The 133,608-nt window shown below is 37.4% G+C and overlaps 2 protein-coding genes across 3 annotated transcripts; one reads left to right on the top strand and one right to left on the bottom strand.

Moving 5' to 3' along the window:
* Positions 1 to 18,051: 18,051 nt before the first annotated feature.
* WASF1 (WASP family member 1) lies at positions 18,052 to 74,665 on the bottom strand. Of its 2 annotated transcripts, none has more exons than XM_088139360.1 (9): positions 74,572 to 74,665; positions 46,550 to 46,708; positions 36,040 to 36,174; positions 29,825 to 29,978; positions 28,414 to 28,531; positions 25,965 to 26,137; positions 25,184 to 25,363; positions 22,624 to 23,222; positions 18,052 to 18,951 (listed from the first exon to the last, which is right to left on the bottom strand). In XM_088139360.1, exons 2-9 carry the CDS (start codon positions 46,680 to 46,682, stop codon positions 18,794 to 18,796), a joined length of 1,650 nt encoding a protein of 549 aa, XP_087995486.1. In that variant the 5' UTR covers positions 46,683 to 46,708; positions 74,572 to 74,665; the 3' UTR covers positions 18,052 to 18,793. The 2 variants fall into 2 exon arrangements, with proteins under 2 accessions (XP_087995486.1, XP_007432302.1); XM_007432240.4 differs by lacking the exon at positions 74,572 to 74,665 and adding an exon at positions 72,361 to 72,689.
* On the top strand, positions 74,606 to 115,498 carry CDC40 (cell division cycle 40). Its single transcript, XM_007432241.3, has 15 exons — positions 74,606 to 74,837; positions 84,205 to 84,291; positions 88,512 to 88,641; positions 95,444 to 95,527; positions 96,239 to 96,378; positions 97,839 to 97,935; positions 99,689 to 99,828; positions 101,864 to 101,938; positions 103,544 to 103,589; positions 106,052 to 106,153; positions 107,126 to 107,241; positions 107,493 to 107,626; positions 110,208 to 110,284; positions 110,903 to 111,047; positions 113,247 to 115,498. Exons 1-15 carry the CDS (start codon positions 74,640 to 74,642, stop codon positions 113,422 to 113,424), a joined length of 1,749 nt encoding a protein of 582 aa, XP_007432303.1. The 5' UTR covers positions 74,606 to 74,639; the 3' UTR covers positions 113,425 to 115,498.
* The last annotated feature ends 18,110 nt before the right edge of the window (positions 115,499 to 133,608 follow it).

Consider the following 133,608-nt stretch of genomic DNA (forward strand, 5'->3'; position numbering starts at 1 on the left):
GCACGATATAAGTTGAATGATTCCACTTCTATATCTATTCTTATTCTTCGGGACAAATTGTTAATAAAAAAAGAACATGTCCTCTTTCCTTGTAACTCCTAACATAGCCAAGTGTTTGGTGTGGAACTTGGTCAAAGTAAAAACAAAAAAACCGCAATCCTTACTGAAGCGCTTGTTTCCGCAGCCTTCCGATGCTGTCACAGAATGCCAAGAAGCTCGTGAAGAAAGACTCATTCTTCTATATACATAATTTTGCTTTTCACCAATTTATCTAGAGCGGGAAAGCCTAAGTTATCCATCTGGGGGTGGGTGGGAAAACAGGTTTAGTTCAGATTTTTTGTAATGTCTCAAAAACCTCTTTCACAGCACTTTTAGTTTTCTTAAGTGATCGTCTGCTTCCAACTACTGGTGACCTTGTAATGTTGGCAGCTTTCTCACGGTCTGCAGCCCCCTTTGTTCCACCTCCCTCCAGCACAGTGGCAGGCAGTTCTGTGGGTCAGCGGAGGAGGAGGAGGAGGAGGAGGAGGAGGAGGAGGAGGAGGAGGAGGAGGAGGAGGCTTCACCAGGGTGAACTCTTGAGGGTTGTGAGGGGAGGGCAAACAGCACAAGCCTATATTGTATGTGGAAAGGAAGGAAGGAAGGAAGGAAGGAAGGAAGGAAGGAAGGAAGGAAGGAAGGAAGGAAGGAAGGAAGGAAGGAAGGAAGGAAGGAAGGAAGGAAGGAAGGAAGGAAGGATTTCTGACACTCCCTGCCAGCTTCCCACGAGCAAACTCAATGGGGAAGCCAGCAGCAAGTCGCAAGTTGTTCACACTCCCACTGCTTTTTTGCCCTTGGCCATTCTATTTCTCTGTTTAGGTAAGGAAATATCTCTGAAATGATGACCCAACGGGTCATGGGTTGTCTAGTAACTTTTATAGTTTAACTTGCAAGAAAAGTGTTTCTACAGCTACAATATACTATCAATACATGGCATATATATATGAATTCAGATATAATTGAAGATGGTCAGGAAAGTTTGTGGGTGAATTAAGTCAGCAGGGTTAGGAAACAATTTTGAAAGACATCTCCAATGAAGGGTATATTTAGGGTAGCCTATATTCCAGGAAGCCCTTGTCATCCTGGAGGATCACAATAAGATGATGCAATACTGAAATACAGCACAATTCTTTGTATGCCTATTCAAAAGTAAAGCCCATTGAGTTCAGTGGGGTACCAGTTAGATCCCTGGGTTTAGGATTGCACCCATAATATCACTGGCATGTGTGATTGACATCTTGTGCCCAGGTTTAATTTGAGAATGCACCATTACCATGTGTAAATGTCCCAGGATTACAATGCTATTGAAAATGAGTGCTTGCCACCAACTGTTCTTATGTCCCAGTGCTTAAAATGAATTGGTTTGAGCCCAACTATTTCTCAGTGGAACATTTTTCAGATTTATCCATGAGTTGACATCTCATCTGCAGTCCACAAGTTGGCTGTGCAGTCAGTCTGTATATAATATATGTCTGTTGGGCTTTCTTCCTTTTAATAGCTTTGTGGAGACGCATGTTGGGCAGGACTGCAAACTACAAATCATACACATGGGTAGGGAGCAACTCGTTAAGAATTCCTGCAGGGCTTCTCTATCCAGTTGAGCCCCAGCTTGTTAGAGAGAAATTACTAAAATCGTTTAAGACTGCAGCACAGGAGCACTTTGGCCACAGTCATGATAACAAAGGTTGTTTTTTTTTTCCTGAGACCTCAAGCCATGGAAAGGAGGAAAAAGTAAACCATAACTCTTTGGGTTCTTTCATCTAACTGCTTTACCATTTTTCAAAAGCATTGATGATTTAAAAGGTTGCAAGTCTACAATAACTTTCCATAATAGTTCAGTGTTGGAACTCCAGGGACTCAGTAATGATGTGCCTGCATGGGGTAACACATCCGTTCCACGCAGTCCATTTCTCTGTTGAATCTTCCATACACTGTGGTTTCCTGCTGAGATTGTGAGCATTTGCTTTTGAACGCCCCCGCCCCCATCTGAGCTTTCTCTTTTCATGGCTCTTACAGCTGTTATTTGCAGGTTCCCAATAACTGGCCAGGCTTTTAAGATTACTCTTGCAGTGCCAAAGGACTTGGAGGGGGGTGCAGATCAAAGGAGAACGAGAGAGTCTGGATTCAGACAGAGAACCTCTCCTATGCTGGACTGGTCATCCATTATGATGATAGTACTGTTGGTTAGTCAGGGTGTATATTGGGCCACTTGAGCTTGTAAGATGTGGCTTTCCAGCTATCCTCTTGCAGGGGCTGGGCATGGATCAGAAGGTTCAGTAAGTTTTTGATTCAATCGTTTATCACAAAACAAGGAGAAAAAACAATGTTGTGAATTTGGGGCAACTCATTATGCTTATATGCATTGTAATGCCCATGTGTGAATGCAATTTAAGTACACTAGCTATAACACAAGGCCAAGATTTGTAGAAGCCATTTTAGCGTATAAATGTGGACCAAATGGAAATTTTTTGAGATAGTCATAGTGTGACTGGGAAAGTGCTGAAAGCACCAAACAGAAAATATGAAAAACAAAAACAAGGTCAATTGACAGGAACACAGAGAAATGTCAAGAACTGTTCAGAAATATCTACAAAAGGCCATGTAAGAGCTACGCCAACTCCATATTCCTGAACCAGCTCGTGGGCAAGAAAGAGAGCTATGGTGAAACTGGGTTGATTTGGTCAGAAACTGGAATGGGCAATCTGTACCTGCAATCTAAATTCAGTCATTATCCTAATTTCCGAAATCTCCTGCCCAGCAAGCTTAAGTTGTCTCTCCTCAGCAATCTGCTGACCAGTAAAGAAGAGTTAAAGAGAGAGAGAAGTTTTGGTTCCACTTACTTTCTGCTGGCTTCAGCCCCACATCTTGTCAGCATGCACCCTTTACAGATTGCCTCCAAATTAATCAGGTCCCCCAACAGGAAAAAAGGCATCCCACCTCTGCTGTAAATATTGGATGTGAATGGAAAAACACACCTTTCTTCAAAAGGCATTCTGGAGCAATAAGAATATAGTTTTGGTTTATCAAGTTATTGTGTAAATAAAGAAATAAATGTGGAAGTAGGGTCCAGAAGATATGATGTGGGACACAAATGTAATGACTTAGAAAATGGCTTAAACAAACTTGTGTCGATTGTGTGTGTGTGTGTGTTATTTTTTTTACATTTTTTCCCAGCATGGCAGGCAATATGAATACCTGATTCCAGGGAACATGATTTGAAGGACATTGTGGCAGTCATGTCTTGTTTACCAGTATGTGAAACATGATATTAGATTTTATAGGCCTTGGATTTCATGCAGCATGAAAAGCTCTTTTCATATTCTTAGGTATGCCTGGGTTTATCAAATGAAACCATGACTGGTTGCAGGGATCCATTTGCTCATTCAAATTTACTTTGAGTAAGCCACCATCTCAATTATCTCTTTATTATCAGCATTAAACATTTACATGTTAAATATTTAACATTCATAACAAGAGACCATAGACTTCTATGTTCATAATAAGATTTTATTCATCCGTGCCTCTTCTTACATCTGAGTTAAATTTATTAATAATGGTAATAACATTGTATTTAGAATCAAATGTATTAGAGAATAATGCCATTATTGGTAAGTTTCCTACAGAGCTATCAAAACCATATCCAACCTGGCTGTGTAGAATTAGTTTCAATTGATATGACCAGCAGTACCTGCAAGTTTTTAGCCAACCACCTGCATTTCTGATCTTTGCCTGAGGGAATTGACTTGGGGGGGAGGTCCCAAAGGCTCATAATTTATTTTTATGAGAGGGAGATTATCAAAGTCCATTTAAATTCAGATGTAGCCCTGGTTTCATTCTAAAATGTCTTGGAGGTAGAATCTGTCTATAATGACCAAAAAACAGAGGAAGCACAGCCATGTTGATATGCCAAGACCTCTCCGAGGCTCTGGTTTCTTGGGGAAGAAGCTGATTTAGTTGAGTGTAGCACTCACAACAATAGGAGTGTGTTCTCAAGTATGTTTTCATGGCAGTTCCACCTATTTGTTGGATTTCAGAAAATAGTACTGGAGGGGAATTCTGCTTAGGTCCTTAGCACAAGTGTTGAGTTTATAGATTTAGCTTCCTCCCTTGAAGTGTGCTTAGGCTCTTCGCTCTTGGCATGGCTGGCAGATTTACTACATTTGGAGCATAAGGTTTTATGGCTGTTATCTGCAGAGTCATGACCATTTGTCACTTTCCCAGTGATGAGGTCACGGGCTAACATGTCCTTAGGTGTTGTGAGCGTTTTGAGTCCTGCAAGTTTTATCCCCTATGCTTTTTAATATCTTTATAACATTGCTAGGTAAGGTTACCACACTCACTTCTCTATGTGAATTGGGTGGGACTATGCATATGTTGAAACAAGGTCTGACCTTAGTAATGGAAACAATGAGGACCAATAAATTCAATCCTTAGAAGAGATGAAAAGATTTATCTACAGTATTTGTGAATATATTCCTACTTAAGAAACAACAAACAACACATAACATCAATTATCAACTACCATAGCAGATAGATAATGGGCTGGTGTTTGTGGGCACAATTAGTTCCCAGCCACCTCCATTTGTATATACAAGTTCCTTGGTATATGTTTTAATAATTAAAATAGGAAATATGAAGCTGGCATGCTAGAAACTGAAGCATCATTTATTTACAAGAATGGCTTCAGGCTCACAAACGTCCTGTGGGATGATAGAGAACTCAACCACCTAATTCCCTGACTGCTTCTGAGTGGCCTTTTATCAACCATGGTTAGTATACAAGCCACAACAGTCCCAGATTTAGTTTTTCCACAATTATCCATGATGTGATAACTTCTAGATTTGTTTATCACAGTGAAATGCACTTGGAGGCTGCTATTAAAGATTATTCAGGAATGTCAATTTATAGTACAGAGATTAAGCAGCTAGAGTACAGTCTGCACTAAATATTGCTTGTTATTATCATTGTTTATAGTTTTACTGATTTTATAGTATTGTTATTTTGCATTTTGACTTAATATGTACACTGCCTAGAGCCTCTACTTATTTATAAATAAATAAAACATGTCTTACCAACTTTGAAATGGTATAAATGATTGAATTGTTTTCTATCACACATTTTTGAAGTAAAGAGTTTTGTTCCTTCGGCATCCAACTTTGTCTATAGCCTGTTTAAATTGTTTACTTGCCATACTCATTCGGCACAAAAATTATAAGCTGGCAAAAAAGAGAAGAAAAATTATATATGAACTAAAAGAGGGGCCCAGGGAGGGACTTTCCTGCTAAAATAGGTCCCTGGGCATTTTGTATTAACTCAAAAGGAGACTCCACTGACTTCAACAGGACTTGCCACCTTCCAAATGGTCTGCCACATGAAGGAATCTCCATTTCATTTTAGAGTTCCCACTTCCCTTCCCTCCCCTCCCCTCCCCTCCCCTCCCCTCCCCTCCCCTCCCCTCCCTTCCCTTCCCTTCCCTTCCCTTCCCTTCCCTTCCCTTCCCTTCCCTTCCCTTCCCTTCCCTTTTTTTTTTAATGCCTGAGACTGTCTGGTGATATAAGAAGGTGCCTGGCTGTGTGGGAGATGTAACCACACTTGACAATTGAAGATAATGTTCTACTTCACCAGTTGCCAAGTAAGACAATATGTATGGTTGATATTTCTCTTAGCTCTGTTTACTTTCTTCAGAATATGAGTTAGCAATAAAGATATTTTGAATCATGTGTTTGACAATAACATTGTTTATGTTGTACTCCCAATTTGGTATTCCAGTGAAACTGGCTAAGGAAGTGTGATGTGGTTCAGCCCTTTGGTGTTTATAAAAAAAGATATAAAGCCTTGATCGTGCCAGAATGTGATACAATCACAAAATTGGCATTCATGTTGATGGCAATAGTCAGATTGACAAACAACTTCCCGGAGAATAATTGACTATAAAATTAAAGCACCTTTACTGTTTCTAAAAAAATGAAAAATGAGTGGGGTGGGCTGGAGGGTTCTAGGGAAAGAACAGCTTTAGCTACTCACATTTCATCTATGCAGTAGCTAGTTATTATTTTAACTGAAGTTTTGAACTCATTCGCCCTGTCAGCTACACTTATCTGTACTGACTGCTTCACCTTGTTTGACCTGCAACCACCTCCACTTGTGTTCCCACATTGCACAAACAGGAGTGTTTTTAAGCAAGTCACTTTAAGAGAGTCTTTGCTGGTTGGGAACAACTTCATTTTGTTTTGGGTAAAGGAAGGAATTATAGATTCACCAAATGTGCAGGATTCATGCAATTCATGTAGCCAAACCCTCTGCTCAGTGCTAGAACAATAATTAATTGACTGATTGATTAGGTGCCATCAAGACAGTGTTGACTCTTAGTGACCTCACAGATAGATCTTTCCAGGAAGATCTGTTCCCAAACTGGCCGTTCATGTTTCCCAATGGTACATCCATCGCTACTGTAACTGAGTCCATCCACCTTGTTGCTGGTTGTCCTTTCCTCTCTTTCCTTTCACCTTTCCCAGCATTAAGGACTTCTTAAAGGAAATGGATTTTCACATAATGTGTCCAGTTTGAGCCTGGTCATTTGTGCCTCAAATGAAAACTCTGGCTTGATTCGTTCTTTGATCTATTTACTTGTTTTCTTGGCTATTTGTGGTATTCCTAGGATTGCCTCCAACACCAAAGGTCATAAGTGTCAATTCTCTTTCTCTCCTGCTTTTTCAAAGTCTAACATTCACTTCCATAGAAGATGTTATAGGGAAACTCACAGCCTGCATGATTCTGATCTTCCTGGCATCTGAATGTCTTTTCCAAGGCTTCCATTGCTACCCTACCAAGTCCTAGTCTGTGGCATATTTCCTGACTGCTGGTTGTTTTACTGTTGATATCTATTAATGATTCTAAAAGGCAGAAATCATCCACCACATCAAAATCTTCATCGTCAATTATAAGGCTGGTTATATACCAGTTGTCATTAGTTTGGTTTATATTTAATCTTAGTCCCATTTTTTCACTGTGCTCCTTGACTTTGATTATTAGAGTTTGCAAATCATTTGCATTTTCAGCTATCAGAGTAGTGCATCTCTGTAGGCAAGGGCCATCTGCAAGGAGGATCAAGATAGGCCTTCCAAAAGTTGACACCACCTTGTAACTCGAATGTGACAAATAAGAAACACTATTGAACACATGAAATCATATTAACTATATTTAATCAATTGATTTAATTATTTCCCTTCTCCCCCAAATGATTGGGGAGGACATTTCAAAGATAATATTTTGGATGAGCAAAGTGTTAAGCTCACAGTTCTACCCTTTCTTTGCCAAAATCTTCTCTAACAAAGCCTGGTATTCATCAGTTTGATTATATATGTTTGTGACAGTTCAAGCCTGGAATAGTTCAATAAAGACTGTGATAGGAACGGGTAGTAAATTTGGGGCTTTTATTCTGGATGGGTGTCTGAGGAGAGGTGTCAAAAAGTCAAGATGGCAGCTTTGTTTGCACTGCCATTTTGACATTTTTGATCCCCCCCCGAGGATGCCCCTGTTCAAGATGATGCTACACAGTGAGTTGTATTACAATTCCCATAATTCCCAAGCTGGCATGGCCAAAGTAGCCCAGCACCTCTAGAGGGAATCAAGTGGGGGAGATGCTGGTCAAACTCTAACCTAAACTGGGACATTATAATAGTGATTGGGTCGTAATTCCTATTATGACAGGAGAGGGAGTGGCAGGATATGCGTGTTGGGGTGGGAAAGAACTGTGAATCCCCCTGTCAAAACATTTGCTCTCAGACTATTCCTCCCTACTTCAGCCATTTTATTTCTGGTGTGTGCAGGTGCACTGAGGATATATTTTATTCACCAGAATAAAACCAGTTGAGGGAAAAAAACCAAAGAAGGAAATATGGATGAGAATAAACGGTCACCACCCTCCTGCTTCCCCCTCTACTTTCATCTTATGCACCCTTTAGAGGATGATTGCCTGCCAGCCATTTTTTTAGTTTGACTTTGATGCTAAAAAGGGCTGCTCTGGTAAACCATCACTGAACCAGCATGAATTTGCCTGGAGGAAAGTGGGTGTTTTTTTCACTAGCTTCACTGAAGAGTTAGAAAGGCCATCTTTATGCAGAAACTATTTCCCACTCATTCTCTCTCTCTCTCTCTCTCTCTCTCACACAGACACACGCAAACGCTCAGCCTGTTCAAATCAGGCAGAATAAGAAAGGAAACAGTAACTTCATGACAGATTGCTTGAAATAACTTTTTATGGTTTCTAGCTCAATTTTTTTCCCTATTCTCACGTTGTCATGTTTTCTATCACTTATTAGGCAAGGATCCTCTGACATTTCTGTTCATTTGACCTCCTCCTGTCATAGCCTTGAGGGACATTTCATATATTAACCACCACAGTGCTGTGCAAGTTATTTCTGTGGGATTCCCTATACATTTCTTCATTGTGATATTGGGCTCCTGGATCCAGATAAGCAGGAATAACCACTTTGCTTCTTTGGAGCATTTGTTCTGTTTGGTCCTCTTCATGCACATGGCATTTTGCAAAGCAAAAGAGTCCTTTTAATTATTAAAATTATATCCCACCTTTTTAGCTTATATAAGCACTCAAGACAACTGACAACAATAAAATGAAAGGTAAGGTACAAGACATGACAGCAACCTCAGTACAACAAAAGCCAGAATTAATATCCGTATCATTAAAATCAATTCATAGTTAAAAGCTTGGTGGAAGAGAGACATTTTTGCTGTTTTCCTCAATCCTATGGAGGTTGCCCACAACTTCCGAGAGCATTTCATAGCTGGGAGTTATGTACAAGAAGGTCTTGTCCTCTGAACCAGCTAGCTGAGCTTCTAGCACCAGAGACTTCTTTAAAAGGGTGTCTCCTGCTGGACTTCTTGGTTGGTGAACTAACTGGGCAGAGTCCTTGTGGAGTAGTGGTAAAGGTATAGGACTGTGGGGAGACAACCTCAGCCACAGAAACTCCCTGGATTTGTGGCAGTCACTCTCTCAGCCCAACCTACTTCACAAGGAAAAAAAACATGGGAGGAGGTCAGGAAGAAGCACTACGTATTCCACCTTGAGCTCCTGAATCAAAGTGGGAAATCGATCTAATAAATAAAGACAGGAGGTGGTTCCTCTGACAGTCAGGGCCTAAACCATTTTGGACTTTAAAGTTCAATTCCTTAAACTGTGATCACTAGACAAGTGGCAGCCAGTGTGGATCTTTCAATGGATCCCTCTGTCTTGCACCAATGGGCAGCTTCCTTGGCTGGGACAGTTTGCACCAATTTCAGTTTCTAGACTCTGTTCAAACACAGCTAACCCCTTCTTTAACTGGAGTAGTTTAGACTGACCAGGCACAACAGAGGAAGGGGAAGGAACTGGCCACACAGGTGGGCAGGAGGGAAATATACAGTGATTTCAGTTACAAATACTACCGTTTGAATTACCAGGACATATATAGGGATCAGGGAGTTTTATCAAAAGCCCCAGGAAAAGTCTGTTTTTGAGCGGGACTTCAAAGAAAAGATCACCACAGATGGCAGCACTTAGTAACTTCAGCCAGTTGCCCCAAGCTAAGCAGGATACAATTACTGGACATAAAGATATAAACAAATTTCCATGACAGGCACTTCTATGAAGGTACTAGGGTGATATGTGGGGAAGAAACATGTCCACCAGAGGATGGTTAGGGTGACAATCATTGAAGGGTGTGAGACTAAAATCATTACAATTGTACTTGTGACACTGCTAGCGCTGTAAGTTGTGACAAAGTCAGTGACATATTTGGCAACTTTGGGGGGGGTGCCTTCGAGTCAGTGTTGACTCCTGGCAACTGCCTAGACAAGTCCCTGTAGTTTTCTTGGCAAGATTTCAGAAGTGGTTTGCCCTTGCCTCCTCCTTCCTAAGACTGAGACTGTGTGACTGGCCCAGGGTCACCCAGCTGGCTTTGTGCCTAAGGTAGGACTAGAACTCAGAATCTCCTGGTTTCTAACTTGGTGCCTTAACCACCAGACCAAACTCGCTCTGAATATTACAGTGGAGTTATCATATTGTTCCAAAGCTAACAAATGAGCCAGAGCACTCAGAATCTGCAAAGACTAAGCCAAGGTGCTGCTCCTCAACGCTTGCCTCAGGAGATAGCAGCCTCCAGCTGAGCTTCTTTGGGGCTAGGAAGCAAAGGAGGATGCAGTCAATGCTGGTTAATACTCAGCTGGAAGACCATAAGGAAAGGCCAGGGAAGAAGACAAAAACAGAGTTCTCTTATCATTTGGCAAGTATATCTTAAGAATATATGTGCACCCACACAAATTTAAGGAGAAAGAGGTGGCAAAGGTTCTGAAACAAGTTTTTTTTAAAAAAAATGAAACAGAGAGAAGACCCATGCTTCCTGTTTTGAAACTGTCTTTCAAAGAAGGGTTATGGTTTCCTGATTTTTCAAAAAGCACATCTTTATACATCACGAGCACTCCAGGTAAGGCTTTTGTGCACAGTCATCCTGCTTCATTCATAGACATAGTGTCTTATGATTCTTGCATATACCTGCAGAAGCTTACAAATGTCTTATGAAAGAATTGTTCCTAAAATGTTCTGGGATTTGTCAAGGATATTTGGATTGTGAAAAGCGTGGAAATGCTGCCCCCTCTTGGTATACATTTTTATTTTTCAAAAACGGCTAAATTCTGCTGTATTGGACTTTATCAAACTACTAAATTCATCATTCAGTTAGATTTATAAAGCTTCAGTTGTGTATTACAGCAATGGGATTCAGCCATTGCAGAAGGCAATTTCAGCTGAAGCAGTTTGAGCTTGGAAATGATGTACATGGTGCAAAAGGAGGAAGAAAACGCTTAAGTTATGTATGTGTGTCCCAGATAAGATGGCACTGCTTGGCTTTCCCTTTCCCAAATATTACAGGTAGAGTCACCTTATTACTGTATGCTTAAAACTGGTCACAAAGTATGCCAAATGCTGTGCTATGAAATCTGGATCTGAGCAAGTCACGAGGCTGTGAGAAGCTGTCCTGTATTGAGTCAGACCATTGGACTATCTAGGGTCATACCCTTCATTGGCTGTGACTGGCCAGGATTTCATTAAACTTCTACCTAAACGATGTCAGGTTAAAATGCTTCTATAACTGCCATGGAGGAAATATGGCATGGTGAGCAAACCAGGCGAACTTCCCCCTTGCCCACCGCCCTGAACATATGAAGAGCTGTTCTTACTCATTTCTGCTCCCTTCCAGTGGTTGAAACTCAAAATCTCAATTGTTCTCTTAAGCTTTCATGATCAAGGTATCTCCCTGTGACTCTCATTGTATTCTGCCATTTTCACCGTGCTGAATAAAATGGACAATGGAAGATAGAAGCTGTTCAGGGTTCTTTTCAGCATGAGAAGCAGATTAGTGAAGCAGCTTAGAGGGAAGGGCTGCGTTGCATTCACATTTCCAACACAACGGATTCAGTTTCTGGATTAGCCTAAGCATAACAGAACTGTTCAGGAGGCTTGGCATACTGGGAATACGAGGAGATTTTTCTCCAGGCAGAGCAAGAGTGCAACATCAGATGCCCAACTAAGCTATAGCATGGCTTTTTCTGTTTTGTTGTGAAACACAGCCATTGTGGCTTATTCAACCAACTGTGGCTAAGACAAGTGATGACTTAGTGCAATGTGTAAACCTAATAGGTTTCCCACAAAGGTTGACGCCCTCGTAGCCTGATAAAGCTTTGCCAAATATCATTTTTATTTTTGAAAATCTGGAAGCATAATCAACAGCAGAGGGCTCCAATTCCTTTCTAAAGCAATGTAGGATGTATTCCAATTCAAGGCTTGGTTAAGATTACAAACCTATTAGAAATAAATGGTATCATATGTACATATAATCAATTTTGAGAACAATTACTAGGAGAGTGGGTGGGAAATTGTAGATATCAGATGCTTACACGTCACATTTATAAAAATACCATTTTGCTTTTAAACTCAAAAACCCGTTCCATAACATTTAGCCATGCTGAAAGTTCAGATTTCACATTCATTTTAAAGGAAAGCAAACGATGGAAGTTGACTTTCATATTATTATACAGAGACAAACATTTTATACCAGCTAGTTTGGTTACCATCTCTCACTCAAATGGCATAAAGGCATTTGCCTGGAATGAATGCATCCCTGAATGATGATGCTTTCACTAAACAGAATGCATGTAAAAGTAATTTGGCTTTTATATATCTGAATGGCTTAAAAGCCCTGTTTTTGAAAGATAAAGGAAGACATATAATTCCTATGATAAACGTATAATGTGGGATCAAAAGCCCATTGTATATATCTGTAAAATTGCTGATTGAGGAAAAAGAACAAAGGTAAGCCCTTTTGGAACTTAAATTTCAGAGTAATGCTCAAATGGAGCGTGCTTCTCCCTTAAGGTGAATCTTTTTTTATGCAAAGTCAATTTGCCCCTTGTGACTTTTTTTTATGTGACTGGAGGTGGCTTTGCAGAGCCTCAGCCCTTGTCAACTTTGTTCCTTAAAATCCTTCTGGCTGGCAATGCCAAGAACTGTACGTTTAAGTTCCTGCATGCCGATGCACCAAAAGGGTAAGAATAATGTCCTTCTCATACCATATAACCATCTTTTCATTACACGTAATCCACGAATTTCAGTTCCAACGTATTAATAACTGTGTAGTATTGACTCTATTTTATTTTCTGAAATATTATCATTCTTCTGCAAATATCAAGCAATGGTACTTTGAGCCCAACCATAAGGTTTTCTGATGTACTCACATCAGCAATTAAATTTAGTGGGGAAAATGAATTTGTACAGATATTAACCATTTTCTTCTACAGGATGTATTCCTCCAGGTAGACCGCGATTTTTTCTGTGGGCTGCATACAGATATGATGCACCTTTGCTGAGACCGTTTGAGCTGCATTCTGTTAGCAAAGCTGATAGCTGTTTAAGAATATTTTGTTTTCTTCTTTGCTTCACCGTCTCTTGCAGTTCACCACAATTAAGCACAAAATAGGAATTGTACACAATGATTGCACCTACTCCAGCAGGACTGACATGCAAATAAAAACAGACTAACATGGGTAGTTTTTATGATGGGAATTTACACATGCAACGGTGATGTCTCAGAACCACACACACCCCTCCACGGACGGATGGAATGACAATTATTTATGGGAGATGAGATCCTGCAAAGACGACATTCACTATCATTAAACTTGTAGCACTGTGACAAAGCCAGGGACATATTTTGCAATGCATTTAATTGTTGAAAATTAACAAGGGAGCTACGATATTGTTCCAACCCAAATGTATGAGATAAAGCAGTCAGAATCAGTAATGTTTACAGTGGCAGGACCTAGCTACCTTCTCCGAGTGCCTGGCTGGTTCTTGGACACAGAAATATAAGAGTTATAGAGTACAGTGGGAAGCTGAAGAACCATCACAAAATCTCAGCTGAAGAATATAGTACAAATCCATAGTTGGTTGGGCATGCTGTATATAGCCATGGCCATGGAAGGCTGTAGCGATGGTGGCAGCAGATGAAGATGGGCAGGGAAAGGAACGTGCTGAGAAGACGGGGAGGATGCATATTCCTGTCAGAACCCTCACACTCAATCACTTCTACTGCTAGTTTGCTTGCTTTGTTTCTGCCATTACAGAGAGAGGGAGGAAGTGGGGGAAGAATGGGAATGTGAACCATTAAGCGTAGATGAATTATCTCGTTCCCAGGAACGTCCAAGGCCGTACCAACATGAGAACCTGAGGACATCTTCGACATGCACAAGAGAGATTCCAAGACTGAAGGGGGGGGTGATGGGGGTGAGGTAAAACTAAATTTTGGCACACGTGGGACTCAGTTCCAGCAAAGCTTTGGAGCTGTACACTACTTTCCAATAAATGAACTTTTCTTTGAACCTGCATTGGTTTCAATGGGAGTTGCTTTCATTGGGAACTGAGTACTGCGGTTCTTACATAGTGCTGGAACCCCACTATTTGGATTTTACTGGGAACGGAAGTTCAGCAAGGAAAGTCCATTGGATTTGCATCGAGAGGAGTTCTGTGAGCTAGAGATGGCAGATGAAATCACCGAGGCGGAGATTGGAGCCGTCAGCGGCATAGAAGGTGATCTAGTGTCTGAATCGGAAATGAACTTGTATTGGTTTCAATGAAAGTTGCTTTCATTGGGAAAGCATTGGGTTCTTACAATTCCACACTAGAAGCCAAATTATCCCTACCACCACCATCCCGCCATAATGTCCTTGGCTTCAAGTGCATATCCAGCTGGCCTGCTCTCAAACCTTGTCCCCCCTCCCAGCACCTTCTTTCCTACAACTTCTCTTAGCTGCCACCCCTGATGTTCTTGGAATAGGAGATTGAGGGGTGGGCAGGTTGGCTGGATATGCCACACCTGGTGCTGACATCAGTGGTGGATAAGGAGAAGTAGAGAAAGGAAGGTGGGAAGCTCAGTGGGTGGGCTGGTGCACAGGCCATGCAGAGGAGGGGCTGGCTCATCTGATCCCTCTGAACTGTATTTTGGACAAAATGTTCTGAGTTTCAGTTCCACCAAACTATTCAGTTTGGGTAGCTGGGGTAGTTGGACAGAACATGCATTTGGACATACTGTACAAAATCTTTTAATTCTATAGCTGTCATTTACACTGTCTTCCTCTGTTTAGCTAAATAGATTGGTGTTTTGGACCTTGTCTGTTTGCCTGCAAACATATGAAATGCATAGATATCTATACTACCAGGGTAAAAATATTATACATTCAAAAATCATTGTCTACAGAAAGAAATATATGACAATGGACCACTTTTAAAATTCAGCTCTTTTCTTCAACAAACTGGAAGTTGTAAGCGGTAACAGTTTTAACTATAATTAATGTGCAGACAAAGCACTTGTGGAATGGTTAAATAACTGAAGATTTTTAGTTTTCATACCCTAAGATAATTAAAGGATTAAAGCAATAATATATTGCTGTTTGATGCTATACAGTTTTTTCCATTGAATAATTCTTCACATATGGAAAGGAACTCACTTTCTGAAGAGCTGCAGATTCATCTACGCTTTAGCAAGAGCAAGGATTTTAGCACTGGGTACACAAAGGAAGATCAGATTTTTAAACTCCCCCCCCCCCGCAAAAAAGGGACTCCTAATTAGTTGACCACCCCTCCCCAAGTTAAAAGAGTTGAATATGATAACAGGATTGTTTTCTGAGAGACTAGGATATCACTTCTCAAGAGACATGGAAAGATAAGAAAAGTTACTAATAGCGTTTGCTATACTAACAAATCAAGACTTATTTAGATGTTATTTTTAAAATATATACTGTAGATAGCCCATTTTAATTATTTGTGATGAATTTATATCATTCTATTAGATACGAAAAAAGAATGCTTATCTAAATAACAAAGCACATACAGTGGGTCCTGGGGAGGGAAGACAAGAAAAAAAAGTCACAGTCAAAGGCAACATCAGGGTCTCCAGACCCAAATTTGTTCAGATTATTGATAGTTCTAGGCACCTTTTGAGTAAATTGGTTTCTTGCTAATAAAACCTTGAACATTATTTTTCAGTGACAGAATATTTGGACCTTTGAGATGAATATACATTAACTGTAAATGTACACTCATTAACTTACTGTTATTGTTCTTTATTATTTTACTGTATTCAAAACTACTATAGCTTCACTGCAAGCAAAAATAACAGTAAAAACAGATACGTGCAGGCTTTTCAGAGGCATTATCTATGTATAAAATAATATCAAATTGAACACGTACACACATATATGCATATAAAATATGAACTAAAACTTTTTTCAGTATTAAATATGTCTGGAATCTTGAAGAAGAGATTAGCCTTAGTATTAGTTATGTGCTACAAGAAGATGGGTCTCCTGAGTTTGATATATTGTAATTCCTATCATCACTATTGGTTCTGCTGTTTGGGGCAGATGGTAAGCAGTATCTGGAGTCCAACAGCATCTGTAAGGTCACAGATTTCCCACCCCACTTTAGTTTTTAGCAGGATTTCTTAAACTTAGCAACTTTAAAACATGCTGGCTGGGGAATTCTGGGAGTTGAAGTCCACACATCTAACAGTTGCTGAGGTTGAGAATCACTGGTCTATAGGGCAGGAATTAGCAACCTGTGGCTTATGGACTGCATGAGCCTCTCAAACGTCTTTTCTGTAGCTTGCCAGAGTTTGTTTCCCACTCCCCCTTTAATTGTCACTGCCCTAATTGTGTTGGGGAATAGGATATGCAAGGAGACCTTCACCACACCTTGATCAGAGTCTTCACAGTCCAGAAATCAGCTATTTGGTGAGCTGTCATTTGTGTTGAAAATGGAATGCAAGGAGTGTCATCTTTGCAAGTCCTTTTCCCAAAAACAATCTTCATGAGTGTTGATGGTGGGGAGAATGAAATAAGAAACAGGTTAAAGAATGTATGATAAAGTGGGCTAAAAATTTTGGTTACAATATACAGATGGATCAATGGGAAAATATGTGGTTAAAAGGATTGAAATTTACATTGTGTTATGATCTGAAAGAACATTTTTATAAAGTAATGTACTGTTGGTACATGACGCCAGAGAAATTATCTAGAATGTATAAAAACACTTCAGAAGTATGTTGGAAATGTGAACAGCATGAAGGGACATTTTATCATGCTTGGTGGACATGTAAAAAAAGCTAAAAAAAATTGGATTCAAATGCATACTTTGATACAGAGGATTTTTAAAGATCAATATTCAGTTGAAGCCGGATCTTTTCCTTTTAAGATTAATGGATAAACAGTTAGAAAAAAGCCATGGAAGATTATTTGAACATATAATTACTGTGGCAAGATTACTATATGCACAGAGATGGAAAGATTTAATACTACCCACTACTGAGGAAGGGTTGGTGAAGTTGAGAGATTTTGCTGAAATGGATAAATTGACTTCTTTGATTAGAGAAAAGACTCTAATTACATTTATTGGTGACTGGAAGCCTTTTAGGAATTTTTGCATAAAAATGAAAAAAATGAACTTGAGATTTATGGTTTTGATTAGACATATTATAGAAAGAAGAGCAATATGATGTGACTTTAGAGAGAGAGAGAGATTAAAATATATTTGTACCTAAAACTGCTGGGAAGACTATCGGAAGCCACTTCTTTATATCTTTCTTCTTTGTTTTCTATTTTTCTTCAACTTTTTTTTTTGCATTTTTTTTTCCTTACTTTATATTAGTTTGTGTTAGTTTTAACCTTAAAAGTCGTTTTTTTTATTTGCATCCTGATGTTATATGCAACATCAGATATATCAGAGTTTAAATTTTGATGACACAATTCATGTTTTTTCACTTGTCTCCTCCCTGCAGATGTCTATGATTTTTTTTTTTTTTTTTTGGTCCCTTTGAGTCAGTGTTGACTCCCGGCAATTGCCTGGATAAGTCCCTGCAGTTTCTTGGCATGATTTTTTGGAAATGGTTTGCCATTGCCTGCTTCCTAGGGCTGAGAGAGAGGGACTGGCCCAAGGTCACCCAGTTGGCTTCAGGCCTAAGGCAGGACTGGAACTCAGAGTCTCCCAGTTTTCAGCCTGGTGCCTTGACCATTACACCAAACTGGCTCTCTGCCTACGAAAACAGTAATAGGGAAAAAAGCAGGTTCAGCTGCCTACAGAGTAACAGAAGAAGCCGTTTTAACTTTGCTTCTCCAGTGCACTCTGTGAAGAAGAGGCAGAGTGTCTGTATACGCAATCCCCAATCACCAATACCTGCATGTATCTTTTAAGGGCAAAAATGTTCCTACCCTGATGTATCCAACAAAGCCAAGAAAAATATGCAACTTGATAGTATTCTTCAAAGAGTAAAAAATCTTCCTATACATGTGTGAACTCACTGTGAAGTTTGGATATTATTCTTTAACATTCAATAAAGTCTCAAATGAATATTCTGAGTTGTTCTCTGCCAAAAAGCAACTACCAGGAACATTTAAAACAAACCATTTATTTAAACTGAACGGTTATTTTTAACAGTTACATAAATTACACAGAATGACTAAGTCAGATGGTTTCACAAGGGGAGAAAAATCAAAATCTTAAGCAGGGAAAATATTATCACAACAGGTAAAAGGAAAGAAAATTGCAAAAGCATTCAAATAAGGCCATAATTCTTTAATAAAAAACAATAAAATTCCCCAAAGATCCATATTCCCTTTTCTTTCAGTATTCCAGTGCTGCTAAAACTACAAGTACTGTACAGGTGTAATCAAGGCAGTGGTTACTAGGGTGTAAATCCTTCAAGTTCTTCTCATACTCGAGGTCCATTAAAATGTTGTGATTGCAGTGCTGGATGGATGAACACCCCTTTTTCCAAGTTTTTCAGCATTAGCAATGTAACGTAATAAAGCTCATTAGTACATGCAGTTGCCCTTGAAACTTCAAACTTAATTGCCTTCATAACTTAAAATTCACAAAGTGCACAGTTAAATGCCAGAAAATGTAGTCTGCTACTCTATCGACAGCTGCCCATGCTTAATACTTAATGGTCTACGGGAGCAAAATGACGCTCTTTTTAAAGAACTGTCTCACTGTAAAACATTTAGTTCCAAAGATGTGCCAACATTTTTTGAAATAAAAAGTAGAAAAACATAGATTATATAAAGAAAATACAAAAACACTAGAAATGACCAAACATTTTCAAAGAACAAGCACCACAATGGACACTAGCATTCAGTTTTGTAGCATATAACCATTTTACTCCAGCCAATCAACTTCATCAAATTCTGAGTCGTCTTCTGAATCACTGTATTCCACAGCAATGCGGCGAGACAAAATGGTGGCAACATCATTTTCAACACGCTCATGTTTAGCTTCTTGTTCGCGTTGTTCTTCAACCTTCCGTAACTGAATACCTAGAATACAACAACAACAACAACAAAGTATTTTGCAGGCCATATGTATGAGACATACCAGCATGAACCAATTGGCTTTCCATAAGAACCTTTAACTAATAGCATATACTTTTATAATTTACTTAGGAGGACCTAACTTTTCTGGGCCAGTAAGCACAATCGGAAGTCTGAGAACACATCAGGGCACTTCCACCAAACGGCTATCAATGAGATAATGCCAGTCATAAAACACCCATTTTCTAGAAGGCAAAGTTTAAAAAGTTGATCCTATCATTTCCTCTAGTCTACCAAGATGCACTCTATTACCTCACCTTATCTTTCTTTTTTTTCCTAAAAAAAAGGCAAAGGAGGGTATACCTCCAAACAACTGAGCCATTCACGCTGTCCTTTTCTATAAATGCCTCTGGACAGTATAAGGTCCTCAAAGCATTCTTGGAAATAAATATATATTTTTAGGCTGTCAAACAATTTTATACAGTGGGGCAAAAAAGTATTTAGTCAGCCACCAATTGTGCAAGTTCTCCCACTTAAAAAGATGAGAGAGACCTGTAATTTTCATCATAGGTATACCTCAACTATGAGAGACAAAATGAGAAAAAAAATCCAGAAAATCACATTGTCTGATTTTTAAAGAATTTATTTGCAAATCATGGTGGAAAATAAGTATTGGGTCACCTACAAACAAGCAAGATGTCTGGCTCTCACAGATCTGTAACTACTTCTTTAAGAGGCTCCTCTGTCCTCCACTCGTTACCTGTAGTAATGGCACCTGTTTGACCTTGTTATCAGTATAAAAGACACCTGTCCACAACCTCAAACAGTCACACTCCAAACTCCACTATGGCCAAGACCAAAGAGCTGTTGAAGGACACCAGAAACAAAATTGTAGACCTGCACCAGGCTGGGAAGACTGAATCTGCAATAGGCAAGCAGCTTGGTGTGAAGAAATCAACTGTGGGAGCAATAATTAGAAAATGGAAGACATACAAGACCACTGATAATCTCCCTCGATCTGGAGCTCCATGCAAGATCTCACCCTGAGGGGTCAAAATGATCACAAGAATGGTGAGCAAAAATCCCAGAACCACACGGGGGGACCTAGTGAATGACCTGCAGAGAGCTGGGACCAAAGTAACAAAGGCTACCATCAGTAACACACTATGCTGCCAGGGACTCAAATCCTGCAGTGCCAGATGTGTCCCCCTGCTTAAGCCAGTACATGTTGGGGCCTGTCTGAAGTTTGCTAGAGAGCATTTGGATGATCCAGAAGAGGATTGGGAGAATGTCATATGGTCAGATGAAACCAAAGTAGAACGTTTTGGTCTAAACTCAACTCGTCGTGTTTGGAGGAGAGAGAATGCTGAGTTGCATCCAAAGAACACCATACCTACTGTGAAGCATGGGGGTGGAAACATCATGCTTGGGGCTGTTTTTCTGCAAAGGGACCAGGACGACTGATCTGTGTAAAGGAAAGAATGAATGGGGCCATGTAGCGTGAGATTTTGACTGAACACCTCCTTCTATCAGCAAGGGCACTGAAGATGAAACGTGGCTGGGTCTTTCAGCATGACAATGATCCCAAACACACCGCCCGGGCAACGAAGGAGTGGCTTCGTAAGAAGCATTTCAAGGTCCTGGAGTGGCCTAGCCAGTCTCCAGATCTCAACCCCATGGAAAACCTTTGGAGGGAGTTGAAAGTCTGTGTTGCCCAGCGACAGCCCCAAAACATCACTGCTCTAGAGGAGATCTGCATGGAGGAATGGGCCAAAATACGAGCAACAGTGTGTGAAAACCTTGTGAAGACTTACAGAAAACGTTTGACCTCTGTCATTGCCAACAAAGGATATATAACAAAGTATTGAGATGAACTTTTGATATTGACCAAATACTTATTTTCCACCATGATTTGCAAATAAATTCTTTAAAAATCAGACAATGTGATTTTCTGGATTTTTTCCCCCATTTTGTCTCTCATAGTTGAGGTATACCTATGATGAAAATTACAGGCCTCTCTCATCTTTTTAAGTGGGAGAACTTGCACAATTGGTGGCTGACTAAATACTTTTTTGCCCCACTGTATATTTATCCAGTCTCTTGAGGGTGACCAAAGCCACCTGTTACATAAGGGATCTCCAAATTTTTTATGTCAGCAGGCTCACTTATTTTTGAGATCATATTGTAAGTCCTCTCAAAAAATGCCTGTCATAGTTGGTGTGGGTGATCACAAACCATTCATTTACTGGAAGAAAATCTAGCAAGATTGTTCGCTACTATCTTTTTAGCTCCTTAGGATGTTCTCTACCACTTCACCTTATCTTGTAGTTTTTCTGGGCAGTTGGGCACACTTCCAAAGAAAACATTGAGCTTTAGCCCCTCACCATGTTATTGTCTGAGTCTGCCTCGAGGGTGCAGCAGAGGCACTGTTGGTAATGCCAAAATGCCTGAGGCCACTGCAGTGCTTTGCTTTGCCTCATGCTAGCTTCCCATTTATATATTTATTTTAAATGGCAAGAATAAAAAAAATCAGATCCAATTGAGTGAAGCATCAAGCTGGGGAGGGCATTCTGCTGTGTATCTTGGACCACTAAGCACCTTATTCGGGACACATAAGCGAATGTAATAAATGGGGGGGGGAGGGGAATTCTTAAGTTATTCTTTAACTGTGGGCAGAAAAGATATGAATATAAAAATGCAATTACAAAAATAGGATCATACAGTAATAAACTTTCCTTATAAACTTTAACGTAGAATATTAATATTTTCAACTAAGAAAATAGCAATTGATTATTAATGTAGACTGTTGATATACAAAATATTCCAAGGCTTGTTTGCTGCCGATTTAAAAGTGAAGTATAATTCACAGCTGCATGTGAAGCAAATTGCAGCCAAGTGGTTAGATGAAATAAGAAAATGGTTTTGGATGATTTTTATAGAAATTTAATAGCAAAGGATAACTCAGTAACTTTCTTGATAAATATTCACTTCTTTGCTGTGAAATTTACTGAAAAAATGTCATATAAATTATAGGCTTAAAGTGGACCCAAATTTTCTAGCTCTTTCAAATCCAAGAATATATCTTATTTATCTGAGCAAACCAATTCTGATCAAGGCTCCTGAATTTCAAATACTCTAAAACAGAAATTGGAATATGCTTTTATCTACTTACCCCTTCTTTATCTCTGAACTACTTAAGTTAATAAAATAGTGTTGAGAAATTAAGCTCTTCTGTTACATGTGTAAATAACAAAGCGAGGTAATATAACTGGCTTTTTAAAGAAAAAATAGTTAAATTCTTGTGAGCAACAGAAAGAAAAAGCTGGAAGCAGCTTGTTGTGTGAGAATATGCATCAATTATATACTGATTTTCTGTTGTTATAACTTAATAGCATATAATATACTTGTATACTTTCACAAACTAAGTGCTCGACTTTGTACTGTGCATGAACCCTTTTTGCTAACATTTATGTAGAGCTATTATAAGCTCCATCCAAGGATAAATAACTTATCTAGCATCGAGTGAAGTTTATAAAAATTCATATAGCAATTTGCTTAACATGACATGCTTACTCTAGTCCAAGTACGCATTCTTTTTTTAAAACATTAAATCTGCTAAAAGAATATTTGTTTCATCAAGTGTGCAGCCATGTTAATGGATCTACAGATCATGAGTACCTTTTCGTATTGCTTCAAGGAGGACACTTCTGGCATCACTGATGACGGGTAGTGTTGATGGGTGCCGTTTGGGTTCAGGAACAGGAGTGACTTGGGATGGTGGGGATGGAGGCATTATGGGAACATGAGGGCCTGGGACAATAGAGGTGGGAGGGTGAGAAAGGGCTGAAACTGGTGATGAGGGACGAACACCAGGAGGTGGCAGAGGAGGAGGAGGCGGCGGCGGCGGAGGAAGTCCTTGCATTTCACTTGGGGGAACTGGAATGGGTTCGCATACTTGGGCAATTCTAGTGATGGGAGGAGAGGATTGCGCTAAAGGAGGTGCTATGGGAGGTGGAGCTGGATGAAGAACTCCGGGAGCAATCTGTAGGGGTGCTGGGGGTGGAGGGACAGCCGGAGGTTGTAAAGCAGTGGCTGGAGGAGGGGGAGGAGGCGGCACTGGAGGGGGCGGTGTGGAAGTCATTGCAGATCTTAATGAAGAAGTAGACAGAGCAGACGGAAGGGGGGGAGGGGGAGGGGGAGGAGTGGGACTCACAAACACTTGGGTTCTGCCAGCAGCAGGAGACTGAGGGCGATTTTCTGTCAAAGCTGCAGTCGAGCTGACATTAAGAAAAATACTGAAAATGAGTACAACTAGAAGAGTGAAAATTAGCCTAAATTACATTCTAAGTATCAATAATCATTTCAGAACATGCAAGTATTCTGAATGGGCAGTCGGTCATAGTCAAGCCAGTTCTCAGCGTTTTTGTATCTAACACATATTTTTTAATGTTTCATTTCTGAGATCGTATTACAAATAGTTACACTGCTAATTTGACAATAGATACATTTATTTATAATTTTTTCTTGGATTGTCACATAATTATGGTTTTCTTGGCAATATGGAATTTAATAAAGAAAAATATTTGAAAACAAAACTGGAGTTCAATCAGTATAACTATTATAACATAGCACTAAAAAGACAATCTGTCAAAGCAGAGAGCATTTCATTACAATAATTAAATAATTGACAGCAATGCATTGATTAGCATGATGATAAAATGTATTAAAATGTTGAAGAGCCCAGGTGATGAATGGCTGGCATTAAGAATACATTATCGTAAGGGCAAGGCAAGCTTCTTTTCTGAGTGTAATCCACAAAAGGAGTGTGAAACACTGTCCTTCGTCCTTATGATCGCTCTCTGCACTTCAGAGTGAAGTAGAACTTGGAATAGTTCTCTGTAGATTTTACAGCATCTGTAAAAACTGGCCTGCCAACATTATTTTTGCAGCTCTCAGAGCTTCCCCTCATAGATGGGGCCAAAACATTGGCCCTTATTTTTGCAATTTTTTTTTTACAATTATACATAGTTTGAAGTGTTCCTAGAATCATCATCAGAAATAAGATCACCGGAGATCAAGTGATCTTATTTATTTATTTATTGCTAGTTTTATGCCCCACCTTTCCTCCAGGAACTGAAGAAAATGTACATGGTACTCTCTCCCTCAATATTCTCCCAAAAGCTGAAAGATAGCGATGGCCCAAAGTCAGCCAGTGAATTTCATGGCTGGGGATAGACTTGAATCTAGATCTTCCCAATCTTAGTCTGGTGCCTTAACAACTATGTCTAACACCAGTTTCAGTTGGTAACAATCTATATCTTCATTTGGTATGTCACTAGGGCTGTGTAGCAATTTAGATTTAAAAGATAAAAGGTGCTTAGGAGCACACATAGACTTCCATGTCACACCTCTCAGCAATTGTTTAAAAAGGCTGTGTCTTTTCCTTGGCTTGAACAGCAATGGAGCAATCCCAGAAAAAGGAGGCTCTAATTTAAGGAGGTGCTGACAACTATTATCTGCTACCTAAGCATGCACCCCATCACTTTTGCTTTTTGAATCTGGATCACAGCACAACTCTAGTACGTATGCCTTTTCTTGGACAGGACAGCCTAATGAAAGGGATTCAGACAGTGGCAGCTATACGTTCCAATTGCTATGATGTGTTCTACAGGTAGTTCTCGTTTAGTGATCACAATTGGGACCGGCAACTTGGTGATTAAGTGAAGCAATCGCTAAGTGAAACTGCAACTGTGCTTACGATCTTGCTTCAGCTTTCCTGTGCTTACAGACCTACAAAGGTCATAAATGCAAGGATTGGTCACAAAGTTACTTTTTCATCACCGTTGTAACTGTACACAGTCACTGTACAAGGCAGTAGCTAAATGAGGACTACCTGTATGCGGATTTCATTTTTCCCCTCTTTTTAGTTTTAAGCTGAGTGTGTTATTTTCTAGTATTTTATACTGTTTTAACTTATTGCTTGTATTTTGATTACTATAAATGTTGAATTGGTTCATAATTAATGGCAAAAAATCTATTTATTGAATAAATACATAGGAAAAACATCAAGAGCAAAACATATTACAGGGTATCAAAGTACTCAGACTTAGCAAACAGGGACTTAGGTGCTTCGTGTCTTCTTGTAAAGATTTCTTGTTTTTCTGTATCTACAACTTACAGTCTGTCAGTGTCAGCTGTTGCAAAGGCACCCTGACCTTCCATTTTAAGTGCTTCTTACCTAATGGAGGGTGGAATGGGTTTCACATCTCCTGCTCCATGCATTGGTGGGGGTGGGGGTGGTTCATGTGGTCTTACTAAAACACGCTCTTCTGCCCTGTTAAGAAGTTCATTCATTTGGCTGTATGGTAATGCAGAAAGAGAATAGGGTCCATCCATGTGTTCCACATATGCCTGAGGTCTGAACAGAAATAAATCCCATGCACATCTGTTAAATTCATTTTATTCTCTGATTTCATTTCCATTAAAAGGAAAAAAAAATACTCTCAAAAGAATAAGGAAAATTATCCCACTATTTCAATATTTACGGAGGAAGAGAGCACAAAACCGTTAGTAATAGGTGGCAAATAAGGCGATTTAACACATGACAATGAAATACACACAAACAACACTTTGTTTTGTAACTCTGTCATAAACCTTGTACACTGGAGATGTGCACTGAATGCAGCAACAGAAATGATAAATTCTGTTTTATTTGTTAACTCCAAAGTAAATAGCAAACCATTATTATTACTGCTATTACACACACACACACACACACACACACACGAACAGGAGGCATTCAAAAGTCCTCCATGGGGAATATGTGAAGAAAAACCATGAGACCACTCAGGAATATAATGTGGCACGACATACAGCAATGATCTATTATGGCAATGTCAAGTTATGATCCCTTCTAGAAAATTACCCCTAATAATAGCATGCAAGGATGACAGCTAGCTTGAGATTCATACTAACAACATAAACAAACTAGTATAAAACTTTAAGTTAAAAAAACGAACCTGGTCTCAAAATGTGAGGCAGGGCCATTAGCAATTTCAATATGCTTATGTAAGAGGCTGGCATCATCCTCTGCGAGTTCTGGCCCCTGGGCTAACTTCTGCCACTCTCTGCGCCTGTCATGAGGAGCCCGTGGCACTTTTTCTGGTTCATGAGGACGATCGAGATTTTTCTGCTATTAAAAAAACAGAAAACCTGACACTGAAACAGTTACTTTCAGCAAATCACTACTGAATCCAGAATGCAGCCATGCAGGCTATTTTTGGAGCCCCAAGAAGGGCCCATGTAACGCCATTGCTCCGCGAGCTGCATTGGGTACCAGTTTGCTTCCGGGTCCAATTCAAGGTGTTGGTTATCACCTTTAAAGCCCTACATAGCATGGGAACAGGCTACCTAAGGGAACCCCTCTCCCCCATGACTTCAACCCATCCCACCTGATCACACAGAGAGGGGCATGCTTCGGACCCCCTCAGTAAAAGAACTCCGATTAGCGGGGTCCAGAAGGCAGGCCTTCTCTGTGGAAGCCCATGCTCTTTGGAATATTCTGCCCCTGGAGGTGAGATTGGCTCCCTCACTCCTGGCCTTCCAGAGGGCTTTGAAGACCTGGTTCTGCCACTTGGCCTGGGGTAGGGAGGGAATACGTCAAGCATGGGGATGGCTAGCCCCATAGAGGCCTCCTGTCTTCAGCCCCAGATTTTTCATTTTCTTGGACTCTCCTTTCCCTTTTTTAGAAATGTTTTTAAATTGATGTTTTATGTATGTATATATATTTATGGTTTTAATGTTCTGTGTGAGTCACCCAGAGTTCCCCCACTGGGGGGAGATGGGCGGGGGAGAAATTTAAGATAAACAAACAAATAAATAATAAACAATACAGAATTAATCACTGAATTATCAAATTATCAAATAAGACTAAGGTCTACTAACTATAACTGAAAATGAATTTCAGTTGTGAATGAATTTAAGATCTATAAGATGCCATAAGGTTTATGTTATAAAATGCCTATGAGAATAAAATCTATAAAGCTAGAAACTATAAGTTTATAAACTTACATGACCTAAAATACCCTGAGATAAAACCTAATCAAATTAAAATAATAATTATGCATTTCTAGAAAAACTAAATATTTAATTAACAAGCAACTAAGATCAAAATACATATATGAAATATTTTTTAGCCCAATTAATGTTTCCTGGCTATCAGGTCCTGCCATATTTTATATTCTCTCACAAAGAACTTGGCTAACTTTGAAAGCAATAAGAGCTGTTTTCTAGAAGCAATACAGGGATGTAGAATTAATCTGTTCAGGCTGGTAGCCATAAAAGTAATGGGTACATAAACATAGTACAAATGTCTCTGTAATATTTACAGTAGAAGAGAATGTGTTCAATAGTTTTGACTCGGCCATCATCATGAGGACACAAATGCTCCATGAAGGAGATCTTCCTATATCTTCTCTCTAGCACACCTAAGCAGAGGGTAGGGATGTGAGCCTGAGTGAAAATCCTTCTGTGTTTAGGAACTTCTAACTGCATAAGACATGTTGCAAATGGTACTATATCTATCACTTTTTACCATCTATTTCCATTATAAGAAATAACAGACTGCCTTATAAGAAATCTAGACTGGTTATACCCCTTGAGAGTAAACAAGTAAAAGATAACCCAAAGCTAAATAAGGTAATTTATTCTTTTCCATAAGGATTGGTATGTATGTATAAGCATTCATAGGCTAGTAATATTTATTTTTAATACTTTACAAAAGATTTTCCCTACTATTATAAAAGTAAGTTTTGTAAATCACTATGCTAACTGTGTTAAGAACAAGGGGGAAAATCCTTCCTAATGCAAGCCAAAATCAGCAGGGACATAATTTTCATTGCTAGGAACCAAAGTTCAATCCATTCTTTTCCCCATTATAGAATTTATCATATAGGAAACAAAACTACTACTGACAGTCAAGAGAGAATTAAATACATCATAGGCCTGAACTGGTGGAATGAAGATTCTTTTTTATCTAATTTGCATCTCTTCTTCATTTTTATATGAATCTTTGATTTTTCAGGAGGCATTTCTATTATTTTTTCCAGTTCTTCAGTTATTATTTAAATAAGTTTTATTAAGTTTAGGAAAGCACGATTTTATTTTATTTATTTATTTTTCGTATTTACATAGTTGCCCCTCTGGGCGGCGTACAACAATTAAAAAGAATAAATACATAAAAAACAATCACAAGTAAAAAAATAACTAAAAGCACATTTAATATTTTAATGGATGCCTTAATGTGGTTACTTTTGTTTTATTCTTTCTTTGGTCAAAAGCACTATCTTGCTTTTATTTAATCAATTAATACGCAATCATTTTTAAAAACAATCATTTATAAATATAAAAAATATTTTTTACATTTTATTTCATTTGTTAAAGACTAAATAAATCACACTCAGGAAATACCTTCTGTTTTCTCTTTTCCTTTCTTTTATCTTCTGTATCTTGTAACATCTTTTCTTTCCACAGATCAAAGAAATATGAAGGATTTGTGTAAAATTTTAAACCCTCTTTTCCATCATCTCTAAAGGCAAGGCAATTGTATTAGGTAAAATGTTATTAAATATAGATTGAATGATAGCATATTCTACATCTGAGACTGTAACATCCTCATCTCCAGATGAAGTCTTAAGCAGAGCATACATACGTACAAACACACACAGGGGAAAAGGTGCATTTTAATTTCCAAGAAAAATAACTGATACTCCACAATAAAGCACACATTGAAGGAAATTAAAATTAAATGATGTGAAGACAGTAGATAACCATAACTGGGGGCAATAACAAGTGGACCCGAACTTTAAATTATTGAATACACAAATCACGGCAAATGTCTCATCATATTTCTAAATATTTAAAGACTATTTAAAATTCTTTGTGATGCCCATTTAAATTCTATTATTTATTTGGTGATTTTGAAAAAGAGCTTGAGTGCTAAGCTCATTGCAAAATATTATGCACTGATTTAACAATCAGTTAATAGATAAAATCATATATTAAAAATATAAGGAAAAGGTTAAATAATGGAAATTAATTATTTGTTAGTAAATAAATTGTTTGAAGAGTTATTTCTGGTTCAAAGGTCTAATCACATGGGTTGAAAGTCAGAGCTTAGAAATGAAACCATGCGCAGATGCTCCATAATCATGAAAATGCACTCAGCATATGCTCAGGGGCAAGTTAATCAAATATGTGTCAAATATTTCATGCCCTCTAGTGCCAGAAAGAGGTACCTCTTCTTCAGCACACAACAAACAAAACACTTTATCAATAGTCTGGTCTAGAGGTGACTCCAAGATTTTTGCATACATAAATCAAAGGACTTTAATCCAATCTCTAGTACAAGGTCAAGTTGACAAGATGTTACCCATTATAACTTGGTGCTTATGCTTTACATGCAGAAAGTTCCAAATTAAATCTTTAATATCTCCAAGTAAGGCAGGAAGAACTCTTGGAAAAAAAAACAGTTCCCTAAACACTGGCAGTACAGGACTAGCTAGACCAGGAATAGATATAAATAATTTGTCTATGTATTATAAAAGAATATAATCATGATGAATAATAAAACAAATACGAGGCAAGTAATCTAGATAGTCAATTATGTAATCTTAGAATCATCAGTTGCCCTAATAATAACCCAAAAGCAAACATTGTGAAATTTAAGTTGCATAGAACCAATTGTGTGACTTTTGATGAAAAAGAATTGAGATCTCAAATGAAATCCCCTAATTTGATTAGAGATGCTTGAGAATTATTACCCAAGATAAATAATAAGTGCATAATATAAATACATGGTAAAAATTTTTGAAATTATAACCTGTAAGGGGTAAGGATGTTGAGTGGTGGTGGCTGTTCACATGTATCGTAAGTTTCTTGCAAAGGGATTGGAAGACTCTTGCGGTCAAAGAGCTGCTGATCTTGAGTTGTGGAACTTCGGAAAGCTTTTCTCATTGTTATATCTTGCAGTGAAACTGAAGAGAAGATCAGTATTTATACAGTTAGTGAGTTATTAATCTCTAGCATTCAGAGATGGTTATACTTTACTTGAAAGTTTGTACTTCGTAAGAAAAAACAGGACATAGAAACTGTTAGCTCATTAAAAATTAAGGTTGTGCAAAGCATCTGAAGGGCATTTCGCAAACATCCCCCCTAGAAGCATTAAAACGGCCACATCCTCTGGAAGCTCACTGTGCATAGGTCAAAGGCTTTCCCTAATTGCTTCGGTATGTCTGTGCATATCCAATTGCTTCATTTCACTGCCATTTCAGAAGTTTTATGCATGTGTACAAATACCTGGGAAAGCTTTCAAAGCAGCTATGTCAAGCCTTCTGGAAGATGTGTCTCCTTTAATGCTTCAAGGAGAAGAATGTCAAACTCACAACAACATGCTTTGCAGGGCAACTCCTCTGAATGCTTCTACACAGTCAATTAAAACGATAATTATAATTCTGTAAAGTGGAGGATTCTGAATTCAATACACCTAGTGGGATTATAACCATTCTGAAATTAGAACTAAGGTTGCTATGACAAGAAAAATTGAGCAATTAAAATTGGAAATAAACAGCTTAACAGGAATTGTAGAATAAGACAATAAAGGCAAGATTTAAAAAATCTAAAAGAAAAAAAAAGATGTTGCAGATTTTCTGACTGTGGTCTGAATTTGCTAAGTAGCTGCCACAACTTTAGTAAGTTATTTTTCTGCAACATTTTGTTTGAGTTTAACATGTAAGACTATTGGCATCCATAATTTTTCCCAAATTGTTTCTTCAAAGCTGAGCAGAGTGGATTCTTTATAATGGCATGCATTTTGCTGATGAAGAAATCTTCCAAATGAATAATTAACTACAAGCAACAAAAGAATAATATAATGGGGGGGGAAAAGCATGTATGTGCTACTAGGTAATTTATCAACCATGCTCCTGTTCAGCTTACATCTAATATTGTCTATAAATTCAGGTAGTTAACAAAATTGAGCATATATTTCTACTGCCTATCATTTATTCAATTGAATTTAATTAATAATATGTATGTATTAATCTATAACTGCATATTTAATGAAACTGAATGAAACTGATTACTTTCTGTGAAGGCAATTTTCTGTAGGGCATTTGGTTTTATCTGAAGGGAACTAGTAAATTGGGCTTCTTCAACTAGTGTCCCATCGGCAGACCATACTGGCTAGGTATGACAGAAGTTATAGTTCAACACATCCAAAAGAACATCATATTGGAAAGGTTATGATAGCTGGTTGGACTAAAGTACTTCTAATGCTTTCAATCTCTGAATTTATTGATTCTAAAACTCTTAACTGAAAATGCCATACATTCCTAAGAGAGCAGATGGATTAAAATAGTCCTGGGTTTGAATAAAGTTACACCAGTTTGGTATTGGAAGTCTTGGCACATAAATAATGTACACCAGTGGAAGTGGCTTGTGGGGTAATTGATTTTACTTCCCCGTCATCTTGAATGTTTTTAGTTTTTATGTATAGGGCTTGTTTTTGTAGTTTGACTTTTTAATTAATTAATGGGGGTATTTATTTTTTAACTCCTTGTGGGTTTTACATTTTTGTCATTGAAATGATTACACTTGTTATTCATAGTGTAATATTGCTAATTTTTTTCATTTTTCCAACCCTTTTCATTTTTTCAACCCTCTTTCCATCTTCGGGGTGGATAAACACTTTAAACATCAATAGAAAACTTCCTTTAAGTTCTTTTTTTACAGAATAGCTAAATTTCACTGGTACGCTCTCACCTCCATTGGTACGCTCTCTTGAGTAACCAGCTCACAGTGATATCCAGATCAGATTTCAGCCAAACCAAAACAATCTTTTTGAAAACACGTGTACAGAAATTACCTTAAAGTGCTTAAAAATCTGCATATAGTAAGCGTCACTGATTAACTTTCAATTCCCAGTTCCCATAGTTTCCTGCTGCAACTATGCCAGTAGCATAATGTAAGTGTGATTTGTTTATGCCTCCTTCTACTTTCTTTTGAAAAGCATCTGGACTAAAACAGGTTTTTTAAAAAATTATTTATTATTTTAAAAGATACTTTAATATCCTGTCTTTCCTCTGCAAGCTCCAAATAACATGCATGGGTATCTATCTCTATCCAAATTTTCTCCCCATAGTACAGTAACAATCTTGTGAGATAGGCTAGACTGAGAAATAGTAACTAGATTGAACTCATCCAGTGAATGCCATGATCAAGTAAGGACTTGAATCTGGTCTCTCTTATTCTGGTTCCACGCCTTAAACACTATACCATACTGGCTACCATAAAATTATGATAGTATTCAGTAGAATCTATGCAATTCTAATGGATTTGTGTAGTATATTCATGCCAGAAGCTACTTAGAGGCTGTATGTGATGATTTTTAAATGGTTCTTGGTAGGTTGTGATTATACAGTGGCCACATCCTTGCCAAACAGGCTGCAGTCTACTATGAAGCCTGTGCTGCTTACGGAAATGACATTCCTCATGATGCTGTATACCCTTTAATGAACATTGTCTACTCTGTATATGAGGGCTGTGCAGTGCAGGAGCAGAAAAGTGTTTCAGAATTCATAGAGGCATACAGGCAGCACCTATCTGCAACTCCTTAAACCAAGTTTGTTTTTTGGGGGGGGATCATGCATCTCTGCCTCCACAATTTCAAAGAATTTCAAAGAAAATATTATATAGCCATTTTATTACTTTCCAAGAAAGAAAGCACTTTGACAAGCCAGCCTAGATTGAAAAAGGGGATTCATAGCAATATCATTAACTTGGCATCAACAACGCCAGATGATCCAAGAGTGCTTCCAACTACAGCATAAGCATATGTGCTAAGAAGTGTATCCCCTAGATAAAATAAAGACTTGCCTTTATTTCTGCCTTTATTTCTGTCTTGGATATTAAAATATTACTTTTTTGTAAAACCAGCTAAGAAAACTACCTACATGCATATATGATTCCTTTTCAGAGTAAGAAACTTTATGCAAAGTGCAGAAAAAGAAACAATTATCCAAAGAAAGACAGGAGTAGTGATGTACAAAACTCTTTTAATCAGGCACAAAATGGGCTGTTCTGAGTATTCTTGAAGGGTTTCAAGCTTGAAACAGCTGAGACTCAAAAGACTTGTTCACATTCAAAACATTTTGCACACTACTAGGCAGAAAACAAAGAAAAAGAAATTGTAAATATCATTGCCATAACACTGTTCATTTTCTCTCTCCATAACTTTCTATCCTTGCTTGCACTGCATCTATACGTTTATTCATTAACTGCCGTTTGTTTGTTTGTTTTTTTAAATTCTCATCTCTTTTTGTAAGGATTTCATCAAATCCTTCCAGCCATAGCTTTCTCAGTTTATCCCCTCCTCTTACCCCATTCACTCTTCTTTCATATATTTGTTTTGTGTTCCTCATTCACTACCTATATAACACCAAACCACCTCAACATAATTCTTTCATATCGGCCCCTCACTTTTGTATTCAATCCACATATATTCAGCACCATTCATTCTTGAACCTATCTTTTTGTTGCACCATGTACACTTAATTAATCCCCATTATATTCAACTTATTTTTCTGACATCTCTTCTGACATACAATATTTCCATATAACACTTCTATAGGCAGAATTGTAATTCTTAATATACAGCCCTTTCACATCTTTTGACATTCATTCCTTACAACAGACCACACAGTACCCACTATAGTTCTACCAGCATTTGCCACATTTCTCCATCCATTTTCCCATCTTTACTAAATATTCTACCAAGATACACACTCATTTCAGCAAATATTGTCCCAATTTTTCATTTTTATGTCTAACATGTAGTTATTTGCTCCATTTTTCCTATAAAAAACAATTGCTTTGGTCTTTGATCCACTGATTTTCAGATCCATACTCCTTGTTGCATTATACAATCTAATCATCTGGATTCTCAAAAAACAACATGCCATCATCTGCATGGAGAAATACACTCATGCTGATGTCCTTAACTAACCCCCTCTAACCTTACTATAACTGTTCCTTATGTATTGGTCTATACAGACATGAAGCAACCAAGGCGACATCACACATTCTTGCCTTATTCCCTGCTCAATATTGAACCATCTGCTAAACTTGCTATTTATTCCCATACGTGATTTATCTCCATTGTATACTGTGTTTATCACATTCAGCAACCGTCAACTCTGTATTTGCACATAAGTCCTGTAATTCAAACCTATTCGTTTTCTTGGATGCTTTAAAAAAAAAAAAAGTGCAATAAACTTTCTTGCTTATATACATATATTTCTCACCAACCTACTGAAGAACAAAAGTCTAGTCTGTGCAGTCCCTGCCTACCACAAAGCCACACTGTATTTTAAATGTCGCTTCTTGTATGCTATCAATTAATCAGAATTCTGCCAAATAACTTTCCAGGCATGCTTAATAAATATCCCTGTAGATCTGCACTCACTCTTATCTTTTCCTTGTGCAAATGAACAATAATGGCATCCTTCCAATTGTATGGAATTGGAAGCTTTCACACAAGCACTAAACAACTGATTCATAAGCAAAATACATCCATATTATAAGTTTTCTTAAGTTATGCCATGTATACCTGCCACCTTGACACTTTTCAACATTCTCATAATATTTATGACTTTCTTTCAGCATTTGTTTCAATTACATTTTTTAGCATATCACTAAAGTGCTTCTTCAGTATTCTCTCACTTCAGTTTCATCCCAAATAATATTACTTTTACTCTGAATTCCATTCGCTCTTCTCAAGGCTCCTTTTTAGCCATTTTCACTCACTTCCAACAAAGTCATTTTGCAATTTCAATGCTTCATTTAATATTTCCTTGCTCTTTGACTACATTCTATGGAACTATAGTTTTCTCTATATATACATTGTATGATATCCTTCTCCAGCCCTTATTTTGCAGTAATAATTCTCTTATATGCATTTTTTCTCATCCACAGTCTCTTTCACTTCATCATTCCACTAAGCATCCTTTTTCATGCTTCCCACTTGCATATTCTATTCCAAGAAGCTCCTACATCCCCCTTCCTAGCTTCTGCTTTAATCTTATTTCCAATTTATTGGGGAATTAATCTTCCTCTTGGTGGATGGTGTACCATTCTCATTCATTTTGGGGTGGTCATCTCCTCCTCCTCCTCATCTTATTCTCACCCTTCCAGAAAATCTACCATTGCCACAAGACTCTATTCTTTCAAAATGTCACACCATTTTTCATAAACCTCATCACTGATTCACCATCACCATTCACTGGTACATTACTTGCTAATATCACTGACTTATGATTTCCTAGTGCAATTATTACAATTACAATTATATTGTGCCTCCTCCTTAAGGAGCCCAGAGCAGTATACAGAGGATCCATCTACCTGTCTATAGATAAACTGCAATCAAACATAGCAAAACTGTCTTTTCCAGGAATGGGCACACAGTGGCTACCAAGTTAAAGCTGATTACAGGGACTCCTAAATACCACTACCAGTTCAAGGATTACACCCAAGTCATGAACAGAATTTTATGGTGGAAATGTAATATATTCATAATCAACTGCTTCCGCAATCATGAAACAGAGAACCACTACTTATAATTTCAGTTTCTTCATCTTCATCTAACTAATTAATGACCTCAGGAGCTTTCACAAATCAACTACATCAGTATTTGTTAGCCTTGTGCAGGATGCTCAGTCAGTTTCATGAATCAGCATGGCAACTATTTTATGGCAAATATCTCCTCAAATCTACTTCCAAACAGATCTAACTGAAACTTGATCTCTCATTCCAAGAACACAGATTATTCAGTGGAATACTGAAAACTGCTTTTACTTGTTCTTAATCACAGATAGTATATTGTAAAGCCTGTTTATACTGGTTTGCTTCAGATTTATAGTGCAACATCTGCTAACTGGAAATAATAGATAAAAATGTCTTCAGTGGCAATATTGACTTAATTATAACTATGTCTGGTACAAGCCATAAAATTATACATCTACTATTTACGTAAAAACTCACGTTCTTCTTCCTTTGGATCAAGTTGTGTGACACTGACAGATAAACGATCCACACGTTCTTGTAAGGAATTCACTCGGAAAGAAAAACTATGTGCCTCATTGAAAAGCTCACCAAAGATATCTTCTGCATATTTACCTGCAAAAGGAAGTTTTTAAAAGTAGGGTTAAAAATATGAACATGCATCGAAAGACTCAGATTGTTATATCATACTTCCATTTTAGACATATGTCATATAATAAAAATACAGGCTTAAAAAAGTCAAGTCATTAATGGAATCTATATTGGTCTGTTGCATTGAAAGTAACAGTTTTGGGGCCCTTAGACTAACACACAGGAGAAGCTTCAATAAGCCTTTTTTATTGGAGTCCTGTGCATAGTTACAGATGTAATGCCCATTAACAGCAGCTTGCCCCAGTCCTTAAGAGCTTGTATGCTTTGTTTCATGATCCAAGAAATATCCCATTTTTCTCAATAATTATCCCAGGTGTTTTCTCAGGTGTAACAGTTAAGCATCTGGTGTCTTTTCCCACTACTACAGAGCTATAGGTGTTTACAATCTGAAACATGCACAACTGCTGTGCATTATAAATGAAAGTATGTAGAAATGTTTAAATATGTATTTACAAATGAAACAAAATGGATTCCAAAACTATTCTAATCAAAAGAAAGAATAGAATGTCCACTGCAAGATTAATGCAACCAGAAGTGCCAGAATATTACCATAGTACTAAAATGGGACTGAAGTTAGTTACTCATAATTCCACAGACATAGACAAACCAACCAACCCTCCAACCACACTGAATATCTAGCAGCTTTAAATATAATTATTTTGACTAAACCGTCAAGTATATTGCTAAAGATCCAAACAGAATTGCTGAATATTTGAAACCCTATTACAGTTTCTTTTATTTGGAATGCACAAAGATTATTTCTTTTTTATTATTATTAGCCCTTTTATTAGGCTCTTTGTGTTCATCCTCTTCCTGGTGGGCTTACTTTGTTGTAAATGACTTTTAATGATTTAGTTGGAAAGAGAATATATTTCAAAATGTTAATTTTAAGGGGCATTTTTGCTTATTGCAGATCTTCCTGTTTATATACATATCATGCACACACAGAGACAGATATTTTTAAAGCCTGCTATCTCAGGGTTAAAACCCTGTACTGTAACTCTATTCTAACATACTCGATACTCAATATTTTATATGTATATGTATGTATGTATGAGTATATACACACACACACACATACACACACACAACTTATCACTAATGTCCTCATAATACTATTTCAAAAAATGCTCACACTTTCACTTGAAGAGTCCCCCAGAGAGGTAGTACTCATAATTGCAACTCTACATTGTCTTTTACTGTGCAAAATGACCAACAGATGGAATAACTAACAGGTACTAATAAAATAAAATTCTCAACTAGGAGGCAACTATAGTCTCTGTGCCATGTATGGGACAATCCTTTTAAGGGCAGTTGAATCCGGAATTTGATATCTTCTCTGTATACCTGAAACTTCAAGAACTAATGTAGTCATGATACTCAAGATGACCATGTTAGAAACTCAATGAATAATCCATGTAGTGATATATTTCTTTCACACATGCTGGTCCTTGTTTTTGTCTCTGCACAGAAAGACTTGAATTAAATCTACAAATGCTGCTTAGAATCATACTTAATGACATTTAGAAGCCTACACAAATTGGCAGAAAATTTTCAGAAATGTTAATTCAACAGCAAGAGTGAAGAATGTTCTATTCAAGCTTCACGTAAGACCATATCCATTAATCTTAACAACAATAACAACAACAAAAAGCCTATCTGTGTGCTCAAAATAGTGTAGGTCTCTTCACTAAAAGAAAGCCAACCCAGCAGTATTTTCTAGAATGCTGTCAGGCTGTAAGGTTTTGCCTGTGGAGTCCAGAATCACCATAAGCATAGTGTTTCTTAAGTACAGGTACTAGGCATGTATAAAATGTTCTAAGCTCAGAATGTTCTGGGCTCAGAATAAAATACATTTTCTGTCTAAACTCTAATAGATTTCCTGGCACAAAACTGGAAATCAAAAGGAAAAACAAATGAAATAGAAAACTTAACCAAGCTAATAGCAAACATAATACTCACAGAGCCCTAACCTTGTTTAAGGGCAACTGTGGGATTATATTTTATTTCTTTACCTCTTTTCCTTCATTTACAAATTATTTTACCATTGACGTGATGAACAAAATCATTGCTAAGGATCAGATAATCATGAAGATCAGTTAACAAAGTAGTAGAGCGAGAGAGACTGACTGACTGACTAGAATACAAACTTTTTCCTGGACTTTTAGGGAAAGAAAAAGCTACCCATTTTTCTCTAATGTGGGGAATGGCTGCTGTAGTGCGTCAAACAATGATATGGTCAATTTTAAATAACTTGCATTGTCCTAAGTACTTTTAAAATGATGCTGATATAGGACTTACACAGTAGTAGTACATTCCAAATGAGGAGGTCGAAAAATAACTTCCTATCCTCTGCCACCAGAGAGGAGAAAGCTGAAAATGAGATGCCTTCAAGGCAAGCTTAATACAGTAGCTCAAAAATCTACATACTTAAAATGCATGTATGCATGTATGTATGTATGTATTTATCAATTAATCAATCAAATTTACATAGCTGCCCATCTCACTAAACGTGACTGGGTGGCATACAACCAACAAGAGTTAAAAACGATAAAACAACCATTAAAAACAATCAAACCTAAATAAAAACCAAGGTTGTGGGAGAATAAGAACCACCTAAACACAATGCAGCCATCTGTATAAAGTATATTTATAATAAAAGCATAAAATAGGGATGACAATTTGCACAGACATCCAGATGTTGAACTGCAACTCTAGCAGGCCCAGCCAGTCACTTCCAATCCAGTAAGGGACACAGAAGTTTAAGAATATTTGATAGGCCACAGATCACATATTTTTCATCTAATGAAAATTGTATATACATTTACTGTTTATTTCTTCACAGAACACAGTCCCACCTTAAGGAGACTACAGTGAGGAAGAAAAGATCTCTGTTTGTGGGTTTCCAATATGCCACAAATTTTCTCATTATGCCCATGTAATACTTTGCAGATATAGGATTATCCTGGAAAATGCATAATGGGACCATGTCAGAGTGATCTTGTATCCACTGTTTCCAAAGTCTTCCTTCTTTCTTTCTGACCCAAGATGCCTCACCCACAACAGCTTTAGCTGTTGCAAGGAATTTCTCTCCTATTACTATGAATGAGAGAAAATTTTTTAAAAATATGCCAGAACCCTCCCCTTTGCCCACTTTTAGCCCTGGTTGGCAAGACTTTGGAAATAATAGATCACACATGTACACAACTCTGCATATTTATTTAATGCATTTCTACCTAATTCTCAAATAATTCCCAGTATTACTTAAAAACACAACCAAAAGAGCCCTGTAAGATAATCAACAAAGATAAATACAGCTTAACTAAAAGGATGGGGAGGGAAATTCATTTAACACTAAAATGACATTAAAGCTAGTGCCAGGAAAGCATACTTTCAATATTCCACAGTCAAAGTGTCAAAGTGTCAAAGTCTTTTATTCAGGAAACTTCAATTATATCTTAGACAATAGGAGAGCTTTAGAAAGTATCTAATAAAGATGTTATAGAGGGACAATGCTTTACACGTCATAACCAATGTTCTGAATTTAGTTCAGAGGGAGACCATCTGATACAGTTTTTTTCATATAATTCAATTGATTCTATCTAGCAATAATTATTGAAAATGACTAGATTCTCTGAACCACTTTCAAGAACAAGCATTGTGTAATGTATTTCAACAACATAACAGTGGATAACTAATAACAGGTTATCAGCATCTAAGCAGCTTCTCAGTCAGTGTTTCAGGTTAGGCTAGTAAAAGATCTCCATGCCAAACTAAAATATGCTGTATGCTCTCCAGTGAAAAAGTTGAAGCAAACAGCACCTTCGGATTACAATATGTTCTGTTAGGACAGTATAGAAAAACTTATTTCATGTCAAGATTCACATTCCCTTCAGCAGTAATCTGCTGGAGGCCATGTGATGGATGAGACTGAAGCAACCAGTGGGTAGAGCCATAAAGTGAGTGGAAATATCCATTTTCTCTTTAAAGAAACAATATATCTCTGAGGAATCTTTTCCAATAACCCCTGCAGGCTGCAGGCGAGGTTCAAATACTTCTTACAATGGGTCTAAGCCGATCTCTTTGAAATTAGCCTGACAGTCACACTGCGGACCTAGGAATGCAAATTTCCCATCCTTGGTTTAGATTTAAGTGTCACACAGATTTTTAAAAGAATGGAGATAAAGATGGAGTCACTTGATATCCCATAGTATAAATATCAAAGGGCCAGTAACTTTCTCGAACCAGTCAATCACATCAGATCAAAACCAATTAAGAACATTCCTAATATCAAAATATCAGTACAAAAGCTGGTGTTATTTCTAGGAATCCTTTATTAAAAAGCAATTCATATGTCCACAGGAATTAATAGGATGCTGCTAGAAAGATAGTTAAGTCTGTTGCAAATAATGAATGTTTGTCAAAAGAAGCTAAAATTGCTGTGCATAATAATGTGCTTCTCCCACTTTACTATATGGAAAAAAGAACTGGATACTTCAAAAGCAAAATATAACTTGAATGCAGTGGAAATGGGTCCTTCATAAGTGTATATAGCAAAACAAGAAGACAATGAATCAAGAATGAATAGATGTTGAATGTGGATTGAATACAAAAATGAATGAACAGTATGAAAGAACTATGTTGAACTGGCTTGTTCACATAGAGAGAATGAATGAGGTTCAAACTACAAAACAAAATGAAGGAAGATTAAAGATTAAATGGATCAAGAGCAAGATTAAAAAGATCAAGAACAAAAGGAAGACTGAGAAAGTTATGGTTGGGTGGAATTGCTGACATCACCAAAAAGAAAGGTGAGAAGTTTAAAGAACAAAAGGTGATATAGGTAGTCCCTGTTTAGTGACTGCCCTGTGGAGTGACCATTTGTAGTTACGATGGTGATGAAAAAATAACTTTGCAACCAATCCTCACATTTATGACCCTCGCAGGTCTGTAAAACAAAGGAAAGCTGAAGTAAGATCATAAGCACAGTTGCCATTTCACTTAGTGACCATTTTGCTTAATGACTAAGTTGCCAGTACCAATTGTGGTCACTAAACGACGACTGCCTGTATATAAAGTGGTATGTGGACATGACAGAAGCAAGGATGGTTTGCAAAGATAGAAAGGTATGGAAAATAGTCAACGGTGTTGGTGTATACTGGTTTAGGTATATTTTCTTTTTTTTAACCTCACGACTTTAATGTTATTGGCTTATTGTTCTTACTCTTTTCTGTGCTCTGTGTAATGTTGCTTGTCCCAAAAGGGTTATATGGTATATATATAAAGTACATAATTAATAGGTCCATACTCTCTGCATTCTCCTAGAATATGCCACCCATCAGAAAACTGATGTAGGTTTAATTCCAAAAGTCACCCGTTGGGGAAATGGGTGGCATACAAATTTAATCATAAATAAATAAATAAAACTAGGCCTGAAGGAGACTGAAATAAGTCTAGAAAATTAATCTCATTAAATATTAATTCAAAATGGCAATTATACATGCTTGAGCAACTTCCCAGGAAGAGTTTCTTGGCTGATAATTAAAATCATGATCTTTAGTCAATGTAGGTTTCTTCAGAAGTGGTTGAATCTCTCTTTCTTTTAAGACAATTAGGACACATACACACACCAGGCAAGGAAAGTATTTATCACTGCCTGGACGCAGCCAATTAAACCCTTTCTTATTTGATGTAATAAAACCAACAGGGCAAAGATCAAAGAAAGAGATGGTAGGTCGGCTTAGCCAAATATCTTATCCATGTCCTCAACTCTGAATAACTGATATTCAACTTCAGTACCAATGCAGATAGGATATTCATTCATTCATTCACTCATTCATTGACTGAACTGTCTGAATGCTTGTAACTTGGTACCAAATACGTTACCTAATGCTTCTTGAGAGTTCCTATACACCTAAAATTTCTAGTCAGATCAGACTATTAAAATTGTAGTGACTTAATGTAAGACAGTTCAGTATTTAAATGACAAAATCACTTTCCAAAGATCAGAGATCTATATTAAATTTACATTAACTGTAAAGTGTTTAGGGATGTTTCTAACAAATATCTGCCATTTGGAAACTTGCATATGGGCAGTCCCTCAAGCAGTATGGGCTTTGTATCAAATAAAGATATGCTATAGAAGCACATCACTTTTTATTGTATCTTGGAGATCTGAGATGTTCTGAAATATCAGGCAATCTTATGACACAAGCATATTTTAATACTCAATCTACTTTTCCAGCATTGTGTTTGGGAAAAAAACAGATACCCAAAAGATATATACTAAAGCAGTTTGCTTCTTAAAAAGCATAGCAAAAATAGGAAGATATGGATACCACATCTCTTTCCTGTCAGTAACATTTTATTGCTATTTATTATTTTACACTGTTAATGACAACATGCACATTTTCTAATACATATTAAACCCAAAGTTCAAAAAGCAAATATTTTATCTTTAAAAACTAAGTAAAAAGCACAAGAAAGCATAGGAAGTTCAGACCCAATCTATAACTTAAGTATGCAAAACACCTGATATAGTATTTGTAATGGAAGAGAATAGTTATCATACATTAGAAAAGCCAGCAGTGGCAAGTAAAGCCAAACTTCCTCTAGAATATTATTCCACCAAATGCGGGCTTCAATAGAGAAACAACTCCTCCTAGTTGCTCCCCTTATTTTGTGATAGTAGGGGGACTATCAGCAATTTTCCCCATACAATTTGCATCGTATGGTTGATAGTGGCTAAAAGAGGTGGCCCGGAAGGTATCTTGGTGTCAAGCCATATAGGACTTTATAAGTTAAAATCAGCACTTTAAATTGCACCCAGGCAATCAATTCAGGGTCTGAAATAATATGTCCATAGTATCTAGCCCCAGTTAACAGATAGACTGCTGTATTTTGTACTAGCTGTAGTTTCTGAATGGGGTTTTTACAGGGAGCCCTATTACAGTGCATTGCAGTCACCTAACCAAGGGGATTTATATACATTTATGAACTTCATGAATGCATCTGGGTGGCCACTACTGGACCAGATGAGCTGTTGATATGATCTACTAAAGCTCTTTCTGTGTCTTCCTCCTTTCCTCACTATTCTGTCACCTACTCTCCTCTGCTGATTAATACTATCAATGCTGCCTCCCCAGCTATCACCGTCATTCAAGATGCACTAGTCAACAAATTAAAGCTGCATCACTTAGAAACAAAGGGTTTTTTTTACTTATGTTAGCAGCCAAATGGCCCTATTAGACACTGTCTTTGGAGCACAGAACCTCTGAAAGGTTCTAAGACCTTCCCTCTCATCTCTTCAGTGCTCTCACTAGATATGGATCCCCAGGTCACCATGTGATTTTTGCCAACGTGGTAGAAAAGAGCCATATTAAAGACATCTACCTATCCTTAACTTGCTAGCCAATATACCACCTTCTTTTAATGGCTGGCTATGCAGCTTGTTGCTAACACTGCCTATCTGGCAGTGTTGCTGGGGATCCACCTGGACTACGTGTCAAGTCTGTCTCAGGGATCTCTCAGCCTTGGCTATCCTAATGAAATCACACACAAACCTAAAGCCTGCTAAATTATCTTCTATTTCCTCTGACTCTAAGTTAATGGCTGTAGGACGTCATTTACTGAGGTTCTTCAAGAGGTTATTTCTGCATTCACAGAAACGGGTGATGTGGCTGCACACAACCTTTTCCAGAACCTTCTATATAGGCGGGGCAAGCTTTTAGGCAGGAAACATTCTGGTCTGTGCTTCTGGGTGCAGTTTCTGCCATTCTCCTCGAATTCCTATTACACTGCTGGCACAGCCCAGATAGCAGGCATGCCCACTGAATGGCTGGGAAGAAAGGCAGTTGACTCATGTGCATATACATGTGATCACTTCAAGAAGCACAGTTACAGGTAAACTACCTGTTCTTCATGGTCTCTGTACACCACACATATGGATAAGTATCCAGCTTATTGACAACAAGATGGCAGTGTTGAATTAGAAGTAGATAGTCTCAATCAGGATGCAGTAATACAGAGATCAATGATATAATTTGGTAATATACAACGGAGAAAGCTAGAGCTCTTGTTGAATACAAACAAAACCCTTACATGAGACTTAACACTTGGTGGTAAGATACGAAAATTGCCTCTGGGAGCCTCTTTGAAATCTCACCCACACAAAACCTCACCAACATGTAGAACTTTTACATGCATATCAGTTGGTAACAGTTTTATTATTCCAGAATTCTATTAATCAACAGTAGCAAGTCTGACATCATTCCCACGTTAGTGGAATATAACTACAGTGGGGCAAAAAAGTATTTAGTCAGCCACCAATTGTGCAAGTTCTCCCACTTAAAAAGATGAGAGAGGCCTGTAATTTTCATCATAGGTATACCTCAACTATGAGAGACAAAATGGGGGAAAAAATCCAGAAAATCACATTGTCTGATTTTTAAAGAATTTATTTGCAAATCATGGTGGAAAATAAGGATTTGGTCAATATCAAAAGTCATCTCAATGCTTTGTTACATATCCTTTGTTGGCAATGACAGAGGTCAAACATTTTCTGTAAGTCTTCACAAGGTTTTCACACACTGTTGCTGGTATTTTGGCCCATTCCTCCATGCAGATCTCCTCTAGAGCAGTGATGTTTTGGGGCTGTCGCTGGGCAACACGGACTTTTAACTCCCTCCAAAGGTTTTCCATGGGGTTGAGATCTGGAGACTGGCTAGGCCACTCCAGGACCTTGAAATGCTTCTTACAAAGCCACTCCTTCGTTGCCCGGGCGGTGTGTTTGGGATCATTGTCATGCTGAAAGACCCAGCCACGTTTCATCTTCAATGCCCTTGCTGATGGAAGGAGGTGTTCACTCAAAATCTCGCGATACATGGCCCCATTCATTCTTTCCTTTACACGGATCAGTCGTCCTGGTCCCTTTGCAGAAAAACAGCCCCAAAGCATGATGTTTCCACCCCCATGCTTCACAGTAGGTATGGTGTTCTTTGGATGCAACTCAGCATTCTCTCTCCTCCAAACACGATGAGTTGAGACCAAAACGTTCTACTTTGGTTTCATCTGACCATATGACATTCTCTCAATCCTCTTCTGGATTATCCAAATGCTCTCTAGCAAACTTCAGACGGGCCCAGACATGTACTGGCTTTAGCAGGGGGACACGTCTGGCACTGCAGGATTTGAGTCCCTGGCAGCATAGTGTGTTACTGATGGTAGCCTTTGTTACTTTGGTCCCAGCTCTCTGCAGGTCATTCACTAGGTCCCCCCGTGTGGTTCTGGGATTTTTGCTCACCATTCTTGTGATCATTTTGACCCCACAGGGTGAGATCTTGCATGGAGCCCCAGATCAAGGGAGATTATCAGTGGTCTTGTATGTCTTCCATTTTCTAATTATTGCTCCCACAGTTGATTTCTTCACACCAAGCTGCTTGCCTATTGCAGATTCAGTCTTCCCAGCCTGGTGCAGGTCTACAATTTTGTTCCTGGTGTCCTTCAACAGCTCTTTGGTCTTGGCCATAGTGGAGTTTGGAGTGTGACTGTTTGAGGTTGTGGACAGGTGTCTTTTATACTGATAACAAGGTCAAACAGGTGCCATTACTACAGGTAACGAGTGGAGGACAGAGAAGCCTCTTAAAGAAGTAGTTACAGGTCTGTGAGAGCCAGACATCTTGCTTGTTTGTAGGTGACCCAATACTTATTTTCCACCATGATTTGCAAATAAATTCTTTAAAAATCAGACAATGTGATTTTCTGGATTTTTTTTCTCATTTTGTCTCTCATAGTTGAGGTATACCTATGATGAAAATTACAGGCCTCTCTCATCTTTTTAAGTGGGAGAACTTGCACAATTGGTGGCTGACTAAATACTTTTTTGCCCCACTGTCTATGTTCCAGTACAATACTTTAATAGTAATTTTATTAAAGATTATAATTATAATAGTAAAAACTAATACAAACTAAAAGAAAGAATAGAAAGAAAGAGTAAAAGGTGCAGAGAGAGAGAAAAAAGGAAAGATGTAAAGAATAGAAGGAAAAAAAATAAAAGAAAGAAAAGTGCAATTCCAGTGCAATACTTTATATGCACCCAATAGTTTTTATATAAATCTTGTAAAGTCTCTGAAATGTCAGTTCTTTTATGACCATTATATTCAACAATAAAGCTACACACAGAACACTTTGTTAAATACACAGGAGGTGGGAGAATAACACATCTTAAAAAAAAATAAAGAGATGGACATGATGGAATAGGATTTGGGGTAGAGCCACTCAGATTTGGCCATATGAAATTTACCCTTAAAATTAATTAATTCTTAATAAATTAGATACTTACTTAGACTGCTTAACTGTCTTATTATATTTGCCAAGGAAATATTGGTAACACATTCCAGTTCATTCTTGATGCCTCGTGGCAGAGCTGTATGGCAAAGATATCTAGGGTCTATGTTTCTTTTTACCAGCGGCATCTTGAAATATCAAGCAGCTAACAGACCTGTGAAGAGATAGAAGAGCAAATTATAACATAGTTCAGTGTTGCTTGTTTCCAAATAAGATGTACAAAGGATGACAAACACTTGAAAATACAATTAAGGCAACTCTGAAAAGCAGGGTATTCCACAATCACATGGTTAAAATCAAGTGAGTTTTTGATTTTAAGGGAAATTAAAATAGGATGTAGTAAATATATATACTGGATTTCAAAATAAGTGGATGTTAATAAACTCAGAGCAATGATCAGAAGAATTCCGTGATATGAGAACATAATGGGAAGAAGATAAGAATTCCTAAAAAGGAAGATTTAATATAGTATTCTTAATACAACTGCAAAAAATTTCAATAGGAAGAAACAAAGAAGGACAGAAAAAACCAATATTGCTACACAAAAAGCTTAATGATGATCTGAAAACAGAAAAAGGGCACATATATGAAACAGAAAGAGGAACAGGTCACAGAGTAAGAGCATAGATTGGTAGCCTGGAATGTAGAAAGAGCATCTGGAAAGCTAAAGTTCAGAATGAGCTGATATTGACAAAGGATGCCAACCACAAATGGCTTCTTTAAATATGTTCAAAATAAAAGGAAAAAAACACCCACTATACCAGTTGTTCATTGAAGATAGGAAAATGCTAACTGATTACAAAGAATTTATATACAATTCCTATTTTGGTCCAGTTTTCTCCATACAGAAGGTAAATCAGCCAGTTGTGAAAGGGCAGGAACGAAACTTAAGATTCATAAGAAATATCTCTTTATTCTGAATGAGTTTAAATCTCCAGGGCCATAAAATTCCATCCTAGGGTACTAAAGGAATTAAATGATGGTCTAGCTGAACCATTATTAATTATATTTTAAAAATTCTGGAGAAAAGGTGAAATGGCAGATGATCTAAGGAGGGTAAATGTTGTCCTTCATTCTGGGAAATTAAACATTAATCAACCTGACATCAACATCTGAGAAAATTCTAGAGCAAATCCTAAAGTGATTGACCTTATAAACCTCCTTAAACGATTTTAAAAATTATGGAGGACCCCAAAAGAGCTTTCGTTTGTATGAGTTACATTTATCATATTAATGTAATTAATTTTATATGATTAATTTAATTAATTTTATATGATTATTAATTTAATAATTTAAAAATAATTATTAAAATGTGCTGCCACTACTGCTTCTCATGGTTGTTTGATGGAACTTTAATACTGTATTATTTTTCAACATAGGCTGGCAAATAATTTTGATTTTGCAGACCCCTGGGATGGTCTTGGGGGATCCCCAGGGATACTAGGACCACACTTTAAGAAACACTCTTATAAACAGTGCAGTATTTACTAGAAATTGCCATAGATTTGTAAAGAGCAAGTGTTGCCAGATTAACGGTTTTGATCAGGTAACTTCCTTAGTAAATTGGGGAATGCCATGGAAACAATATATTTTAATTTCATCAACGCACTGATGAAGCATCATATGACATTTTGATTAGTAAGTTAATTGAGGGTTGGATGGCATGACAAATAAGCGAATACATAGCTGGTTTGAAAATGGCAAAAGAATGATCATCAATAGTTCCTTATCAAACTGGAATGAGGTATTAAGTGGGATGCCATAAGAGAGCCAGTGCGATGTAGTGGTTAAAATGTTGGATTAGGACCTGGAAGACAAGAGTCAAGTTTATCCTCAGCCATGGAAATGGAAGCTCACTGGAAGACTTTCAGCCAGTCACTCTCTCTCAGACAAGTGTATCTCATGGGAATATTGTTTTGAGGATAAAAAAGGGAGATCCTGGAATAGTAACTGATTGCAAACTGAATATGAGCCAACATTATGAAGAGTCTTAAAAACAGGCAAGTATAATTTTAGGTGGCATCAAAGAAATATAATTTTCAAATCATGAGAAATAAACTTTCCATTTTATTCTGCTTTGGTAAGACTATTATGGAACACTATAGTTTAAGAGGATTCAGACAAGGAAAGTGAGGATGACAAGAAACTAAATCCTATGAGGAGAGACTGAAGGAGCTGGATATGTTTAGCATTCAGAGGAGAAAAATTGAGGGCGAACGAAATAACACTCTTCAAATAATTAAAAGGATATCATGCAGAAGGTTAAGAACTGTTTTTCATTATTCTACATTGTAAAACATGAAATAATGGATTTAGCTATCATGAAGACAGATTCCAGCTGAATGCTAGGAAAAAGAAAACCTTTCTAACACAAAAGAAATTGGCAATAGAACTCACTACCTAGATAAATGGTGAGCTTCTCTTCATTGGATCTGTTCAAATGAAGGCCAGACAGTCATCTGTCAGAGATGCTTTAATTTGGATTTCTGCATTGAGCAATGCATTGGACTTAACCACCTAAATGGCTCATTTTAACTGTAAGATTCTAAATAACTATGCAATTTCTTAAATAAAAAGTGAAAAATATAGAGAATAATTTTCCCACCCTATGGTTGCTCAGAGATAGCACAAAATATATGGAAAAGAAACTATAAATCAATGGCAGAAAACCTGCTATAAAAACAGATATTCTGGATATAGCGCTTAACGTTTCCACTTAAAACTATTAGATAGCACATAGTGATAAATGTAGATTACAATTTATCATGATTAACTGTAAACATATTCACACTAGCTCCAATGCTTCTGTGAGAAGATCCTGGGTGGTAACATGAGATTAAGTTCTCATCTCTATTGACAAATTAAGAATCTGAAATCATGCTGAATTCAAGTGTTAATTTGCTGACCTTTTAACAAAAATATGTGGAATTATACTATAAAAAAAAATCTCTTCTCACCCCCTATGGGTGGTATGTGTCTTCTTCAATCTAGGGTCCTCGACCAGAGGGCTGGGAGTTTGAAGGTTCTGCGCGGTATCTTAGCTGTTCCTAGCACTGCACTCTGGACAGAGGGCACTGATGTTTGTATATATACTTGTATATATGTATATGTATTCATGTGTATGTGTATCATTTCTATACTAGAGGACTGGAAAATACTCAATTTAATGCCAGTTTTTAGGTGGGATTCAGATACTTGCACACTGAGGGTTTGATATCTGTTTTAAGTACAGTAGCAAAAATATATAATGATAAATATGTAGAAGGGACAAATTTAATCCTATCTATGATAAGTAAAATTCCTATTCCCTGGACTGTGAAAACATCCACCCATTCAACATCATGCTATCAGTTTTTTTGGCCTCACCCAGCCCATCACGATACCCAGACATCATTGTGGGAAACCTCAGACTCTCCTAATACAAATTACATGATGCTCTGCATCTCCTGATAACTTCACCTACCTACAGACATTAAACGGCACCGAGGACAAGATGGTAAATTCTTTTTAAAAATTCACTCACTACTATCCATTAACAATCAACTCTGCAAGTAGAAATGGAACTACTATAGAAAAGTGCCCTAACTCTTAACTCTCAGAGGTAATCTTCTGTGGTATGATACTATGGTCAATGATATCAAAAACAACTGGGAGATCAAGCAAGAATAGCAAGGCTGCATTCCCATTATTCTTCTCCCAAGAAAAGTCACAACAAAGGTCTGGATAAAGGGCTGACAATGTTGTTTCGGGCTAAAAAACAGATCTCCACCTAAACGGAAATGGCTCTAGAAAAGCAGTTACTGCCACCACATTTTCAAATATCTTCTCCATAATGGGTAATGGGCCACTAGTAGATGAGTACAGAGCAAGATTTTTCAGGAAGGACTACATGACCATCAAATAGTTGAATTTCATAAATTATTGGACACCATCATTTGACTGGGGAAACCAAACCTATTTAGTATCTGCCTGGAACTATCTTTTCCCAGTCCAGTTTTGACCTGAAAAAGAAATGCTAACTGTAGATGCATGGACTCTGATTTATAAGGCCAACACAGCATACAAGATTGATCAAAGCAGACATCAAAGTGTTATGCCTGTAATTTACCAGAACAGTTATATTTAATAAGGAGCATCTCAACAGTAAAAAAACCCCAAAAAACAATTTATTAAAGATATAATTATATTCTCAGAATATAAATATAATTTTTAAAATCTACAATCTCCTGTTTCAGAATACCTTGCTGTTCAATTTCAAAACTATTTCATACTGCAATTTTAAATTACATTTACAGTGTTCATTTCAAATGTATTCTAGAATATATGTTTTCTATAAAAATCCATAAAAACACAGTGTAGTACATGTCATTTAGTTAATCAAAAAGCTGAGCATTTATTAATCTTAGTAAGCATCACCAATCACCATGATGCTATAAAACATGCTGGCATTGCACAAATGAATTAGAATTCAAAATACAATATTCTTCTTTAACAAGAGGGCTACTTTTCTGAAGGCTGCAGAGAGGAAATACTCATCCTTATGATGAGAATGTCTTCAGAAACTTGAAAGCAATCCACAGAATGATGATTCCTCTGGTCACTCATAAATCTGTGTGTGTGTGTGTGTGTGTGTGTGTGTGTGTGTATGCTTGTATACCTGTGAGTCAGTCTTGACTCCTAGCCACTGCCTGGATAAGTTCACGTAGTTTTCTTGGCAACATTTTCAGAAGTGATTTGCCCTTGTGTCCTTCCTAGGGCTGAGAGAGGGGGACTGGCCCAAGGTCATCTGGCTGACTTTGTGCCTAAGGCAGGACTAGAATTCACAATCTCCTGGTTTCTAGCTTGGTGCCTTCATCTATTATACCAGTCTGGCTCCCAATTTCTAAATCTACACTAACATATATGCAAAATGAACAGTTATGATCAGAGTTCACAATCAATCAATCAATCAATCAGGGAAAATAAGACAGTAAGCTCATGGCATTAGCCTACTGTGGCATTTAAATGGGAAACTAGAAGCTAATGAAATAATAAATTAAATCAGATGCTTAAAATAGAATGAGTGATATCATGAAGGTATTATACATTTTCTGATTATTCCAAGAATGATTCATACTACTACTTCAGACTTATTTGATAAATCAATATAAAATTGTACAATTTACTTGATTAAAGCTTTTCAGCCAATTTTTCCCTTTCTTATACAAAGCCAGAAGTGGTTAACTTTTCATTACATTTCAGGAAAGCAGCTGTTCTGAAAATTAGAATTATTTATACTATTCTATTATACTGCTTCCAAAGTAGTTAATTTAATAAGCCAAATATTTTTAAATCTGATAATTAGCAACAAAAATGTTTTGATTTAATAATTGTGAAGTATGAAATATTGATTTATGTGTTGCCATTATCTTGTGATCAGTTTCCAATGGAAGGTTGTACGGCTTTATATAGCTTTAAATGGCTTCATATGGCATCTGTTACAGTACAGAAAATCAGGAAATGTTTAGAGTGCCACTAAAAAATTCATTGTTTTGGTTGTAGTGATGTGGTGAAGATAGCTAGTATGCAGAATAATTTATAGCCATTTTGCTATTATTGTCATCACATGAAATATGTGCGTGCATATTTTCCAAGAAAAAAACATCTGAAGATGAATTTGAGACATAATAGATACCCAAATAACCAAGGAATAGTGGATGTCGTTGACATTTTTAATTTAAATAAAATCAAGAGTGACAGAATTGCTGCCATTTATTTACAACTCTGTCATCTGTTATTTTATTTCATGGACAAAACTGTAAAAGCTTGATATAACTGAATAATTTATGGATATTGTACTATTGCTCAGCAAATTGGGAGTATTTGGACGGGGGGGGGGGGAATCAAGGTAGGAACACCTGTCTCCATTTTTTTTATTTTTTAGCAACTGAGGAATACTTAGCTCATTTTTTTTTAATATTTTAGCAAATGAAGTTCTTCTCATCTCCCTAAAGATAGGAATAATAAGACTCTTGTTTTTCAACAGAGCTTCAGTGGCTATGGAATGGATTCCTACTAGGGTTCAGTAAACTTGCATGCTATTATGAGCACCTTAAATACTTACGTGTTCTCTGCAGCTTTCTCACAAGAGATGTTTTAGTTTACTACTATTTTTGAGATAACAATTATATGTCAGTTTTACTTTGGGGACAATATTGCTAAATTGTTTTATTGCTGGTTTTTATTAATGGCTTAAGATGCTGTAATTCTATGTTTTTAGACATTTTTTGAAAGCTACTTTGGGTTGTTTTTACTTTTTGAGTAATATAAAACTTTTTGAGATACTGAAAAACATAAAAAAATAATTAAGGATGAATTCATCATCCAAGTGCTTATCCTTATATATAGCAAAATTAACCTTCTTTTAAAAACAGTTTTTTAAAACTCCATTTTTATTTGGAAAATGAATCCACCTGTATATCCATCTCGGTGAGAACTGGGCATTCTTAAGTAAACAAAGAATGTTAAGGACAGGTGGGAATTTAAAAAACAACAACTGCTTATTCGTTTTTGTGTGTAACCATACTAACATCATTATCATGATCATAGACAAGAAATAGCATCAAGGCAAATTTCCCAAAATAATAAAAAATATGTTAAAACACTTAAGGTTTCAGCTGTAATCTCATACACATTTACATGGGAATAAGAACTATTGAATTCAGTGTAGAGAGGCATACATTTGCAAAGAAAAATAGTTTTAAAATGCATCTAATATGTAGAATGAAGACTAATTTATTTCAATATGTTTTAATGACCATATCAATCAATCAATATGCAAACCTATTTTAAAAATTATGTATATTTTAAAAACAGTTTTCACTGAGTTAAATACCTTGATTTAAATCATTCTATTCTTTTATGTTCTTTTGAAACAAACCTACCCAACCCTTTAATTTTCTACTATTATTTTATTAAAATAGTATATTATATATATATTAAAAATTTATGCCAGTTTTTCCCATCTTGGTTCCTTCCTGATAGGTTGAATGGAAAGTTGATTTAAACCTCTACATGGGACTCAGAATAGCTTTTACAGTATAAACCAAAATGAAATCAGAGAATGCATGCTCCTTACAGAACTCAGTAGGGGATGGGGGAGAAAGAAGACCAATTGATTGATTGATTGATTGATTGATTGATTAAGCTGCCCATCTCCCCCAGAGGGTGACTCTGGGCAGCTCACAGTTAGAGTATAAAAATGCTACTGACTTTAAAAAAACCAAGTACAGTGCATAAACCACACTTTATGCATTGTACTTGATTTTTTTGTTTTAAAATCTGGGTAAACCACTATACACTCAATAGCATCTTTGCACAGATAACTATTTTATCACTTCCACATAGCAAATCACATTTGGAGAGTGAATGGGAGAGTGTCCATTGCCTATTTGTTGAAATAACAGATTTTTGGATTTCTTGGAAAAGAGGTAGCTAGTTTTGCTGTGCATATTAGTAGTTGGGTTTTCTGGGCTTTGGGAGATCAATACTGAGGTATTCTGCTGATGTTTCACTTATGCTTTTATATCTTATCTTTTTTATGATATAAACTACTGGGAGTCATTTTGAAACAAACCACCAAAACGCTGCACATATACAATGCGTATGACAAAGATAGACATGTGTGCATTTGTGGATTTCCCATAAAACTAATTGCCGTTGTAGTAGCTATTGCATAACCAAACTGAAAAGCTAATAATGTTGGATGTTGAATTCCAGATAAGTGATAATTTCTATAAAAGCATTTGTCATTTAGCTCAGCTCCTCCCTTTAAGATGATATTGTCATACAAAATAGCATATCTAATGGGAGGATATACATGGAAATAATGCAGGACCATCTTAATTACCCAACGAGGCAGGGGCAGCAGTTCATGGACAGATTAACAGACAATAAAGGAGCGTATCTCCTGATGCTGCTCGGGTGCCTAATGCAAAAGTGCTTATGAAAATCAGTCATTAAGAACTTACAGCACGAAGAAAAAGAACAAGCAAAACCACAGGAGTGGCTAAGTCACATCTGCACCACACAACTATGCTAATGCTTATTTCTTTATCAGTTGCTGATGGTGGAAAATAACCAAGACAAAGCAAAGATGGGTCTCTATGAGAAAATGTTCCACAACTGCCTGAACCATCTAAGCAGAATATTCTAAAGCCACAACAGCATTAGCAGAAAATCTGAGTTTCTTTTCAGAATCTACGTCCAGGTGTACTTCAATTTTAATTAATTCTTAAAGTTCAATATAGCAATTACATAGTAATTAAATGCAGAAATATGTATCTATCAAATAACAGAAATGCACTAATACCGCGCTTCCATCTTAACCTAGTCATCAAAAGCCAATCCCCAAATTTGTTGTTATTTTTCATGGATGAAAAACTGAAATAAAGATATTTTTTGAAAAATCTAAAGATAACAGGAAGAAGCCTTTAACAATAAAGGATGATGTGCTTTTGAAACAAACTCTAGAGCTGTGGAGCCTAAGAACTGCATACATGTCACTCCAGAACCTGATAGAAAAATGCATCTCTCTCTTAGACAACCAGAGAAATCAAAATCACATCTATGCTTTGCACCAGACTTAGCTCAACTGAGTAGTTCTTTCACAGACATTTAGCAACTATTATTACTTTTTCAACAGATTATTTATGAAAGGCACCCACTTTAAACAGATTTTATTTTTAGAGTTTAAGTTAATTTCATTTTGCTTCCAAACATTTCCTTTTCTTTGATTATGAGATCCTGGGGATGGGTATTTAGAAATACTGAAACTACTGTTAATTTATGAAACAGAACCAGATTTTAATTAAATAATTAAACAAACAAACAAGAGAGTTTTCTTTTTTAAAATCAATAAATTAAATGAAATGAGAAATTAAATTAGATGAAATGTTCTAGAATTGCACAGCACATAGCAAGAAAGTTAACTGTATTAAATACAGATTGCATAATAAATCAGCTGACTTGTATAAAATCTGGATTATTAAATTAATCCAAGATAGCTAAATGCCATTAACATAGAACTAAAAGAATAACAGACATCTGCAGCATAGGTCAAAAGATTAAACTTTATGTGTGTGTGAAAAGTAAGTCTGGGCCATCAAATGTAAGCTCTTTCTGAAAGATGGTTCTGCATTTGCAAATAACGGATAAAAAATTGAAAACAGCAAGTTTAGAATCCTGTACAGGTAGTCACTTGGTTAAGAATACCTGGTTTACAGACGACTCATAGTTAAGAACAAAGCCTATTGTAGCAAAATTTGAGTTAAATACACAATGGTTCGAGTTAATTACACAATACTACTTATACAGTATGATACAATAATACTGTTCCGGCTTACGTACAAATTCAATTTAAGGACAGACCCTGGGAATGGAACTCATTCTTAAACTGGGGACTGCCTGTATCTAAATTCAAAATCTACTGCAGGAAATCCATGATTCAGTTATGTAATAGAACTGAATTCCAACATACATATTGTTGAGAGATACTGCTTCTCGTTTTCAAGTTTGTATTCATAATATACAGTACCTGACTAATTGTATAACATGGCTGATCATTATTTTTTAGAATGTGACAAGTATTAAAGTATAAAAGTATATCTAAATACTTTCCCCCCCGTAATTAAATTTCCCTGTAGTAATACTGCAGCTTAAGAAATCAAGAACCTGTTGTCAAACATGCATATGTTGTCACATTGTTCGATTTGTTTTTACAATTAAAACACTTGTATTAGATGGCATTAGCTATTATGACTATATCCCTTTTTCATCATCATTCAATTATCAATTATTTCTGAATACTGTAAACTTCTGAATATATATGGATTATATTTCACAGTGCAATTTCTGAAAATGCAAGAGAAGATCCACAATAAAATGGTGCAGTGATACCCCAGAGCCTAAGAAAATTTTTCCTGTTCAGGGCTTTAGCCAGCCAGAAACCAAAGTCCTGAGGCTTGCAAAAGAATTGGAATGAAAGAAGAAAGCAGTACCTTTCTTTTTCATACTATCTAGAAATGTCCTATTGTTTTATGTACTACCAAACTGCTCAGGTTCAGGGCTAGCTTTTATCTTCAAACTTTTAGAGATAGAAGCAGGGAACTGGCTAGAAAATGAAAAAAGAAAATTTGCCATTTTTAGTTTTTTCCCCACTTGAAACTTTCTTTTACATTTACCAACATGGTATTTTAAAACACATGACACAGATACGCCTCATTTCTCATCCCGCCTTCTTCTAATGTATTGCAGATTAGCATGTTCCTCAATAATAGCAAGCCATCAGGCAGCACCCTTCCTCCTGCTTTTTCAAGCACGTTATGCCAAAATAGAAAGAGCAGTCTGGGACTGCCAAGGAGAATCCTGCGTTGCAACCAAGGGTCTGGCTGCTGCTACTGGTGTGTATTCTGGGATGACCCAGTCGCTTTTGTCCTGGGTTCAGTCTGGGCTCTTCTCCTTGGACTGGGCACTTCCACTTCAAAGAGATCTCTTCACTATGAAATACCATTATTGTGGACAGTGCTTTCCTTCATCTTTGGATCATGCAGGCTAGGGAGCACAAATGTTTGCTTGGTACCCAAGAGCTTCAATTAGTCTATGACTGCAGTGTGAAGGTGGGCTGCCAAGGTCCAGCCATCAGAGTCCTGTTCTTGCTGGAATTCACTCAGGGCTGGGATTCACCTGGAATCAAGGGTAGAATTTGGCTCAGCATAACTGGCTCAATCATGTTTTATTCCGTCAACAACACAAACCCTTGAATTACATATAAAACATTTCGCAGTCAAGCCATTCTGCACACTCCTAGTCAGGGCTCATATCTGGTTATAGGAAGGGCTATTTCACATTTTAAAAAATCACTCCCCCCAAATTAATAACAGACTGGGGTCTCTCAACTGAAAAGCAGAGAAGAAAAGTTTAACAGTCCCCCCAGCTCAGGTTTTCAGATTCCTAGGCAAACTTTAACACACAAACATATGTCACGTATGTATTTGGGCCCAATCAACTGTACAGCTGAGCAATTTTTTTAAAAGCAGCAAATAAGATACATTAGCATTCACTTAACATGGCAAGCTTATACATTTTTCACCTTTTCTAATTTGTAGGTAAGGTTCTTCGTATTTTGTACAAAGAATCTGTAGCTTCTTTTTTTCTAATATTAATGGACGTCACAATTATAGATCTGTATGTGAAAAACAGTTGAAATTAATTACACAGTTGTCAAGTGCAGACCTTGCAGTATATTTGCTATATTCATAAATTTACCTTTCACAGACATATGACAAGAATTCATATCACCATAAACTGTACAGTATTTGAAGTAAATAATTAATAGTGGATTAACTGACAAAGCTCCAGATGTAAGTGCTGTGTCAAAAGTCTATATAAAATGCAATTCATTTTCCATGTAAATGATATGAAAATTATGTATTTGATTTGACACATAGGAGAGAGAAGTTTCAGATAAAACAGAATAATTCACGAGCTATACAGCTGCGGGCTTAACTCCTAACAGCCACAATTACACACTATTTCATCAAGAGTATGTATACAAAATATATAAAACACTGCTAAAACCTTGTATGTGGTATCTGTGCCTCCGTATAGCATTTATTTAAAGAATATTTATTTGAAAACTAAATTATTATGTAACATGAAGTTACAAACAAGTTTAAAGTAAAACCAAAAATATTAGGTAAGGATGACAAGTAGGACATTATTTGACATATAATTTTAAAGGCAACTTTAAAATTATACACATCTCTCTCTCTTTTGAACTTGTTGGAATTCACTAAAAATGGTCAAAGGCCTTCCTGTTTAAAGTTCTGGAAAATATAAACTTTGGAGAGGATTTTATTAAATGGGTAAGATCAATTTATACGCCACAAAAAACACAAGTAATTGTTAATGGAGATCTAACAAAACCTTGTAAGATACAAAAACGAACAAGACAGGGATGCCCATTGTCTCCTCTCTTGTTTATTTTAGTTCCTGAAATATTGTACAGAGATGTAAGACAAGATGAGAAAATTGTGGGAGTAAAGTTTAAAAAAGAAACCTATCAGTTAAGAGCATTTGCAAATGATTTGGTGTTGGTTTTGGAGGATCCTTTAAAGGGAACTGAAACATTAATGGGAAAATTAAAAGAATTTGGTACATTAGTGGGCTGTAAGATTAACAAACAGAAGACAAAGATGTTAACAAAAAACATGAAAATAGAGGATCAAACAGAATTGATGAAGAAAATGGGTTTAAGATTGAGAAAAAAAAGTAAAATACCTGAGTATCACCATGACAAATATGAATTGTATGTTATTTCAAAATAATTATGTTAAGACATGGAATGAAGTTTAAAAAGACTTAAGACAGGAGAAATTACAATTGTCATTGTTAGGGAGAATTTCTGTTATAAAAATAAATGTTTTGCCTAGAGTGATGTTTCTGCTTGAGACAATACTAGTTTTGACAACTGATGCACCATTTAAACAGTGGCAAAAAGATATATCTAAGCTTGTATGGCAAAGGAAAAAACCATGAGTTAAATATAAGGTGCTACAAGATGCAAAGGAAAGAGGAGGACTGGGTTTACCTGATTTGAAATTGTATTTTGGAGCTTGCTGTTTGGTTTGGATGAGAGTGGTATTGCTGAAAAATAGTGCATGACCTGGGGAAGAAAGCTCACGTGGCCAGCAGCAGCCTTGTGATGGGCCAGGCTGGGCACACCTTGTCAGCAGTGGGAGCGGAAGATGGCAAAGGTCAGCTAGGGTGGTGGAGTGCTGGGCAGCAGGGGGCCAAAAGGGCATAGTTGGGGGGGAGATAGGCGGGTGGGGGGAGTTGAAGCATTCCTATGGTCATAAGTGCAGACCGACTGCCAAGTGCCCGAATTTTGATCATGTGATTGTGGGGGCGCTGCAACAGCCATAACTTCAGGGACCGGTTGTAATTCCCTTTGTTCAGTGCTGGTGTAACTTCGAATGGTCACTGAACAAATGGTCATAAGTCAAGGACTACCTGTACTTCAAAATCTATGTTGGAAATGGGAACAATAAGAAGGGTCATTTATCGTACTTGATGGATGTACAAAAAAGCTAGAAGATTTTGGGTTCAAATGCATACACTGATTCAGAGGATTTAAAGATTAATATACAACTGAAACCAGAACGTTTCCTCTTGGGATTGATGGATAAACAGTTGGAAAAAAGCCATGGAACTTTGTTTTTATATGTGATATAAAACAAGATTATTGTATGTACAAAGATGGAAAGTTTTGAGAATACCTACAATGGAGGAATGGTTGGTGAAGATGATAGAACTTGCTGAGATGGCCAGATTGACCTGTTTGATTACAGAAAAAACAATATCTACGTTTATTGCTGACAGGAAACCCTTCACGGACTTCATGGGAAAAAAATGAGCTTATGATCTATGTTCTGATTATTTGATAGGATAGATTATAGAAAGAAAAGAGTCATGATGTAACTTTAGAGAAAGAGGTAAATCTATAATTGTATTTATAACTGCTGTAAAGAAGTTCAGAAGCCACTTCTTTATATTTCTTCTATTTTTCTTCTACCTTTTTTTTTTGCACTTTAGCTTTCTCTTTTATTTCTTCCTTTTTCTTTTTTCCTTCTTTATTTTAGCCTGTATTAATTTTTACTCATTTTTAAAACTTTCAATAAAATTATATCAAAAGAAATTCACTAAAATTATATTAAGTATTTAGTGGTTAAATTCTCTATCAGCTATCTTTTCAATCTTTTTATAACCACATTTATCTCTATATAAATACACCTGGTATTTATCTTATTTACTTTAGATGCTACCTTTCTGTTTGAAGTGAAAACTCAATGAGACTTTAAAGTTTAAAACTGCAATGGTTCTCCCTCCTCCATGGCCTGTTCCAGCCAGTGTTGGAGGGCAGAGAGGTCCAACCCTAGGCCTCTTTGTGTGTGGTACCTTAGGATTGGAGTCTCTGTCTGCTCCTCTTTAAAGTCTACGTGAAACCACTGAATGAGTTCATTCAGCGGCATGGGGTGCAGGATATCAATATGCTGATGATATCCAGTTATATATCTCCATCCCAAGTTTGGCAGGCAATGCTGTTCAGGTGTTGACACAGAGCCTGGAGGCTGTGAGGGGATGGGGAGTTACCAGCTCTGACTCAATCCTAGCAAAACAGAGTGTTGGAGGGGGGTTGCCCCTAAATCTGGAGAGATGTCACCTTTGATTCTCGATGGGGTAGCACTCTGCTAACCAGAGCTGGTGCACAATTTGGGGGTCCTTTTGGACTTGCAACTCCTATTTGAGGAGGATGCGGCAGCTGGCATGCCACCCATATTCACTCCAACAGGTAAACCTTCTCAGTTTCAAGAATATACTTTATTGGAACTGTCTTTAATCAGAAATTGAACAAATTCACAATGAAGCAACTAGTGTGGTAAATTATAATACTTTTGGACTAAGCTTAATATTCTTTGTCAAAGCATATTCCGCTGTACTCTGGGATTTGACCATGTCCCTCCTGTATGTGTGTTGCTAGAATTATGTCATCTACTTTTATATGATTTTCACAGATTCTTATTCTTTTGTTAAAGACTGTAGTATGTTACTTTCAAAAACACAGGGAAGAAATCTGTTTTTTTTCTCCATGATATATAGAAAATATATAGACAATAAAATATAACAGAATACTCATCCAATTTTTACTTTACATACTTGTATTGCTCACTTACGAACTAAATGGCATCCAACACATGCTAGAAATGAAATGGAATAATGTTGTTATAGCTTCATTGTTGGCCCCAAGTTCCAACCAATTTTTGGAACGTATTGTCGAAGGCTTTCATGGCCGGCATACGATGGCTGGTGTGGGTCTTCTGGGCTGTGTGGCTGTGTTCTGGAAGTTTTGTTTCCTAACATTTCGCCAGCACCTGTGACTGGCATCTTCAGAGTGCAGGAGCACAGACAGAAGCAGTTCAGGGGCACAGAGAGAACTGCTCCTGTCTGTGCTCCTGCACTCTGAAGATGCCAACAGGTGCTGGCGAAACGTTAGGAAACAAAACTTCCAGAACACGGCCACACAGCCCGGAAGACCCACACCAGCCAATTTTTGGAACCTTTTTTTAATGACACCAATTAACTACTAAGCTCAGCCATCCTGGTTATCAATCACTGTTTCCCTGAGTGATAAGTGAGTTCTTAAGTCCATCTTCTACTGTATATTGAATATTTCTTCACTATATTACACAGATGACAACTCCATCTGTAAATATGAAGATTTCATAGGTATAGGCCAGCAATAGGTGAATTTTTTTGGTGGCATATTAATGAGCTAGGTACCTAAAGGGCTCACTAATGTTAGAGTCTGCATATAGTTGTCACTCTTTAACTCAGACAATATTTCAATATTTCAGCCCATATAGATAGCTAGAGAGTTGCACACACCCAAATGATGTAGCTATCACTGAGCATATGATTCTCAGGTCTAAATATTGCATGTTGAAAAATGTATGCCAGCACTTAATATGCATGTTTTTTTTAAATTAATAGCATCAACATCAACTGAAAGAGCCAATGAATGCTAGCATTACAACAAACACGTAGAGAAGAATTTATCCTACTGCTATGTTCTGAGGAAAATCTTTCCTTTGAAGCCACTGTCAGCCCCCCCACTCCCGCCCCAGGTAGGCCAGACTGGGAATCAGCTCCACAGGAAGGCTAGGAGTACTTTTATTGAGAGTGGCCATAATAATAAAATCTTGCAAGTCTGATTGTGCTGTACCTCCTCCCCTTCTTATACCCATGTGAATTCGAGAGGTGTCTGTCTGAGCTGCTTCCATGTACTTTCTGCTTGTTGGACTTAAACTACTCTTTTCTCCTCATCTCTTTGGTAATGGATCTGGCCTATCTTCATCAAGGTCATCTTCCTTACTGTCTACACACTTGCATTATAGAGAATTTTTCTCTTTACAGAGATTTCTTTCCAAAGTGAAACGCACCCACCTACAGGACCACAAATCAAGCAACCATCCTTTTATACTACAATGATACACTTATACTTGCACACAGTTCTCGAGAATACTGAATTATGTAAAAAATTTCTAGTGATAGAGATTATAATTTAAATGAGCAAGAAGGTATTCCTAAATGATTATGCTCAGAATTTTAATTAATATATTCATCTGTTCAGGTTTCATAAGATGGGTAGTATTTTAATAAAATATTTCCATATTAGAGTATTTTGGAAGCATTTATAAGCATCTCCACACCTTTTATTTTGCTATAGTATTAAAAAAAAAAAGTTCAAAGAACAGAAACTGATTCTGTTTAAACCATTATTTAACCTGAAGATACAAGATGAAGTGAAATCGCTTTGCTATCATAATGTTCAATCTGTCTTATTTTCAATTTACATAATTTGCTTTGGCTGCTAAGCAACAAGTCAAATATATCATGATATGTTTCATATTTAAATGCATTATTTCCCAGAGTCTTCTTTTGCTGAAAATACAGTTGTAGAACAGCTGCTTTTGGAGCAGTAACAGAGGATTTATATTGGCTATATAAAAATCCACAGAGGACAAGATTTTTGTCTGCAGAAACATCTTCCTAGTCCATCAACAATTCTCAGTCATGCACCACAGAAGCATACTTGGTTGTCATCCAGATCAATAACTGGTGGCAGTTCAAGATGAAAATGGCTAACCTTGTGAAGACAATTTAAATCATACTAGATGTGTTCCAGAATTTCTCTTTTAGAAAATATGGAAGCAGGTTTTGACTAGACTCCTAAGCCTAAACCTGCAACTGGACCTTGTTAAGAAACATATTGAAGGCTTTAGTAGGAGGATGCTACACAAGCAGAAATAAATTCCAGTGAGTTCAGTTAGACTTATTTTAAAGCCAAATCTTAAAATAAACAAAGCAAGCACATCACTCTCCCTTTCACAATATAAAAGTCAGAAAGTATTCATATCTTTCTTATCTTAATCAAAACACACAAGCTCATTACACTTCATAATTATCCAGTTTGCTTTATTTATATTTAAGAAGTTTAATTCTATATTATATTCAGATTATATCACATTATGTCAAAATGGATCTCAAGGCAGCAGACAACCATTTTCAAAATTCAAAAAATATAGAACTTTAAAAAAAAGATATCTTTAATAGTTATCAGAATAGAAGCACAGATAGTGAATCTTGATATTTTGAGCTGAAATGTCTTAACTAATCATCTCTAGACAATATGAATGATATAGCATATTTTTTCTTACCAATTCCCTTAGCCAGTCAATGATGCCAGGACAATGATTTGATCTTTAAAATAAGTTTCTTTGTGGAAATATCTATGGAAGCATCAGAAATAGGAAGGGATAACAGAATGCTTGCTTCTGCATTGATCCTTATCTCCCTGAATTCACAGTAGATCTGATACCAATTTTTTTGAGCTGGTATCATTAGCCTTGATAGATGACATATGTTTGAACTCCTGTGTGAACTGCTGGGACAGCTAAAATCTTGCCTATTATTTCCAGACTTTCAATCTGAAATTAGGGCAGAAAGGATTCAGAAATCAAAAACGTAGGAGAAAGAAACAAAGACATTGGCAGGAATCTGTAAAGATGATAACAGGAATGGAATGTCACTATGGACTGCTGGGAAAAATGGGTATCACCTCAAAAGAGGATTTTGTCCTTCAACATAAATGCATCCAATATGGACATCAACAAGATGTTTACAGGTAGAGAAACATGAAAGACAGAGGAAAGAGATGGGAATACAAAGAAAGGCATACATTTTTAAAGGAGTGAACAGAACTACAGCAATGCAGAGCAAGGGAAGTTCACAGGGGATAATATAAAATTGAAACGGTACAATTAGAAATGGATGATTTCCAGATTTATTTTTTTTTGGTAATGAGGAAAAACAAACTATCACAAAATGCAAATTTGTAATTAAAAGCAATATGGTCCTCATGTTTGGAATTAAACGCATAACTCAAAATAAGATAATCTTTTATTTGTAACTTCAGTTCTGCTAATAATACTACAAATCATTTTATGTTCAACAACTTTATGCTCTTAGCATTAGAATAAGTGATTAAAATAAAGCTTTCTATTGAACAAAAAGGAACATATGAAGCAGTGCAAGGATGGTTTGCAAAAATAGTAATGCGAGGTATGGTAGAGTTAATGTAAATTCCTTTTATCTATTTTTCTTTTTCTTATCTCACACTTTTAATTTCTTTGGCTGATTATTTCTTACTCCCTTTCTATGCTTAATATAACACTGCTTATCCTGAAAGGGAATTGTATGATGGGTAAGTAAATTAAGGATTCAGTACAAGGAAAATAAGATGTACTTTTATTAAGCAATTTTTCAGACAAAACCTCTAAAATCATAATTCTAAACAGTTTACGTACAAAGCTTCAGTGAAATAAACAAATACTGAAAAAAAAAGGGAACTGATCTCCACTTAATGCCCAGGAACCAACATATGTAAGTCACCATTAACAGCAGTGGAAAAGTGTATCATTCTCCTTTGATAATATAGGATATGAAAACCTTACTGTACAATCAGGCTGAGTCTATTTGATTATGATCTTTAAAGACTAGCTCAGGACTTAGTTGTACTTAGTGAACCTACTGAAATCAATGAGACTTAACTCAGTCATGACCAACTTAAGTTCTATTGATGTCAGTAGATCTACTCTATGTACGGCTAAGTCCAGATCTAATTTAATATTTAAGCTAACCAATAGCAAATAAAATATAATTGGCTAGATTTGCACATGTCAATCTATATACAATGGTATGAGCCACAATGGCGCAATTCATTCAACATACTGAGGACTGTTCCTCATGATCATATTAAAACACACACACACACACATATACACACACACAAATATATAAAACCTCCAGTCCTAGAGTTGACAGAAATGGATACCACCATGAAGTGCGAGGTCCTGATCCCCAAACTTTATTCTGCCTCAGTAATAAAGCTTTTGACTGGTACTGTCCTTACTGCTTTAATGCAGGACATTCCAAGGGCTGTTCCTGGCTGTTTCCCCTCCCACAGCATCTATCTGGATCTATCTACAAATTGAAAGAAAAATTCTAATACATTTTTGGGAAAAGAAGTGATTTCCAAGGTACAGTCTGTAGATCCTTATACATATGCTGGAGAGTTTTCACTAGACACTATAGTGGTTTCTCTAGATCTTTCCTGAACAGGCAACTATTATTTAACAGTCTGAATTTGCTAATCTATGTCTTCATTTCTAAAAATATTTCAGTTTTAGAAACATTGATGCAAAGTCTTAATATCAGTGTCCAAGTAGCTGCAACACAATGAGATTATAATGTAGGCCTTACCTGTAAATAATCGCAATTAGTTGATTTGTGGTATGTGGTCGGAGAAAACTAAGAAAATAATCTTCACTCATTATTCTATAGAAACAACAATGTAGCAACTAAGATCTACAGTAAGCATGGTTAAAACATTTCACACCTGCAGTAGACTGTTTGAATATGAAATGGATTATTCTGACCATTCTGGGCATGTTTGAAAGCTGAAACACTCCTAGTTTATAGCTGCATTCATATCCAGGATTGTGTAGTAGCAGACAATCCCGAAATTAGAAAAATAAGACACAAAAATACTCATTAATGTTAGATAATTATTGGATTAACTGAAGACATTAAAGAAATCACATTACAGCATAATGTGACACGTGAACCTACTGTTTGGTCTGTAACCAAACCATGATTAAACAAAATATATCTTGAAGAGTGCAAAAAGCAAACCCCAGAGATCAACTGTAGCCTTCAGCATCCATTTTATAGCTCCAAGAGTGGGAGGGATCAAAATTCCAGTCCCCTTTCTCCATCTTTTGGAGTTTGGGGAGAATGAAGGAGCAAAATATGCGACTTGATCATTGCAGAGTCTCAGAACCACCCTAAAATGGATCTTACCTGCCTATTTTTAGAGTATGGTCTTCAACATGTCATGTAAAGCCTGTTACAGAGCTGAAGCCAATAGAAATTGTGCATTTCCTGCTTCATGTGATACATGAGCCAAGTCTAAGTCATACTTCAGTTAATGGGATTTGCTATCTAGCTAATCGCAACAGAATTGCAACATCTTTTGATGTAATTGGAGAATGAAACTTTCACTGAGCAGCACCAGAGACTCCTTTTTACTTTTAAGAATCAGTAGAATCAGTAGAAATTATTTTTGACAAAAGAATGGATCAATCGGGGCTACAAACAAAACAAAAGCACAAAAACCCAAAAATGCTATTTCGGTAACAACGCAGCATGGACAGACTGAAATACAGTACATTTAAAATCTTTTTATCAGAATGTCTAGAGCTGCCCAACCACCCCTTTTTAAAAGGTTTTAGCAAAAACTCAGAGCAGTTTTTAACTTTTTAAAGGAAAAGATACACCACAATCACTTTCAAACCTGTTGGCATCTCATCCTCCCTCAAGAAAGCTTTACCTGCTGTCTGAACCCAAACAGCTAATATTTCTGTCTTACAACTAGTTATTACAAGCCATGAAGAGCAATGGTAAAGTACATGTATAATCAGCCGAATCTTTCCAAGAATCCTCTTTACATCATCAAGCTGCAACAATAAAAAAAAAAAAAAGACCTGATCCAATCTTGGTCTGTAAAACTTAATGAAGTTACCACTAATAGTGTTAAGTTCTGAGCAAACATATGCAACACTGATCTTTGAGTATCTTGCAAATTTATCACAACAGTCTTCTTAGAACTTTAGATCCTGAGAGATAAAAGGGAGGCATGAAAGTGTATGCTCTAATATTTTATCCCATTCATTCCAAAAGTTATGCCATTTGTGCCTATAGCTATTGTTTTTACCACATTTACCAAAATCAGAGACTGACCAATCTCCACACCACAAGAAGAAGAGGCAGATAGTTTCATAGTTTCACAGTAACATGGAAAGCTACTTAGACAGAAAGCAATGGCCAGCTAATCAATTTCGACCAGAGCTACAGAGATTTATTACAAAATAAGTAGATTTTGATCTGATTCACCAAGGCGCTTAAATGAAAGTGCATGAGTACTGTTATTTCTAAATATATTTTATTTATATCTTGGCTTATGTCTTATGTATTAAGGTCTTATGTATTAAACAAAAACACTCTGGGTGGTCAAATTCTTCTGCTGACAGAACTGCTTTTGCAAATGAATCCAAGAGCTGTAATTTTCTATCTCCCTGAAGTTCCCTAAATTTCCTCAAACACTGAAAGACTCTAGAGGCAATTTTCATGGGTGCAAGGTGGAGATGCAGAAAATTAACTTCTTTTATACAAGCCTCCAACTAGTGTGCCTTTGGATTCCAACTATGCTAGTCCCCAGTGTTTTTATTTTTTAAAGAGGGGAAAAATCCATCTGATGAATAATAATTTTGGTTTAAATAAAAAAAGATCTGACAGACCAGTAACCATATTTGAGAAAATACATTTATTTATTTTTGTTGGTCACATAGTCAGCCAGTTGCTTAGACTGGATTTGGCATTTTTATCCACCTATCAAGTCTTTCCCTAGGACCTGGGATAGGCAGATGTTGTTGTTTGATAGTGTTAAAGGTATTGTTGCAGGATATAAGCTGTTCCAAGTAAAGCTGCCTTTTGCAATTGATTGATGGTGATTTTGTCAATGCCGATGCTGTTCAAGTGGTGCTCCAGATGTTTTGGAATTGCACCTAAGGTACCTATAACTATTGGTACTATCTTTGCTTTCTTTTGTCACAGTTTTTCTATTTCTATTTGCAGGACTTTGTATTTTGTGATTTTCTCCTGTTGTTGTTATTATTCCCACTTTTTCTTTTTTTGGGTCAGCTCAAAGCATGAACATACATAATACTCCTGCCTCCTATTTTACCTGCAACAACAATCATGTGAGGTGGGTTGGGGTGAGAGAGAGTGACTGGCCCACAGTCACCCAGCTGGCTTTTGTGCCTAAGGCAGGCCTAAAACTCTCAGTCTCCTGATTTCTAGGCCAGCACCTTTCCCACTACACCAGACTGGCTCTCATATTGCCATTTTACAGCCAAAACTATAGCTCTTGACTCATTTACTGTAAATCAATATGACTGGTCTAGAATAAATAAATGTGGCCCAAGTATAGCCAAGCAGAACTTTTAAATAAACAATATTTATATTAAAAATACTTTGCACTGTCCATTAGATTCTGAATTGTTTAATATAGAACTCCTTAGCAACTGTTGATAAAAAGCTGAACACAAGTCATTCACAATGCCAGAAAATAATGGGAGGAACAGAAGACATAATGAGAAGCTACTCTTTCAGCAATCAGCGTTAAGTAAAATAGGTCTTGCATAAAACTTTAGAACAAGGTAGCATAGTTTCTATTTCCTTGTCTAATGACAACTGAGGGAAACAAAGAAGGATTTCTTATCTGAAGTCAATGGAATCATAAGTTTTAAGTTCAGTATACCTAGAGAAATCATTTTATACTATCAATTGTTTAGTTATCTTTTATATGAAATCGAAGTTACATTAATAAATAAAAGTCAATGGAATACATGTTGTAGAATGTTATGAAAAAAGATACAGCTATTATATAAAAAATGATTCAGAAGAATGACAGACATCTTCATTATTCCTATTTCCAGTTTGCTGCAAACAAAAACAAAGGGAAAACTAGTGGAATATCTATGGATACATCTTCCCATTGCACTCTACCAATTTTTCATTACCCTGTCCACTCTTCTAGAAGCTGTTAATGGTAAGTTCATACCAGTATGAAAAGGATGCCCTCAACTTAAACTCAAATGCAGGGGGGTTCTTGCAGCATTTTGTAATTAATCTGCAACTGCCTTCTTCTAAGATTTTTTTTTTCAAATTTTCAATGTAGCCAGTAGTTCTGGAGTTTCTAGATAGTCCCACATCCAAATATTAACCAGAACCAATTCTGCTAGGCTTCCAAAATTAACCAAGTTCTGCTAGGTGCTGCCACCTGCTGGGAACAAACCACACTGCAATGCCCATTCTACACAGAGAAAGTGCATCATGTAATTGTAAAACCTCTGCCCCTAGTGGATAACAAAAAGAAGGGAGCATCAATATATCACCAGATTTGAGAACTACTTTTATACATATATCTTAGTGGATAAATCTAAATGAGTAACATAAAATCCACTAAACACAATAAAAACCAATTAAAAAAAGAATCCTCTCAAGAAAATATGCTGATCAGCCCAATTTATATACCATGTCCTTTACTTTTTAGAACATTGGAACTTATTGTAACCCTTGAAATATTTAAGACTAAAATATTTCAAATTACTAGCATTTTTAAAATTCCAAATATTTCCTTTTCTGAAGAAGATGAATGCTTGGGCTTGAAAGGTAACAAGAGTAGCTTTTACAGCTGCTTAATGGATAAAGTTCTTATTGAAATTCCCTATTCCTATTAGACATGAATATCACCATGGTTATCCCATCTCCTTCAGTTTCACAGAAATACTAGTTACATAGTTCACCAAACCATCACCAAAAAGATATACACATACTGATAGTAAAAGCAGTAACACATTAATGAAACTCTAGACAATGTTATTGTAGAACACTGCATATTGAGTTCACACAAAATATCTCAGTCCTGCTGCTAGTTCATAAAAGCAATAACAATTAAGACAAAACAGCTTCATGAATATGAAAGCAATAAAGCACAATCTTTTCAAAGCTATAAGCTGTCTGTGTACTCCATTTATACTATTATGTTCAAAAGAGATCTGTTATGATATTACCTTATAGATTATGATATATTTTGGTACAATATTTTAGCTAGTTGACGATGCCCAAAATCAGGTTACTATAATGTTTTTATTGTGGAATGCATTAGCTTTGATTTTGATATAAGCTTTGATTTTTCCATCTACTTTTAGAATGGAACTGGGAAACAATCCATCCAAAATTACAAGCACATTTTAAAAAATATTTTATCTTTTCCTCGACAGTCTGCAACATCAACTTCCAAGCAAAATTTCAAAAGTTAAAATATGCTTTATAAGAAGTAGTAACTCAGTGCAATTCAAATAATTAAAGATCTAATATTTAGAAATATTTTAATCTAATAAAAGTATCATATGTACAGTACTTCAAACTCTTCAAAAACAAGTGTATAAAGGTAACATAGTAATAATGAGGCTTTTTCAAATATATATTTTATACTATATGTAAATATATACAAAGTATTATTTTATTTTATTACCTTGTTATCAAGTAATTTTTCCCAATTTTTTAAAAAAAGAATTTTAATGTAAAAAAGAAACTTAAAATTATTTAAAAGCATTCAAAACCAATGTCAAATCTTCATATCCAATGTCTGGAAAATTTTCTCAAATAGCATAAAGTACAATCTAGAAGAACTGTAGGAAGTTGAAAGCAATTAAAGTCTGTTATGACATAATTATTACAGCCACAAGTAAGATTTCAGGGGAAAAGGTTTGGATCTTACCTATTTAAAATAAGAAATTAAGAGTTTTAAATATCACAATTTTTGTATAATAAATGTAAGCAAAAAGATATACTAAAATACTTTTGTAACAATATATTTTGTACATTTGGGGAGCAGAGCTGGATAACTCATTCACTGCCATGCAACCACCACCTCTCAAGATATGTTTCAGGTTTTTAAAAGAAACTAGTTTAATTCAAAAATGGCTATGATGTTTCATAGCATTTCCATCCTATAGAAACACAATTATATATACTGAAAGGCAAGTGGACAGTTGTGCCCCTCCTTACTTCTACATGCTTGAGAGAAGAGCTCTACAACCTTGTACCTACTCCACACTGCTTTACATAGCTTCATACAAATCAAGGATATATAAAGTCCTCCCTATCCTCATATTTCATTGCATTTCGCAGGATTCTGGCCCATACCCAACACATCAACCCCCCGCCCCCGAAAAAGCAACTGTCCCTTCATATTTCTACTAATGCGTTATACACATACAGGCATTTATTTTGCACCAACTACCGTAGAACAAATATTACAGCCCCCTTTCATATTACTTAGAGTAAATTCGTCAGATTAGCGTCTTCCATTCCATTCTGAAGTCTGGACCGAAAGAGGGACCGGGAGGGAAGAGGCCACCTATGCTTCTAACCACTCATCCATCAGATGGGGAAGAGATGAGAACAAGTTCACATTGAGCGATCTGAGCATGTGATAAGAAATGAGCCCTGGATTAATGGGTTGATCAGCCTCGAAGCGGGGCTATCCAGCTTTAAAAAGATTGCCATTTATTCGCGGAAGACTCAAGGCTCAAGCAGAGAAGCGGCGAGCAATCCTCCTCCCATAGGACGCGTTTAAGGTACATCTGAGAAGTAGCCCCATAACCGCAGCCTCGCCTTCTTTTTTCATCTTGGGGGGCGGCGGGGAAGAGGAGAAAAATTAGCTAACCGGAAGCGCCCGCATGCCCCAACCTGAGGCCGCAGGACTGAAGGGAAGGAGGGGGGCAGCTACTAACACTGACCCCCTCGCCTTCCCGTCCTCATTAACCCAGCGCAGGAGACGGCTGGCTGGCTGGCTGGCAAGCAGGCAAGGTGGGAGGCGTGCCCCCTCCCCGCGTGGAATGACTGAGTGGGAATATCTCGCCGAGCGGGGAAGCGGTGGCAAGTGGAAGGGGGCGGCGGCGGGAGGGAGAAGGGGGAGCACTGCAGAGAATACAGGACCGCAGCAGGCAGGAAACTCACCGCGCCTTCTGCTTAGGGAATCCCGGCGTCTTTCCCAGTTCTCGGCGTTCACCACCAGCACCGCCACTCTCCCTTTTTCACATCTTCCCACAGCCCCGCACCAGCCCTTCCCCTTTCTAGGTCAGGGGAGCTCGTGCCCACCGGGTCCTTTGGGGCTGGAAGTTCGAACGCGCCCTGCGCGAGAGCCCCCCTCGCGCACGGGCGTCTGCGAGAGACCGAGGGGGGAGGCGCTGAGACGGAGCAGCCGGGGGAGAAGGGAAGGAGAAAGCGCGGACCTTCCTCCGCACAAAGCTTCACAATAGACACGGCGCGAGAGAGCGGCGCGCGCGTGTCTGTGCGAGTGTGCCGAAGGCGGGGCTTCTTCTCCGGCTCCCGCACTCTCTCCCGGAACGGGGGTGGCGCGGCGGCTGAAGGGGAGGGCGGCAAAGGTGTCGTTTGCGCAAGCACCTGGCCGCCAGCCCCCGCCGCGCGGCTCTTCAGGCTCGGGATAAAAGGAGGCGGACACCTGAGCCGCTTTTCTGGCGCCCGTCACGCACGCACACCCCCGCACACACGGTCGGGTGGTACAGGCTAGCTTTATTCTCCTAAGGGGTGAGAGCGAGGGAGGCGGCGGCGGCAGCAGCAGGATTTTATTGCGGCTTTGCTCAAACCGGCTTCTCGCAGCCAATTAGAACAAGAGGAGGAGGAGCTGGTGTTGGATCCAAAGACAGTCGGACGGAGAAGACTTTGCAAGGCGGAGGGCGAGGGTCCGGGGGGGCTCCGTTAAGTGCCAGGTCGGCGCAGACTAAGCGTTCGCGGGGCTTACGTGCGCTTGGAGTCTTGCTCCATTTTCCTTTGGAGCGATGTTTGGTTAGAAAAGAAAGGAGTTAAAATGCTGTACTTTGAATGCTGCGGTCATTCTGTCATTATACAATTGTGCTAGGATACAATACACTGTCCAATTGCGGGTGAAACCGCACTGGACTCAGTAGGATTTGCATCTGCGTTATGGGTAAGATTGTGCTGTGAAACTTCACACGGCTCCACTAATCGCGGAAGTAAGGCTGCAGTAATCCCTAGCCTCGATTTACTTCCTAATAAAACTAAACATGGTTTGCTGTCCATTCTTGAGCTGGTTTTATTAAATTTAGTGGTATTAAGTCTCTAGTAAGGCTACAAATCTTAACACACAAACCTATATTTATTGAAATAAATGGTATCGGACCGCATTTGTATGTACTCAGAAATAAGTCCCACTGATTTATCTTGTAATTAATTATATATTCCAATATAATCCTGGAAGCAACTATCTTCCAGTAACTATGTTTAGGATTTATGCTCTGAACGTTTACTTTTATACAAGGTTTTGGAACGAATTCGTGCTTTCTGAATGACCATAAGAATGAACCAGTGAATTCCTAGTCATTGGGTGCCATTCTTTTTACTAGATCTCGGACTGCACCCTAATGCATAGTTATGTTAGGTCTGTGGCCAAAACAGAAGCAGCGCATTTTCATTACGTACCTGCGCCCTGAAATTACCATTGTAAAAAGTATTCGGTGACATTTAGAAACATGAGAATTTAAGGCGAGTTTGATTCCTCTAGTAAAATATTTTCGCACTGGACATCAGAGGACCGAACGCTTATTTACGTTTCCAAATTCCAGACCTATGGGACCGCATAGAAAAAAGACAAACTTTGCTTGCTAGTGAGCAATACCGATACGTTCATGCCACAATATTTGTGTGAGGTATAAAAGGGAACCGTTATTGTTTTGGAATAAAAAGGAGAGCGAGATTTGGTTAGATATGAGGGTGCCACAAATCTTTTTTTCTTCATACAATTTACAAGTAGCTCTTCTTCTCTGGTACTTACAGTCCCTCCTATTATGTATACTGGAAGTAGTCCCGAGAAAATTAATGCAAGCAAGCAAATGTGTCTTAAAATTACGGTTTTCCACTTATCCTATCTCAGGACCAACAGTCTGAGATTACGCTACGTTCGTCCCTCCCCAGCAGTCGAGGGCATGCTGGGATTTGTGTACTGGTTGAAAGTCCTAAAATGCTCAACCTTAAAAAGCGTGACGCTTAATGGCTCCCGTCACAACTGCACTTGGACAGAAGTCTAAAAATAAGTACAATTATTTTGTATTGCTAGGGAAAAGAGTTTCCCTAAGTAAATTCAGCCCAAAATAAGGAGAGTCCAGAGAGAAAGAGAATTGTTTTACGCACCTGCCAGGACGCGCCAGGCCTTTCTTGCGTCCCGCCCCCTGGCCGAGGGCCACTTCCGTTCGGGTAAGATGTCGGCTGCCATCGCTGCCCTCGCGTCCTACGGGGGCTCGGACTCCGAGTCCGATTCGGGGTCGGATGCTGAAGGCAGGCCCAGCCTCTCCGCTCAGGTCGCCGGCGCCGACGCGGTGCTTCACCTGGCGCCGCCGCCCTCTGCGCAACAAGTGCTACTACCCGTGGTGGACTCGGCCCCGGCGGTGTCCGTGAAGGTAAGAGCTGGACGGCGACGGCCGAAAGAGCGTGGCCACTCGGCTTTGAGCCCCGCCGACCCAGGTGGAAAAGGCCAACGGTGTCCTGAGTCTGGTGGGAGACCTGGCATTCCCAGCCCCTGCCGGTTGCTTTGGTTGTGCCCCGATGCTGTGGGTGTGTTCCCTACTCGCGTGCGAGGCTTCCTCCAGAAGGCGTGAGTGTAAATTTTACAGCGGCGCAACAGTATAGGGTCCGTAGGGAAAAGCTTGTTCCGCCTCCTGAGTTTGCCGGTCGTGGTAAAGGCTCATGGGGAAGGGGTGGTGACCAGCCCAAGTATGCACGCTCAGAAATATGTGGATATTTGAAATAACTTCGGTGGCAAACGATTCCAAAAACATTGTAGTTCTAGCTTCAGCAATCACTGCTTTTGAAGGAAGTAAGTTAGCAGAAGGGGGGGGGGGAGTAAACTTACCTTTACAGACCAGCTTCGATGTTCACGATCCTATTTCTTTTCATGTCTTTGTGTCTAAGATATAGGAGATTCTGTCTCTTTGCGATTCGATCACTACAAATGAAATCAAAGGGTGGTTCTGAGCTGTGGGACAAGATCTCTATTGCTCAAAATGTTTCTGTTTCTTTCCTTTCCTGTATTATCCAATGTGACCTCTTCTGTCACGTGACGTTTTTTGGGGGATAACTAGTACTGTACTAAACGCTGTTGGAAAAATTGTTTCCTGTTTAGAGTCATAATAACTTACTTTGTAAAGATCAGTTATGAAGTCATTGCCAAAAGACTATGTATGCTAAGTATTAAACACAGATAATTCCTGTATAAGGTATACTACTGGCACACGAATCTGTCCCCATAATAGGTCATGAATTTAAGACTTCCATCTTTGGTCCTCATATTTATCTATGCAGTTTTCTGTTTACCTGCTTTGCCTGGGAGATAGGTAAATCTGTTTTTACACTGCAGGAGTGGGTTAATGGCGCTATCAGTACTCCTCTGACTCATGGTTTTTACTTCAGTAATTTCGCAGGGGTTGGTCTTTCCTAGTCCAGCCATCTGTATGCTTAAATGTTTCGTTTACATTCTTAGTAGGTAAATGTAAATATCAGTGAATATCCTATGTGCAACTGAATTTCCAGATGTTCATCAGAATGTTGTGTGGAGCAGTCTCAGAATTTTCTTTTTTCTTAAAGAAGTTTGGAAATGATGACTGACTAATCTTGCTTAGATAGATTTCGTTCTTGGGGAATTTGAAGTATACCAGTTAGCATCTGATACTAATATTAGTTGGCATCTGCGAATCATTAATAACTATGTGTTGTATGGTAAACAGCAAAGATGAATTACTAAAACCCAGTGTAGGACATTGTTGTTTATGTAGTGATGATGCCCAAACACCCCATTTGTAAAGATTATGAATAGCCAGCAGTGAAATTGGTTCTTGCTGCCCAGAGTTGGTTCTCTTTGGAGTGGCCTATAAAGCCTTATAAATAAGTAAACAAACATGGCTTCACTAGGAGAGATTTTTTAACTAAGTTTCTTGTAGTTCATATACTATAGAAATTAGCATATGGCTTGCATTGGTAGCTTGCTTTTTTTTTTTTAATCAATTTAGGGTGTGGCTTAGTGCAAACATCATCTTAAGTCAAGCTAAAGTAAACTAAGTGTTGATATAGTGATGCATGAATCCAGTAGAGTTTTTAAACTAACATGTATAGTTTAGTATGCTATGTAAGGCAGCCAGCTGTGGCTAACGCAGTACTATGTTCAAACAAAATATTGTTTAACATGGAATCTTATCGGAAGCCAATGTTGTTCCTGTTAAATGAATGCTTGATAGGACTCTAGCTTCACATTTTTACTAGCTGCAGCTTCTGAGTTGTCCTCAAGGTTAGCCCAATATAAAGTGCATTTTCAGTAATCTAAATTATGTTCTGCTGATTTCCTATTTAATGTGGTAGGTTGTACATCTGTCTCATTGTGGGGCATTAGTTTGATGTCCAAGAAAAGTCTCTACTAGTTGAATGGATTCAACTAAATGTCAACATATTCTAGAAACTAATGTTCTACAATGTTAGCGGAATTATTAGAGGAGTGGAAGCTGAAAAGAAGTTGAATATGTCAAGTCAAACAACAATCTAAAACATAGCTCCAAATCAACCATGAAATACTTTCAGGAAAGAAAGGAAAATGTTTTGGAATGGACTTCATAATCTCCAGATTTGAATATTATTTTAAAACTGTGGAGAGATCTCAAACATACAATACGGTACATGTAAGGAGACCTAAGAATATTTCTGAGCTGAAGAGTTCCACAAACAAGAGCAGGAAAACATTCCAAAAGCAAGAATAGAAAGATTCTTAGCTAGCTACAGGAAATGGCTGGAAATTATTTCTGCCAAAAGAAAGGATACAGAGTACTAACTGAAAGGGTATTCAAACTTCTGCACCTGTCATATTCACTGCTTTTTAAATTTTGAATCTGTGAACAACTGCACAAAAATAATAAATATGCATTCCAATTTTCAAAAAGATATCATGTTTAACCTTGTACCATGTAAAAGTTGTGTCAGTTTCTACTCACAAGAGTGCCTAAATGTTTATATATAACTGTTCATCATTCTGTATACATCATCTTTAACATGCCGTATTAGTGAGACACACTAATTGTGCTTATTTGCTAATCCCAGATTAGTTGATGTTTTATGCAAAGGAGCTCACTAAATTGCTGATAACTTCCGTTCTTTATAATCCTTTTATTAAAGAATCAAAAGAGGGCACTCATTTGAACTCCAAGCTTTTTTCTTTTAATGCAGGAGTAAATTGAGGAATGTAGATAGTTTTCATTATCCTGAATCACTACCTACATTAATTGTTTTTACATACAGAAGCTTTTCTACTTTTTTCTGGATTTAATACTAAACAAGGTTTTATTGAAAAGGTTTATATTTGTCGGGACTTTTATGTCATACTTATTTTAACCAGACATAATTTTTGAATGCTTCCTGTTTCAACTGAAATTTTAAAGAAATAATGCAATATGTAATTCTCATTCTTAAAAATATGATGTTTGTCTCTTGTTAACTGAATTCTGTACAAAAAATACCTATGTTAAGTATCCAGAGTCTTAGTGGACAGTGCTGAGTTTTGAAAGCAGATGTGGCTAATGCAGTATGAATAGTTGTTTTGTGGTTACTTTAGGATATTATACAAATCAGAACTCTGGCTTATTCTGAGAAGAACAAGCCTAGTTAAAACATGGTTGTCTTGGGTTTCTTTCTCTGATTTATTCCAAGTGGAGGAAACAAGAGTCTTTAGTCCGCATGACACATTAAACATTTCTCCAACATGTTTGTACGCCGTCCAGAGTCACCTGTGGTGAAATGGTCAGCTATATAAATTGATTTAGTAAATAAATAAAAATAAATTTTACACGTAAGGTGATAAACATTTCTGAGGACAGTTATTTGGAGCAGAATTTAACTGTCTCCTTGCACATTTGGCACTGTAACCAGAATTAAAACACTAATCTGATTATAATTTCCTAAATCTATGTTCATTGTTACAATAACATGAAATACTTGATTAAACTTTTCAGGAACAACGCAGTAGTTAACTTGTATACTGTATTCCAGTGTGTACTTTAAAGGTACTCAACAGTTTTTATGTAGACATCAGTTTGTGGCTTTCACAGTTTGTACGTGTTTCTTTCTGAGCCCTTTTAGGACCTGAATGACTTGAATTTCAGAAGCTGTTTGTCATGCGGTATGCAGGACCTGTGTTGCTCCATAGTAGTGCTTCTCACATGGAAGGAGCTATGCACTTCTGTGGATTATGCGGAAGAAAGTGCTGGTCAGGATGAAAAAGGAAACACAGCTTAGAGTGTCTAAGGGTATCATTGTCTTCTGCTTTTCTAGCACAGGCACTTGGCAAGCTGCTGGCTTTTCCAGGGTAGTTAATGATAGGGCCAAAGGTGTTGGCTACTTATAGAAGTCAGAATCCCATCTGAGTGAGTTAAACTCTTGTGCCAATCTGAAGTACCTTCTCTTATCCTAGCCATTATTATAATTCATTATGTTGCCTAAAACCAGAGAGTAACAACTAATGTTATGCAGGTGGATTGCACTAATACAATGGGACTTCACTTTCCTTATCTTTAGCTTTCTGCAAAACTACAGAGATGGAGATGTGCAGAGGGGAGGATAGGTACTCTATTGTTACTGGCCATTCTGCCAGCAATAAGTATTCAGTCCAGTAGATGTTTTATGCTGACAGTTTGCAAAGACATTTAATTAAAAAAATGACAGTTGTTGAGGGCAGGTTTTCCATGTAATTGCAGAAGGTGGTATTTCATTTCAATGGGAGCCTCTTGGCCATGGTGCATTTTTGGTTCAGAGGGTGTAGGAAGTTGTCACTCAAAGAAAGAAGCTAAAGAACCCCCATTCATTAAAGGAAACATTTATGATGCACTTTGGCATCCAATAATCTAAAACCACAAGGTTGTGTAATGTTGATCCTCAAGAAACTTTAACACTGGACAAGAATAATGCAATAGCTGAATAAGCTGTCTCAGGTAGTTGTAGAATTTTCTGGGAGGACTTTGAGGGGAAAAATATTTTTAGTAAACATTGATGTAAAGAGACTGTTTTATTTATAATTTTTTATTCAATTCAAATTACAGAATCATTCAGGTGCAAGCAACAGGCATGTAGATAAATTCTTTCTTTTATAGCATTCCCCTGAAAGTAAATACCCAGTTTTGGGGGGGGGGTAAAGTAGGCCCCTCAGATCAGTTTTGATGAATCTGTTTAAAACTTTTGCAAAATTAAAAATTACTGTGACTTACCTAGTATTTTATAATAAAAGAATTGGGTGGGGGATCTATACCTGAATTAGGTAGTGGACTGGTAATAGATGTTTTCTGTCAACATTATAATTAGTGTTTAGTTTTTTGATAAAGAGGCAAGAATTATTTTTGAATAATGTACTCATTTGTTTTTAAGTTGCTCTGTTTATAATTTTCTGTGGCTTTTTTTCCTTTGTGTGTTTTCTTTTTACAGTATGCATATGGAAATGCATACCCATTATGCTATTGCCTTTTGAGGAAAGCAATGTTATGCTAAGTACAGAAAAGGAGAAAGAAATAGTAAGCCAAAGAAATCAAATATAAGGCAAAAAGAGAGAGAAGAGAAACTTAAATCTACTTTAGACCAAAACTTTTACTATACTTGAACTTCTTACCTCTTTCTGTTGGAAGATCTCATCAAAGTCCTTCCAACCACAACTTTCTGCTTCCTCGCAACCTACACTCTTTCTTCATATATTAATTTTGCAATTTGATCCTCATTATTTTCCTCTTAAGTTACCAAACTGCCTCCTACTGAATCCTACCAAGACCGAGTTGTTGTGGGTGCTTGGGCCATCCAGATCTGAAGATGTTCCATCACTGATCTCGGATGGGGTTGCACTTCCCCATTCAAGAGTTGCGCACAATCTGGGGATCTTCCTGGACTCACATTTCCTACTCAATGAGCAGGTGGCACCTATGGCCAGGAAGGCATTTGCGCAGCTTCATGTGGTGTGCCAGTTGCTCCCTTTCTGGATTGGGAGGCCCTTCAGACAGTCACTCATGCCCTGGTTACTATACGGCTGGACTACTGCAACCCACTCTACATGAGGCTGCCCTTAAAGAGCCCCCCAGGACTTCAACTCGTCCAAAATGCAGTGGCATAGACAGTGATGGGCACACCTCAGTATGCCCATGTAATGCCTCTGCTTTGCGAGCTGCACTGGTTGCCGGTTTGCTTCTGGGTGTGATTCAAACTGCTGTTTGTTACCTATAAAGCCTTCATGTGATAGGGCCTGGTTACCTGAGGGATTGCCTATCTAGAATCCTATATCTGCCCAGCTGATTCAATCTGACAGGGTTGGTGTGCTCCAGGTTTCTTCAATTAAACAATGCCATCTGTTGGGACCCTGGAAACTTATCTTCTCTGTAGCAGCACCTCTCTTCTGGAATGAAGTTCCCTGCACGATCCAGATGGCCCCCACTCTGCTGGTGTTTCAAAAGGGCTTGAAGACATGGCCTTTCTCTCAGGCCTTTAACAAGCATGAGTGAAGCCCCCTTTGGTTGTGTGGGTGTGTTTCTTTTTTTCCCCATTCCAGTCAGGTTTCTGTCATCTTGCTATTTTTTTATTCCTTATTTTTATTATATTTTCAAAAAACGTTTAATTGTAAGCCTCCCAGAGTTGTTGGGAGAGAGTAAATAAATAAAACATGCTTTTTTCGTACCAGTTATTTACTTTTTTATTCACTCCTCATTCATTCAGAACTCATTTACTCCTGACTTTAGGATTTCTAGTTTTACCACATATGCTTCTTAAATATCCCATTCCCACTGCATCTAATTTACTATTTGTTGCCCCTTAAATACACAGCTCTCACTTCCATGAAACAGACTGGGAAAAAGCATGTTTTTACATACGGGTGGTCTTTGCTTAATAACCATTTGAAGTAACATGGTGCTGAATGAATGGTAGTTACAACCAGTCCTTGAAGTTATGGCTGTTGCATCGCCCCTGTGGTCACATGATCAAAATACAGGCACTTGGCAGCCCGCCCACATTTATGAATGCAGCATGCACTTCACATCCCCCCACCTGCTTATCTCCCCCCCATCTCTGCCCTTTTGGCTGCCCTGCACTCTGGTGGTGGTGGGAGGCAGCAGCAGAGTGCAGGGTGGCCAAATGGGCAGAAATGGGGAAAGATAAGAAAGTGGGAAGAGTTGAAGCAAAGGCAAGCATGGCAGGACAGAAGAAACATGAGGTCCTCACTGAATGACAGCGCAGTCCTTGTGTAACAACCACAGCTGGGACTACCGGAACAGCCGTTGCTAAGTGGTGTGATCATGTGATATTTCGCCTAATGGCTGCTTCACTTAGTGACAGAAATTCTGGTCCCAATTAGGGTCGTTAAGCAAGGACTACCTGTACATCCATTTTTATTTCTTTTGACAAACATTCATTCTTTACAACAGAGCCCAATACTACCCACTACTTTTTTGCCAGCATTTGCATCTCTTAATATTTCTCTATCCATTTTCCCATCTTTTCACAAATTCAAGTACTCGAATTTTTCATCATATATGTATAACTTGCAATCATTCACTCAATTTTCTTGTCCAGTATGAAGCCAGCTAGGAGAGACATACAGTGCAGTGACTTAGAATACCAATTCACACTCCAGAAGTTATATTAAATTAATAACTTGATTTTAGATATTTAAATTTCTGTTAGTTTAGCTTAATGAAATATTAGGACTGAAATTAGTATAGGGAGAAATATTTACATTAATGTAAATATTTATAAAATATAGTGATCCATTTTTGATTAATTGACTATCTGGTACTGAAGTAACTGCATAGGCTCAAAGACTACATAGATATTTTGTATAGAAAATGGAAGAAGTGTTTTTTTAAATATCAGACAAACTGGGTATCTGGAAAATATTGAAGAGCAGGTACTGTACAAGGTAAAAAAGAGGGAAGATGGTGTGAAGCAAATTCTGTTTCAAGTAAATAGGCACTCTAGGTTGAAGCCAAATATCAGAGTAGACCCCTGAGTCAGTGAGGCAAAAGCCCCATTAATTTGGGTTGGTGTATTTTAACTAAGTTCAGATTAAATCCTCTATCATGTGTATGAAAATTCTCTAGGTAGATATCCTCTTGCTGGGAAAAGTTATAACTTGCTTATGTTAATTGAATGTTATAATATATGAGATGATTTTTATCCTTATCCTGCTTCCTAAATTCATTTATGTTGAATGGGGTGAATGTTGTTGTTTCATAATATTGTGTTCTGTCTCTGTAGTTGTATTGATGTACAGACAGACTTCATTGTAGAATAACCTGGTAAACTGAACAGCCCTTATGAAAACCTAAGTAATTAAGCATTCCATTCTGACACTTTTAACATATGAGAGGTAAATTATCACTGTTCCAGTTATTTTCAAAACAGTAAGTCTAGATGCAGAAGTTAGTAAACAGTCTCTGAGATTTTGTTGCCCCTCTAAACGCTAAAGAAATACATAGAATTTGACATTATTTGCCAGGTCAATATCTGAAAAATATCAACTTTCTATATTACTATTTTTTAAAAACCAACAGGTTGTAAACCTATAGTATGGGAGAAATGCTGTGATATTTCCAAAACCAGAAAGGAACTCTGTGGATTTCTCAGGATGGGGGTCAATGCTTGTTTCCTTACAACTGAAACAATACAATGTATATACAGACCAGGCACAATAAATGTATATACAATTAACCTATTTACTGTTTTATGTTACATTTTGATTGTATATTTGTTATTTTGTATGTTGTGAGCCATCCAGGGAGTTTCTAAGTAGAAAAAAATAAACTTTCAATTTAATAGACCTTGGTCAGTGAATTTTGCATGCAGCTGAAAAAATCTGTCCAGACACTGTAGGCATAAAATCCAATTCACTATTTTACATATGCATACAGTCTGATTCATAATTAAAGGGCATTTTGGTTTAAAACACATTTCTTTTCATTCAATTAGTTCCTTAAATCAAGAGTTTGCCATAAAACATAGATGGATTGCATAATTGAGCTTTCCTTGGTACTGAATTTCTTTTTAGTATGGGGTAAATGCAGCCCTGAAATGAAGTGGCATTTGTTGCTAAGGTTAAATTTTCATCATGAGAACAGGAAAGCAGCTGTTTGTCAAAGATTCTGTGTTTTTGAGAAATTAACTGATGTTTGAGGGAAGTGCTAAGTGTTTTTGATAATAAGGTCCAAGTCCTTTTATTCAAAGCTATGCAATGATTAAAGTAAAACTGGAGGAGTTATATTAATGAAATGCTGTTGTGCTAACTAATATTCCTTTGATCACTAATACTGATATTTGCATTAATCCATATATGTTGAATGGGGTCACGAAGAGTCGGACACGACTTAACGACTAAACAACAACAAATATATGTTGAAGTTCCCTGCTTGGGCCTCTTGGATTGGTTTAAGGACTTATATAGGGGACAGTCTCCTATGTGACTAGAGAGGATTGGGTTGGCCGAGCAGGTAGACTATGGTGGACAGGCTGTTATCCTAACCTCGGAAAGTCCTACTATTGAAGAATATATGAGCCTTTTCTTAAACTTTCTTTGTTAGTTTGGGGTTTTTTTCTGATACCAGTTTTATATAAAGTTTATATAAAAGTTACTCTGATTGTATCACATCCAAAAGAAAGGTAAGACCTTAGAAATTTTGAAATAAAAGGCTGTGAATGTTGTAATCAAGCTAATATAGAAGGTGTACTATTTGGGAAGTGTATCCATTACAACTATGTTCAATTTTCCAGGAAGATGTGGAAACAGGGGTTCATCTTGATCCAACCACCAAGGAAGTTCAGTATAATCCAAGGTATGACACCATGTTTGCACCAGAGGTGAGTAAACTAGCTTTTTAACTTGAATTGTTTTTAATTAATCATAGAAACATAGATATGAGGATCTGGAGATCATCTAGTCCAATCCTCTGCCCAGTGAAGGAATTTCTGTTACATCCAACCATCGAGCCCACCACCTTCAAAGCACTCTATTTCATTGTTCAAAGGCTCAGACCATTAGGATATTTTTTCTGATGTCTAGCCAAAATCCACTTTCTTGTAGTTTAAACCCACTGATCCTGTCCTGCTTTCTGAAGCAACTCTAAACAATTCTGCCCCGTCTTCTACAGGATAGCTGTTAAGGTACTTGAAGACAGCTGTCATGTCTCCCCCCATTCTTCTCTTCTCTATACCCATTGCTCCAGCTGTTCTTATGCGTTTTTCTTTCCAGACTCCTTATCACCTTTCCTTTGGGTATGCTCCAGTTGATGCCTTTCCAAAGATGCAGTGGCCAGAATTAGACACAGTATTTTACCTGCAGTCTCACCAACACAGAATAGAGATGAACTATGACTTTTCTTAAGCTTGATGCTATAATATTAGCTGATATTGTTCAGTGAGACAAGTGAAAAAAATACCATTAATTGTTAAATAATGTATAAACAGGTTTTTTTAATGTCATCTATTGTATTTAGGTATGATTGATACATTCTTCAACTAGATCTATAATTTTAAATCTGAGGCTAGAAATTAGGTTTTCATTTTATAATTGTTCAGTACATTAAATGATACATCAAAACGAATAATAAAAATAATTACAATATTTAATAGAGAGCTTGAACTATGAAACTGAAAAACCTCTCTCCTATAAATAAATCATCCTTAACTAAAAATTCAGATTTCAGGTAATTAGAATAGGATATCCTGATAAACATTTCATAAAAGCATAGAGTTGAAAGTTACCTCAGAAGTCATCTAGTCCAACTCCCTTCTTGGTGTGGAATCTGCTAAAGCATTTTGGACAGCTATCCAGCCTCTGTTTGAAAACCTCCAGTGAAAGGGAACATACCACATATTGAGGCAACTTATTCTGCTGTTTGATAGCTCTTATTGTCAGGAAATTTCTCCCAATATCTCGCTTGAATCTTCTTCCCTGTACTTCAGCCCAGTGGTACTGGTGCTGCCCTTTGGGGCAACAGAGAACAAGCCTATTCCCTCCTGTGTATGGCAGCCATTTAGATATCTGAAGACTCCTGTCAGTTCTTCTGCATTTTTTATTTACTGTTTCTTCTTTTGTACGATATAGCTTCTTAAAACTAGAAATAATAAAGCTAAATAATGGAGTTGGTGTACATAAAATACATCAAGTCTGTTTATAATGCTCTAGCTATTTCATTTTTTATTTGGAAATAGTAGGCAAGGTGTGGGGAAAAGAATCATCTTATTCATAGCTTTATAATCTCATAGCCAGATATTACTTTTACTTCTTTTTCTTGCATTTATGAAATTACACAGTAGGTGGAGTATTATGGACTCTCTTTTTTATCAGTTACACACTAGATCTGTATGCCTCAAGGATGCTAATTCTATCAACAGACAAGGAAGCAAAGTTGATTCTCAAGGATTCTTGGCCTGATCTGAAGTAGACATTACTGGAGATTCCTCCACCAATTCTTTATATTTCATAATTTGACAAATGTGAGGGCAGCTTGTGATTTCAGATTTCCTGGTAGCAACAAAAATGATTTTTTTTTCGTGTATTAAAATTAGGAATTGCACTGCACTGATACATGGGAGATTTTGTGTTGTAAATTTGCATGTTTTAATGTGTTTTTATGAGTTTCATAAATGCCTTATTTTCTGTAATAATATTTACTGATAAAAAGCAGCAGTCTTCTTTACATTTGTAATCATTTTTCTTCTTAAATCCTAAAAGAAAAAAACCAGCTTGATGCTAATTTTCTAGTAAAATTAAAACTATGGGAAGAAAATTAGAATACAAATTTCTACTATATAAAAGCTGTCAAAATACCCAGATTATTATTTTTTTAAATCATAAAATTGAATATTCCTCAGGGAAAAGCTCCTCCAGGCAAAAGTAACCAGTATAAGTATACAGTTTCATTAGTCTCAATATAAACAGCTATTAGTTGCAAAAACATGGCTGTCAAAACTCAACGGTTACTTTTTGTAAGTTCGATGCACTTTTTTGAGACAGTGGTGATCTGCATTCCCCAGAGTAAGCAATATGAAAAACATATATTAATTATAAAGGGTACCAAAATTTACTATGATTTTTGCTGATTAGGAATATCTGTGTTACTTGATAAGTTTGATCTTATATTTAAACATGAGGGAGTAAGGGGATGATTCAAGATGCAAAACATGTCTGATGTCTCCTGAAGATGTGGAAATAATACATGAAATAAATCTCATTAAGTATTTCAATTTTGACTTTTCTGACAGATGGCTTAAGATTCATATAGTGAGCGGAACAAGTCTCTCTGTGGGTTAGAATACTACACATAATAACCTCATATTAATAGCTGTAGTTAATTTATGAGGAATATATTCCTTTCATCTGATCAGTGCTTTTGCACTCTATTTTTGCCTCTCACTGAATTATCAAAGTCTTTATGTCTCCCTCAAAATTGTACACAAATTTAGTAGAATGGATATGTTGTAACAAGATTGTCATTCCATTGTGAAATAGATTCTTCTTCTCTGCAGACATATATGCCTGTCTTTGGTGGATAAAAGGGATTTTCAGAACTAATTTAGATGTACACAACAGGAGTAGGAAAGAATGAAGAGGACTGCCATTGCATAAACAGAAAGTAAAATTGAATGTAGTGCCTTAGCTCTGACATGAAGAAAACTTACAATCTAACATTTATAATGCGATCAATTAAATATTGAAATCTGATAGGGTTGGATTCAGGATTGTGTAGAGTAGAAATCTAAATTGCTCTCACCCACAGATGGAGGGAATGTGGTGACTTCTGCAGATTCTGCTTCTCTCTTGCAGTCATCTATCACCAACAGGGTTGGAGGTATTGTAAAATGTGTTTTGTCCAGGTATAGTTCACAGAAAAAATCAATTAAAGCTTTCAGCAGAATTTTTACTTAGCTGTTGTGAAAAATATCACATAGAAGGCAGTACAGAAGAACCCCTTCCATCCTGATTCAAACTATCTTATTGATGCAGGAATAGGAAACACATGGAGAATAACAACTAAACTCCTAGATAGCCCATAGATAACATAGAATGAACTCTAGAGTCCTCCCTGGCTCTATTGCAGTTATATTCAGCTATAAAATACCCTAATTTATAGCTGTTGTAACATTTTTTGGAGGATGTGGGGTGTACTAGGAATAATAATTAACAGCTCTAATGCTACAGAATGGTTATTAAATTGGAGGGGGAATTTCTGGTCTTATCATCTGCTCTCAGTCTCTTTAACTTTATTTGAGTGAATGGAAACTTTGCATCTGTCTGCTTTTCTTCCAGTTTAATTTTCTTGGTGCTGCTGTTTTTGGATAAAAAGTCCCAAAATGGGGGAAATAACTTACTGTTGAACTGTGATTTTTAAAACATTTTTGTATTGTCTACAATTGACATATTGTACTGGAAGAATTCTAAAAGTAAATTATTGACTCCATTTCCAATGCAGACTATTTGATTATTTATCTCTATATATAAAACATACCATTTACTGAATATATTGTAGATATGTACCAACTTTATGTTTGCATGGGGGGTAGATTTCTGTGTATGAACCTGGAGACCATTGCAGATGTTTGGTTTTGATCCTCACACACTATAAACAAATAGACATGTATCTTCTCCATAAGGAAGCAGTGGTTTAGCAGGATAGCAATGTAACCCTCCTGATGTCAGAATATTTTCACATCTTCCATGACCATTGGACAAACTGGCTGGGGTTGCTGGTTATTTGAATTCAGCAATATCTGGAGGCTGCTAACCCGTGGTCCAGAAAGCTAATGTCAGATCATGTTGAATGCTATAGCCGTTGAATCTGAGGTTCAAATGCCCACTTTGCCATGAGGCTCACTAATGATCTTAAGCAGTCATTCTTTCTTCTGACCTACTTCATTGAATTGTTGTGAGGATAGATTCATGTATGCTGCTCTGAATTCTTCAAAGGAAAGATAAGACACCAATGTAATAAAGATTTGAACATGGATATCTTTGTAAATAAAATGCCACATATAAAGTGACTCTTATTAACTATTTTACTCTACTACTTTTAATGCAGTTTGGGCCAGTCAATCCATTTAGGACTCAACAGATGGCAGCTCCCAGGAACATGCTTTCTGGATACACAGAACCAGCACATATTAATGATTTCATGTTTGAACAACAGAGAAGAACATTTGCAACTTACGGTAATGTGTGTGTGTGTGTGTTTCTTTATATTCCAACTGATTAAAAACTTGTTATGCTTATTGCCATGCTCTAATATACCTCCAAACTCCTTAGAACCTTCAGAGCTTGTAAATAAGCTCTTTATGGGTTCAGAGGTTTTTTAATTTTTTAAATCCTGGATTAAGAATACTATGTCCATATGCCATTGGTCTTTATCGTGAGTAGTTAATGCTTGAAGCCCTTGTTTTTAATTGGAAATCTCAGTGGCAGTTTGGGCTACATGTATGTATGCCACCAAAATGTGCAGAAAACATCTAGGTTTAAATTACCATATATTTAATTAACTTTCCTTTTTTGGTTGCTCTTTTGTTTATTAAAGCGTTTAAAATATTAATTTTAGTTGTATAATCCCTAAAAGAGTAAAGTAATTATTCAGTATTGAAATACTGCTGGCAGCATATACAGCTCTGCAACATACCTGAAACAACCCTCATTGCATAGAAACAATTAAGATGAAATAAACATATAACTATTCTGGATGGATGTAAATGTTCACTTTTGTTTCCATATTGAACAAACTATTATACTGCATTGTTTCCATCCAACTTTCATCATAACTTGAAAGTAACCAGGATCAGAACTGCATTGCAACGACTCATATCCCCAATACACTGTGGGTCACTGTGAAGCAAATATTTAATTTTTTTAAAATCTTATTATCCATAATAATAAAAACAAAAAACCATGTTAATAAAAATATTAAAGTAACAGTAAAAACAATGTAACAGTTAAAACCAACTGTAATTAAATTTGTTTAAAAATGCTATTGAAACACCAGTATTTAAGAAGGTTAATTCCCTCAATTCAACAGGGAGTACATTCCAAAGTTTAGGATCAGCTATAGCAAAAGCTTGGCTCCAGATCACTCTGAGGTTATCTATTTAAGAAGGTCTGCATATGGGATGTTCCCATAATGGTACTAGTACATAAGAGTCCCTGTTCTGAAAAGTCATAGTTGGGGGGGGTATTTTTATCCATTCCATGAGCCTTATGCCGCTATCTAAACATCTTTATAAAATAGTTAATTAAGATATATACTACTACATTAACATCTATATTTTCTGGAGGTAAAAAGATGAATATTGCTCTGGTCTAGCACTTCCTTTTCTCAGTTTTCAACAGTAGCAAAGAATGTCTCCATGTGCAATGACAATAAAAGAATTTGCCAAATGCTAGGAGGTAGTGAAGGCATCTTCTCTGTCTCCAAGAATCCAAGCTTCTCTGCACAGGAATGTGCTTGTACCTAAAATGCTGCAAGAATTAGACAAAGGCACCATTGTTCAGTTACATCAGTCTAATAAAATAAACTGGAATGTTGGCAGCAAGAGACAGCAGGAACTAATACATTCGATTCACCCAGATCCTGGGCTGTTTTCCAGGCCTATCTTTGTGGAGCACTATTGATTGTAAAATAAAATATTGTAGATGACAGTCAGAGAGTTTCAATCTTCCCGTTTCTTGCACTTTGCTATTTGTGAGTACGTTCATTTTATCTCAGCTTAGAGAGCATCAGAACATGCTTTGACAATTATATATTCAAATAGAATTTATTCTAAGCCATTGAAAGAAGATACAGGATAGCAAGTATAATTATTGGTACTTGCTATCCCAAAGACAGTAAGGTGATATTTGTTGAGGAGGAAATTCAGTAAGATTTCTCCTGTCAAGTGATGGTAGAGCAGGAGCAGGCAACTTTTTGAGTCAAAGATTTCAATCCTGGCCTGACCAGCAGAAGGGCCGTAATTGAAGTTGTTGATAAGGTAGGGATGTCAGAGGAAGAGGCAAGGCTGCAAGGTGGGTGGATTAAGGAGGATATAAGAGTGAGAAGACTCTAAGAAGCAAACCATTCTAGTTTCTGTCCTTAAAAAGCTTGAAATCAACTTACCAAGATGGCCAGATTTCAGCGGAATGATTTGAGGCCATGTATGGAGGAATCAAAGATGCAAATTGGAATAGTTTGCAATCCAGAGACATGCTGTTTCCTATTCCCACCTATGCTTTTCCAAAATTTGTGTTGCCAGCTGTTAGCCGTATGATCTGTTTGCACAGATTTCAGCTATACAGACTTAGAGTGTCAGAATGAACGTGATGTCACCTATATTTGAGCTATTGCGTACCGTCATATAGACAAACTTCTAGTTGTTGAAGAGCCAAAAGAAAATCCATATTATTTTTCTGTATTCCGCTTAATTATTAAAACAGGATTCTGGATTGTTGTTCTCCTGAATTTAACCTTCATTTGAATAAATCCTGGTCACCAGCATGGCATTTGAAACACTAGCATGCTTAATGACAGTGTCTTTAGAAGCCACCAGGCTCCATGCCCCACCTTACTTTTATTTAGATTCTTTTAATTTTTTTAAAAATGAGAACCTAATAAGTTGCAAAACAACATATCTGGTTCAAGCATTGCGTGTATTTTCAAGAATGGTTCTGAATGAGTGTCCATGAGATGCTCTCTAAATTCCAAATGTATGTACTGATTCAGAAAGATTAAGGAAACCTTTTGGATGGTTATGGTTCCATTTGGAAGAAAACGATTTAGCTGTCACTGTGTTAGCCACTGTTTCTGCAGATGATTCTGTGTTATACTGATAATAATAATTGAAAAGAATTATGCTTATTAGGAACCACATGTCTATTAATCATGTCATACTCATTTTATGTCAAAATCTGGAGAGAATTGAACATCTTTGTTTAGTCTTTTGTATTTTGTATTGTAAATGGATAAAAGTTGCTTTTCTTCTAATTTGCCAAAAGCAATCAAATGTTTGTGTCCTCAACAGTTTAGCCTTTTCTATCATCCCAAGGAGGGCAGTTCAGTTTCCTCATATGCACACATCTTGAAACTTAATTTTATTCAGATCCAGGGTTGGGATAGATGAACTATAGCTTTTCTTATTTATATGAAATTGTTTATTGCTAATGTGAGAAAGGGGAGGGATCGAACTTAGACAACAACTTTTACATAAAAAGGGTCCTGTTATAAAACAGCAGATTTTCCCCTTAGAACTGCTTTTGAAAGTCTCTGTCTAAAAGAAAGATAGGAATCTCTTTCACATTCTCAGTATAAAGTAAGAGTTGTTCAAAGTCCTTTTCATAAAGAAAAGATTCTGAACAAAATGCAGTTTAGCTATCGAAACACAACTCTCACTGAAGGCTTCATCTCATCCAGAAGCTCCATTCATGATCACTTGGTTTGAGGGAGCAATAGCTAAAAAATAAGAGTCCTAGAGACAGCATCGGTACAGTTGGAGGACAAATAAGCTGCTGTATTGATTCTGACATAAATCCAAATGAGCCTTCTGCCTTAATCAAAGAAGGACTATGGAGTCTATTGGTAAACTGATTCAATTACTACTCAGTTATAATAAAATTGGGTTTTATAGTGTTATTTTACTCATATAGAATTTGTGTCTAGTACAAACGTCAAATCTCATGACATTTGCAGTGATTAGCATTGTCAACAACTCATAAAAATGCACTTGAATAGTTTAAATTTGGCAATGTTGAAGGAAAGAGAAGCATCAGAAATGTAAATTTCTGCTTTCATTAAGCCTCAAGATTGCTTCCTAGAAACTATTATGAAATATAAGTGGGCTAAACTGACAAGTTTGCTGTGTTCTTTCAGTGAGTTATAGTTGTACCTTGCCTTCTTACTTTAGAGTTCAGTAGAGGTTGTAAATATTTGTTTCAACTCAGAATACATAAGCTCAAACTTTTTTGCTGGGGAGGGGGGTTAAAAACAGTCTCATAATGGTAATGCAAGTAGAATTGTTCATGCATATTTGATGATCCAAATAGAAAATATTTGGGCTTGGACCAGGGAATCATTCCAAGGTTCCACATAACTATAGAGTTCATGGGGTGACTTTGGGCCACTCATTCTCTCTTCCCACCCAACCTCTTCACAGTATTGTTGTGAGAATAAAAGGAGGGGAGACTCCCAAGTGTGCCATTTTGAACTCTGAGAAAAAAAGTGAGTTATAAACACAGTTAATAAATTTGCAGCTTTTACCATACTATATATTATATATAGTACTACTGTATAATACTATATATTAGTTTAAATTTAAGTTTAAACATAAATAAAGAGTGTTAAATATGTACACAATAATTATATTAATAATTTTTCTGTCACATTAACAATTACAATTTGGTGGCAACATTTAGAAGAATTCTAGAGGCCAGAGCTAATGTTTTGGAGGCCCACAAGTTGTTCATTTCTGCACAAAGGCATAATGTGGTTTGTTTGATTTTGGATCACTGAGATGTTAAACCCTTCCCACAAAAGATTATTTATATTGTGGATATTTGAAGACGTAGCTTTAGGATATGGTCTTAAACAGAACCACCTTGAAAACAATATAGTAATTACAAGGTCAACATGGATTTCTCAAGAATAAGGTGTCAGACTAATCTTATCTCATTTTTTGGTTTTGTAACTTCCTTACTAGATCATGGAAATGCTGTAGATACAGTATATCTTGCTTTTAGTAACACATTTGATAAAATATTGCATGATTGATTGATTATGTGCCATCAAGTTATTTTTGACTCCTAGTGACCAAGGAGATTTTCTCCAAGCTGATCTACAGTATCCCTAACCTGTTCTTTCATGTCTCCAAATGGTGCACTCATCGCCTCTGTAACTGAGTCCATCCACCTTGCTGCTAGTCATCCTCTTCGTCTCTTTCTTTCTACCTTTCCCAGCATTACAGCCTTTTCCAGAGAGCTGGGTCTTTGCATAATGTGTCTGAAATAGGATAATTTGAGCCTGGTCATTTGTGCCTTGAGTGAGAACATCAGTTTGTTTTCTTGGCTGTACACGATATTCTCAGGAGTCTTATCCAATACTAAAGTTCAAAAGCATCAATACTCTTCCTATCCTACTTCTTTAAAGTCCAATTTTCGCTTCCATACAGTGTCACAGCGAATACCATGGCTTGCACGATTCTGATCTTTGTACGTATAGACACATCACTGCATTTGAATATCTTTTCCAAGGCCTTCATGGTTGCTCTACCAAGTATTAGTCTATGGCATATTTCTTGACTGCTTGTTCCTTTACTGTTGAAAGTTGATCCTAAAAAGCAGAAGGTATCCACCATTTCAGTATCTTCATTGTCCATTCTAAGGCTGGTTGTTCCACCTATTGTTATTACTTTAGTCTTCTTTATATTTAATTTTAGCCCAATTTTTTTCACTATGCTCTTCAACTTTTAGTACTAGGGCTTGCAAATCCTTTGCATTTTCGGCTATCAGGGTAGTATTATCAACATAGAGCAGGTTATTGAAGTTCCTTCCTCCAATTTTAAACCATCCTTATCTTCTCCCAATCCAGTTTCCTTTAATATATATTCCACATATGAGTTGAATAAATAAGGGAAGGGTATGTAGCCTTGTTGCAGTCCTTTGCCAACCTGGAGCCAGTCTGTTTCACCATGTTCTGTCTGGGGATTTCTTGACCTGTATGTAAGTTTCTCATGAGGACAATAAGATATTCTGAGATTCCCACTTTTCTGAGCACTTTCCACAACTTGACGTGATCGACACAATCAAAGGCTTTTCTATAATAGATGAAGCACATACTGACTTCTTTTTGGTATTCTTTGGCTTTTTTAATTATCCGGTGTGTGTGTATCCCATGATTAGTAAGCCAATTAATGTGGAATGGATATAATGACAGTTAAATGGATAAATAGTTAGCTTGAAAATCATATTCAAAGAATGCTCATCAAACTGTAGAGGGGTATGAAGTGGAATACCAAAAGATTCAGTCTTGATTTCATGTTAACCATGATTCATACTCTAAAACAATATCTAATAACTGAAAATTATATTTGTGCTTAAATGTGTGCTGACAGGAGGGGGAAGGAGCATAAATCTGGTGGCGTGATCCCTTATTTTTGATTAATGTTACAGTTTACACTTTACAGTGTTAGTGGATGATTGTCTGTGATTGGAATCCTGTCATTTTTTTGTTATTTGTAAGCATTTTTAAGACAAACAGGTATTTTGTTCAATCATACAGTAGCTGCAATATTGCTTCCATTTTTTTCTTTCAATCACTCAATCAGCATGGAAATATCCTTACATTTAGAACTTTTGAAGAGCAAGAGATGTCAAAGAAGCCTAGGGACAGGTGTGTCATCTATCCTCTTAAATAAATAGGTCCCTAGAATATTATAGATTCTTACAGCAAAAGATTGCAAGAAACAGAATAAATAGTATTTTTAAGCACAGTTATTCTGTATACCTTTGCTAACCCTGATTTAACCATGAAATAAAGCTTACAGTTGGAGTTAAATTACTAAAAGTAAAAAAGAATTAAATATAAGCCACAGTATCAATCAATGCTGAAATGCTGTTTCTTCAAATATGGTCAATAGTTTTATAGACTCTTTGAATTCTCTAGATTGATATGAAGCTTTCTGTTTCAGCGGCCATACAATGTGAAAGACTGAATATATGGCTTATTCAGATGTTGATAGAAAGACAGGAATATGTGGTTCTGCATTCATATCCCATATATAAAGTGGTTATAATTGTCTTCGTTTTTACCATTATAAAAACAAAAGCTGTGAAAATCCTAGAAGTCTGTTGATAATCAGTTAATTCATGATGTTCTTTGTAAGGAAATGTGCTGTATCGAACATGAGCCAAGGGCAAAAGTTTTTTGAGAGCTTGATGATATAAATTTAAATTGTGGCAATAAAAATACTTTACAAAAGATAAATTTAAAATTATTTCATTCTGCAGGATATGCACTAGATCCTTCGATAGATAATTATGAAGTTTCTACTAAATATATTGGATCTGTAGAAGAAGCAGAAAAAAATCAAGGTAAAAAAATATCAAATATGATTTCATTATTATCTTTTATTCTGTATTCTTGCTTTCACAAACTGAAAATTAAGCATTGTATGAACATAACTTTCTGATGGATGAGAAAACATCTTACCGTGTTCATGGCAGGGGTTGTGACTTGTTTGAGTGGTTGAGGCACATTTTAAAATCTGGGAGTGTGTCATGAGTGCTTTCAAAAAGTGTTTTGGGTGGGGATTGAGTATCACCTCTAGTGCCTCTTCTTATTGCCATCACTTAACTTTGTTTTTGTTTTCGGGGCAGGTGACCACATTTCTAAAGAAAGTGTTGAGTTGCAGGTAGTCACCATTTTTATTTTCTAAGAATGCCTTTATTTAGTTATCTCCATATGGCTTTAAATGTGCTATAAGGAGGAAACTAATATGGAACCTAATCGCACCAGAGCTTAGCAGCAGAAGTAGTGTATGCTACAAGTGTCAAATTTTGCCAAAGCTATTTGGAGTTTTATTGGCTATATATGAGCATGATGCAGGGAAACTGCTCATGAACTTGCCATCCACAAACTAAACTTTATTTTGTGTGAGGGACTTAAAATTTTCAGATAGGGCGGACTACTATCTGGTCTCTGAAAGCACCAATTGATATTTCAGGAGGTAGAAGAATATTCTGTCATTCTTAAAGTAAGAATTGCTTTCAAATCTGGACATACTCTTCTGTTATTCTCCATAGGTTTAACTGTGTTTGAAACAGGACAAAAGAAAATGGAGAAAAGGAAAAAATTCAAAGAGAATGATGCATCTAATATAGATGGCTTCTTGGGACCTTGGGCAAAATATGTTGATGAAAAGGAGGTTGCAAAACCTTCAGAAGTGAGTACCCCTTATTTTTTATTTTCAAGTATAAAAGTAGTAAACAGACTGGGATGAGGAAACCCTGCATTTTGTTTATGACATTTCTTTACATATGCAGCTGTACTCCTGCTCTTGTGTTTTAAATGGGAGAGGAAGTCTTGAAAAGCTCTATGTAGTAATTCAGGACAGCAACTTGGTGCTATGCAAATGTTTTGAATTACAGGTCCCACAATTCAGTTGCTTGCAATTGGCCATTCTGCTGTACCTGATGGGAATTAAAGTCTAAAGTGTCTGAACAGCATTAGGTTTCCTAATCACTGATTTAAAAAGAGTGTTTATTCATTATACAATATGATGCTCTGGTACCGTGGAATCAGAGAAAAACAGCTTACAAGACATAAAGCATGCAGATGGTTTTTGAAAGTAATTCCTCAGATTACAGAGCATCAAGGTGTCAGTTACAAAAACAGACGGCTCTACTCAGACTATTGATGCTACCTTAAGGTAGCTTAAATCATAGATGTTATTATTGACATTGATATACAAAGCCTCTGTATCTGTAGTTGAAATCTTAGACTCTATATCTTTTTACTGTAAGCCACCCAGAGTCGCTCTGCAGCGAGATGGGCAGTAACAAATTTGAAATATAAATATAAATAAATAAATAAGACACCGGTAGAAAAAAATAAAAAATATATCATAGTGTCTCATATTAAAATGTTTCTAAATTAGTCTTCCAGTGCATTTTTTTTACACAAAAGACCATTCACATACTCAGCCACACAAATGGATTCAGTGCCCTTCAGGATGCTTTAATGGTGATATTTTTGACAAACATCCTTTCCTGTCTTTATCCTCAAATCACAAAGCACTGTTACATGTTTTCAATTCTGTGATGGCTGTCAAAGACACCAACAAGAAAGGAGGAAAGAAGCATGGATGTGACAGCATAACTAGCCATCTTTTCTTTATAATCCCTGTGCATCACATAAGTGAAAAATAAGCATATTTACTAGGGAAAGTGGGTCCGTCTCAAAACAGTAAGGACAAAGTAGCATATCCAAAGACTCTGAGGTCTGGACGTTAATAAGACATCAAGAACAGATCCTGTCAAAAATGGTATGAGGGCTAGACTAGGTAGATCTTACATTATGCAAGAGAATGTGTATGTTATCAAATCCTCTTATAAAATGAGTCCAGTTTCAATCTGGAGTATAGTTACATACCAGGGGTGACCCTATGGCTAGTACCAAAGTGCACACACACACACACACATACATAAACACACACGATGACTGCACATGTATGCAGTTTTTTGTAAAATCAACTTGTTCACAATATAATTTCCTGAAATTTACTTAAAACCCATTATTTCAGATATCCTTTCTTGTTTTAGTAGAAGAACTCATTGAAAGTGTGCAATTCTATATTTTGCTGTAGAAATAAGGATTGTAATTTTTAATATCTTGGTAATTTAGGAAGAACAGAGGGAACTGGATGAAATAACTGCAAAAAGGCAGAAGAAGGGCAAACATGAAGATGATAAACCTGGAGAAGAAAAGACAGTTTTGCATGGTAAGTGATACTGTTAGCAATTCATCTGCATTTCTGTCATCAACCTTCCACTATGTCACTATTAAAGATAATCCCATCTACTGTATTTTATTGGACTAGTAATTCTTATAGCTAGAAGTCAGTGCAGGGTGGGTGTTTGTGTGTGTGGGTGTTTGTATGTGTATGTGTGGAATCAATAAGAAAGCAGCTTAGAAACTGTTTTTTGTTGTTTGTAGTAACACAGGAAAGAAATTCAGCTTGCAGTTAAATTTAAGATGTGGGCAGATTGTACTATTGGGAACACTGTGGAAATGTCATTTGCTTGGTTACTCATCTCAAATGTCAACTCCTTGGTTTTTAATTTGGCAATCTCCTTTTTGGTGGTATTTCTGTAGTCACCTGGATCTTTATATTTGTTAGGGTTTTTTTTAATCTGTGTATTGATAAACCACTTTATTTTCAACTTGAGTACAGTCCACAATTTGCACTTCTCTCCCATGTATGCCATTTTCAGTATAGAGATGCCTTTGGTGCAGAAGAAAAGAAGAAAATATTTTCATATTATTTAATCATATCATTCTGCCATAGAAGTGATACGATTAAAATTTTAATCATATCATTTCTACTAAAGTTGTAGTCATAAAGTTTTGATGCTGATGTGAAAAACCTATAGCAACATGGAGAAAAGCTTTTGCTGTTTCCTCTCCTTACAACATAATCTTTCTAGACGTAATGCTTCCTTCTCTTCCTAATACTGGTTCTGTTTGTCATCATTCTGATTTATGTATGTCATTAGGACTCTGTTATTCTCTCTCTTTTTTTTTTCTTATGACCTTCTTTTCCACAAAGACTCAAGCAGTTCTATGTTGGAAATCAGTCTGAAACATGAAATTAAATGATGAGGATATTTTTCATATATATTCTTGTGGAATGTCCCCCAAGACAAGACAGGTACCACATGTACACATACTATGAAGATTATTTTCAAATAACAGCACATTTTTTAAAATGTGCATGCTTATCCTGCCATAAACCTAAACTTTTTGTCAAATCAAGTTAGTCATTTAATATTTCTTAAGTAGAGAGCTTATATTTTAAGCTCAATGAACTTATTTATTTATTCATTCATTCATTCATTCATTCATTCATTCATTCATTTTGCTTCTGTGTCACCCATTCTCACAGTGGCTCAGGACAGCTAAGTGTCACCATAAAACAACACTGCAAAATCTCAAGTACAGATTCAAAATGACTAAATCAAAGAAGATTTAAAAACTGAAAAATGGAAATCTCATGTTCCTGCAAAGCCCGCCTTCAGTTACAGCTTGCTCTAATCTGATGCCAGGCAGAACAGGTTGATTTTCAATAATCTCCTAAGCTCAAGAGGGACAGAGCTGACTAGATCTCTACTGGGATCTAAGGGGTTCCAAAGAGTGGGGTGGCTGCCAAAAATGCCTGCTTCCAAGCCTCCATCAGATGATAGTCACCTAAGGACAGGACCTGAAGAGAGTTGACCTCATTGGGTGGGCAGATGAATACAAATATGCACATATAGCTCAAGGATAGAAAAGAAACTATGTTTGAGCTAAATATTTATCATCTCAGTATCAAAAAGAAGCTATCCAAAGAAGTTGAATTTAAGGCCAGTGTTTGGGATATACTTCATCTTAATCACAGCCACCTTAACATTGAATTCTTCTATTATTTATTTGACAGTGTACATTTTCTACTTTTATATGGCATTTTTAAAAAGTAATTAATTTGTTTTTTTTAGTCAAAGAGATGTATGACTATCAAGGGAGGTCCTACCTTCATGTTCCTCAGGATGTTGGTGTTAACCTACGTTCAACAGTACCCCCTGAAAAGTGTTACCTTCCTAAGAAACAAATCCATGTATGGTCAGGTCATACAAAGGTAAGGAACACTTGAAAATTATACTTTCCTCCTTTGTGTCTTTGCAGTCCTTTCCTTTATTATATTTAGATTTAGTTTCTTCTAAATTTTCCAGAATTTCAAAATGTTGGAAAAATTGCACAAGTTATTACTAGACAAATTTTATTGCTGTATGTCAGTTTTATTCCCAATTTCTAGCCTATCTCTGCTAGTTATCACTACTTTTCCATGTACGCTTTTTAAAATAGACAATGCAAATAGACATTTTAAAATAGACAATGCAAAACTTTTCAGTTTAGATACATTGAATTTCATGTTTGAAACAGTTATTTTGCATTTAAAATGAGTTGTTTCAACCATTTTGGAAGTAATTTGAGCTCGAAACAGTTGTGTTTCGAATTGGAAGCAGATGCTTTAAGGTCAAAACACTTCCAGAATAATCAAAACAACCAATTTTTAATTTGAAGCAGCTGTTTCAAACTCAAAAACAAACCACTTCAGAATCAAAGTATTTTGCACATCTGTATTTTAAAACCATTGGCCTTAGTCAGAGATCCAGTCTTGAGTGGCTATTCCTTCATGGAAACTAATGGTACCTGTTAATGGCAAAAATGGGGAAAAAATGCTACAAGTTAGAGCTGTGTACTAGAAAGTCTTCTGTTTGCTTGTGGGAGGATTTTGATGAGTTCATAGCAAGTTTCAAAGTGTATATCCTAAACCTAACCTATGCCAGTATTTTCTGTGGCTCAAAAAGTGCTTGAAGAATCTCCCATTTTTTCACAGGCAGTATGTTTATAGAAGGTATGGAAGTCTCAAAATAATTTAATACTAGGTCAAATAATAAATAATATGATAGGCCAGCCATTTGTTACACCAGCAAACCTCTTTCTGTAGCTAATGGGAAGACTTTTTGTCGGTGGAGGCACAACTGATTTCTACATCATCTCAATACTTGCCTTAGGTTTTAGCATCATTCACTGCACATTACTATTAGTTTGTTGATGGTGTGGAAAGCTACTGTATTCAGATTGACAATATTACTTTCACTGTCTATGTAGGCTATCAAGCTTTTTTATGAAATGTGACTATATACTTACCTATTTTAGCATTCACTCTTCTTTTTTGTAGAATTAAAAGTGTTGCTGAATTCATGCACTTTTTTGTGATTTTGTAGGAACAATTAATTTGTTAACCCTGTGTAACAGCAGTTTCCCAGTATGTTAGAAAAGGGACTTATCCAAAACCTACCCAAACTTTAGAATATACTGCAGTCATAATATACTGGCCTTGAAAATTAGAAGACACAAGACTTTCTTGTGGAGCTTTGGAGATACATTTGGGTCAGTTACATTTGCTTCAGTAGATGTTCCAGGGTTCTTCTTAGAAGCTATGTGAAACATAGTAAACCTATGTAAACCTTCTATTTTAATTCTGAGGAGTAAAATAAGAATCTTTAAAAAGAATTGGTACACAACAACAGAAATTGTGATGGTTCCCAACATAACAATATTTATTTAATCAATTTATATGGCACCCAATTTACATACTGCAACTCTGGGTATGTAACCATACCATAGGTGAAACAGGCAACCAAAACAAAAAATAATAAAAAATTAAATCAGAAACAGAAATAAATATACCTGAGGTCAACCACAACCATTCATCTTAACTTTATAAAATGGGCTGACTGACCCAATGTCTAATGGAAGAACCAGGTTTTCAAGGTCTTATGGAAAGCCAACAGAGTTGGAGCTATCCAGCTCTTGGAGGATATCCTGTTCCATAGGGCAAGTGTCACGACAGAGAAGATGTGCATCCTGGATCCCTTCAGATGGCATCATTTCATAGAAGAGACCCACAGCATGCCAATCCCATTACATCTCATGGGACAGGCAGAAATGATTGGAGATAGGGTGTCTTGAGAGATGTGGAACCGTTGCTATGCTTTAGGCACCAATAATGGTACTGGCAGCCACCTATAAGTGATATATAGAACTGATATACATATTTTGAAAAGGAAAATGCATGCATATTTATAGTTATGTTTTTGTTTAAGGGAGTCAGTGCTGTCAGACTGTTTCCTCTTTCTGGCCATCTGCTCTTATCTTGTTCCATGGACTGTAAAATTAAGGTAAATGGATCCAAAGAATATACTATCCCTACTTAAATTTTGTTGTGGATTTAATATCTGTGACCACACTTTTTAACGCTAACATTAATGTAAAGTCAGTAGCGATTGTCATGTTATTGGGCTAAAGAGATATGCCAGGGCCATCTGGGTTTATAACTTTTAAGGACTCCTAAATGCTTATTTATTATGAAACAAATTCATTTAAAATGGTTGGTAAACCCACAGTTGTTAAGACATTGCTGAACTACAATTTCCAGTATCCTTCATAGTTCACCATGCTAACTTAGGGTTCTTGAAGTATGCTGTAATTCAATATTTGGAGAGCCAGGGATTCCCCACATCTCAATATCTAATTAAATGTTTTGAAATGATCTTATAATTGTATAGTAAAGCAAGTCTCACTCCATTAGTGCCAATATTAAAAGATGAGAATGTTGGTTATACGTAACAAGATCTGGTGGTAATTATTGTATTGATTACTCTGTGCTAATCCACAATGCTTAAATACCTGTATTTCTGAAAAACAGTTTTAATTTTTAAAATCCTAACCATTACTTCCCTTTGAATAATTTTTTGCAACTATCTTTTTTGCTCTATGCACATTACTTAGTATTTTTCTCTCATCATCACTTTTTGCAGCAATCATTCATTATCATCCACAGCCTCTTTCACTTCATTCCATCAAGCATTCTTTTTCATGCTTCTCAGTAGATTAACTTGGCACATTTCTATGGTTCTTTGTAACGTAATTTCACCCCATTCCAAGCAGCTTCTACATCCTCTTTCCTTATGCCCATTTTCCATTCATTTTGTTGTGAGACACTACTTTCCCTGCATTCATTCTATTTTCACTTTCTTCCATGTCCGTTTTTCCCCCAGTTCTGCTTATGACGTTGCCAAAAATGGTCTGTTGGGACTTCTCATCACTCTTATATTCTTCACTAATTCTCTTAACTGTTCATCATAAACAATCAAAGCAATAATTATTTCATCAACTCCATAGGAGACTGGTCAGAAGTTATCCAAAACCCTAGGGTCCAAGGATGGCCTCTTGAGGAGGGGGTCAATCACCACCTGTTTCAGTGCTGGTGGAACCATCCTCTCCCACAAAGAGGCATTAACCACCACTTGAACCAACCACATGCCACCTCCCAGGAAGCCTTAACTAACCAGGAAGGGCATGGATCCAGACTACAGGTGGCAGAACTCACAGTAGTAAGGACCCTGTCCACTTCCTCAGGATTGACCAGCTTGAACTCCTCCCAAATAACCAAGTTAGGACATGCCTTGGTCACTTCCACTATACAATACTATATATACATTATACATGTATAGTATACAGTATATACTATACTATAGTAGTTAGAGAACTTTTTTTTTAACAAAGCAAAAATGTCATGTATGTGATTCAAGTTTCTGTGTTTCTTTATATGAACTGCAAAGATTTCAATAAGGAGATTTGATGCTTTATTTGCTTATGCTTGAATATACAAACCGTACAACGAAAGTTTATGTTTGGAGATGGGTTGGTTTTAAAATGAAGTTTTTGCATATATGTGATTATATTTGAATTTGACTGAAAATATATTTTCCTCCACCCCAAAGCTCTGGGAAGTGTATGGTGAACGAAGATGTTTGAGAACATTCATTGGTAATATTATTTACTCTATTTTTTAAAGGACTCTAAATTTGCATGACTGAGATGTGTGTGCTTTATGTAAGCCCAAATTTCCCAAAATTTGGAGGCTCATGGGTACATTCATGAACTTAAGTACAAGGCAAACAAGATTTGAGTGACAAAGCACGAAGTTACTCTTTCTGAACCTTGCATCTTCTCCAGTGGGTCATTTTGACCAAAAAACCATACACATGAGAGAAGTGGAGTCTGAGCCTAAGCCCCAAATGCCAAATTACATAGTTGCTCTAAAACATTGTTTCTCAACCTTGGCTACTTTAAGATGTGTGTACTCCAACTCCCAGAATTCCCCAGCCAGCTATCAATATGTAACCATTTGATAGGAGGTGGAATGAGACTCTTCCAGAAATCTCCTCAAGCCATGTATGCAAATACACACTTACCTGCCCACCTACACAACATACAGTCTATATATACCCCCCCCCCAAAAAAAACCCCAGACAAAACATGCCACGAAATTGCAGGCCAAACATCCCCACCCCATTACATGTTGCCTTTCAACACCTTAGGCTGCCTCTGCTGTTAGCTAAATGGTTGCACCATTCCCAGCTTATTACTACTTTTCCCCTTCCTTTTGCTGGACATGCTTCAGAATGGAGGACTTATTTTCTAAGACTCCTTCTGGGACTAGAAGCATTTTTGGAAATAAAAAAAAAATTCATTAGAAATTGACTCTGTTATGCAGCAACTCAGTCTCTTGGGGGTTTTTTAATGAAAAAAAAATCTGGAAGTGCAAAAAGCCCATCAGAAGCCAAAGATGGTATTATAGATAGAGGGCCATAACCCATTGTGGACTTTTTAGTTTGCTTGAAGGAAGAGCATTTGATTTCTGAATTGAAAATTAAAATAAAACTGTAGTCCTAAGCATTCCTATGTGAAGGTGTACTCCATGAAATATATTTAAAATTAAAGTATTAGTGTGAAATGTACTACTAGATGTGGTGATGATTATTCAGCTATTCATGAACTATATATCACTCTCCCTGACTCTGCAGTATAAAGCTACAAAGGTAAATTCACAGCCATATCACATGTTTTATGTGAGAGAAAACAGATGTGGAGTTGAAGCTAGAAGAGAACCGTTTGAGTAGGTGGAGTCGTTCTATAATCTGTGAGATTTGGAGCATTTTAAAAAATTAAAATTAGTTTTTACTTAATTATGAGGTCTTGCAGGTGCCATCTACGAGGGACATATGTACCCAGGACCCATAGTCCTTGTCACCAATTCCTGACTTCCTTTGTGATCCACAAAAGTTTTACATGATGTAAAAGTTCTAAACCTCTGACTCAGAAGGAGGTTTCTAAGCCTAACTCCCATTTGAGTTTGTTGTCTCTTCTTACTCTCATACCTCCACCCAAGACACATTCATGGGGAACCCAGGGTAATATTCATACAGAACCTGACCTTGCTATGGCTATGCCATCCCTTTACAGTTTGAGGCTCACCTACTTCCTGTTCTGCAAGTTTTAAGACGTAAAATGAAGTCTTAGCATTTGGTTGATTTTCAGATAAGTTCTGATATTTCAGTTTCGTAATATTGATCTTGATTTTAAATGGATATTGTTATTTTAAACATGTTTTTAATTATTTTTTATCAGCCACTGAGTGCCTGTTAGTAGCAAAACAGGATAAAAATATTTGACATAAATGAATATTGCTAGAATATTTTACATATATGAATATTGCTAGAAAAACTTTACTGTAAATTCAATCACTAAATAATTAGACTTCATCTTAATGGGAATTAAACATCTGCAATTGAAAGATTTCTTCATAAAAAGACTTTTTAAAAAAGAACATCCATGTTTTTCCCATACAACCTTTAGAGAGAGTTGCGAGATAATTTCTAAATATGTAAACTACTTTGCTCTCCTTGCTACATTCTCCAAATGGGAATGTTTCAAAAGGAAGTGGAAACTATTCTAACCATTGACTGTGTGGGGAAGTGTCCTCTCACCGCAGGTTTCTGGGCACAAAGAACTTACAGAATAGATTAACTACTGATTCAAATACAACTCCTGCATCAGTTCTTTGCAATTATATTTTGAGAAGTCAGATCCATGACAAGAAGTCTAATAGATTCTCTGATTTATTGAGGGCCATGCATGTGGGTGCTTTCCTTCCTGAATTTATCTACTGCTGATCTGAGAACTGTATTTGAACAAACTGGCAGGTGTGCAGTTACCAGTTTGTACTTCCTTGTAGTGCTAAACAGGTGGACGGGCATCCAATCTACCAAATAAATCAGTTAGGGCAAGGAGGAATAGATAGAGTCATAGCCTGAATCCAGCCTCCATGTTCTGCCCCTTTAAAGTTCTTTGTGGACTGTGTTGCATTATACATCACATTGGTGTTCTGTTTAGAGCTTCAGATTCTGATTCCCTTCAGTTCTAATGGTATAATTTCCATCCTGTAGGGCACAGTAAAGCTGTTAGAGATATATGCTTTAACAATGCTGGGAACCAATTCCTCAGTGCTGCATATGACCGGTATCTCAAACTGTGGGACACTGAAACAGGTATTTGTATACATGTATAAGGTTACTTGTGTAATGTGCATTTTTTAAAGGATAAAGTTCAAGTAGGACACAACATTAATACAACATTAATGATGCAACTGTACTTTAGGGTACATTAAAGGATGGTTCCATAACATAAAAGCATGTCAGTCATATGTGCATATGCTGAGATGCAAAAGGCAGAGGTACAGCTCAGTGAAAAAGCAGATACTCTGTTTTCTGAGTACCTTGTTCAGTCATTAGAGTTCAAGAAAGTCTAAAAAAGATCCCTGCATAAACCCTGCAGAGTCCACTGCTAACTAGATGAACCAATAGTTTGTCTAAGTATATAAGGCTACTTCCTGGGTATTCCAGTTTGTTACTCACCTAACATGGGTGGTGATCAGAATAAAACAGATGCAAAACTTAAAATATAGTGCTTTCAACCATGATTGATTGATTGATTGATTGATTGATTGATTGATTGATTGATTGGTAGATTGACTGACTGACTGACTGACTGACTGACTGACTGACTGACTGACTGACTGGCGTGCTCTGGCTTAATTTTTTATTAACACACACAAGCATTCAGAGCAAGAATATCTTTCTCTATCAACCTGGTATAAGAAGGACATCAGATTTTTAAAATAGGTTGATCCAATGTTGCCACTGCTAGATACTTCTAATTGTTAGTATTTTACTTACTGCTTAACTTCCTTCATAGGAAACATCTTTCCTTTTAATTCCAAGTGGTTATAAATTAGTACTCTTGATCTGTACAGTTACAGCACCCAAAAAACTTGCTTTCCCTTCTTTTCTAAACATTGTAATTGTCCCCCCAAATTGTCTCTTTTTCACTCAGTTGCACGCACCCTTCCCTCTGCTAGTTTCCATGAAGTCTTGAGGCCAACAGTCAGCTGCTTTAAAACCAAAGTTTAAAAAGCTGAAGGTGTGAACATCTTCCTGTTCAACTCTCTGTTTTCACTCCAGGACAGTGTATTTCAAGATTTACCAACAGAAAAGTTCCTTACTGTGTCAAATTCAATCCTGATGAAGATAAACAGAATCTTTTTGTAGCAGGAATGTCAGATAAGAAAATTGTGCAGGTAACTCAAAGCTTCATAATTTATTAAGAGCAATATAGAAATAGCTTGAGTTTCAACTCAGTTTGCAATTTCATTCAAATGACTTCCTTACAGCTGCAGTAGGTTATTTCTTTTTAAGTTCTTTTAAAGTTTAGTTAGGTTTTCTAACATTTAGATGTGTTAGAATATTTCCATAAAGTTTTACAAATGCTGTGTATCATTCCCTTCAAATTTTTGAAAAAACAATTATTCAAACTTGCCTTCCCCTGCAGTGGGATATTCGAAGTGGAGAAATTGTTCAGGAGTATGATAGACATTTGGGGGCTGTCAACACCATTGTTTTTGTGGATGAGAACCGAAGATTTGTAAGTACATCGGATGACAAGAGTTTAAGAGTCTGGGAATGGTAAGTTGAAGTTTGATTGCATTTGACAATAACGGGGGAAAAAAAATTAATTGAAGCAGTGAAATGCATTGTTTTCTCTAGACTTTTCCCATCAGTGTATTCACAATCCCAGACCATTGTATTTATAGAGGTGCTTAAAAGTTTGGGAACCCTTTTGATTTTTCAATGTTTCTACATAAATATGACCTAAAACCTGTCTGTTCTCCATACAAGTCCTAAAACAGAAAGAGAACCCAATTAAATGAGTCAAAAACATTATACTTATTCATTTATTTATTGAGGGAAATGATCCAGTGAGTTTGACCTTCAGAGTTGAATGCCTGCAGGATTGCGATCTTTCTTCTCTTAACTCTGACTCAGATCTGAAGACAGAGGTATTAACTGAGTCCATATCAGGTCTCAAAATCTGATTCTTGATTTTTGGTGAGCTTGTATGCCTATTTGGTGCTAAAATGAAACTAGTGAGACTGCTATTTACTGAAAGTGAAAAAACGATCATGCAAAAGAAAGTGGTGGAAAATGACTGCAAAGAAGATATTATTTTCATGTTTCTTGAGTCTGAGATTTCCAAATGGCGGTTCAGTCAACAAAGAGCCTCAACTTCAAGTGAAAAGAAGAAGATGAATCAAGACAAATTATTGGTGATTGGGTTTTGAGAGGGAAAAGTTTTAGAGCCATTGCAGAACAATAATTGATTTGGTCCTTAATTGGCTGTTGACTTTAATGAAAGAGCACCACCTGCTGGTTCATCAGTACCACTTAACGATACTTAAAAGCCCCAGCCTCTCTTTAAGGTGTAAGCTGTTCCAGTAATATAAGAAATATGTAAAGAATAAATACACTGCAGTGGCAGGTAAGTTTTCATTACATAGTCACCACCTCGAGTTCCTGAACAAAAGGCCAGATATAAATCAAATAAATAAAATGGTTTTGAAAGAGAGTTCAGAATAGGAAAATGCTTGGTGCTCCCTTGGCTATCCAAGTATCAAGTTGATGCAGATTATCTGGGTTCAGTTGATACAATCCATAAAAGAAAATAATGCCTGCCTTTTCTAACATGGGTTGGATTTTTTTTTTTTAAGTATGTGCTGTATAAAAGCTGGCAGTCAAATCAAACTTTTTATTTTTTGGCTATAATAAAGAAATTGATTTTTCTGTTACATATCAACCTATTTGGCTTTTTAAAAATGCAAGAGCTTTTCTGATTGTACTGTAAGCTACAGAATTTGGTTTAATTTATACAATCATGGTTCTGTGACAAAATTAAATAGCAGTTAACCTTTCAGAGAGCATATACATTTCAAATAATTTGTTGTTAATGTGTTGCATGAAAATATTATGAAGGTTAATGTAGCTGTGTAATGAATATTGCATTTGTTAATCTTCATTGTGAGATCAGTGTTGGTTATAGCAACTCTCCAGAGTTTCCAGAGAACATTTAGTTAACCAAAATAAAACAATTCTAGATGCCACAAGCAGAGTTACAAAAAGAAACAAAATTCTTATATCAACTGCAGAAGTACTGTAAATCATCTTTTGAAGGGGGGGGTCAATCCATATTTAAGATTCTAGTCCTTGTTAAGATAACCGCAATATAAAAGAATGTTGAATGTAGGTAGTTTGGACAAATCTCTATTTCTGTGCATGTCTGTGCGTGTATAAACACACACATATACATGTATATATATGTGCATCTGTATATGCGTATATGATGTGTGTGTGTGTGTTTTAATTAGTTATTTGTTAAATGCTTTTAAGAAGTGGTCTCATCTCCATATGCAGAATTAGGCTGTGTGAACAAAGATTCTTCCTTACTCTTGGTGCTTAACCTGTATCTAGAGTAATAGAGATCTGTATGCTCCTAATGTTTGAAACTCCTACTGGTTCAAACATTGTCTTCTACTCATAGTAAAAAGAGAGTAGTAAGAATTCATGAGCTCAAGGATTGCTACATTTACCCAGCACATACAAGAGAGTTATGAGTGTTTAACCTTTAGAAATCCAGCTTTAGGACTTAATGTCATCCTTCATCCCTCATCACCAGACCCAAACCTAAGGGGAACTATATATTCTTCTCTCCAAACCTTTCTGTATAACATCACCCCTTTATCTGCCCTGCTAGGAAATTATACATTTCTGGAGACTTTAGGTAGCCAATTTGTTTTGTTTTTAACAGAGACCCTTTAGGGCTCAGCCTCTTCAACATTCTAGCAGTCCTGAAAGGTGCTGAATAGCAAGGATTAAAGATTTCATTATTTTAATTCACACATGGCTTTGACTTAACGGGAAGTCACTCAACTATTGTTTTGTTTTGTTTTGGGATGACCCCCATATCATTTCCTAGCTAAGGGGCACTAAATAATCCATTGGAGATATTAGACAAAAAATTATTTGTAGATTGGAACCCAGACATGGAAGGCAGCGAATGCTAATAATGGTGTCAGATTTAGTGAGATGGTGATCTATATATTGTTCTTCAGAACTATAGATTCATATCAGAATGCTGTAACCTATCATCTCCCCTTTCATATAAGAACATTTTATTTGCAGTAGCCTTCATCCATATATTTTACTTTTGCAGGGACATTCCAGTAGATTTTAAGTACATAGCAGAGCCAAGTATGCACTCAATGCCAGCAGTGACTTTATCTCCAAATGGTAAGCTTACATTTGCCTCTTGGATAGAATATTTTAATTTTATAAGGTGCAGACATAGTAGGTATTTTTCGTTTAACATCACAGATTTTAGTAATGCTTTATTTGGGTTTTGGAGTGTGTAAATGTTGCAGAGGATAATAATATCTAACTGACAAAGCAAAAAAAATACATATTTTTGATTTTGAGGCAGAACAGAAACTAGCTTTCCTGATGCCGTACTTAAAATGCTGCTAATCCTGCACTCATTATCAAACTTCTTTTCTTCCAATGCATATTTCCCTTGTAGGTTTTCTGCTCTGTCAGCTATTTTCCTTATCTCAGTGTTGACTTTTTCATTGTATTTCAAGTTATCCACCTTTGTTGTATGGTGCCTATCTCCTTTGGATGTCAATTTGCAACTTGAATTCTTGCTATTATGATAAATATTAAACCAGTAATGCCAGAAATCCTAGTAAATGTTATGTCGGATCAAGCTGGTAAAATTGCAATCTTTTGCTCTCTGCAGACAATTTCTATAATACCTGTAGCTTACTTTTTTATATGTTGTAGGAATCTTTGATTCTTAAAATCCATGAGAGGGTGGAGATTCACATATGCATTATTATTTTACCTTAACAGGAAAATGGCTTGCCTGTCAGTCAATGGACAATCAGATTTTGATTTTTGGAGCTCAAAACAGATTCAGGCTAAACAAAAAGAAAATCTTCAAAGGTCATATGGTGGCAGGCTATGCTTGCCAGGTAGATTTTTCACCTGATATGAGGTATGTATACTAGTTTCTATACTTAATAAGGATTATTATCACTTTCGTTTTTATTTTCAAGCTTTGCCTGACAAGGTAGCAATATATATTTATGTAAACCTGGCATATAATTTTCAAATGTTTACTGTATGTAGAAGTCCTTAAGACAGCAGCTGATCAGAATATAATCCACATCATTGAACTACCACATATACCCTGATTAGTGTACTTGAGATTTGGTCTTTGGGCTACAACAGCTTCCCAAACCCTGTATATTATATGGATATCCTACAGAATTTGGGGAACCTTTTTTGACCCAGGGGCTAATTTCAAATTGTGAAACATTCCTGTGGTGGGCAAAGTATCCATCTGAATTGACTATGGGAAATACAAGGGAATAGATGCAGGTATTTATGTATGTATTTATTTAGTCAATTTATTCAGCCGTCCATCTTAACAAATAACTCTGGGCAGTGAACAAAAGATACAGATTTTTTTTAAAAACCATGAAACACCACCAGTTTAAAAATGATTGAGGCATCTCCCAACCACTTGACAATAATAACATCCATACTGGATTCTGCTAACATCCCAGTCCCAGCAGCTGAGGGAAAAGCCCGATATTCACAGCCTTCCAGAACGCCAGCAGGGTTGCGGCATCCAAGTCTCAGGAGGGAGCTGTTCCATAGAGCAGGTGCTACAACAGGGAAGGCATGACTCCTAGGCCACACAAGATGGCACTGCCTAATAGACAGAACCTGGAGCATACCTAGCCTATCAGCTCTGGTGGGGTGTGCGGAGACAATCGTAGACAGGCAGGCCCACAAATAAGCTGGCCCTGTGCCATGTAGGCTTTTTAAGGTGACAACCAGTACCTTGAATTGCACCCAGAGGCCAACTGAAAGCCAGTGTAGCTCTCATAGCAGTGGTGTTAAATGGGCATTGTGCAGTGTGCCCAAAAGTGGATGCCCTGCAGCATTCTGGATCAGTTGCAGCTTCTAGATGCTTTTCAAGGGCAGCCCCATGTAGACCCCATTGCAGTAATCCAAGTGGGAAGTAACTAAGGCAAGAATGGTTGGCGGCAGAGACTCTCAATCCAGGAATGGGCACAACTGGCACACAAGATGGATTTGTGCAGAGACCTTCTGGCCATGGCTGCCACCTGCTCCATATGCATATCATCATTGTCTGGAGGACAATCAAGAATTAATGATGGAAATCCAGGACAGCCCAAAATCTACAACCACTCAGTCTTTCTTGGGTTGAGTTGAAGCCTGTTCTTCCCCATCCAGTCCCTCAGTCTCCAGGCATTTAGAAAGACCTTAACGGCATCACTTGGGACAGTTTGGGGCAAAGATGTATAATGGAGTATCATCAGCATGCGATGATGCACCAACCCATACTGAAGAATGACCTTACTCAGCGGCATTATGTTAAATAGGAGCAGGGAAAGAGTTGAGCCCTGAGGCACAGAGCTGTTTTGTTATTCCACACCAAGAATGCATTTCAAGCAGTAATTGAAAGCCCAAGTGTCAGACAAAATCCCAGCCTGTGTGCATTTACTCAGAGGTGTCAGAAACAGTTAAAAATCCAAGCTGCCTGGTTTTTTTGCTTAGAAGTAAAAGTGAGCATCAGGTGACAATCTTAGTCTTATGTAGGTGGGATTTTGCATCCCACAATCAGATTTATTTATTTATTGTATGGCACATTCACATCGCAGTTCAGTAGAATAAAAACACAGATAAAATATAAAATTATAAACATATGTCTAGATTACAAATATAATTTTTTACTTCATTTGTCACAGCCACATCCCACAATGAGAATTGCACGTGGTTTCCAATATGAGTTTAAAGTGTCCATACAGAGCTGAATAGACAGCTTTGTTATGTTAGTTTTTGCCAAAACAGAACATCTGACATTAGGGATTAGGTGACTATCCTGCCTTTCTCATTAGAGAAGACTTCAGATGAAGTGTCCTACATCTTTGGAGCAGCTGCTTTGTCAGGTTTCCCCGTCTTAACAAATATATTGGGAATTTTATGTACATCATCTCCAAGACAGCTAAGTGTAGTAGAAAACTACAATAGACTATGTAAAACAACAGGAAAGGTCTATCTGTTCTCCATGTTAAAATGTATTTTATTGTTTTGAAATGGTTATGTTTTAAAAAAAAAATTAATTGACTTCAGTGTATTTTTTTCCCCTTTTTTGAAACAGCTATGTGATCTCAGGTGATGCAGATGGAAAGTTAAATATCTGGGACTGGAAGACAACAAAACTCTATAGTAGATTAAAAGCCCATGACAAAGTTTGCATTGGTGCAGTGTGGCACCCACATGAAACATCCAAAGTGATCACTTGTGGATGGGATGGTCTCATTAAACTCTGGGATTGAAGGCTGAACTATAGAAGTGTTATCTCTAATCAGGCAGTTAATATCTGATACTTCAGGATCCATACTCTGCAACAAATGGGGTCTGAAACAAGGACATTAATACAGCTGATTCAGGTACTTCAGTATTATTGTGCGCATAGCACATTGGAAAGTCAGAAGTCTGAAATGTTTCCGTACAGCAAATCACTGCACAAATTGACTAAATATGCTAGTCCTTCCAGAAATTAAAAGAATTAAAAGAAAATGGAGAGATGTTCATGCAACTTTTTTTTTTATGGAACTGAAGCCAAAGCCTCACAAGGTTCATTCTGCTTTCTAAGTGCACAGTTTGGAAGAAAAATACTTAAATGTTAACTTAATATTAATGTATTAAGGATTTTTTAAAACTTGCTGGGAATCTTCAACAGTTCCTAAATACAACAGGATATTGTTTCCATGCATATTTTCTAAAAATTGCTACTAAGAACTTTTTGGGGGAGCGGGGAAGGATTTCATAAAAAATGTTAGTCAAATGGAAATACCTGTCTTTACAAAGATGTAAATAAATTGCAGCCCCAGTTCTATTTTCTTGGAGGAAGAAAATGTTGCTTTCTCCAGTCCTTCAGCACAGATATAGAACCAAACCTGATGCAGAGTATCCCTCCGATTGTATCTAAGGAACCTCTCCCATAATCGCATATAGAAAACTGCTATGTTTTGCAGATGCATTGGTTTCAGATACGTGTTCAGGCATTTTATCTATGCTTATCATTACTGCTTTTTGTTTGTTTTGCATTGTTTAATCCTGATAGCAAGTCAGACTCTCATTCTGATTCACCATTTAAATTTTATAATACAGAAATTCAGAGAACACAATACAGGTATATAAAATGTTTAATAAGTAATTTACCAAATGCTATTTCAGCGTATTTTATCAGAAACCCACTCAGCCAATGGAATTTGTACAATAGCGGCCATTAGTGACTTACACCTCGCAGATTCATGATCGTATTCCAGTTGAAGTCTTGTAAATATGCACTTTAATATGTTTATTTTACAAAAAAAATGTCTTTTGTGCTCAACTACTGTACAGATATCTCAATCCTTTTTTTATGAACTTATTTTTAATAAATGCTTTATATAAAAATACAGATTCTAACTTAGTGCACCATCTGAAGCACTGTCTAGAAGTGTGCATTTTAAAATATTTATTTGGTATAGATGTAACTGAAGTATTTTACCTGAACTTGTGGTATTAGAAGATTATGAAAGAACACCTCTTTGTAATGGACACTTTTGAAGTCAAAGGTGGAGACCGTATATAACAGATATATGTTGTTCCACATTACAATTGTGTTCAGTACTGCTGTTCCCTTGGCAGAATGCATCTGTCAAAATAATGGATTCTTCACAACTTGTCTACACATATTCTCCATGTGTACCTTCCCAAGTATCTTACCTTCAAATGTGTTTTGGAGAGAGGGGATTCCTCCATTGCTTCATGTTGCATATGCACAGAAAATAGAGGAAGTGGCATTAATTGGTGTGCATGAACTATGAATGTATTCTGATCACTGCATGTGCATTTATGTGAAAGCCACTATGTACAACTTCTTCAGATACCATCATATAGCCAATCAGGCCTACTTAACTACAGAATGATGGGTGTGGCAATAGAGTGGCTTGGGAGACAGTGTTAGCTTCCTCAAGAATTTCACTTTGTATTCAAAAATACTATAAACTCTCTTGTATTTCTACATATTTATAGAAATCAAGGAGTTAATGGATTGTATTTCTTGTACAACTAATGTATCATCATTATACTTCTTCCCGCAAGTCAAGTTTGTATGTAAGGGAAAATACATTTAGCAGTAAAAAAGGCAGAAAGTCAAAATTAAAACTTTTACTGCAGTCTGACTCACATACAAAAATTGTTCTTAATGTGTGTCTGCTTATGCTACAAGCTAGATAGTCTACACCAGCTGAAAATGAAACATTTATATAAGCATGCTGTCTCAAACTTACAGGCTTAGGAAGATGATCAGATGAAGCATTTAATAAAATTTCATGTAATTCCACCCTTCACTATAGTTGGATTAATTTCTCTAAGTACATCTCCTCTACAGGTTGTTCTGTTTGGGAAGCAAAATGTTGTGATCCAAGTAATGAATACCTTTTTAAAAGGATTCATCCAGCTGAAGAGCAGGAGCATTATAAATGTGTGTTGCAAGTATATGTTGAGCCTACCATCAATCACTTTTTCAAAACTGCTTGACTAAGTTATCATGGAACTTTGGTACTTGTCGGCCCAAGATATCTGGAGAGGATCGAATGAGAGAAAGATGCAAGTAGGTTGGACTCATCAGCCATATTCAGAGCCTGCCTGATCAGTTTGTTAACAGGGACAGGAGGGTAGGGAAGAGCTCTCAGTTGTAACTATGTCACACTGGCATAAAGAGGGTTTTTATGACACTTCTAGTACCACTGCTTGTTTTTTCTCCCCCCCCCCCCCGGTAGGGATATTAGAAAAATGCAAGATTTATAACTTATTGTTTTATTTTCTCAACCAAAAGCTTTATCATTCACACATTTCACACATCCATACATATGTGCTAACTCAAAGTATGGCTAGCCAAGTTAGAGTTCCAGAAGGACCTCATTCTGTATGAAGACTCCAAAGCAGTACAGTTCCCATCAACTTTTATTATTCTGGCTAGGTTTGGCCAGTTCCAGTTTGATGCCTTTCTCACACCTCCTGGCACTTTTCAATTTGTGTGTTATCTCAAACAGACCACACAGGAACCATCTCATCCTGAGAAACACTTTATGTTTTGAGAGTCATGTCTTGGGTCTTAGAAATCTTTGTCCTGGTACTTTCCCACTTGCTCCATAAGCTGAAATTTTCCATGAGAAAACCTTTCTTCTTATTGGCCTGCTTTGAGCAGGTCTCATGCACTCCCTTTCATACCTTTCTATTAATGCACAAGTACATAGCACAAGACATGTGGATGTATGTGCATTTGTGAATATAAGTACTAAACAGCTACAAATCAATATACATAAAAACTGGAATCACAAGTGATACTGTCTTAACAGTGAGGGATAAGACTATATTAAAGGGAAGCTAGTTACTGGAAGGATAGTGACTGTAATCTACCAGATGTTGCCAAATGATAATTTCCAGCATGGTTCACCACTGGCCATGCTGACTTGAAGCTATTAGAAATTCCAGTTCAATCTCTAGTGTGTCACAAGTTCCCAACCAGTGGGTGATCACATCATCCTACTGAATCCAGCTAGCCTTTTTCTGGGGGGGGGGGGGGGGAGAGAAAAGCATAAATGTCAGGAGAAATAATAATTTGTTAAGTTTATGTGCTGCCTGACTCCCAGCAACAAGATAAGACAACGCAGAATCATGATGCTGGCATTAAGGTTCTTGGAGTTTTTATTAATGACATCTAACCACAGGATTGCAAAGGTCTCTTACTTGTTCATCCATGAAAAACAGTTTCCTTACAAATCTGCTTTTTAAATATTTATTTGTTGATTTGATTTGTATGGCTGCCCATCTCAGTGAGTGACTGTGGGGAGTAAACAATCTTAAATTAAAAAATTCTTATCAGATACAAAAATTAAAATAACACAGCACCCAAGGAAATATCACTATTAATGGTTGTTAACACAACCAGGAGATGGGACCCTACACACCCTCAGGGCCCCAGGCCTGAGCACAGAACGAGGTCTTCAGTGCCTTGTGAAAGATCAGCAGGGTCAGGGCCATCCTAATCTCTGGAGGGAGAATATTCCATAGGGCGGGTGCTACGACAGCTGGCATTCCCTGGCCAACAGGACCTGGAGCATGCCCATCCTGCCTGACCGGATCAGATGGGTAGAAACAACTGGGGAGAATGGTCCCTCAGGTAACCTGGCCACAAGCCATGAAGGGCTTTAAAGGTATCTACCAGCACCTTGCACCCTGAAACACACTGGCAACCAATACAGCTCACAGAGTAGTGGTGTTACATGTGCCAAGTAACCAACACCATTTACTATCTGTGCTGCTGCATTTTGCACCAGTTGAAATTTCTAAATGCTCTTCAAGGGCAATCCCATGTAGAGCACATTGCAGTAGTCCAGACAGGAGGTCATGAAGGCATGAGTGACAGTGAGCAAGTGAGAAGTGCCCATATGATGGGATAATTTGAGCAGGTGTAGACTGAGCCAGAGTAATATGCATAGGTAAAGAAAATACTGAGGATTTTTTTTTAAGGGGCAGACAATGCTGAATATATTTTTTTCCTTTTAATATTATATGTTACAGATTCTGCATTTGCATGTTTAGCAATTTCTGTCAACATGTCTCTCAAGTCATCTTCAAATAGAACATCAAAGGAAACGATTCACAGTTCCATTTTGTGGCTCATGCTTCTATTTCTGCCTTGTATTTGCCCAGTGCAGAATTAACGGCAATGAAGGCTTTCCTTTTCAAACACATCTGTGGTTTCTACAAAAGTGTGAAAAGCCTGAAGTCCTTCTGTTTGTTCTTTGAGGAGACTATAACCACCACCTTCCCACAGTACTATAATTACTATTAACTTGAACGTGGACTTCAAAGACATGTTGTACTATCTGTTCTGCACAACCCCCCAGAATCGGGTTTCCAAAATTCTCCACTCTACAGTTTCTTTATCTGCTTTGAGGCTATCAAGCCAAAATGTTAGTAATTAAATTTGAGACAAAGAGTTCCAAAGGGGTTACTTTAAATTGGGCAAATGGTCAAGCAAATGCAGTTGATGGAGTTTGAGTTTGAGCTGCCTGTAACTAATCAGGAAAAAATGCTTGGGGTCATATGGGATTGCCCAGTTAAAATGTCAGTTCAGTGTTTGACATACAGTGGGGCAAAAAAGTATTTAGTCAGCCACCAATTGTGCAAGTTCTCTCACTTAAAAAGATGAGAGGCCTGTAATTTTCATCATAGGTATACCTCAACTATGAGAGACAAAATGGGGGGGGAAATCCAGAAAATCACATTGTCTGATTTTTAAAGAATTTATTTGCAAATCATGGTGGAAAATAAGGATTTGGTCAATATCAAAAGTTCATCTCAATGCTTTGTTACATATCCTTTGTTAGCAATGACAGAGGTCAAACGTTTTCTGTAAGTCTTCACAAGGTTTTCACACACTGTTGCTGGTATTTTGGCCCATTCCTCCATGCAGATCTCCTCTAGAGCAGTGATGTTTTGGGGCTGTCGCTGGGCAACACGGACTTTCAACTCCCTCCAAAGGTTTTCCATGGGGTTGAGATCTGGAGACTGGCTAGGCCACTCCAGGACCTTGAAATGCTTCTTACGAAGCCACTCCTTCGTTGCCCGGGCGGTGTGTTTGGGATCATTGTCATGCTGAAAGACCCAGCCACGTTTCATCTTCAGTGCCCTTGCTGATGGAAGGAGGTGTTCACTCAAAATCTCACGATACATGGCCCCATTCATTCTTTCCTTTACACAGATCAGTCGTCCTGGTCCCTTTGCAGAAAAACAGCCCCAAAGCATGATGTTTCCACCCCCGTGCTTCACAGTAGGTATGGTGTTCTTTGGATGCAACTCAGCATTCTCTCTCCTCCAAACACAACGAGTTGAGTTTAGACCAAAACGTTCTACTTTGGTTTCATCTGACATTCTCCCAATCCTCTTCTGGATCATCCAAATGCTCTCTAGCAAACTTCAGACGGGCCCGGACATGTACTGGCTTAAGCAGGAGGACACGTCTGGCACTGCAGGATTTGAGTCCCTGGTGGCATAGTATGTTACTGATGGTAGCCTTTGTTACTTTGGTCCCAGCTCTCTGCAGGTCATTCACTAGGTCCCCCCGTGTGGTTCTGGGATTTTTGCTCACCGTTCTTGTGATCATTTTGACCCCACGGGGTGAGATCTTGCGTGGAGCCCCCAGATCAAGGGAGATTATCAGTGGTCTTGTATGTCTTCCATTTTCTAATTATTGCTCCCACAGTTGATTTCTTCACACCAAGCTGCTTGCCTATTGCAGATTCAGTCTTCCCAGCCTGGTGCAGGTCTACAATTTTGTTTCTGGTGTCCTTCGACAACTCTTTGGTCTTGGCCATAGTGGAGTTTGGAGTGTGACTGTTTGAGGTTGTGGACAGGTGTCTTTTATACTGATAACAAGGTCAAACAGGTGCCATTACTACAGGTAACGAGTGGAGGACAGAGGAGCCTCTTAAAGAAGTAGTTACAGGTCTGTGAGAGCCAGACATCTTGCTTCTTTGTAGGTGACCAAATACTTATTTTCCACCATGATTTGCAAATAAATTCTTTAAAAATCAGACAATGTGATTTTCTGGATTTTTTTTCTCATTTTGTCTCTCACAGTTGAGGTATACCTATGATGAAAATTACAGGCCCCTCTCATCTTTTTAAGTGGGAGAACTTGCACAATTGGTGGCTGACTAAATACCTTTTTGCCCCACTGTAAGATAAATGCCTGAAATACCATGCCACATTTGAAGAAGAATATAATAGACCCGGAAAAGCACAAAGGAGGGGTACTAAATTGATCAGAGGCTCAAAACCCTTCCTCATAAGAAAGACTAGAAGTTTGAGACTTTAAAAAAAAGGTGACTTGGGGGAGGCATGGTCAAGGTGTACAACACATGCATGGTATGGAAAAAGTAGACATGGCTTGAACAGAGAGCCAAATTAACAAGAAAGCCTTTCACTTGGATGGTTTTTAAGGGGCACTGGTGAAGTCATGATGGGCAGTGAGATTCAATGTTAACTCCAGTTGGAGATAGCATGTCTCCAATTATCAGTAGACCAGCTGAGAAAGAGATATGTTTCCATCTCCTGCCTGTGAACGCCTCAGAGGCATCTGAATGCCTACTGTGTGAAGCAAAAGGTTGGAGTAAGATGAGCTTTTAACTGATCCAGTGGGACTATTTTTGGGTTCTTAATTGTCTATTTCAGTATCAGCCAATCACTCAAATAAACAACTTTCATGTAATGAAGAACTATAAGGATTCAGTATGTTTCACAGCAAGAAAAGAGTGCAAACAAGGGATGCAAAAATTGTGGCAAGCGAGCAAAAAATAATCACCAGATTTGCAATTAAAATCTATTACTAATAGCATTTCTCCCAAATTCCAGTCTGTCATAGAAAAAAATATCTGTAATGGTCTAAATGGTCCCTCAATGGAAGGAATGCAGAAAGACAGGGTTCCTCAACCTTGGCGACTTGAAGATGTGTGGACTTCAACTCCCAGAATTCCCCATGGCTGGCTGTCCACACATCTTCAAGTTGCCAAGTCCACACATCTTCAAGTTGCCAAGGTTCATGAACCCTGCAGTAAGACATCCATATGAAAGCATCCTTGAAAATGACTGTCCAGAACTTGTTTAATGGAATCATTCTTTTTCTAAAATCCTAGAACTTTAAAAGCTGGGGAGATGGTACTCATGTATAGGACCTACCATGGAGCATACAAAAATAATGGCCGAGGGGATGTTGCTTGAAAAATGAAAACATGAGAAAGAGAAAAAAAATGAAGGCAATAGTTCAGCATGATTTCTGTAGCGTCTGCCTGACAAACATCAATAACTGTGCCCAGTAAATCATCAACAGCAGTAGATTTACTGCAACACAGCTGATGAGTCACACAGTTACAGCAGCAATGCAGTTCACTGGCTATTAGCTTGAGGCTTCTTCCTAATACACATATTTGCATAGTGGACTCTTTTTTGTATTTGGTGATTTGCCTGCCAAATTCAATACAACAACATAGTTTGGCAAACTGAAAATATAACAGCATAGCACAGTAAATGTCCATGTACTTTTGCAATATACACGTTTGCATTTGGCAATGTGCCCACAGCAATGTCTTTAAACACAGTGGTAAATTTTACTTCTGGGCAGAAAGCAATCATATACTGAAATTGATAAACTCTAAATACGTGCCTAACCTACTCTCTTCATCTCTACCTCTCAACTAATTCCAGACAATAGTAATAGGAATGGATTCTATGTTTTATTTATTATGAACAGATAAAAATAAATTCAATCTCCAAGTGTCAATGACTGGGAATAACTTTTAAAAATGGAGTGTCAGAAGGGTTGAAAACAACATGGAATGAAATACCTCATTTTGTCTCAAGCTCAGGATGAAACACCCAAACACTGTTTTTTTCTTAAGCTCAGAACACTCAAAATAGCTATTCTGTGCTCAGAACATTTTGGGAACTGCTGCTCATGATTATAGCAACTGATATAGTATATGATCATTTTCTCATTTTATATGCAAAAAACTGGCACAGTCCACTGGTATTCTACAGCTTGAGCCCAACTCCTGCAAATATCTATCTACTACACTAACATCAACCCTGTTGTACTTTTTTGTACTGTGCATCTAAATGCCCAGTTTCTCTTGTGTGTATTGTCAAAACTATAGACAATAAGGTAAAAATCAGAATGCAATTTAATTTCAAATAAAATGCTCCCCTCTATGCAGTTGACATATGGAATATACTGCTACTAGATTTAGTTATGACCGATTGTTTAATTCAAGGCTCGAATTGTATTTCCTGTTGCAAACATGATGTGCATTAATTGACAGTCCCTGCAGCGATTATAATATATGTAGCTGTAAAGGAAGAACAGGCTTCTTAATGTTAAGAGAGATGCGCTGCTCAAGATGTTGTCAAAAGCATTTTTCCAACTGTTCCAGCTTCTGCTGTCTGCATGATTTTAATTAACTAAATCTTCTCTCTCACTTTCATAAACACTAAATTCCAAAATACAAACACATCCATCATTGCCTGCCAGTTCCAAAAGATTGTTAAAACAATAACAAAAACAACTTCGGATAATGTCTCAAAATGGTTTTAGAAGATAGTTCTAGATAGAAAATTTGCTCTCTTAATCCCACCTAAAGATAAAGAAACAGAGACCCTTGAGGTGCCCTCAGTGTCTGATGATTACATGGACATGCAGTTTTCTTGGCAGCCATATGGAAGCAGTTTGTCACTGCTTTCTAGGATCCATGATTGTCTTCTTACAAGATGTGTTTCACCTGTCCATATAGCATATCACCCTGGAATTCCTTGGTGGTTTCCATCCCAGTACTAACTATGGATACCTAGCTAAACTTATGGTAATGACTGAAAATTAGAAGGTATTAAAGTGGAAATAATTTAAACATAATATGTTTAAACTCCATAGCAGTAATACTAATTGCGAGAAACAAGCACCTGAGTCAATCTTTTTCGTTCAACTTGAGTTCATCAGGAAACAGCCAGTCTGATCTAGTGGTTAAGGTCCTGGATGAGAAACCGCGAGACAGTGAGTTCTAGTTCCACCTTAGGGACAAAGCCAGTTGGGTGACTTTGGGCCAGTCACTCCCTCTCAGCCCTAGGAAGGAGGCACTGGCAAGCCACTTCTAAAAACTTAGTAAGGAAAATTTGCCCCTATAGACACCAGAAGTCAGGGTTGACTAACTGGCCCAAAAAAACAACAGCTCAGCAGGAGAATTATCCATGCATTTAAGAATTTTCACATCTGTATATTCAGCTGGAACAAAGTCCGTGATGGTAGAAAGTGAGAATTCTCAGTAAAAGCAGCAAGGAAGTAACAATGAAATGGTGTTTTAGGATGATGGCTGTGATAATCCAATGGCCAAATCCAATGTTAAATGAACTACTCCATTTTGCTATCTTTTCATACTGAAATCATGCAAGGGTTTTAAAAAGGCTAACATGATTTTAGAGGGCTTTGACAAGTAATACTAGAACAGACCTGTCAAGCAGCTGCAAGGCATTCATCTGTTCTAAGGGAGAAATATAAGCGAGGCTTGAAATGGAGTCAAGAGATGCAATGTCTGCTGAAATGAATTAATTATTGTGGGATAATTATTGCAGATACTAGCATTGGACAAGCATCCATCAGAAACTTTCTAGTTATGCTTTCATAATCATTTTCTTACAGAGCGCAAAGCAGCATTTGGATAACTCATCTGCATTCAAGCTGGACATTACAGTCCTCACCCATTTCCACAGCTGTCAGTTTATTCCTGCCAAAGGGGAAGCAAACAGCTCATCTTGGATGTTAAAGAAAGCATGTGGTGATGGCAAGTCTCTGTATATGCTGTCTCAATTCTGCTCTATGTGTGTAAGTGTGCTAGTATAAGAGATAGAGAGTGTGTATGTGTTTGTATATGGCATTTCCATGAGCTTGTACAGGTAGTCCTTGCTTAACATCCATTCGTTCAGCAACTGTTTGAAGTTATGACAGCGCTGTACAAGGGGGCTTAAGATGGGTCCTTGTAGTTGTGGCTGTTGCAGCGTCCCCACGGTTACGTGACTGCAATTCAGGCGCTGGGTAATTGGCTCACAATTACAATATTCAGCATCCTGCAGTCACATGATCACCATTTGCAACCTTCACTGCTGGCTTCCCACAAGCAAAGTCAATGGGGAAGCTGGCAGGGGGGCAAAGGGCAATCATATGATTGTGGGGCGCTGTGACTGTGCAGGATTTGCCTAACGGCAACTGGGATTACCACAATTGCTGTTGTAAGTTGGTGCAGTCACATGACATCCTGCCTTACAATCACGTTGCTTAGTGACAGAGTTTCCAATCCCAATTACCGTTGGTAAGCAAGAACTACCTGCATCAATTTCTGCTACAGTATAACAAAGATTCTGGTGCAGCTAGTGTAACTTCTTTATTGTACCCTTTGAAATTGTTCCACAGAACAAACCTTTCTGGATAGTAAACTACTTCTGTGCAGTGGCTCACATCATCATCATCATCATTATATCTAATCCTCCTTTTCTCCACAACCATAACCCTGTGAGGGGAGTTGGGCTGAGAGAAACTGACTGGCCCAAAGTCACCCAGCGGGCTTCACTCACAGTCTCCTGGTTTCTAGGCTAGTACCTTCACCACCACACCAAACTGGCTCTCACTACACTCAGATAGCTCGAGTCACAGCTACCTTGAGGAAGGCCTTCTGTCTATAGTCATTTCCCCACAACTGACTTACAAAATCTTCATAACCATCACTGAAGGGATATAAAGCCTGTTAATATCTGCATAATTTTAGTATATAAACTACTGGTTGGATGAGTCTAGTAGATGTTACAAGTCCCTAGTTATCAGCTGCTGAAAAGGCCTTTCAAGAGATCCTGCCTCTGATGGAAGCGCAGAGCTTGTTGTGAAATGAATTAAGGCTTTCTCAGTCCAGATTGCCTTGCCCAGGGAAGGTAGACCATTCCCTTTACAAGCCTCTGCCACTGACTAGCAAGTATTTTATTGTTTTGTTTTGATTCTTGCTGAAGCAGATACTTCATTTAAATTTGATTTGAGGCTTGTTAACTTTTGCCTGCCTCTATTTTTTTTTCTTACTTGATATTCTGATTTTATGATATTATTGTGCTTTTAATTGATATAAAAGATGCACATGCATTGGAGCAGCAGGGCAAAACTAAACATAATATAAATAATAGGAAAAAATCTATTCAGTCAGGATGATAATGTATTACACTTTCACTGAGTTCTTCATTGCAAAGACCCTCCTTTTAGAGCAATTTAAAGAAGTCTTCCTGTGACATTTATTTATCTATTGGAAACAGAGGGCATTGGGCAATTCATGACCATACATGCGGCATGAATGAATGGGGCAAAAGAGTTTTGCCTTTCATCACATCCACCCCCAATACGTTTAGAGCACTTGAGTAACATTCATAGATTTGTACATAGCTTTCTTTCACATAGTCCTTTTAAAAGAATGATTTTCAGTATATAACTACAAAAAGAAAAAACCTTATACAGTAAATGGAAATAAAACAGAATATATATAGAAAATAAATAGAAAAAACTATCAAGAAAAAACTGAATCAAATACAACAATATAAATGCAACTACCATGACATCTATTTAGAAACTACTTGTTTTGAACAGCACTTGAACCTTGACCACATGGAATCGTACTGTCCAAACTTTCCTTTGTGACAATAAAAAGCCACTTCAAAGGCTGAGAACTGACATGTTTCATGAAGTGAACTTCTGCTATCTGGGACACAAGTGTCTTTCCAGGAACACACAATGATATTGTTGGCAATAGTCCAACTATGGTAAGTTCAAAGTTCTTCATAAATAGAGAAAATCCAAAATTTTGGAATATAATTTAGCAACACATCAACATATTTCACATAATCCTTTATCTTTACAAAAAAAGGATTGGATGAAATGTTTGCCCATAGGCCTCAGCTCACCAAAGCCAGCTGCTTGGAGGACAGTAGGAGGGTGAATACAGAAGGCATAGGCCAAACTTCAGGATGCAGATTTGGGGCCTGTGTAAAAACTAAAGTTACAGCTAGAATTCCAAGGGACATGTTACAGATTTAGTTCATTGGAACTAAACAGCTGCATTTGATGCCAACAATTGCTAGCCGGTATGACAGATTCAGGAGAAACAAGATTATCAAAAGTTTTGCAATGTGCTTACAATGAATATGTAATGCCTGTGGTGAAATATGATGAACATCAGAAGATGCCCTTGAATCATCTTTGCAGCTGCTGCATTTGTGCACTGACACTACCCAGCAGGTTGACCTCTCTCCATGATTAGCAAAAAGGAAGAATAAATTATGCAAAACAATCACATTGGAGCCTTGTGACATATATTTATTTTGCACAAAGCATCAGCAGCCTTGGCATTAGCCACATTCATAAAATTAAGCAAGATGGAGGTTTTTGCTGAAACCTGGGTGTCAGTTCATTGCATACACCTCTTGTGAGAGAACAGCCTCTTCCTATTTCTCATGAGGGTCACCAGCCACCTGTCATGGTCCTTCACCATAACAGCGGGGTCAGCTGCACACAGGCAATGCCTTTTCTAGAAGGTGAGAGGCAGAGCTGACAGGCTTTCAAAAGGGACAAGGGACAGACAAGAGGGCAGAGTGTTATTTCAAGAAAGCTTTTGGGCCATGTATTTATCCTAGAAGCTCCTTTTCAAAATAACAAGATGGGGCAAGCTTGCAGGAACGAAGTTCATGTTATACAAACCAGCAAGTCTCAATTTCCTTCTGTTAAAGGTGGGGGGGAATTCTTCAGGGAGATAATTCCATAACATGAGCTGATGAATTACAGGCTTAAAGATGAAAAAAGTCACAACATCCATTAATCAGAGGTGTAAAAACGATGGCCTGGAGGCCACACATAGTTAGCCAGCAGCTCTTTTGTGGTCTCAAGTAAAGCCCAAATGAGGGAAGCCCAAAACTGTAGAACTTGGTGTTTTCTTTCATTTTGCATTTTCTTTGGAATGTGGGGAGTTGTCGAGGCTTAAGGCATTTATTCTACCTCTTAAAACCACCAAACCTTCCCTTTTTTAAGTTCAGGTAAGGTTAAATAGGTGCTGCCATCTGCAGTATTAAAAAGATTTAATACAGTGTTCCTACTGCTGCCAACAGAAATTAGAAAATGTAGTGGGGGAGGAGAGAACTGTCTCCCAACTGTTTCCAAATGAAACAGATTGCTTTAGCTCAGCATTTCTCAAACTTGGGCAACTTTAAGATGTGTGGATTTCAACTCCCAGAATTCCCCAGCCAGCCATCTTAAAGTTGCTAAGTTTGAGAAACACTACTTTAGCTGAAAAGAACTGATTAGGAGACAAGCCTCAGAAAACTATTAAACCAATCTGAAGCCAAACATCAGTTTTTGGATTATAGGAGTGATGTGACCCCTGATCTCGATTTCCAGCGATTTGCTAACTCTACCCTTGCAGTTATTAAAGGAAAATATGTTCTGTAGATTTGAAGATTAATTCTCCACTTTAAAAACATAAGTAAAAGAGCAACATTCCACAAAAGAACATCTCCAAACCTCTGATGTCTGTGTATTGGTCTGTGGGAACATCCACAAGACAGGAGGAGGAAGAGCCGCAGCCCAAGCAACAGTCAGATAAGAGACATCTCAGCCCATAGAAGGAATGGGAACATGGAAAGCATCTCAGAAGGGACCCTCCCTAATTCCCTGGAAAGTAAAGACAAGTGGGGAGAGATGTGCTTTCAGACTTGCAAGATTCTGTTACTTAACCTTTCAATAAAGATAGGGTTATTACTCATGGCTTTGGTTTCTTAGCTGGACTACCTCAGAGGGCTGACAGTCTGTGATGGTCAGTAGAAACTAGTAGACAAGGTCTCTGTCCTGCAGATAGTAGGGCTACTGTACATGCACATCCACAATCCTGGCTCACTGTCCTCCATTATTTAGGAAAAAGAGCAGGCTGATTGTAAGCAGCAAAATGCCATTCATACAACAATTTCATGAAGTTCATTTTGATTTATGCTGAGACAGACCTGACTAGAAAGCTAACAATGGCTCCAAACCCCACCTGCAAACCATGTGCTACAACTATGCTTTCTTAAAAAATCCCCTTCATACCAATGGAAGATTTCAAAAGCCTAGCTGCAAAATGGGGATGTTGTAAGGTAGACAAAGCAGCTACATGGCCTGCACAGTCTCCAAGCTGATAATTTCTCAACTATGTACTAGAAAAGTCAGAAAGCTATACAACCTCTCTCTTGTTTCTTTTCTTCCAGCCAAATCTCTTATTGCACAGCTGCCCATGGAAATGTAGAAGGGATCCAAACATCACCATCCTCCATTTAATAATCCTCCTGCTCTTTTCCCTCCATTTCTAGAATTTCTCTTTTTAAAGGCTTTGTTTTCAGGGTCAGCGGAAGGGGAAGCAGTTAGTGCATTGCTGGAGCACCAAAATGGGATAAATTGCCCTAGTTAGCTAAACCTCATGTCATTAAATTTACTTTAAAACAGACTCTATCACACAATTCAACTCACGGATTGGAACACCTAGCCCCATCAGCTGGTGTGTTTTGCTTACCTCCTTAGTGTGATTGGGTGCTGCCAGAATAAGCAGTAAGGTTTGACTGGGCTAGAGATGAACTGGGTTATGGATTTCAGCTTCCAGAATTCTGAGGAATTCTGAGGAATTCTGGGAACTGAAGTCTGCATCTTTGGAGCAATCCCATATCAGGGAATGCTGAACTTAATAAATTAGATTTTCAAACTACAAGCATTTGCTGGGTTATACACATTTGTCTCTGAATATGTCCTTGCAGGGACAAAGAAAACCTTTGAGTTTTCTCTTTTCTTCCTTCAGACTGAAGACTGTGGTATTATGGCTTCAGTACCTCCCCATTTCCTCCAAGCAAATGCAACAATCAAGTCAACAGCTCTGGAGTCATGTTGATGCTCAGCAGGCACTAAGTGAATTATGTACAGCATCTACAGAACTGATCGTAAGGGTAGCTCAGCTGTTACAACTAATCTCTCCAAGGTAGATTGAACTGCCAGAAAGGAGAAAAAGAGTCCACTTCCTCTCCAGCGTGATGAGGCAACCCACTATTAGATCTCAGTAGCAGCAGAACAGACAGCTTCAGCTATACCCTACACCAAAGGTTGTTCTGATGGCTAGGCTAATTTTTTTTAAAGTGTACAAAAATGCAAACAAGAAATAAAAACCTGAATTACCATTCATCTTTTAACAGAAGCCTACTTTCCACATATAAACACCAGTGAATCTCATCCATCCTAGACAGAAGAGAGATAAACTGTAGAAAGGGACAAGTATAGAAAGAAAACTTCAGCCCCTCTCCAGCCCCCAACATACTTTTTCCTGAGGATCAAGAACCCTCCAGGAAGTAAAGATTCCTCACTCCATTGTAAGAATATGCAGGGTCTGTCTCTTAAACACAGTGCAGAGACAATACTGTACTTAACAGTAGGGTGCTCTTCAGTATCTGAAATACCTTGTACATATAATTGCTGCAATTGACCCTGGGGAGAAAGAGAAGAATCCATTGTCTTTGTATGAGCCCACATTTTGCTTCCTGCATAATCTGTTTTCCTGGAGCTATATGTCATTTCTTCACACATCAGTGCCAAAAACTGGAGACTAGCACAAAATCAAAATAAAATTGTGTTTCACTGCAGCCAAATAATTGGCAGGATCTGTCCTTTGCCTCGCCCTGTGCTTACTTGCTATAAAAATGAAGAAGAAAAGCCACATCCAACTCACAACACAGCCTTGAGATGGTAGTAATCATCCAGATCCAATTTCCTTCATGTAAAAAAGTTGTATTCCCTGAGTTCATTCACAGATGCGGAGACAGAAGCATAGCCTGCCAACTGGGCTTATAGGCAGACAAATATGCATTTAATATCAGCAGCGGTAAGGTTAATGAGATTTCTTGGATCTGTCTGATGGTGGCCTGTGAGTCATTTAAAGCTCCCCACAGAGACCAATCTGTTGTGAGAAAGTACCTGAAAGGAGCCATTTGTCACTGTTATTCCAGTACTTATGCAACAGTGGGTGATAAAAATCACCATGGAAGGAAGAAACAGCAATTCACCACACTCCATTCTGTTTCCTTGTACTTCTGCATTTACAACAGATGATCTCTCCAGCCCTGCAGGCCAGTGAAATTTGGATTATTTAGTTGGACTTTCAAAGTTCAGCACTGCCATTTTTTATCTTTTCTGGGACAGGAGAGGAGAAGAAAAGGAGGAAAACTTTTCTAGTTCCCCAACCTTTTGTTCTATAATAAAACAAACACTTGATATGTATGTTCATTTATTGGATTTCCACCCATCACAACTGAGACACTCAGTGGCTTACAAAATGCCCATAGCATGCATTACAGCATCCAGGTTATCGTAATCAAGAGAAATAAATACAACATAATACACTAAAACAGCCACAGCAAGAGTCAACAAAAATGAAAGTAGAATTTCAGCCAACTATGTAAACTAAAAAGAATAAAACCTAAAAGGAAACAAAACTATATAAACTAAAAGGAAACCAAACAATTAACCAATGGCAACACTTCATACCCCAAAGGCTTTCTAAAATAATTTTGTTTTGAATAGCTTGCAGAGAGCCAATAGTCTGGGAACTGATCATATTTCTGGGGGGAGGCTGTCCCAGAAGCACCAACAGACAAACAATGCCTAGGAGCCTTCATCCCCCTTCACCTTACCAAAGTGGAGAACCACTAGAAAAAACAAGTGGGGAATCACTTGGGAGGCATGCATTGGGCAAGTCAAAACCAGTTGGAGAAGACAGTTTTACAAGTATTTTAGAGTCATACCATGGAAGGGTTTTAAAGGTCAACACTTATACTTTGAACTGCACCTGAAAGACAGTAAGAAGCTAGCACAGGATCCAGAGCACCAGCATCATGTGCTCATGTTGATATATACAGAGCCACTGCATTCTGACTAACTGAATCTTTCTGGTGGTTTTCAAAGGCCACCATATGTAGACCACTTTGCAGTAGCCCAAATGAGTACTGATGAGGCCATATGTTATCACTGAGAGGTCCTCATGTTCCATTTAAGAGTCACTTTGCTTAGAATCATTCTGTGATTAGGATGGCATACAAATTGATAGACACATTTGGTGCACAAACTGATCTGGGCAAAGGCCCCCTGGTCATAGCCTTCACTTGCTGATCAAGCAATAGCTTTGAGTCCAAAAGGAACCCCATATTGAGAACCTGCTCCTTCAGGGCAGTGCCACTCCAGACAACCCTGGAGACGACAAAGAACTACAACAGATAATTAGTAACTCCATTTTTCTTGGGTTCAATATTAGCTTGTTCCATTTCTTTCCGATCCCAACAGCCTCCAGACTTTGGGTGAAGATATCTCCTGCATGGCCAAATTAATAATGTACAATTCAGCATCATCAGCATACTGATGATATCATATCCCAAATCAATAGAAGACCTCCCCTAGCAGCTTCATGTAAATGTTGAAGAGCAAGGGAGAAATGTCCAAGCCCTGCAGAGTTCAATAATAAAGGCTGATTTTTCTCTCCCATCACCATTGAGTGGAATCCACTAAGGAAGGATCAGAACTACAGCAGATCCATCCACAACCTTCACAGAAGAATTCAGTGGTATTGAAGGCCACTGAGAGGTCCAACAGAACCTCGATGAACACACACAAAGAGCAATCAGTGCTGTTTCCATCCCATGCCCATACCTGACCAAAAAGGATCCAAATAATCCACTTCATCTAGAATATTCTGCAACTATACACTGTCCAGAGTCTCAATAATCTTCCCGCCCCCAAAGAGAAGGTTAGAAATAAAACCATATTTGTTAAAGATAGATGGATCCAAGAAGGGCCTCTTAAGAAGGTGATGTACCACAGCCTCTTCCAGCACTACCAGCATCACCTCCTCTAGTAGAGAGGTATTTTTCCATTTCCCATATCCAGTCTCTCATGTTCCTTCCAGCACTGATCAAGCTCAGAAGTGAACAGCCAAGAGAGTATTCTATCTACTTCATTGGAATTCCCAGATAGAAGACATTCTAGAAAACATGGCCAGATGTTGCCACAGTCACCACAACAGTTGAATAAGCATAACTGCATATTTGGATGAGCAAATTGCAAATAAGAAGTAATGTGACTCTTTTTATTTTTGCTGCATAGAACTAAAGGTGAATTTATACCAACTGTTTTTCCTGTTCCTTTTAAGTTCAGGATACATCAGAAACAATGGTATGCCTTTCAACATATGCACAAACACACATACACAAACTCCCACAGGTGTACAATAAAAATATTCAAAAAAGTACAAATATTTCCAGAATAATTCCAGTGTAAGAGCAAAGTCCATTTCCCCAGTACAGCATTGCTTGATATCCTGTGTTCAAACAACCTATAGAAAAGAATAATCTTAAAGCCCAAGAGTCTTTGTCAGAACCAGCTGGCATTATCCATTCTTCTTGTCTATTTAGGTGTAAGATCATATGTATGGAAACAAGATCCTCAAAATTTAATTGTCATCACTCAAAATGTTAAAAAAAAAGTAGAAGAAAAATCCATCTCACTTTTCCAAATCTGGGTTTTTCTGGGTCCTTCCACCAGCTCCAAATGATCGAGAATGAGGGAAATTGTAATCCAAAATATCTGGGGGGAACCATGTTAGGTAGAAGGCTATGCTAAAAGAAACCAAATGGATGTCAAAGTAGCCTTGTTTCCAAGAGTTTGGTGGCCAGTGAAGCCTACAAGCAGATCATGAAGTCAATTGCCCTGTTTGTTATCCCCAAGATCTAGTAACTAGAAGGTTAAAAAGTTCACACTCTCCTTACATTCATAATTTTGCAGGCCCTTATTAGTCTGCCCTTTAGTCATTTCTCACCAACTGTACCTGCAAAGTAATTTACAAAAACAGGACCTGGCTATTTGCAAGACTGCCTGTCTCTGATTACCCCTGTCCATCCAATTAGATCTGACAGGGTTGGCATGCTCCAGGTCCCATCATTCAAGCAATGTCATCTTGTGGGACCCAGTAGATATACCTTCTCTGTCACTGAACCTGCCCTTTGGAACAGCATTCCCCTGGGATCGGGATGGCCCTAATCCTGCCTGCCTTTTGAAAGACCTTGAAATCCTGGTTCTTCCCCCAGGCATTGGGTCAGGAGGTTATGCAAGCCTGTTTTAATTGTCTGACTGTATGAACTGTCTTTGACACATGGTAAGTGGGAGGCCATATAAATAAAAATAATAAATAAATAAATAAATAAATAAATAAATAATAAAATTACAGGTGTGGGTATGCACTTATACTCTACCTAACACCTTGCAACTGTCTCTGTTCTAAACCCATTCATGGATATTTTCTTGTGGGACAGATATGGGATGCATGGTTCGGCTAGTCTGGATCTGAGTGCTGACAGGGATGATGGGACTTGTACACATTGGAAAGTGTACAGTTTATGGAAAGGTGACAGACTGTACAATGTCTATGCACTCTAAAAACGTATTTATAAGTAATTTTTAAAAGTATAGTATTTGTCTTCCTACCTTGCTAAAAAAGCTACTGCACTAATGGCAGCTTTTTCAACTTTTTCTAAACAAACTAAAAGCTCATATTAAAAATCTTCAAATGGTTCCTTTTTCCCTCTCTCTAAAAAAGACAAAAACCCTATAATCTTCCCCTACAATCATACATTAATAAAATGAATAGTGATCAGCCCTACCAGGTCTTGTGGAAGAAGCCTGTAACTTTAGAGAAAAAGATTCTGCTAACTATGAGCACAACTGAGCCATTTGCTACTGGACAAGAGGAAGAACATGATTAAAATGTCACTAAAATCAACCT

The sequence above is a fragment of the Python bivittatus genome, unplaced genomic scaffold, assembly GCF_059951505.1.
Source record: "Python bivittatus isolate LINGU-HERP-01145 unplaced genomic scaffold, Pbiv_v1 ctg000020_np1212, whole genome shotgun sequence".
Classification (NCBI taxonomy): Eukaryota; Metazoa; Chordata; class Lepidosauria; order Squamata; family Pythonidae; genus Python; species Python bivittatus.

Coding starts and splice junctions, on each gene's coding strand:
- WASF1 (XM_088139360.1), bottom strand. CDS start 46,682: ATGCCGCTGGTAAAAAGAAACATAGACCCTAGATATCTTTGCCATACA. Junction 36,175..46,549: donor AAGACAGTTAAGCAGTCTAA/GTAAGTATCTAA, acceptor TTCCTTTTGCAG/GTAAATATGCAGAAGATATC. Junction 18,952..22,623: donor CCTTGAAGCAATACGAAAAG/GTACTCATGATC, acceptor GTTGTATTCTAG/GTATTCAGTTACGGAAGGTT.
- CDC40 (XM_007432241.3), top strand. CDS start 74,640: ATGTCGGCTGCCATCGCTGCCCTCGCGTCCTACGGGGGCTCGGACTCC. Junction 99,829..101,863: donor TATGGTCAGGTCATACAAAG/GTAAGGAACACT, acceptor TTTTTGTTTAAG/GGAGTCAGTGCTGTCAGACT. Junction 110,285..110,902: donor AGTGACTTTATCTCCAAATG/GTAAGCTTACAT, acceptor TTACCTTAACAG/GAAAATGGCTTGCCTGTCAG.